The 123,230-nt window shown below is 32.4% G+C and overlaps 4 protein-coding genes and 1 pseudogene across 5 annotated transcripts; 3 read left to right on the top strand and 2 right to left on the bottom strand.

Moving 5' to 3' along the window:
* The first annotated feature begins 9,335 nt into the window (after positions 1-9,335).
* Positions 9,336-24,228, top strand: LOC148613915 (uncharacterized). Its single transcript, XM_088587615.1, has 11 exons — positions 9,336-9,656; positions 10,924-11,232; positions 11,572-11,700; positions 12,042-12,149; positions 12,567-12,692; positions 14,691-14,884; positions 15,644-15,887; positions 16,324-16,509; positions 16,766-16,951; positions 20,507-20,698; positions 22,292-24,228. The coding sequence occupies exons 1-11, from the start codon at positions 9,614-9,616 to the stop codon at positions 22,552-22,554; spliced, it is 1,980 nt and encodes a 659-aa protein (XP_088443741.1). The 5' UTR covers positions 9,336-9,613; the 3' UTR covers positions 22,555-24,228.
* An 18,885-nt stretch (positions 24,229-43,113) lies between these two features.
* On the bottom strand, positions 43,114-59,226 carry LOC148613913 (low-density lipoprotein receptor-related protein 2-like). The gene is made up of 7 exons (XM_088587614.1): positions 59,022-59,226; positions 57,658-57,829; positions 56,166-56,408; positions 55,194-55,315; positions 45,256-45,398; positions 44,542-44,683; positions 43,114-43,274 (listed from the first exon to the last, which is right to left on the bottom strand). The coding sequence occupies exons 1-7, from the start codon at positions 59,071-59,073 to the stop codon at positions 43,147-43,149; spliced, it is 1,002 nt and encodes a 333-aa protein (XP_088443740.1). The 5' UTR covers positions 59,074-59,226; the 3' UTR covers positions 43,114-43,146.
* On the bottom strand, positions 47,258-55,184 carry LOC148613914 (uncharacterized; annotated as a pseudogene). Its single transcript, XR_015923222.1, has 6 exons — positions 53,953-55,184; positions 52,933-52,976; positions 52,461-52,568; positions 49,426-51,152; positions 48,667-48,926; positions 47,258-47,936 (listed from the first exon to the last, which is right to left on the bottom strand). The product of XR_015923222.1 is annotated as an uncharacterized LOC148613914 (transcript).
* Positions 59,227-75,820: 16,594 nt separating the features above from the next.
* Positions 75,821-90,247, top strand: LOC148613912 (uncharacterized). Its single transcript, XM_088590396.1, has 11 exons — positions 75,821-75,945; positions 76,775-77,083; positions 78,490-78,618; positions 79,307-79,414; positions 79,793-79,918; positions 81,260-81,453; positions 82,477-82,720; positions 83,120-83,305; positions 87,870-88,046; positions 88,612-88,800; positions 89,670-90,247. The coding sequence occupies exons 1-11, from the start codon at positions 75,900-75,902 to the stop codon at positions 89,942-89,944; spliced, it is 1,983 nt and encodes a 660-aa protein (XP_088446522.1). The 5' UTR covers positions 75,821-75,899; the 3' UTR covers positions 89,945-90,247.
* Positions 90,248-101,870: 11,623 nt separating this feature from the next.
* LOC148613911 (uncharacterized) lies at positions 101,871-119,372 on the top strand. Its single transcript, XM_088587613.1, has 10 exons — positions 101,871-102,036; positions 105,572-105,880; positions 107,706-107,834; positions 108,235-108,342; positions 110,289-110,414; positions 111,485-111,678; positions 113,803-114,046; positions 114,581-114,658; positions 117,777-117,974; positions 118,896-119,372. Exons 1-10 carry the CDS (start codon positions 101,991-101,993, stop codon positions 119,165-119,167), a joined length of 1,704 nt encoding a protein of 567 aa, XP_088443739.1. The 5' UTR covers positions 101,871-101,990; the 3' UTR covers positions 119,168-119,372.
* The last annotated feature ends 3,858 nt before the right edge of the window (positions 119,373-123,230 follow it).

Here is a 123,230-nt window from a genome sequence, read left to right as displayed (position 1 = left end):
CTTCACTGAAACACTCCAAAAGTTTGTAGTCGCAATACTGGATTTATTTTTGCTATAAAAAACTAAAAATGATCACAGAAGGAAATTATTGAATTATGAATTTAATGGAAGTTTTTTTCCCCGATTTTAATATTGTCAGAATCAAAATTGAAAGTAACCGTTATTTTATATCTATCATCAAATTCAAAAATGACAAAGTGTCTGATTCATCACTTGTCTGAAATTATATCTTCGCCTTATCAATATTATATGTCCTAATTAAAATAATATTTCAATGAGATTTACATATTTGATTATGTTGACAAATTACTTTTAGTTGTCTGTTAAGGAAAAGAACTGCTATAAGGGCGAGTTTGTAATACAACCCGGTTGAAACATTTGTACAGGAGACCATAAGATCATTACATCAATTGAAAGTTTCGTCTCATCAATGATGTTCGACAATAACAGTAAAAACCTTATTATCAAACTTGAAATGAGTCGCCTTCCAACTTCGAGTACATGGAAAATTGTAGGCCATATCATAAGAACCATTTTATAATAAAAACAAAAGTTGTTTTCAATCTTTTCTGCTTTTGTGTTTTTTGTTTGTTTGTTTGTTTGTTTGTTTTTTGTTTTTTGTTTTTTTTGTCGTTCCCTTCGCCGGACTCGTACCAGTGTGATATCAACTGCAACACACCACATGTACTAAGTCCAGCTCCTAAACCACTCGGCAAGCTAGGACATATAAAAATATAACCTTTGCTGGCTGGGTCTTTCCTCCTTGTAGGATTAATCTAGAGCTTAAACTAAGTAAACGATGTATTGTAGTAAGGAACAGCTTATCTAGTTGTTGTTTTGTAGGATAAAGGATCAAAGTAACGATACATATCACAACAAATCTATATTATACATTTTTTTTTAGAATGTGGCAATTCCATTTGCTACACTGCCCCATTGGATCACACTGATAATTTAGTCTATGGCGCTGGACCTTGTACAGGCGGTCTTGCCGTAGCTGTCACACAATTTTAAAGTTTTTGTCTTAATTGTTCAGGACACTGGTTCACAACATTTCAAAAAATTGTGCGATAACATAACAATATTTGTTAAACAATGCAAAATATTAATCGACTACTATACATAACATTTACAGTATGCTGTGCATGTGCTTCAATGAGTTACATCACATATCAATGTAATAAAAAAAGAAACAGATAAAATGAACAAAAAATCATGGTAGTATGAAGACAATCGTGCAATTACTAGGTTCAAAGACATAATAATCTGACATTCAGTCTTTATTCACTGATCAAACTGGAAATAACTGTACGTTAAAGAATCTAAATATATTCGTCAACCTCAAATATTCGCTGTCATGCAGTTTTTTTATTGTTATATTTGCCTAAGCTGACGATGTTATTGAATAAAGTGCGAATAATTTCTTTTGTGCAGCATGTCAGATAATTAGTTATTAGTTTCTATTTATTTAAATTCTCTAAAATAGTTATACATGCTTTCAAAAAGCAAACAGTAATACACTGCATTCTATGCCTTTCTAAATTCTAATTACATTTGACTCAATAGTTTAATTCTTTCAGTTAAATTCAATATATTTATATTCAATACACTTTAGTCAGTTGAAATATTGCACTAACATTTTATAACGATAGAGAATTTATGCACTTTTCTGAGAGTTGGTTAACTTATGTAGTCATTAAATCCTTGTTTGTCTGTGACTGAGACAGCAAGATAATGTCCTTGCACCAAGAAAAGTAATAATCTTTGCAATCTATTCCGAATCATGAGAACTTTACCATTCCAAGGAACCTCCTATAATTCATATTTCTCAGTATATCATCTTGGACGACGTATGTATAATTCATAATCATGTTTAAAAAGAAACTGTAACGTTAACACTTCTATTTGTAAGCTTTATATTAATGTATATAACGATTTCAATTTGTACATGTATAAAAAAAGTTTGACTATCCTACAAATGAGATTCTATATGTATGCTTAGTATCGTTTTTAAATGTTCTTTAGAGCCAAAACCAAATTACTGATAAAAAATATGTATTCCGTTTTGACGTACTGAAAATGATAAAAAAAGATTGCTCACGCTACGGCTTATATTATGTATGATTAAAAAAAAATATATCTCAATGCTCATGTATGATGAAGCGTATGTCTATTTACTGCTGTATTGTGATGCATATAAACATAAGGCGGTCTTACCATAAGATACATGTAACACTTATTTAGTTATTATTCCTATTATTTCTAACGTTTCAATCAATTTGTTTCATTTTTTAGGAATTGATTTATTACTTGATTTGTTTTACTACGGAAATATGCCGAAAGGGAAGTAACCTACGATATATTATATCACATTATTGTACATTCATGTACTCTAAAACCATCATCATTGATGTTCTGTTTATCATTGCATGAAAACTGTGATGATGCCGTTTGTTTGTCGCGTCACGATTGCTTTGACTTGTTATGTTGATGCAGAATTTCTACATGATACATAAATGAAAGAAAACAAATTTAATATAAATTATTTACACAACCAAATTTTCTTGCCATATCCAAAAAGCTTAAGTTCTCATCTAAAGCATTGTTTTAATTATTCTATATTTTTTTTTATATTTTTTCTGTTTGAAATGTGTTCAAAGCTTACTTATTGAACCTCAGAATTTCAGATAATAGGTCGCAAAGCAGTAAAATTTACATAGATGGATAATATTTGAATTTCCAAAATTAACAACGTTATATAAAATGGTTTTAACTACAATGATGTCATAAGTCACCTGAATGACGACACAACGGACGATAATTTAATATTCTATGGAAAACTCTTGCGCTTGAAATTAACGCGTCTTCCACCTTCGTTTTACTTGTTTTACATATATTTTAATTATATCAATTTTTCTTTCTTTTTACTTATTAAGCCATCATATCTGCTGTACTGTTTTGATTTCTGGATCCTGGGTCAAAGTTTTCCTTTCCTCGTTTGTCTACCCAGGACTTGACTTTTTTATGAGCAACCCAGCGGGTGTTTCTAGAAAAGCAGAGGACGCTAACCCTACCGGTGCACCTGGTCCATGCTTCCAGTGTTAAGTGGAGTCCGAGTTGCTCATTTACTTTTGTTGTTTTGTATGTATGATTTTATTTACTTTATGTTCTTTGTTGTGTATGTCTGTTTTCCATGTCTGGTCTTTGTCCCTGGATTACATTCTTTTGATTACCGCTTGGCCGGTGACAATTTTATTTAGCCCGTTTCAAGAGATTGAGTAAAAATGTTACCAGACTTTCCCTTTCATTATTCAATTATTTGCCAGAGCATATCGATTAGTAAGTTTTTCTTTATTTCCCTTAGGTCTCTGTCTCTGTTAAAATGCTAACTTGTTTTATATGGTACAAGTGTAGTTATTTTTTTTATAATTTAATTGATTGTAACAAGCTTTTTGATTGGTTGATTCTTTTTTTTTTCGCAAACCAGGTGATTTTGTATAACCTGGCTTGGTATTATGACGTCATTGACGTCGATTGGTCCACACTTTGCGATTCAAGTAACCCCGAAACTAAATGATTACTTAAGAATGCATTATCAATATTTGGACTGTCATCTGCATGCATTAGACATTCAATTATAAAGAAAGTTACTACCTTTTTAACGGGTGATAATCAATATCCTTGTTTGGATCCGTTTACGTTTATAAGTGTAAATCGTCACAATCCAAGTTTGTTCTATATTATATGTTGAGAAATAAAAGTAAGCATTATTTTTTTAAATGTTCATTTATCAACGAAAAAGCAGGATTTCCCATGTGAACGACTATTTTGGGTGATAAATAAAACTGTCACTTATGTTGTTTTTTTTTTTTTTTGGTTTTTTTTTGGTAATTTTTTCCTCTATTGTGTCATCTTTGTTATGCTGTATCTATTAAATTTAAAAAAAGAACGGAATCTGGTCACTCATGGGTACCTGACATAACTTCATAAAAAAAATAATATTATTCGGCTGAAACAATTAACGTACTGAGACTGAGATCGACGTTTCTCATCAACACTGCCAATTGACATATTTTCCATATTATAAAGATTTAGACCATAGTTGTACGCTTACAGGCTGTTTTGTATATCATATTAAGTAATTACCATACCCTAACATGTTGGTTAAACATATCTTGAACGTATTTTAATTTAACGCCTATTGAAATTGATCAATATTTTAGTACCAAATGGACAAGTGGGTTCAGACAAGTTTCATTGTTGATTTGAAAAGAAGATTTTTTCCAGGTTTTTCGAACTCATCTCCAGCAATATTTACACCAGAAGCTTCAGCGGAAACCATAGCAAAAACTAAGAATGAACTCACAACTGAGACGAAAGAAAAAAAATCGTACAAAAGAACTCTGACGTTGGCTGGAGATACAAGAACCTCAGCAACTTACATAAGAACGGGAGGAGTAATTGTCTTCTGTTCAGCTGTGATAGCATTGACTTTGCCAGATATCTTTACCATGTTCAGAAATTGTCGATTATTTTTACAAAGTAGATCAGGTTTTTTTAATTAATGTATAGATTAAGATTAAGTCCGGGATCGGTTTGACAGATTGATGACTGATCGGAGATCTATTACTGATCGTAATTAGAGTTGCACGGATGTATACCGGTACGTTTCTACTTTATAGCATACATTACATTTTGTTTACTTGCTTGCATGTTTAAATACTTTATGTACATAATCCATATTAAATGAGTATTTGTAGGCACTGTAAACCAACTAACTTTTCGCGAGGGGTTTATTTGGCAACTTTTGCAGAAGTAGAATTATTGCGAAAATAAATACTTGCGAAAAAGAATATGTAGACACTCTATGTTCAAGAATTTAATTTTATTTAAAACTCGAAAATAAGTCTTTGCGAAATTTGCCAACGACAGCAAAACGCGAAAGGAAGTAGTCTGGAAAATAAGTTTGTTTACAGCACTAAAGATATTATTGGTATATCTTAATGTCGCATTAATCTCTTGTTATTTTACATTATGAATGGTTGTTTACACTTTGAAGGCAAAGGACATAAACAATAAACAAATATTTTATAAATACCTTTTCTTCATTCAACAAACATGCATTTGTATGTATTTTTCATAATAGAATCATAGATTTATTATACTTTTTTTCAAATACACTGTATGAAATGATAATTTTGGTGTCAAGTAAAAGACTTTCAAATTAATAATAATTTCCATAAAATAAAAAAAAAGTTTATTACCGTTTACTTCCTCGCATTACATTCAAGATTGAATAGTATTTTACTATTAATTTACTTAATACGGTAGGATGATGGTTTAAAACTAGTTTACGGGTCAGGTAATGTACCATTAACTCACGATTAACAACACTTCCTTTGTTGAGTTTATGCGCGAAATAAAGTTGAAATCTACAACTTACCACTAATTAAACTCAGTAAAAATTTCATATAGAAAGATTGTTTTCGCTATACTAACCGGAAGTAATTTAAATTAACTTTACCTTTATGTCAAGTATGAATTCAGTTAAGCATTTTTAACTTTACAGTGTAACGAAAACTTGTTCACTTTCTTCCCATGACAACTTGACAACAATGGAAATATATAAACTACTATAACTACTCTTTACTTTCACGACAGCAAAAAATTGCGAACACTACATGTATATCTATATTCTGCATTATATTACATAATGGTAAAATACCATTAACTACAATCTTCCCATTATAAACTAGTTACAAAGCGCATGCAATATTTAAGGCCCCTGTAAATAAAAATTGATTTTGTCTTGCATCAAAAAAGAATTATAGCGGAATTAATTTTTTTTTCTTCTAAAACCTATGTCTTGCAATAAAACTTTGTAATGTTTATATCATTAAAGTTCCCGTTAACGTTTGTTTTTGTTCGTTTATTTGTTTTTGTTTATGTTTTTTGGTTTGTTTGGTTTTTTTTTTTTTGTCTTTTGTTTTTTGTTTTTGTTTATGTTTTTTGGTTTGTTTGGTTTTTTTTTTTTGTCTTTTGTTTTTTGTTTTTGTTTTTTTTTTTGCTACAAATTTGTTTTGTTTTGTTTTTTGTTTTGTTTTTGTTTTATTTTCGTAATTAATTTCTTTGCGTTTGTATTTTTTTTTCTTTTTGGTATTGCTTTGTTAGTTAAAAAAATAAATTCAGCTTTCTAGGATGTATAATTTTTGTAATCGCCTGGAGCTGAAGAAGAATCCTTTTGTATTTTTTTTATAGATTACACGTTTGCTAATCAACAAAAATAATAAACAGTGTGTTTGTTCAGTTTCGTGATCAACTGTGTTTAGTACTAAGAATACATTACAATATTCATCAAAAGGATCGAATGATGCAAATATGATTCTTTTAATATCCATATATTATCTTATTAAATGCTTCAGTGACAGTCTATTTCTATTGACAAGACCAAAAAGCATCGGTAATATTTACATCCAAAGTGATAGGACGATAATATTGATTTTTTTTTTTTTTTTTTTTTTTTTTTTTTTCAATTTTTTTGTCATGAATTAATAATGCACTTATATTGTTTTTATATCAATAGTTGGTCACGTAATCAATTTGCTGTAGTCACAGACATTTTTGGCGGTAAGATCACCAATAACCAATATAAGAAATGGTGATTCGTGTGTCGTACATTCGTAAATGATGACCCAGACGCCGTTACGTAACTGGACACTAAATTCTGACAAACAGGTGTACATACGTCTATTTTACTGCATACATCAATAAGAAATAATTCATCTGTATGTATAAAATGTAGCATACGCCTAAGGAACATACGGTTATCAAAATAGTATAATATCTTTCCATAAATAAAACAAATCATTACAATATGTTTTCATTATTTTGAAACGATACGAATCTTAAAGGGGGATTTAAACTTTACATTAAAAGGCATAATATAATTGTATTGTGTTTTGTCCAAATGGATGAGGGTTCTGGGACAGTTCTTGGCATTCGTTTCTCAATTTTTTATTTCTTTTTTTGTTTTTTTCTTCCGAATTAATGATATTTTTCCCGATCCGATTCTTTATCCTTTTATCACGATATTATCTTTGAATTAATCCATAATTCACAAATATGACAATAGTTTTTTGTAATCGTACTTTTTGGTAAAGTTTAATGTTTGTGAATTATTATGGTATGTGTAGTTGAAAATTTCCTTTAGATTAAAAAGATATACAAATCTCGTTCATTCAGAATAAAAAAAAATGTGTCAAACTCTGACTTTTCATATTTTAGTCTAAAACACGTGTATTTTAGGTTTTCAGATATGAGTTTGAACAAAAATGTATTTTTCAAATGTAAATCGATGAATTCCAATTAGCTTGTAGTTCCACAAGTGTGATGTAAATTGCATGGCATTGTGTATAAATCGCGAGAAAATTCATTTCTTTTTTTTCAGCATCCTACTCGTTACAACAATGATTAATTCTTCTCTACAAAATTGTGTCAAATTTACATTTCCTTTCAATTGAATGCGGACTTTAGATCAACTAAATATTGTGTTTGTTGATTAATACTTTCACATAATAACAAGCCCTCAACGAAGTAGCAAATTAATACCTGAATTATTGTTTTTCAAGAACAGTCCTGAGCAACATTTAAAATCATTAATAGAATGAAGTGTTTGTTCTTATATAATTTGTTTGCAGTTGTTATTAATTATTACTTTTTTGGATAATAAGTAAATTTAAACTTACCAAGACAGCTATTTCATGAATCCATCGAAACGTAAGTAGAGGACGAACACATTTTCATGTTTTAAAATGGTTGAAATCAAATGTATTTTTGCCAGTAACATAAGTGCTTGCGACGTGCATGAGAAAATTGTCTGAATACCGTCTATTCTCACACCATCTTACTTTCATTTCTGCGAACTATCTCCTTACGCTCTGTTTTGATTTCGCGATGTTTTTCAAAATAATATTATAATCTTATTTGAAAGCATTTTCTCGTCAGTTTCGTTTACACGTTACAGCTCAGTGCAAAACTAGCAAAAATAAGACTGTCGTGAAAATTTTACGGTTTACAGTAATCGAATACGGATTTGAACTTTTAAAACTTTGTATGATTTTACATGGAATCTAGTATTAACATTTACTTCAGCAGAAATATTTGAAATGCTTGACTGCTAAATTCGGGAGTCGCTTCATAAAATTTACTGTTGGAAGTCATGTAAAATACACTCCTTGAAACGTTCACGCTTCCCATTTTAGCGTTCGTGCACCGTTTATCGTGCGTTTACACATCGTTTTGCGATCGCTTAAACGCACGATGAACGCATGATACAAGCGTTCGTTTAATTGCACGCTAGGAGCGTATGTTTAAACCCACGATACAAGCGTTCGTTTAAACGCCCACTGGGAGCGTTCGATTCAACGCACGATAGGAGAGTTCGTTTAGCGTGCGTTTAGGTATCTTGCGGGTGGGAAAACTAAACGTCTCAAGGAGTGTACATTATGACCATAAATGTACTACTAACTGAAACTTGCGCGCATACATATGAAAAAAGTCCAAATTTTTATGTTGCCAGTTTAACCAACAATCTTTTTACACAGTATAAATGTTTTAAATGTCTTAAATTTATTTTGTATTGTTACAATGTATGTTTTGTTAGTTTTTTCATTAATGTATTTTGTATTTTTTCTGTTTTTTTTTTGTTTTTGTTTTTGTTTTTTGGGGTTTTTTTTGTTGTGTTTTTGGTTGGTTTTATTTTGTTTTTTTTGTTTTTTTTTTTTTTATTTCGTTTTTGTTTTTTATTTGTTTTGTTTTTGTTTTTGTTTTTTTTAAACGTCCTTTTTTCGAATGTAAATCCTAGCTGCGCATTCACTAAGCTCAAAAAAGCATTATATTAGTGGCCAATTTAATTGACAATGTTATTGAGACATATATCAGTATTTACTAGCATTATGTGAAGATATTTTCAAAAAAAAAATAGAACAGAAAGATATTGTATGGTATGGAAATGAATTTGACTTGCATTAAATTAAAATCCTTTTAAATATACTTTCTTTTAAATCACAAGTATCCGCTATTTGAATTCATTTATTTGTTTTCATAGTTTTCCTTTCCTTTTTTGTCTTCTCTGGACTTGACTTTTTATGAGCAATTCCATGGGTGTTTCTAAAAAAGTAGAGGGCGCTTACCCTACCGGTACACCTGGTCCATTCTTCCAGTTTTTAGAGGATCCTACTTACATTCTTACATACTAGGAATCCTAGGAATCCTAGTATGCATGATTTTAGCTACTTTTTTATTATTTGTTGTGTTTGTCTGTTTTCCATGGTATTTGTTCCTGGATAACATTCTTTTGATTATCGCTATAACCTTGGTTCAATCGGTTACTCTTTATAATCATTATTTTCTTTAATTGTATTACGTTTTACATTGATATTTCAAGTTGATTTTTCATTTAGGGGCGTGTCATGTCATCAAAGAGGTGTGATTTCATTATAAAACATGTCTTGGGATCCACTCCCCGCTGAGATTAGCACTATGGCGGTTTATCTGATAACCATATGGAAAACCACCATTTGGATACACCAGGCCTGAAAAAATAGCAGAAATAATGAATATAATTAACAGGATATTCGCCTTTTTGTTTTTTCAAGGTTAGTTGTAAGCATTTAAAATACAAAAACATGTGCTACCATTATAGTCATAAGTTTTAGTATAGATTTACAGTATTTCAAACACAAATTAACCCGACCGACAGATGTGACAACAGCAATAATTGTTTTGGTTCATTGTTATAGCACGAAATTTATTCTTACATCAATTAAAATAATTCAGACTGTTTGTGAAATCTGGGGTAATAAATATATTTGTAGGCAAAATCCACATATACACATTTATTTGCTCGGAAAAAAAAGTCAGCCACTCATTTATTATTTCTGTTATATATGTAAAACACCGTAGATTTTGTATACCGTATTAGACTTCGGGATCAGGGATAAGATTGAAATCAGTATTGCAAAAGTTTATTGTTGATCTCGAAGTCGTTATGGTGTATCCATCTGCACCACAAAAACCGAATTGTTCACTGGTTATTTGGCCTATTCTCTCTGGTACATTTAATGAGTTAATCAGGGTAATACAACTGCACCAATCCATGTGCCAAGATTTTAGTGGAGTCCAGATTGCTTATTGTTCATAATTTGAGGGAACATTACAGAATCGCAGCACTTCCTAAACATACAGGAACAAATGGTAAGATACAAAAAATAAATTAAGATTTAAAAAAAAAACTTTTTATAAAAATTTTTTTTACTAATTACAAGGATAAGATAACTGACTGAAAATTCATACTAGATATACAATATTATTTTTTTTAATATTTAAATTGTAATAAAATTAAAATAGATTCATTAATCACTTATTTATGATTTAAAACATTGCAATATGTTATATTTGCACAGCTTTTTTCAAAAGTTATCCAGACTATTTTTTTTTCGTACTCAAACGATTGACAATTATATAAGTATTCAATACACATTTTTTTAATCGCCATAGCTAATGCTCAGTCATACCGAACATAATGCGTCGTATCTATATTTTCTGATCATATTTTGTTTCTTTCTAATCTTAAGACAAACAAAATCTAGCTGACCTTTACATACCATCCAATGCAATTATAACTATTAAGGTACAGAGAGTTTATGTACCACTCTTGATTTAAATTCTGTCTATATTTGCGCGATTGTTATGGATTTACTTCTTTTTTTTCCCAAAGTATAGAATTTTGTAAACCAAAAGACCTCTTTTTTGTTCCATTACAATATTGATGAAATTTGTTTAAAGGTTGCGTTTACATTAGATTTTATACTTTGTGTCACATTTGTTAAGTTTAAAGACATTTCCCATTCTTTCTTATAACAGCTGACCTTTCATATCAATGGAACCCACCATCATTTATCAGCCAATGGATCTTCATTGACACACCCGTCAGTAACGATATAATCGAGCCACATGGACTAAATGAGGTTCCTGTGAAAGTTGATGTTCAAATCAAAATTTCCAAGAACGATAAAGATTACATTTTCACCGGTGTTGGGACTGCGCAAAGAGACGATGATGATGATGTAGATTTTGGTGGTTTAGTGTATGTTTACAACTCGCAAAATGTAATACTCTACCCTCCCGCCATTGGTAAAGGTACGGTCAGAACTCCCGGACTGGCATATACAGGTAGTTCTTTTAGCAGAAGATATTTTGTTTTTGATCCTTTTTTAATCGGATATATTAACTGTTTCGTTCTATAATAAACCTTAATATTACATATATATTGAAAAGCTGAATCCTTCAAATATCTATTGTGTTATACAACGGTATATATATAACATACTTAATGCCAAGAAGGAAATGTATCATAATTTACACATTTTGACGTAAAAAGTTCAAACATTACTACATGCACTAAAATTGATACAATTGAGTAATCATCGACTATACTCAATTTAAAAAAAAACATTATTTTTTCCAGCTGTTTTGTGAATGATTTCTACAACAATTATTGTTTGATTTAAGGATCGTCCTCGACATATAAAGGCCCATCTTCTGTGCTGGGCTGGTATAAAAGTGGTTACGCTAGAATACGAGCATGGAGGGCCAGTGATTTCCCAGCTCCGACTTTTTCTCTAAGTATCGATATAAGCGGTAAGTCTGCTGTTCCATTTATATTCATTTTGAGTTGTTGTTAGGGGATGCAAAAAACAAATCTCAATTCTAGATCGCAGTAAGCTCTTCTGAATTTTTCCAATCAGATCATTTTTTCTCAACCATTTAAAAAGGCTTCATAATCTATTTAATTAAACTGTTAAAGGATACGATTTGAATTCCGTCGAATTTTATTTCCATTGAACTGTGAAATTGAGCTACAGTTGAATGCACATTTCTCATTATGTCTTATTGAATTGACAAACTTCTATTTTTCTGGATTTTGTTTTGTTTTGGTTTTTTTTTAATACAGTCTAATGACAATATTTGTATCTTAAAAGATTTCAGTGGAAACTGCTTTCAGCAGCAGACTCATGGCAGTTCTGTGCTTCCCGATTTTGTTACAGCACAAGTAGATTTAGGAGACGGGTATATATCTGAGGGGCAAGGTAAAAAAAAAATCGTATTATACCTATTATATTTGTTTTAACTTTTTGTACAGCAAAAGGAGCAACATATATCTTCTTGTTTAATTTTAGTTTCTCGATTTAAACATTACATGCCAATAAGCATTAACATTTTTAATGATATCAAAAATGACTTTGGTCTGAATGACAGAGTATAAATCCTCTAAAAATTGAATATAGGTTGTTTTTTCTTTTTCTTTTTTTTTTTTTTTTTTTTTTTTTTAATAACATTTTAGTCATTTTGAAAAATACATGAAGGCCTAAATAATGGATTATTTATTTTGGCAAAATAAAAAAAAAATTCTAAAATTGATTTATTTATATAAAAAAATATCGTATTTTACCAGGGTTACAGTATTGACATTTTGTGCAACTTCAATATTTCCCTTTTCTCCATAGGAAATATTTTCCAAAACCATGCATTGGATGGCAAAAATATATTGGCTGGTGTGGTGTTTGGGTACGATTCTGAAAAAGTTAGAATGTGGGTTCCTAGTGGTGATGGCCAGACTAATGCTTTTAATGGTAATAATGACCAAGCATCACCGTAGATTTATTAATTGTACAATACTTGATATTCTGATGAACCAAACTGCTACAAAAGCCTTCTCTAACACTATTCTAAAAGTTTCATTGAACAGTTCTAGAGCCAGCATCTGATAGTTATAGCTCAGCAAACTCTTATTCTGCATTCGTAAGGCTAGCTCTTCGAGAAAGGTGATCTGAGAGCCAGCTCTACTAGATCTGTAAAAACAGCAGGCTTTGCTAGAACTGTTAAAAGATCTAGATCAAAATATGTTGATACAAATATGATTAAATACGTTTATTAATTATTTGACTAGTATTTATTTCATGAATTATATTAAATATTTACGATTTTGTCGAGACATTCTCCAACTGTGAGCTGGTTGTCTTAAATTTAGACGCGTTAATTATTTCGTTTGGTTTTGTATGTTTTTGTTTTGATTTTATTTGTTTTATTAGTTTGTTTTTATTTATGTGTTTGTTTGTTTGTTTTTGTTTGTTTTGGTCTTTTTTATTTTGCTTTGTTTAATTCCTTTTTTTTGTCAGTATTTGACGTATTTCTGACACGAAAAGCGAGAATAAGAGCTAAAATTTAAGTTATTTTCATTTTTCCTGGTTGAAAAATAAAACTAAATAGGTTTATATGAAAGAAAATACCAATTAAAAGTTTGAAAACCTTAAGATATAAACACAGTAAATATCCATGACGTCACGAGGACCGCTATTTTTGGGCCAGAAATTCGTCACGAAGTGAAAGACAATGGCCTTTCTAGGACAGTTCTAGGAGAGTTTCGTAATAAGTTTTAACATATCTCAATGGTATCCTGTTTTGAAAAAAAGTGAGAAGTAAAATTAATATGGTTTTGACAGAAGTAAACATGTTTTCATGTAGATTAATTTCAATATCAATTTGATTTCTGCTTTGGAACTGAACTTAAGTATTTCTGTGGAATGCAAACACATTTTCCTTCCGCGTAATCAAAGTAATTCGGTTTTAGTACAAAATCAATATTGATATGCTACTTACCAATTATACTTTAAAAATTGAGCAATGGTCAAAATGTCGACGTAATTTGTTTGTTTCTGTTTGAAATAAAAAAAAATACAATTGTAGGTTGTATTTTTTAGTGCAACTGTACGGGTGAAAACAATGAAAAGATAAATAACACATGGAATAAAAACAGGAAATGTAGTATGATTGCCAAGAAGACAGTCAACAAAGTTAATGCAACGAACAATTAAACCTCTACAAGTCACTTCATGGTCTTCGATGATGGGCAAAACCCATACCATAACAAAAGCTGTTGAATGGCCCAAAATGAATATAAAACTATTCATAAAATACGAAAATCGACTGAATCCCTAGAAGAAGAAACATTAACCGAATACCATTGAACAAAGACAACGTCTGCAATAAAGGTTCCTGATTTGTGGCAGGGTTAAACGCGTATGTTAACACTCGAAATTCCCCTAACACTGGGACAGTGGTAGGAAAATAACAACAATAAAACGAAGTATAAAATCTGTTTTATTCGAATTAAACTCTTGGCATCGATACAGAATGGAAACGCCTAATGAAATTAATACAACTAGCACACTTTGTTTACTCAACAAAATTATCAAATAAACAGGTGCAACACGATTAGATGAACATATATCATAAAATGTCTATGTAAAACTATGACTTCGTGCAAATGCCAAGATAGAGAGCAATGACGTTCACAGGGCAATTTAAAATACTAAAGTAACGCGGGACTCGTCCATCGAGAATTTGTGAAAGCACCATCAAGGAATACCTTTATAAAGAACATACCAAATCAATTGATCATACAGTTGTATGTATTTTAATCATGTTATTAATAAGTAATGGCAGGGAGCAGGACGAAAAACATGTTTGTGTGCTACAAGATAAATTCTTCTCCTTCATTATCTTAACTTGATAACTAGTGACTAATTGTGTACATAAACATTTTTTTTTCTTTTTGTTATTTTTCCTAGGTGCTGTATTTGCTCGCGGTGATGGGTTCGGTATCTCAAGTCACTCTATTGACAGTGCCACTGTTACACTTAAAGGGTATCAGTTAGATAAAGCATTTCAGACATCATTCATTGCAGGCCGTGGATTGACAAGTGATGATGTTATTAGTTTTGGAAATATTTATAGCATTGATTCAGCATTAGTTATGGTTCAGGTAGTAGACCAAACTTTGTGAAAAATAATCTATTGTGTATTTTTTTCAATATGAGGAATGAATATTGAGGCTCAGTTCTTTTAACTCTGGTTATCATCATGTATGTTCTACATTCATAGTTATTGAATATTTGAATGTGCAGATAACATATTATAAGAGGTTGTGAGTTTGATATGATTTTCAGCTAGGAAAATATTCACTGAAATAAATATAATTATGTAATTATTTCAATACATATTTTAATGTGTATGTTGTAGTATATTGAAAATATAACTTGTACATCTGAAACAGGATACATTTATTAGTGATTCTAAAAATATTATTAATAAACTATTGATAAAATTTATGATACACGTTTCGTTTCATGTATAAGAGTTCGTATTGTACAGGCTCCAGTTTGTATGTGTTAAAAGAAACTAGGATATTTCCGTTTTCTTAAGTTGGGTAAACTTCTAAACATTGTAATTTATAACAATTCTTTGAATAAAATGAATTGGTTGCATGCTTTGTCAGTTTACCCTGGATTGATGATATATTAATAAATATACCATTGCATGCATTGCTTACGATATTGGGACTGAAGAATGTAAGGGGTGTTATATGATGGAAGATGGAAGATTGTTTCAAGGAAAAGCAGCTTAAAAAGTGAGAACGATTTTATTTTCGTGAATAACATTATTGGACATATTGTCTTCTTCACTATCTCATAATCCGGTACAATACCATATTATCATATCCTCTTATCCATCTCATCCATAGGTTAAAGAACAGAGTAGCGGTCTGAATAATCCAAATATGATTTTTAATGGAGTCGGGTCATCAATGATTAAAAACGAGGTATACAGCGGTGTTGTTTATGTTTACACCAATGACAGTGCCTTGCTATATACTCCATCTGACGGCAGTTCTGACGGTTATATGGTTTATTTAGGAGATCGATGGGGAAACGGCCAATATCCATCGGCAGAAACTACTGCTGAAGTTATAGTGACAGTTTTTTCAGGTAAAATCGGCATTTAATTTAGGCTAATTAAATCCTTTTTTATCTCCAAACCAATTTGACCCTTAAACAAAGGGTCTTTTTGCTTATTGTTATTTTTTGCTGGTTTGCACTAGTTCGTTTCAGCAGACACTTTTCACTTAAATATAAATATTTTTAATTTATATAGGAATCTCCACATAATCGGATTTGCAAACAAAGTTTCACTGTTACTATCAAAAGTTTAGCCTGTATTTGCATTCTGACATATATACATCTGTACACTCAAAGGTTGATTTGTTTTCTATGAGAATTAAAGAAGAAGTGGTAACAATTGTAAGTTTTAAACAATGTACTCACTTCTATATTTTTGTATGGACGACGCAAATTCTTTCAAAGACAGCGATCTGTCCTTTTGGAAAATAGACAATGTTTAAGGCTTCATTATTTATATTTTAAGATCCTGTTGTCGTTAATTGTCCCGATGCAAATATTTCATCTACAAGCTTTACCATGACCAATGGATTACAGCAGGATTCCGTTGTACAGTACAGTTGCAACTGCGGTTTTACTCACACATCTGGAAACCTTATCAGAACATGTACAAACAATGGTACCTGGGATGGAACTGCGCCTGTTTGCTCACGTAAATTTGTATTTATGTGAAGGCCTCAAGAACAAGTTGAGGTCGATGATTTATTCATTTAGTGCGTAACCTTCATACAATATGAATTCGACAATTTATCTATGAATTGTAAATTCAATAACATTTGAAAATATAACTTTTAAATTGTTATTTGGATGAAATATAAATCTAATACGTATTTTTTTCAATAAAACATCAATTTATATGAACAAACCTTTGTTGAAAATGATTTATTATTCCAAGTGTGTATTTCCAGCCATTCAGGGATCTTCTTGCCCAGATCCGTTTGTTTCTGCAACTTGGTACAACCTTTCAGAGGGACTAGCGCATGGTTCCTTGGTACAATATTCATGCATCACTGGCTATATCCACACATCTGGAAACCTAACACGTACATGTACAAGCAGTGGAAGCTGGGATGGTATCGACCCAGTCTGTTCACGTATGTATATCCAGTCTTTATGGTAAACAAAAATATATATAACTTGAGATTCAGTAATTAATCTTTTACATGTACATGTACTATTCCCATCGTATATTGTGTCAAACGTAGTTTGTGTGTTGTCAACTTATCGATTGGATACATTTGTTTGTGATGTTTCTGTTTTGAGCTTTTTTAAATGTACATTAGTCATCATACTTGCATTATTATGAACTCCATTGTTACATGTTGCTTTAGTGTAAACTGCTACCGTGAACGTGAATTCTGTATAAAATCAAAGGCGTTAATTATTTGTTAATTTCATACGTGATTAAAATATGTATTTACGTCTATTCATAAGTCGCTTTGTTATATCGTTTTGACGTGATATTATTGAAATGTTTTGGTTAGAAACATATTATTATATATATCTGTTACCGAATGCTAATATTTTCGAAAGTTAAACAAAATGCACACAACTTATGGCGATACCTGGTTAACGTTATAAGTCATGTGAAGTAATAGCGGACGATGGATATCTGGGTGAATCTAATATTAGACAGTTTCTGAAAAATCATTTCTAAAAATTACGAACCCCCTTTAAGAAATGTCGAATAAGCATCCCCATCCATTAAGTATCAAAACATTCATGATTCTAAGAATCTCATTGCAAGAAATCGACTAATAGTATTTTTGATAAAAAAAAAACAAAATGCCAATCATAATACAAACTTCATTATTCTATACACGTGTTACAAGGAGTATATTCTCAGTAGAATCAAATACATGGGGAACTCTTAATACAGCAATCTGTTGTATATGACAAAAATAACTCAAAACTAAAAATATCAAAATAGAAAGACAAAGCGTTCGACTATATTTGCAATGAACGTCGGTATTTAACACTATACAATTCTGGTTCAGACCAATATGTCCACTGGGATGGTGAATATCATCGAAAGGCCACCAGCGTTGGCAGCGAGCATCTTATTATTTGAATTAAAATACCGATCATACTGATGTTGCAAATTTCGTTTTGCTGTACACGTGTTTCAAGAAGTATTTATTTATTTTTGTGTGGGGATCAACCGGTCTACATATCTAAATAGTTCTGAATGATAGGCGTTAATATAACATAAATGACATTTGAGATATTTTAAAGCAGTCCATTTGTCTTGTTTTTTGTTTTTGTTTTTGTTTTTGTTTTTTTTTTTGTTTGTTTTTTTTTGGTATTTTTTGTTTGTTTGTTTGTTTGTTTTAGGGGAGTCTTTATAATAAAATATGTAAGCGCTAATTATTTTCCCTGTCTAGTTTTAATCCGTGAAATAAATTATGATGATAAGTGGTCGATTCTTGGTTCCTTTGATTGCTCTTGTCAAAAGTAATGTCTACCATATGTAAGTAAAGGTTAATCACCAAAATAATCGGACCAGGCAATATTTAAAGGAATTATCAAAAAGGAAAGTCAAGGTAAAAACCGAAAAGTTGAAAATCAACGCATCAAAATGTTCCTGATTTTAGTCACAACCATATCAGATGGAAAATGGTGGCTTTAACCAGATTTTACAACTCACTAAACCCTACTTGATTAATGAAAAAGTGAATGCCATGACATGAAAATGATAAAATTTAGTGAAAACAAAAAACCTAGGTCCAAAAAGTTGTAAGATACTATTAAACTGGTCATGTTTCTAGCTTTAAAATGAGTTCATAGTTTTATAGTTTTTGTTATAAACTTATAGCCAAAAGGTGAAAAAATATTCCCCTCCAATTTTGTTATGACAATTCCTCAAATTTGGAGATCACCATCGGGTAGTGTAGACCAGGTTTTTTAACTATGTTTCTTGTGATAATACTATAATACTAATTCAAGAGTTACATATGAATCACAAATCTTCAAAGATGCTTATGGTTTATGTGAGAAAAAATATGCTAGAATTTTAAAATATAGAAGGCTTGAGTCTATCCATTTTTCACCTAATAATAATTAAAGCGTTACAAATTTCCATAACTATATTGTAATCACAAAACCAAATATTAACAAGAATGAATAGTTCCGAAATTACAAAGTGAACCAAACTAATATTTCATTTGGAATGGAAGCCAGATGATGTATGATAGAAAATTTCAGATTTATACTTTCCAATTTGTTTTCGTTATGTTTTATTTCTGTAGACAAAGTTAATTAGTCATGACAATTCTTTTTTATTTCTGAAATATGCAACGTATTGGTTTTATGAGACATTTTAAACCGATTTTGTCCTATGAATGCAAGTGAAATTCTGTCCTTTACTACCTGATCTGAGTTTATGGATATTCTAGTGCATTTGTTTGAAATCAATTCTTTGTATACCTAAATTGAAATACAAAGAACCTTTTGGTGAGCATTTCTCGATATTTTGATAGTAACTTACATTGAATTCATGAACTGTAAATATTTAGTTGTTTTGTTTGTTAAATATAACAAGAACAGATATGATGCATATATCAGATATACAACAGCAGTGCAAAGGGTGAACATAAACATTGCTTATCCTACCGGTGCACCTGGTCCATGCTCCCAGTTTTAGTGGAGTCCGAGTTGCTCATTTACTTTTGTTACTTTGTATGTATGATTTACTAAGTTATCAGTATCTGGTCAATCGGGAAACGTTTTATAGAAAAGAGCAATCTCTACTTTTATACTCTGGCTTCCATGAAAACGCTGCACTTATTTTTAAAACAGGCGGATTTATTTTTCTTATACGTATCTATCAACTTATAACATCTCGGAGGGGTTGTTATCTGGTCCATGGACTTGAATTGCAACTGGTCAAATCGATAGTTGTAACAGTACAGATATGAACAATGGATACAATAAAATTAAAATTATAGGAACTGGATTTAATTACAAGAAAGTAAATCCAAGAAGACTCTTACTTCAAAATAATAAATATTCATGTAAAAAATACAGAAAGTGAATTAGTTCACGTAATGAAAATCCACCATATGAAATATATTTTGTCTGTGGACTCTGATTTCAAATTCACGTCTGTTTATAAATGGAAGCCATGATCTAAAGTTAGACTTACTAACAGAAAGTACACCATCACTCTATGAAATTAATAAAAAAAATAATGTATAGGAACTTGTCTTTCGCAAGATATCAGAGAAACTTTGATTCATTTAAACCAAAAAAAAAAGATCGGTTAGAACAGGAACACAAAAAGGTCTCATTGGAATGCGAGTAATTTCTTAAAACCTTCAATTAAGATCAGTTTGTATGACTTTTATCTCCTTTCAATTTTTCAATTTAATGTCTATTAATCACTACAGCCACTTCTGAGAGTTTGATTCTAACTCTGTGCATAGCATGTTCAACTTAGCACGAGACATATTTGAATAGAGTCTCATGTGTGCTAATGTTATCCTGCAAGGCACGTGTAACATGACGGTACCTAAAATTATTCTTATGGCTCATTCCAATTGCAGCTTTTACTATAGAATATTGGTCGCTCCACCAATTGCAACTCGATAACCATTACCTTGATCAAAGTTAATATACATGCTTTCATTTTTCACTTTTCTTTTTTGCAGTATCATGTCGAGATCCTGGCGAAATATACAACGCTTCATATCATGTTAACGGACTCCTGCCAGGAGATACAGCAAATTATACGTGCCTTTCAGGATCACAGCAACAGGCAGGAGACTCCTTTCGAACATGTCAGGCTAGTGGAGAATGGGACGGTATACCTATTGTTTGTGTAGCGGTCCCATCTCAAACAAGTAGGTATTGAGCATCATCTTAAGATGGGTGCTTTATTTGTTTGAGTCCGAGTTGCTCATTTACTTTTCTTACTTTGTATGTATGATTTTAGTTACTTTATGTTCTTTGTTGTGTATGTCTGTTTTCCATGTCTGTTCTTTGTCCCTGGATTACATTCTAGATCCAGGAGTTTATGATGACGACCATAGAACTTCTGTAGTGATGACTTCAATCTTGTAGCAACATAACTCTGTTCCAGAAGCCTATTTGTTAGTTCTAGCGCGATACAAAAAGTCTGCGTTGTTTCGGCAATCTCTGGCATAACGTATGAGTTGTAATATGGTAATATGAATACTCCATACGCAGGTGCTGAAGGGATGTTGTCACTGATTAAATCTAAAGTTGTCGACCCCATTATCCTTGTGTTCCTTCCCTTTTCATGTCATCATCATTTCATGTTCATTTTATCAATCACTTTATGTTCATTGTCTGAATATAGCTGAAATACTGATGCTCGGGCGTTTAACGCCAGCAATAATTCAATCTAAGATATCTCATTATTTTATTAATACTATACTTTCTGGTATTTTACCCATTACACTGCCCGTTAACTTGAATATCTTTTCTTCAGATTACATGTGATAATTTTGCCATCCATCTGAACCCGTTTTATAAGCATAATATAAACTTTACGAGTAATTGTAGAAAATCAATGGTAAATCCGTATACCTTGAGTTTCTTTTTTTTTCTTTTTTTTTTTTTTTTTTTTTTTTTGAAAGCCACACTCTCATACCTTTGTCTATATTGATGCATATCGTATTTCTATGCACTATGGTGCTAAAATGTGGGGAGTTCCAAAGTTAACAGCCATATAAATTTAGAATACGAAGTTACGGACATCTTGTTCTTTTTTGAAGATTGTCTTGCGCTAAAACGAAATCAATATTCACTGATAAATGGCATTGACAAGTGACTTTGTTCTTTAAGGCTGCTATAAAAATTCAAACAATGCATGAAAAATATTTGGAAATGTAAATTGTTCATTAATTGTATCTCAATCGATTTTGCGTCCGCCATATTGGGCTGTGGGTAACTTAAGTTACCCACAGCCGTTAAAGTACAGTGGATATGAACAGTGATTTATAAAAATAACACTGTAAGATGAAAAACTTTTTGTTAAGAAAATCTGAAATTATAACTTAAAAATGTTCCACTGAAAAGGTTGGTTTGATGAGTGCAAAATGAAAGTGAAAGTAGAGAAAATCGCTAATTATAATTCAAGACTACTTTTCTATCTGATTTTTGTGGACTCATCCTGCTTTTTTTGCGGGGAATTATTTTTTTTAATATGTCCGTCGAAATACTTTATCAGTAAAAGTTTTATTGAAACTATTATTGTATTTTGTTAAATCCTAAATATATGCTCTTCACTATAGAAGTCTGTGGAAACATTAATACGAACTGAGACCCATACTCCAAAGAATAACAGAATATGTACTGATATTTAATATTTGTTCCAATCAGAGGAATGAATTTACCACTGTATTATAGGTTATTGCTTATGCATGGGAAATGTACCTGATGCGACATTTACAAATCTATTTTATTTTTAGTAATATCGACCTCACCAACTGTGAAATATAGTCCGGAGGAACTAGCTCAAAGCATAGAACAAACAAAAAAAGAGCTTTCAATTGAAAGGAAAGAAACAAGTTCGTACAAACGAAAATTGACGTCAGCAAAAGATACAAGACCGTCTGCCACATATATAGGAACAGGAGGGATAGTTATTTTGTGTTCACTTGTAATAGCCTTGACCCTTTCGGATATCGTTACGATACTTTCGAAATTGCACACGCCTCAAATTGTATCTTAATTCAATATTAACAACAAACCATTCTCCATTTCGCATTCAAAATTGTATCAATCCCAAATCCAAGTAAGGAAGCGTTCCAATCTGCAATGGAAAATTCCAATTCTTTATAGAATCTGCATTCCATTTGTCTTTTGTTTTTTGCATTATTTTCTAATAGTGTACGTATTTTCTTTCTTATATTTCTCTTTATAACTATTCTTTTGACTTATTATATTGAAAGAGTAATCAAGGGAACCAAGGTTACAGCGGTAATCAAAAGAATGTAATCCAGGGACAAAGACCAGACATGGAAAACAGACATATACAACAAAGAACATAAAGTAACATACATACAAAGTAACAAAAGTAAACTGAACATATGAAATCGATTTTGGAGTTTTAAATTCAACTACTTATTGATTAAACACTTAGCAATGAGTGTCTTCTACTGAAAGTATTAGGTAAGAAGTTACCAGTCTGGAAGAAAATCATTTTTAGTATTAATACTTTCTTGACGTTATATGTATTTCACAAAGATAGACTATGTTTGTTTACACGCGTCTTAATTATTTATAATGCATGTAATGGTTGCTATTATTATAACTGATGTATTATTTCTCTATCTCTCGTGCATAACAAAATATTAGAAAAAATCCGTCAAAGTGAATTTATTTATAATTTTATTATAAGTATTTGTAATTATAAATATATATTAATATTTATATAAACGTCTCAGAATGAGACGACTCTACTCGCTGCACTGATTCATCGGATCAAATTGATACAGAGAAAATAATGTAAGCGTACTGATGGATCTAAAAACTTCCCAACGATGTTAGATCTGTCAAATTTGTAGTGCACATTTTTTTGTCGTTCCTTCCTCGGGACTCGAACTGGTACCGCTGTGACATCTATGTCAACACTGCTGCACAACGTTCAGCGCCCCAGACCAATCGGCCAGCCAGGCTTTAGATAATGCAGGAAATAATCGAAAATGAAATGATACTTACTGAATTTTAAGTGTATTCACAGTGGAGGTATTGATGTACAATTATGTAATACAGATTTATGTCAAAGCATGAGGAAAAAATATGCACACGTCATAAGCATAATTTATTTTGCTTTTAACAATTTCGACTTTAGCCACTGTTGATTATCATGATTATAGTCTGGTTGCACTATCTGTAAAATAGAATAATCGACAATAGAGAAAACGATTAAAAAAGCAAAAAAAAACCTAACTCCTACAAAAGACAGTTGACGTCGGCTATGACACAAAGCCGTCAGCTATATTAATAAAAACTTGAGATGTAGGGTTCACTTGTAAAAAAGCTTTTAGAATACCGAATATCATGACATAGTCAAGATATTTCCAATATTTTTCACATAATGCTTATCAACATAACATGAAAAGTAGATGTTTTCTTTCAATTGCGAAACGAGTGTATTGTTACAGATAGTTTGTTGTTGTACACTAAATGTGTTACCTACACAGACCTTGAATATTTTTAGTTTTAAATATGTCCACATTCCTGTTAACGAAATAAGATAATTCTATTAGTTGTGATTGCTTTTTGATAATATATGTATTTTGTTTCTGATTGACTAATTCATATAAAATGGTTAGTAAGATGTATCGCATCAGCAGAAAGAAAACTTCAAATATTGGAATATAAAAGACAGCAATTGAATGCATACTAGCTTTGATGTAAATTAAAAAAATAAAACTTATTTTGTCGTTTTGAATTTTTAATGGTGTTTGATTGCTATCAAGCAATGAGTTTTACATTACAAAAAAAAACGCACGTACTAAGCAGTAATGTCCATACCCTTACAATACACCTAGAATTTGGTTCACAATAATTTGCCCTCAGTCTGTATTCGTAAAGTATTTTTGTTTTGGTAATAAAATAGTTTTTTGTAAATATCAAGACTATGAAAACAGAACAACATACGGATGGAACTATGTATAGGCACATATTAGTCATTTTGATCAACTAGTTGAATGAGTACACAAACCTTTTGTGACATCAGCATAATTTTGAGTACGAAAAACTTAACTATATCTTTAACGATAATATGGTTCATCAGAAAAAAACATATATATGTAACCATATCATTTAACTACGGACAATGATAATGAGAACACAAAAAATAAAAAAACTTCCATTGCAAATATTTCCAAAGATTACCAAAACAAGTTCTTACTTTAATCATGTTATTTTCAGGACAGGCTTGCAACCCTATACAATAACGAGTACATGTAGATGAATATACATAGAAACACATAACATAGTGCGCAATTGCAACATTAAAACCTTCCTCTAGAGATGAAACCATTAACAGTTCAGGATATTTGTAATTTAAATAACAGAGTAATTTAAAGTTTCAACAGTATGCAATTACTTTTCTATCTTATCTAAAATTGTTATCGCTACTAACTGTGAGTTATTTATACTAAATTCATTTCATACTTTACAGATCAAGCTTAAAATTAATACATCTCTAAATACATGTTTCTGAACAAATAATGAACATTTCGTTGACACAATGTTCTAAGGATTTGTTACGTTTATTCTTGTGTGTTTGTTTTGTTATGTTTTTTTGTTACTTTGTCTTTATTGTGTTATTTTATTTTACTTTTTTGCTTGTTTGTTTCTGTTTCGTTTCTTTTCTTGTTTGTTTTGTTTTCCTATGTACTATATGGTTTGTGTTATATTTCGTTTCATCCTTTGTAATGATGTTCAAAAACGTTTTCCAGAAAATTGATTGCAGTAGTTTTCTTCATTTTGATTGCAGTACTTCTGAATTAACCGCATTAAACATTATTGATTTATCACTTAAATCCCCTTCATGTAACGACAAATTTCGGATGATAGAACATATATGTTTTAACTACTTTCTTGTCCTTCTTTGTCAACATAACTCACAATTTCGTATCGTTAATTACCCCTAACCAAGCAGGTTTTTTTCTTACCACATGACAGAAGAAATGCTTTTGGTTATGTATTTCATTTGTGATTGTTTTTCATGTCTTTTCGATAAAGTTCGATAAATCCAGTTTTTCTTCAAATTCCCTAACCCAATAACGATCTCTTTTAATATGTTAATTCCGCATTTATTGATTTTTCAATTACATTTTGGAAAACATATGTTATTTATTAAACTAGTTATATGTATTGCTTGTAATCCAAATAACCGTTTTGCACTGATGAATAGATAGTTTATAAAAACAAAAGACCAGCTAATTATATTTTACATTTGATTGTCATTGGAATTTTATCAAGCATAACGGTCTATTATTTTCGGCTTACCAGCATGCAAAGTATAAAATAAAATATTGTATGATCAGAATGTACTATTTTGAAAAATTAACCTTTGCATACTTATCAATTTCTATCCACTTATATACTTCATCCCAAATCCCCATTGTCGCCTGCCACTTGTTAATCAAAATAGTATTAGAACGTATAAATTATCTCATTATCAAGAACATTTTTTTCAACCATGATGATAACCAACACTTGCCTAACCTAGAAGAAATTATCTACTATAAATAGACAATGCCATACTGACAACCATTGAGATCAGCATTTAAAAAGTAATCACAATACTAAAGTAATAAATAGATGAAAAACTGATTTTTTTTCAGTAATTAATAAAAGTTTCATTAATATAGTAAGGCAAGACAATATCAAAATAAGCACTCACAACATGGATTGTTCCTACAATTATTGGACCCGAAAGGTTCATTATACACATGCAGCACAGGAAAAGAAGCACGTACATGTATATACTAGGAATTCATCAAAATTTAATCACTCTGTCAGGCTGAACACTCACTATAGAATTTGCTACTTATACACAAATATGCGTTTGAAAAATAAATTCGGTTCACTGTGCCAAAAAAAATTATGAGACAAATTCTTCCGCAAATCTTTTTAATAATCATTACAACTATAAAATTATTATGATATCATAATATACAAATTTATTAACTGATGAATTAAAATACAATGTAAATTGCCCCTTTAATACAACAGGAGGTTTTAGCAACCATAATTTATACAGGGCAATTGCCCTGTATTAATTCTGGCCCTGTATAAAAGTTAAACATACCAGTGAATTCAACATACTCAGTTCCCCTAGGATCTTCCCCTTAGTTGAAAGTTAAACTTGCCTTAAACAATACACTTCCCGGTATATTAATATAGATCTATATAGAAAAGAACAGTTGGGGTGAATAAATGCATCAAGAGATCTGGAGTGTTACAGTCTTCACTAGGAAATATGTCATACTGAGCTGTATTTATAGGTTTGTACTGATAACTCCTGTTATTTTAAGTCATCAGTTAATAAAGGGATCATAAAATGGTTATTTTCATAATAATCCTGTATTATGTCCAAGTACAGTCGTATTTGATTGAGATCACTTGTATTGGCCCGAGGCGAAGTTTAGTTTTTTGGCTAAACGAATGAGCAAGTCATTTAAGACAATTTAAACGACGGTAGGTGTCAATAAAGTCGTAGAAAATATTTTTATTCAAATTTTAACAGTATGTTATTAATGTGACGCCGGGTATAGTATCAACAGAATGTTAAAATTGTTCACATTCTTCAACATATTCCTAATAATAAAAATGCAAAATCTAATGAACAAAACTGATCGTAAAGACATGATAATTGGTTGTAGAGGGTTGATATTCCCTACTGTACATGTCATCGAAGAGACCGTGACAGAACAGCAAATTCCAGCATTTTTTTCCCAAAATAAAATAAGAACACCTTGAAGCTGGTGATATAGATACTTTAATATGCTTGCCGAAACTACGCAGACTTCTGTGTGCTAGAACTCTACCAAATAGGCTTTTGGAACAGGGTTATGTTGCTACAAGATTAAAGTCATCACTACAGAAGTGTTATGGTCGTCATCATGAACTTGTGGACAGTTATGGTGTATCGATCTGCACCATGAAAACTGATTTATTTAACGGATCATAGTTTTCCTTTCCTCGTTTGACTACCCCGGACGTGACTTTTTATGAACAACTCGGCACGTGTTTCTAGAAAAGCAGAGGACGCTTAGCCTTTCATTCTTAACATAAAAGTGCATGTACTGAAATGATAATTGCAAATTTTATGAAACCAGTCAATCATGGATAGGCATGTCAATGTATGGTAATGCTATACATTTAAATTTGATGTTTATCAAGCGTTATGATTGTTCATGATAGGCACATAAATGAATTTTCTCTAATGGATAAAATATATTTGAAAAACTTTTTTAAAAAAAGGCTTGGAAGGATACAAAAACGGATGAAAATAATGAAATGCGCTTTCTATAAATTATTATCTCATTAGAGAACTGAAGTAGAAACAGTAGCAATAATTGTATAATAAAATATCCATTTGAGGGACTTAATTAATAGTCTTGCAATGAGCTGATTTACAAACAAATATTTGAATAACGCTATGGAATTTATTGGTAATTTGTATTTTATTTTTTTTTACATTCAACAAACTTAGTTTATCAGTTTTGGGAAAAACTATATGCCAGTACAACATTTACGAAGAATTTAACATTGTATCAAATACTTCGCTTTTAAAGGGACGAAAAGTGTCTTCAAGAATAGAGTGCGGGGCTATGTGTTCGCAGGTGGACATTTGCTGCTCTGCCAGATTTTTCTTGGCGACCAAATTGTGTGAACTTTTAAGCAAATGTGAACCAACGAAAACTAGTCAATCGGGAACATTAGTTTTATTAAGAAATAATACTGGTAAGAACAAAAATAGACTCTTTGATTTTGTTAATGGTCGATTTTATATTATGAATCTAGGACGGGATCGTTGTTTTTAACTTAAATATTGTTAAGCACTAAACTTCTAAACTGTTAATATTGTGTCATTTCTGGAGTCCCATTTCACAAACAAGGCCGATCATATTGTGAAGTCAATTCAAATCTGAGAAATTGCAAAACTTCTTACATGCTAAAATGGCGCAGCCTTTTCCACAAACGTGTCTAATTCATTCGCACAAACCCGATTTACAAATATCTTACACAATTGTTTTTGTTCATGCAATGAATTTGTTGGAAAGTGTCCTTGGTATATTCACTATATATTTGTGTAATAAGTACAATAAGTGGTTCATGGTCGTCATTTTTTATTCCTGAAATGTATTCAATTGGCATACACCAGCAAACATTAAAAAATAAAAATAATCATTAAAACCAATATAAATGTTTCACGTAAATAGAAAACACAAATAATTACAAAGGGCTGCTATAAGAAAAAGTTTATCATCACGAGTTTATTAACTTGACACTAAACCGACGTTGTTTTGTTTGTACGTATCTGACGCATTTGAATTGAAAACACCCAGGAGAATCCTTAAAATCGCATACGAGAAACAAAGGAAAGAATGTTCTGACTGCGTGACACCGCTAAATTTGTGTCATCGTCCGAAACACGACTCTCCCGGCGTATGAACATATGGTGTTGTTTATTTGTAGCATATTTATTTCAAGTTAGTGGAAATAATTAGTTTGTAATTGTGGGTGGTATAATTGAAATCAGACATATTTGTGTAAAAGTATCTGCCTTTGCAAACACCATATTTATCAATATGCTAAATACGAATACCGGTCTGGATCTACAGAATATAATTAGCAAATACAAATAGTTGTTTTCCAGACTATATTCTTATGGTTGAAACCCAGCGACGGTATATGCTCCTAATATCAAATATGCAGCTCCACTAGTATATAGCCTATACAAGGGTGATCCCAGATTTTACCATTCTTACACAATTTCTTCAATCGCTTGGAGCGAAAGTGAAACTACTGCGACCTTGACATCGCCAGACAATAGAAAGCGTTGGGAATTCGTGTTTCTAGTGTTATCGCAAACAAGTACTTCTCAGGTTTAAGAATCAGACAAAATGTGAATAAACTGTGGCACGTGAAGAAAAAAAAACACAGGAAATTTATTGCTTTATCCAAGTACTTATACTTCATAAACTCCACAAGTGTAAAGTAAGACATTTATTGGCCAATTTAGTTGAAATGCACCATGATGGAAAAGTGCTAGGAAAGTTTTCCTGCAAACATCCTAAGTAACAGCTGCTTCGTGGTTGATGTATTGAATATAGTTAAGTTTAAAAAGAACAAGTTGAGAATAAAGATGTACCGCTCATTGCCTGATTCTTAAACAAAATGGTACTGAAGCATTTGTCTAATGATATCAAGGTCGCAGTAATTTCACTTTCGGTCCAAGTGATTACTGAGGAGTAAATAGTGATAAATTCGATTTCATTAAAAAAAAAAAGAGTTTAATCGAGGCAACCCCAAATCTTGGATCATTCTGGTATAGGTGATATACTAGTGGGGCTGCATATTTGACAGTTGGAGCAAGTCCCTATGGTTCATGAAAACTGTACATGTATATGTATGCCCACGGATATTTAAATATCAGATTTTAATCCCTACTATACATTCGCTGTAGTCTTTTTTTGTGTACAGTGTAACTGAAGTTTTTTTTATATAGCATAACATACATACATCACTTTGATGATGGTTTGGGGTATAATTTCAAAAAAAAAACGTTAACATATCTTAACTTACGTGTGCTTTTTGGAATATTTTAAAATTCGTTTTATACCATTAACATTTAACATGTTTGATATTTTTGTAAGCATACCTCGCAAACTATTTAAACATAAACCGAAATATACAGATCTAAAAATATAATTACCGGAATAAAAGCATCCCCCGCTAGTCACGTTATCATTTGCAGAGATTCATTAGTTTTGTTAGTTCTAATTTATTTTACGTATTATATATTGTTTTTATTTTTGGTATATTAGTGGCTCAAGTCACGTTTTCGCCGCAGTATTAACTACCAGATACAAAATGCCAACACCCTCAAACCAATGTATGTTGTAACGTTCTTACTAACTTGATGAATAAATACAAGTTTTTATTGCTATTAAATATACAGCATGATTTGAATAGAATCCATTAGAAAAGTGAGGCACCAACCAGGTGACAAGCCTAAATCGTTGTTTTATGCTCCGCGACAAACGGTCGGGGGAATATTAATTTACCCCTGACTGTCGGTTTGTCCGGATTATACATAATAATGGCTTGTCCGGATATCTCCTCGTACAGATTGTGAACTACTTCTAAAATATTTTACAGAATTGTTCTACATATGATGAAGTGTGCAGGCCAAAAGCATTTTGATTTTCGTGAAATATTACGGATTTGGTGATAGTTACACTTAGTCATTTTATTCAGAAATATATGGATCGTGGCTAGTCCGGCTATCTCCTCATACAGTTTTAGAATTACATCTAAAATATTTCGCAGGATGTTTCTACACATGATGAAGTGTGCAGGGTAACATGATTTTACTTTTCATGAAATATTACGGAAATTGGTGATAGACTTAGTCATTTTCAGCAGAAATAGGGCTATATGGCTTGTAAGGCTATCTCCTCCTGTAGTTTTTGAACTACATCTAAAATATTATTGCAGGATGTTTCTAAACATAATGATGGTGTGCAAGGTCATGGGATTTTGCTTTTTGTGAAATATAACGGAACTGGGTGAAAGTTTTTATAACTTTTTTTCAGAAATATACCCCAAGCAACAAAGTCTTGGATTTGTTATTTGGGGTATTTACATTTTTTTAATGTTAATCAGTCAGTTCATCCGTCTTCTCTTTCTAATCGCAAGTATGTTTGCAGTGCTTAGCCTAACATACGAAATATTTACTGCATCAACCAACAGTACATAACCTTTCTGAATCTGAACCATATCTTCATACAAAAATAAACACGTTATTAATTTGGCAAATCTAGCGAGGAGGGGCATCATTAGTGTTTAACAGACATAAAAAAATATCACTACTACCAAATGACGCAGGGGCTCCTATGACCAACAGGGCTTCTACGTGTTTTTAATAAACTCTCCCCACCCCTCCCCAATTTGACCAATTTCATTTCAATGCCAAAGCTAACCACTGGAAATCATTCGTGAGGTTTGTAGGCGTGAAATAAGAAATTGAAGCAGTATCCAAGCCTATATATTTGGTGTTTCTTTTTAATTACTCCTCCCCTTTTGAAAAAGCTGTTCCCCGTAAACAGATTTCTGAGAAATATCAAACCCATTCAAGATTTTATCCCTTCTAATCATTCACCAAAGTTTGAACCACCCTACTATTGCATACAAATTTACACAATCTGTAAACTGATTTGAAGCAACGAATGAAAGAAAAATAAATCGAATGTATATTTGGGACTTGTTGCGTCAAGAAGGTTGTATCCAGATGAAGAATATTTCTGTGAAAAGAAAGATAACTCGAATGTATTTTCTAGAAATCTAAGAGAAAATGGTATTTTGGGATTTTGATTTTTTTTCATTATTGACTTTCGTAAAATCTAAACCTTTTAAATTATCTGGTTCTGTGTGCGATATTAATCGAAACAAAATTTTTTCCCGGCTAAACCTAGACTTATATTTGAGTATGACCAGAGCCACTGTCTATTTGCATGTCACGTGGTGTTATTTATCCTTATAGTGTGTCAATTCTCAGGATAATATATATAACCTTATTTGTTCTTATTGCTAAATTTACATTTGTTTAAATCCTAAGTTCAACATTCTCGTGTCTAATATTCGTTTTAGGTGGCTGGTTTAACATAAAGACAGATGTAAGACATTTTCGTTGCAAGTATCTACAACAGACGTTCTTTCTAAATTCAAGGGATTCGATCGATGGTCCCAACTAACAACGAGCGCTAGTATTTATCGTTTTCTTCTGATTGTATGGTGATCTGTTATTAAGTTTATGTGTTCTCTCTTTACTAATTAAGGACTTTTTAAAACATTTTGAGAGTAATTAATGTTATCTGAAGGCATCAAGCAAAATTAAAATATTTGAAATGACACATGAACATGTTTCTGTTATGAGATATATTTACATGACAAAGTTGTATTTTATTGTTGTTGTTTTGTTTCGTTTTTTGTACATGTGTTTTTTATTTTCTAGCCCTTCTACCACAATCATGTGAAGCTGGTTGGACAAGGTTCAATGAACAATGTTCCAGTGCAAGATATTTACATGGGGTATTGCGAAGGTATGTCAAAATATAATTTATTCACAAATAAAACATACCAGAGTTAGTAATGCCAGGATAGTTATTGCCATTGCTGATCGTACTGTTATAGCGAAGTCATAGTCACCATCCAGTCAGAAACAAATTATAAAATATATGTATTATAATATGTCCTTTAGAATGATTGGTAGTGTTCAGTTGCACTTTTTTTCTGATTGCAGTTGACAAGTTTAATTGAACGGATATGCATTTTCTTCTGAAAGGGGCTCGATTGTTTGTCAGGATTCACTTACATTTAATAAAATAAAAATAAAAACAATAGAAGTAAGTGTTAACAAAATACATGAGAAATCATGCGTCTTCAAAGAGTAATCAAGGGAACCAAGGTTATAGCGATAATCAAAAGAATGTAATCCAGGGACAAAGACCAGACATGGAAAACAGACATACACAACAAAGAACATACAGTAACTAAAATCATACATACCAAGTACCGAAAGCAAATGAGCAACTCGGACTCCACTAAAAACTGGGAGCATGGACCAGGTGCACAGGTAGGGTACGCGTCCTCTGTTTTTTTCTAGAAACATCCGCCGAGTTGCTCATAAAAAGTCAAGTCCGACATACGAGACAAACGAGGAAAGGAAAACTATGACCCATGGTGCAGATGGATACACCATAACGATCCACGAGTTCATGATGACGACCTTATAATGATGCAATAAAAATGATATTGACCTAATTCAAAGTCACTAAATATATTTTGTGTGCTATATTACAAAACAGCATCAACTTAATTACTATATTATATGGTCAAATATACCTAGCATTGATTATATTAAAGGCGAATTGTGAAACTTGGGATGCACACCTCGTAGCCGTAGAAACACAAGAGGAGTTAACCTGGATTAAGAATGAATATCTTTGCAATAGTCGTAAGTATCACTGGCGTCAACGTGATGATCGTATACGTAACTGTAGTTACCATCATCCCAACATGATGGAGTAATATGCAGGTCAATTTTATGAGGCTAATTTCTTCGTGGTACACTGTCATGTTTATATTGTGTCAATAAATACGATATTGACCTAGTACATTGAATGGTGTTTTTGAAGATTGGAATTTGAGGAGATTGAAAAAAATATGATCGTAACTGAATTGACTGATGATCGTAACTCAATTTTTCATGTTTTTCCTTTTAAAAAGCCAATATACCGCTCTCACTAAAAGATATTAAGATGGGATGTTTCAAAATGGCATCAACCCAGATTTTTCTGATTTTTGGACAGTTAAAGATATCGTTGATATACTGTAAATCCGTTCAAAAATGGAGTCATGGATTCGTATTTTTTTTTTTTTTTTTTTTTTTTTTTTTTTTTTTTTTTTTGTGCCAAACGAGTTTTAGAAAAAGGTAAAATGACAAGAAATTTATATAAACATTTAAGGAAAAGGTTTTGATGTATTTTTGGGGGGATTTACCTCTATTTCAAATATACATGATATCCAGATTAGTACCAAAACCTAGCTACGTTTTCCTTATTATATAGGTTACGCATTGGTTTGGATGGAAAAAAAAAATAGGCCTGCACTAGCGCTAGCTTGTCTTAGAAGGCGACTAAATAGTTTCAGAACTCTGGCCGACGGATATACGGCTCTGCCCATAGAGTATCTGGGTTGTGTGCCTTAGGTGGTTGAATTAGTTAACCCTGGCCTACTACAAGCTGGGGTCGTCAGGCCATGATACGTAAAATCTGACCGAAAACCATTTAGTGCAATTCATCGACCGAATATAGCTGAAATATTGCTGCTTGGGCGTTAAAAACCAACAATCAATCAATCAATTAATCAATCCTTATAATTTTTTTAATATATGTGTCACGGATCTCTCGCACATGGTCTTAGTCATAATTTGGTCTCTTCTTAAACCAATGAAAGTGTTTCACATTATTTTTTTCTTCATGATCGCTGTTTATATTCCTGTACATCTGGAATGGAAAAATTGTGTTGCATCGTATAAGCAAAAATATGTATTGTGGAAGCAGTAACCAGTTTTTGAAGGAGAAAAGTATCATATATGCATCATAACTTTAGTGAAGTATTGCAAGGAAGAAGGCTATCCGAAAGTCCGTCGCCTTTTGCACTAAATCTATCAAGTAATTTGGTGATTTTAGTGGCAGGCAACTTTTCACTTTTCTTTTTTCCGCTTTGGTTTTTCAACAAACTTGTTAATTGCTAGTATATCGTGTATTGTTTTTCCTGATGATAATTCATGTTTCTCATTAACCTATGAAATGAATAAGTAATAAGTGGGTTTTTTTTCTGTTAAGACTTGTTGTGGACGGATTTGACCGATGCAGAGGAGGAAGGACATTGGATCCACAGTCAAACAGGTAAAAATATAACCTTTCAGCCATGGCATAGCTTCGACCCTAATAACTCAGGAAGGTCAGAGAACTGTGCGTGTTTGTCAAATTGGAAACTCGAGGACCACAGTTGTTCATTTCATGAACGTCCATCTTTTTGTGAAAAATACTAATATCGATATCCTATAGGAAGATCTGTTTTAAATGATGCACGGTCATATTTTTTTATGTTTTAAATAAAATTACATATTAAGGTTTATAAAAAAAAATAGCTCAAGCATGTGCTTTAACGTCTTTTGTCTTGTTTCTGACTTCTTCGAAAATCGTCGTATTAGTGTCCTAATCTATCCATACATTAACATCATTTGGTTATTTGACATACAAAGTGGTGCACAAAACGATAAATAATAAGAGTAGAAATTAAGTTCTTAAAATGAATAGCATTTTACGCTTGCAAATAGTGAAGATCAAACATAGTGGTTAGATATTTTAAGTATGTTTCTGCCTAAAACCAACCAGGGGGTGATTAACCATATCTTAAGATAATCAATGTAACTGTATGAATACATATGCTAGGTTCTAAAAATCAACTCTTCCTTTGTTCATAACCTTGGATTGCTACTTATCGTAAGATATTTTTTGCCTGGTTATAGTGTAAAAATTCTGGCGGAAAATTTTTCCGTACTTTTCAAGTAGTACAACATAACCAAATCTTAAGTTGAAATATCTCCAGTTGACTACTTTTATTTGCCCTTTTATTTCCTAATAAAGTTTCTATTGAGTTTGCAGAAGGATTGGCAATTAAAAAATGAAATTAAAAATGCAAAAAAAAAAAACCATTATAACCCCTTTGCCTTGTTTTTAGGTCGAGCTGTACTTAAGATATTGCATAAAGGTTCTGATATTGAGAACTTTATATAGACTTTTTGATTAATTTTCTGTGATTTTTAAAGGAGTAATTAGGTTTATTTTAAACATACTAGAACTGTTTTATCTAAGATAAGTTTTTGTAAGAATCAGGAAAAATTGGAAAGCAGAAACATGGATGTCAAAAACCGACCTATCGGAAAATAAAATTTCACTTTGTTGTAATTTTTGTTGTTGTTGAATTTATTTATTCTTTATTTGATAAGAACATTACAAGGTCTCTGCAGCACATGACTTGCTCAAACTAAATTTAATAGAATATTGGGAAAAATAGGTTTTTTATATCCTTGAAGTGCTCATTGTTAGTGCATTTTAATGCCATTATCAATTAAGTTGCCAAAGTCAACATGGCAAATCTTGTCTTTTGTCCTTAATTCTAGCGATTCTTAAAATAACAAACTTAAGTTTTCAGATGAATGTTTTTTTATAATGTTTCAGTCATTGTCTGGTGCTTACAAAGTCCGGTATTTCAACCAGACTTCTAGGTAGGGTTCATAACATACGTTTCGCTGCAAAAAGTGGCAAAATAATATTATATCATGGTCTGGTCAATTCTAAGATTCCTAATGTAGTCTTGTAATGTTTTCTTGTTTAAAAAGGGTCTTTTACCATAATAATAACCTCATTATTATGTTAAAATTGCTTAAAATTTCAAAAAACAAATGCTGTTTTCCCAATAAATTAAGAACACTTTTATGAATACATTGACTTGAACCAATGTGCATCCTTTCGCTATGGAACTTTGAACCCTAGCTGTTTCCTCATGTGTACTATTATGTACATTAAATGATAATAAACAAAATATCATCATTTGATTAAGTTTAATGAACTTTTCGAAGTTTTCATTTCAGGCCAGAAGGGTTTCTTCACCAGGATCTACTATGTCTGCCAAATCTACAAAAGAGATTATGTACATAAGGATATTACACCTATTAAACATCATTTACCTTATCAATTTAGTTAGAGTTAGTTTACTTTCTATTAAGTCATAATCTGGTTTGCTAACATCTGAAAAAATGGAAAACTTTATTTGATGATGGTTGCTCACAAAGCGGTTTTCTGGATTAACCGTCATCAGGAACGCTTGATGAAAAAAGATATGCCGAGGAGTTAAAAACACCAAACTTCCTTTTCCAGAATAAATACCTTCATTTCAAAACAAGAAGATTATTTTATAAGTTTATATTAATGTTATGTTAAATAAATTAATATGAATAATTCGCTGCGTTCGAAATGCTTTGCTGCAACCAATCTACAAATAAAGAAATAATAATTAGTACCTGAAACTAAAAGCCCCTGGATAAAAATCTACAAGAAAAAAAGAAAACGGTTTAAGAACCTGAAATGAAGCAAAACGAGTTAGTGCTAAAGGAAAAAAGAATTAATTTTGCTGAAAAAAAAATAAAATCCTCACATTTCCGTTCTGATAGTCCTCTAATATAGGCTCCTCAATAATGTTACTATTATCTTCCTCATCGTCGTCATCATCATCACCATCCTTGTAATCATATGCTACAGTTGACAAACCTGTATCAGCATTATGTCCTATGACAGTTCCTGTGTACCGTGTAACAAAACTCCTCACCATCAGCCTCTTGATGAAAACGGTGGTGAACTCGTCTATCTACAATAAATGAAGGACCCATGGGCCCAATCTTCAACTCTCCAGTCTCTAGGTCATCTAGCAAGGGGAAGCTGTAAGTCTCTGTCTCACCATCATACACCAAACTGTACATGTACTGACCATGTCTTACCTTAAGTGATGAAACAATACCATAATACCATTTGCTGGATCTGTCTTTTTCTTCTATCAAGTGTTGAACTCTCAATTCTATGTTTCTTGAACTCGGTCCAATATTATAAGGTAAGGTGTGTTTCTATTGGGGAACGGAGATCCTGGTATTTTTTAGCTTGAATACATGTATATGTATCTTTCAAATGAAAGCACTTTACGGTAAATCTATATGTTACCCAAAGTGAAATGTTGCTGTTTTTGTTTGTTTATTTTTTTCTTTTGGCATTAAAAACATCGACATTTCGAAAACATTTTCTGAAATTGACTTAAAAGTACTAGATATGCATAATACAATAAAAGAACAATGGTATGGAATGGTGTCAAGCATACAGACCTTGAAATAAGCTTCGTAAGATATAGGTCACCGTGCTTTTAACAAAGATATAGCAGTTCAAAAATTCGTAAAATCGAGAGTTTTTGTCATTTTCCGAATTCAATTCATAGGTCTCTTATCTTGCCAATATTTTTACGAATGACACATGCCATACACCAGTAGATTGGAAATTGTCAGTATTTCATTCATAAAACTTTAAGAACAAAATACAATGCGTTTTATCCGCCTAAAAAGAACTTTTTATTGTTCCCCGCCAAAAGAAAAACTAACTTTTGTACCATATTCACAGTAATCTGAAATATTTCTCACGTTAAGATTTTTTTCAAACTTGTGATATGAAAAGTATCCATTAGCTGATGTTATAAACTCTTTAAAAAGTGGGGGTCACCGATCAAATATGAAAGTTTATCACATTTGTGTACCATTTCTGCAGAATTTTGTCGGTTATAACGTTACGTCATAGTCAGCGACGGAACGTCTTTAGAAGAAATAGAATATTAAAACGGCAATACAAAACTTGATTGTGAAGAAGTAAGCGAAAAACAAAAAGAATTACGACTGGAGAGAACAGAAAATTGGCAAAAGGCGATATATACATAAAACTAATCTGGTTGAACGACCGTGTCTCTTCGCGTGAACATGTTATAATTTGTATTCATATTTTAAGTTCAATGTTTACAAATAAACGTGGAGCCTTTTAAACAGTTAGTAGTAATATTTTTACTAAACAACAGAAAGAACATATTGCACAACAGCCGCCGGTGAAGTATTTTTACATGTAAGAGAGTGCACCTCCCATATGTACATTTAATAATATTTCGGCGCTCTATGAAGAAGAAAAAGTTTTAAAAAAGGGATCCGCAACTCTGAATCCGCGCCTGGATTAGATTCTCCGCGTGAAACTTTTTCTACATTTTTACCTCAGTAAATGTACTAGCAAATTATGTTTTATTTGCAATAATACGGACTATCGTTAATATTCATCATTGAAACATCTTGTCGGGATTAGAAAAAACTAGCTCACATTCTCCAACAAAAGACCATTGTTCCATATCTCCCATCCGATCCTCGATAAAATATTTGATAATAACTTCCTCTAAAACTATTGGACAATGCTGATTATCATTTTTTAAGTCTAAGTATTAGTAACTTTTGGTGTAAGTTTCCTTGGTATCCGTTGTGAAATTGTAGTCGTGAGTTTGTGTATGACAGATGGTCATACGGACGGACGCTTGGCATTTACGGAAGATTTTCCAAAGGGCCCTTGAATCTCGACGTCATATTGCTTCTACGGTCAAGGGGAGATAAATCACGAATTTAGCACAAAAAGCGAAGTCACAAAATGACGACGATATAATAGTTTGTGCCATATAATGCGCAAAAACAATAATGTGATTTGTCTTTAATCATTATTTTGTAGTTTGATTAAGGGTACTTAAGAATAAAAAAAAATGACTTACAGATCAACATATTTTCTTTTCCTTCGGGTTTAAAATCTTTTGATACTTTTCATAGTGTGAAATCCTACAAAAATGTTATATTCTACCAAATTGATTTGTATGTCAGAGGTATAAAAATATCTCAAAATCAGCTGAAAATGAATTCATACAGAGTTTGTAACCGGTGAACCATTTGTATTCTTGGACTACTAAGACAGCATTCGAAGAAGGCGAGGGTTGAGTCTTCAACCAAGGAAATCCATTTGAATTATGTCATAACTTTTCATAATCACTAAAACTTACAACTAATTACTGTATACATTGATAGATTTTGCATCTCAGTCCTAAACTGGCGAAACTAGCTTTAAATATTAAAAATGTCCAAAAAAAATTAAATTGACAATTGTTCTTGCCTCAAAAATCAAAGAACGCTTTTTACAAATAATGTCATAAATAAAGAAATAAATTGTTTGTAAGAGAGTTATTAAGTGAACTAAGATTCTAGCGTGAATCAAAAGAATTCCATCCAGGGACAAAGACGAGCCAGAGAAAACAGGCACACACAACAAAGAACATAAATTACCAAAATGTACGTACAAAGCAACAAAAGTAAATGAACTACTTGGACTCTACTAAAAAAAACTGGTTGCATGGACCAGGTGCACCGGTCGATTAAGCGTTCTCTACTTTTCTAAAAACACACGCCGAGTTTCTCGTAAAAAAAGTCTAGTTTGGGGTAGACGAACAAAGAAAGGAAAACAATGACACATTGAACAAATCGGTTCTCATGTTGCAGATAAAAACATTGTAATGATGACTTCAATCTTGTAGCAACATAACCGTGTTCTATAAGACTTATTGTTAAAAGTCTGCATAGCTACGACAAGCTCTGACATAACGTTTGAGTTGAGATATGAAAATTCCAATACGCGGGTGCTGAAGGGATGTTGTCGAAGATGAAAGGACAGTACCAAATGGAAAGTCGTCATAGGCTGGTCAATATTTTTTTCTTTAACGCCGGTCTCTAAGTGTTGGTCAAGACATGAGGCTGTCTTCACAGTGTCTGTAGTATCCTTTATCTCAAGTCTATTGGTAGATGCGATGAATAAAATCCAAGAAACAAGGAAGATTTAGCGATAATACGTCATCTATATAGCGGAAACTGAGATTAAAGGATCTAGCTAGTTCTCTGGGGTAGATGCGATGCATAGGATCCCGAAAATATTACTACATCTATATAGCGGAAATTGAGACCATAGGTTCTGACCAAATGATGTCCCTTCCTTTATACTGGATTATTTGTAAAGTCAGCCTTATAAGAGTTAAAGAGTAAGTCAGTGAGTAAAGCACACTTTGTTCCCATTGGAATACCGAATAACCCGTCCATCACACTGGAATACTATACTGTCAATCAACTTGCAATGTGAAAACATTTTCTTCAGTATATTTTGAAGATGATTTGGAATTGTTTTTATCTCCCAAGTACTACATTTTGTACATATCTGTATCTAGGATTTTTGTGGAGTTTGGAAATCCATAAAGTGAATCATCGTCTTTGGTGGAGAGACCAAAAGAGGATATCACATATTTATATATTTCCACTACCGAGAGTGTGGTAGCAGCATGGGTCTTATTAGTGCGATTTTTTTTCTGTATCTATCTCTGATTATAAACAATTAATGTAATGATTTTGCAGACACACAAACAAAAAATGCTGTCATGGCTTTGTCTGCTTGTACGACAACATATTTGTCATGTGTAGTTGGCAATAGTTTTGCAAAATATGTTTTGAAAACCAATGTAGCATTGACACTCGTTGACCCGCTAGAAACTTTCATACGATTCAAACTTTAAATCTGCACAGCCTTTACTACTCTGACAATGAATCAATGTCTTCTTGTTTTCGTTTTATCCATGTTATTAGCATAGTCCTCCGCGGCAACCATAAGAATTTTTTAATTGTAACTCCAATTCATGGAGTGTTGTTCACGGTACTTGGGACGTTTTAAAAGGACTTTATGAAGAGATTCGTTTTCCATGATCTTTTAATATCCCGTAATAAAGTGACCGGAAAGAACATATTTGAATGTATAGTTTTTGCCATCACAGTCAGTTGGTTTAGCCTTGAAGTCCTGCAGTATTATTTTATAACTGAACAATTTGGATGCAATAGGTGCAGTATATGAATAGGAAATAATCAGTATTGATTTTTCTTTTAAATACGGGGAAATTTTGTTCGTGACGTGTTTGTGATGGAGGATATTTGTATGCATTTTCGCGACCAAAAAAGTGGTTTTTATTATGACTACAGCTGTAGTTTAAAAAATACCCTTTCAAAACATTGCTTATTTCTCCCGAAGAAGGGGTAGCAATTTTCCTTTAATATGATAAAAACTCAACCCAATTCAAATTACACAAGTGTTTTAAATCTTATGTTAGCAAGCCAAATTCAACTATCTTCGTTTTGACGTGTTATTTAGTTGTGAAAACTAAAAGCATACATATTATCAATTCTCATTAAAGGTTGCTGCTAATGATTGATTGCTCTGCACTTCGTAGAGGACTTCAACAACATAGAAATTGCCTTTTATCCGTCTTGAGAATAAAATCACAGGAAAATGCCGTTTATTCAACATTCTATCAGATCATTTATGACGTATAATAATTCAAGTTAAGGCTGACTATTTTGTTTGAAATTCCTTTTATGTTTTACTAAAATTTAGTGTAAGTAATCAGGCAAAATTTAGAAAATCTGAGACATGCATGCACAAATCCCCACCGATCTGATAATTAAATATCACACATGTATATTCTATATTTCTCTATTTGAAAAGACCATTATTTGATCTCTGCAATACTGGCTTAACTATATAATGTTTGAATAGATTGATAGGAAAAGAGTTTTTTGACAGAGTTATCTGCCCTTGAAATGTTCGTTTTTAGTGCATTTCAATTAAATTATTCAATTTGTCAAAATTATGTGGAAAAGATTGTCTTTTTTCTTGATTCAGATGGTGCAAATAGTCATATTACATTATCAAAATTATTGTTTTTTTACCATGTGTCATTCACTGCCTGATTCTTACAAATACTGACACTTTAACCTCCAATACAGTACAGATGCAACATGTACATGCACTTCAGTTCGTACGTAGGTTATTGAAAAGCTGAATAAAACAGAGTACAAACCTGAAAAAGGTCGCCATATTGTGATACAATCTCAAGGACAAACAACGTAACACCGACAGGAATACAAATGCGCAACAGATCTAGACTCCAAATAAAAAATGCAACCTTAAATACCTTTAGTAATCAAGGGAAATAAGATTCTATAGGAAATCAAAAGAATGAAATACAGAGACAAAGACCAGAAACGGAAAACAGACACACAAAAAAAATCATAAAATAAGCAAAATAACACATACAAAGTAATAAAAGTAAATGAGCAACACGGATTCAACTAAAAACTGGTAGCATGTACAAGGTGTACCAGTAAGGTAAGCGTCCACTGAAAGTAAATCAAATTAAGTTTTCTTACTTTAGAAATATAAACTGAACCAAATAGGATTGTCTGAATTGAATGATAGGCATTAATCAAATGTACAGGTCATAAAATGACTTTATTCTTGTATATTCATAGTTGGCTGCAAGTGTTGTTATGCTTTGTCCAGTTGTCAGGACATTCACATGTGTATTCATTTAGTGACTTTGATAAACAGAGATGGGAACAACCGCCATTACCTGGACTACATGGATCGTTTCCTAAAATGTAAGAAAAAACAACACAATAAAAATTCCAAATAATAATATCAATCAGAATCACTAACGGTTACATTGCAAACAAGAGCGAAAACATAACGTTAGAAAATACGAATTCATTTTCAAATAAATCCACGAGTGCAATAAATTAAACTAATGACCAAGTACATATGCATTTATCTAATATGGGGTAGGCAATGCCTAAATCAGCGAGCACCGTGAGCTTTACCATACATGTACCGTCTGTGAGACATTACAAAGAGAGGGGGACGACCCCGATGAAAATTGTTGCTTCGCAAACGCAATATTTTTATTTATATTTATCCAGCAAGCAAAATCAATATTTCTATTTCACAATATGTCTTGTTAATTAATGGGGAGTTTTTTTTTCAATAAATGAATAACTTTAACAATTTCCACCAAAATTCAAACCCCATACCCCCTTTCCCCTCGCTTTCAAAATGATCAATATCTTTATAGCACTGTGTAATGCTTTACATTTTTCCCTTAAGGGCATCTCTAGCAACATCCATTTCAGTTTTGGCCTGTCAGATCAATCTGTACAGATACCGGATATATTACAGTTCTCCACGGATGGTGGGAATATTTTACAAATGTAATTTGACGTAAACAAAATTCAGACGACACTGCAAATTCCGAACAAGAAAATGATTGCCTTTCCAATCTTAGAAATGCTATGCTTCGATTTTGATAAAATAATTAATAATTAATAGTTATATCTTTTTTCCGAAGCAGGTTAGGTTCTTGACAACAGCAACAGTGAAACAGCGGAGATACACGTACGTACATTCACGTGGTGTTTCCCGAAGTTTTTATAAACATAATCATTCACTTCTTTAAATAAGTAAAAGAAATTAGAAAAGACTTGAAATCTATCAGAAAAAATGAATCTATTTTTACTGAAACGTAATCTTAAACTTTATTTTTTTTATTTGTTTGACTGAAGGAAATGATGAATTTTCTCCGTAAGGACAGTCATGTTTTGTTACTTCCGGGACATGACTTTTTTTCCTTAGTATATTGGGGAACCTTAAGGGAAATTTAAAAAGTACACGTAGTAACGGTAGAGCTCACACCGCTTCGCGGTGCTCGCTGTTATTTCTTTGTTTATTAAAATTTCATATGTCTACAATCAATGAAGATACAAACTCAGTGATATTTGAAAGCCAGTATTTATATCAAGTCTGTCGACTACATTTTAATGTATGACTGAGGAATATATATATCCATAATCATAGTAAGCATATACCTAGAGGCTGGGCAAAAGGGTGGAATATCTTGTAGTCTCCCCAAACACTATTAGTTTTTTCCTCCGTCAGAGTTTCCGATCTTAAGTCGTACTTTCGAAATACATCTAGGAAATTCTTTGTTTCCAAGAAGTAAATTTTGTTCTTGAAATATATATAGAAATTAGTTTGTAATACATATAAGAAAAACACCCATAAACGATACATGTAAATAAAAAAAGTTACTAGGTTAAATGATATAAAGATTACAATTTTTTGTATCTACACAAACCGCGATCTCCTGAACAACATTCAATGCACAATAATCGATAATGTTAATCGTTTGTTAATGCGATGAGATGTACCATGCATCAATATCAGTGACAGATCTTTCAGTAAACGGTTCATCAAATACTTTCGTAAAAAAATTTGATATGACATGATATGATATGATATGATATGATATGATATGATTCTTGATTGATTGCATTATATTTTCAAAATTATTTTTAAAATACATACGAATACATATATGACAAATCTTTATCCTGGTTTCTGTATCAGATCAGATTCAAAGACAAAAAAACGGAAATCAGTAAAATCATGACGTTATAATCTTTTAAATCAAAGGCATGTATACAGCAGTAATTAAAACGAGAAAATGAATATCTGGCTAAGAATGAATCTTGCAATAATGCAAAAAGACAGTTGCAACTTTTTTTTCTAATGCTTCTTACCTGATATACCTGCAACACTTTAGCGTTATTAACACCCGCAAAATACAATTGGAGCACTTCATGATTATTCGTTCCATTCGTATTTACCAAATTAAAATAGTGAAGGCCTTGTTCATGGTAAACAATTTCTTTATTCTCATAATCTAAAACAAATGTGCACTAAAACATAGTTTGTTTCTGCTCAATGCATTGCTTTTATTAGTGTATTGATGTGTGAATATCGTTGCCGTAAAATATTTCTGTACAATCGACTTTTTCATAATGTCAAAAACAATAAGCATGAGCTCAACATATAAACTAGTGTTTTTGACAACAGAAACTCTTGATTTCAGGAAATAACATAATTACAATTCGCACTGTGTTTACATCCTGCTGCAAAAAGTACGCTTATCACTCCGCCTTGGTAGATAAAAGATAGCGACCTTGCCTCGAATGCGAGGGGTCATAGATTCGAATTGTTGCTTCAAACTGGAAGGTCATAGCTTCTCTATACCAAACACGCGGTTTATCATATAATAGAGTGATTACTGGTTGGTATGGAGTCAGAATAATGTGTCCTAGTAGGGTAGCATGCCTACCCCTGTATACTGTTACTTCTATTGGCTAGCACAATACAGATCTCTCTTATTAAGTATTGAGTATTAAGAGGCTGTCCATGACAAAACCATGCAAAACCGTCCGAAAGTGATCTTGGCAATTACACATGAACATTAGTGCATCTTGTACGACTCCATGAGAAACTCATAATTGCAAAATATTCTTTTTAAATAAAAGATGGCGGAGATATGGCCGCAATTCTGTTTCAACGCTAAATCATGCAAAAGTAGACTGAAAATTAGCTAATAAGCATATTAATGTCTCTTTCTCCTGAACTTTGGACAAATGCCAGGATTTTGCAAAATGTCATTTTAACCACTTTTTAATTGCCTATATTTCCTAAAATAACATTTTTATTCAGATAATCTGTTTATAACAAATAAGATATATCCTAACAATGGTTCATGCTGGGCATTTCACATGTGACAATACCAAACTCATCGAATTAACCATGGTCATGAGAAATTTCAAAAATTCAGTTTTTGACCTACTGGATTTATACTGGTATTTAGTCGATATAAACGCTTTCGTGGTAAAAAAAAAAGTTAAAGGTAAAGAAGGGATAATATTAACCTATAAATATAATGAGGACCCAAAAAAGAGAGTATGGAAAATGCCCTATAGTCTGTCTGTGTGTCCGTCTATAACAAATTGTCTCCAGATGATTTTTTTCCTTGTCTTTCAAGACTAGCTTTAGGAATTTGACATGTGGGAAGACAAGCCAAATGTATTAAGTTCATCTGTGGAACAAACTTTTTATTGCAGATTTAATTCTTCTAGTAATTAATCAAGATATTGCACACTATACATTGTGGTCATAATAATCTCACTCAACAATCATTTTAAATTTTTTTACAATAAACAAGAGGTTGATAAGCAAAGAACATGGAAAGGAGAGCCATGAAACAAAAATGGTATACAAAATATCTAATTCAAAGCATTTCCTGTAATAGGAAGGATAATCAAGGGAATCAAAGTTATAGCGGTAATCAAAAGAATGTAGTCCAGGGACAAAGACCTGACATGGAAAACAGACATACAAAACAAAGAATACAAAGTTACTAAAATCATACATACAAAAAACAAAAGCAAATGACCAACTCGGACTTCACTAAAAACTGCGAGCATGAACCAGGTGCACCGGCAGGGTAAGCGTCCTTTGCTTTTCTAGAAACACCCGCCGAATTGCTCGCCGGGGTAGACAAACTAAGAAAGGAAAACTATGACCCGTTGAATAAATCAGTTTTCATGGTGCAGATTGAAGCTGTAGAATTATGTTGCAGAAAAGTGGAACAGTTGGATGAGATGGCTGACAGACAGTTAAGTTGATTGCAATATAGCCCCTACTCTTATGAGTAATGAAAGTGAATATAAAACGATCTTGCAAAATTAAATCTGACAAAAATATCAAGACATTCTTAAGATATTAATAATGCCCATAACTAAAGATTTATCTGTAGCTGATTAGCTCAAAAATTATATTCAATGTATTTCTGACTGCTTAAATTAAATAGTTATCTCTTGATCTGTTACACACTTCCATATCACTTAATTTCAGATGTTACATGTTGAGCCAACTGCCGCAAGTTTGAATGATATTGCAGTGCTTCTATATCTTCAACTGCTTGTTGCAAATCTACATCTTTTATAGCAGAAATTGCTGTGATTTGGTTTGATGCAGTGCAGTTCTTTCAATCAAAATTTGCAAATAAGCTTCTAAATTGTGATGGGATAAGCCAATCATCACTTTGAAACATTTGAGTCCATTATTAAACCTTGTGCTTTTGAGCTCTTCAGCTACCTCTAAAAAGTGGGTCTTTTCCCTGAAGCTTCACAATGAAGAAAGATGTCTTCAAATACTCCTTCACATTTATGGAAAAAACGTTTCGACGTTTTAGTGCATTTCAGTGCCCAACCTTCATTGAGCGAAGATGTCATGTTGCTGGTTGACTGAATTTGAAACTTTTATTCCCTTTCCACTGTTATACACTTATCAACCCACATTCTTTTTACTGTATCAAACTTATATTCGCCGTTGTTGTAGATATGCTGTCCTTTTGTAGTATGAGCCTCTAATAGATGCACTTAATCATACACATCAAATGTTGCATTTTTATTTTGATCATTTATTTGATCATTGCTGTCGTGACCATGTTCATCATTTCTAGAGTACTGGTCCTCATCAGGTTTTGGTGGATTCAGAGTAACTCTTCCTTTTAATCTAACAAAGGCTCTAAAATCTACAATAGAAACAATATACTCAAAGTCAAGTTGGCAAAGTTTAAATAAAAATAAAAAAATAAACTAAGATTTCCTTTCCTAAAATTAATAATTAGTTTTTAATTAATTTCCTTTTTTCTGCTTGCTGAATATGTCTGAATATCATTTTATATTAAATATTTGATCTTGATATGTGCCTTTTTGTATAATTGATATATAATACAGGAATTAAAAAGTACGGTAGCCTGTTCACCTCGAGTGTAGGAGGTCATGGGTTCAACCCTGGTTGACTCACACCGAAGACTTTAAAACTGGTAGCTATGTAATGTTTTGCCCAAAAGCATGATGTATTAAAGGGGCTTGAGTGGTTACTGGTTAGCTTGGATGCAGAAAATGTGTGCAAGTAGGGTGACATGCCTATCTACAGGTTGTCCTTGCCCAATAAAGAATCGGCTTTAATAAAAGAGGTAGAACTAAATAAAGTCTGGCAGAAGTAAGACAAATTCAATGAAGTGGTTATGAAACCCTGGTACTCAGTACAGTTTAAATAAATAAAAAAAACCTTAAATCGACATAATACTGAAATATCTTTACAATCTGATGAGTTTACCAACATTCCTTCTCCAGTACCATAAGCTCTTCTGAATAAAACTCCATTTCCCAGAAGTGTAACTTTGTTTAGTTTACTTATATTAGGAATTTTAATTTTCATCTTTTGTTCTTGCTGTTGGTCTACTTCTACTACTTCTCCTACTTCTCCTACTGATCCCAACACACCTCTCACTCCATTGTTTGCATGTAATGTATCCCTTACATCACTTGGTAAAATGACACCATGACCTTCTGCACAGTATCTGTAAATAAGTATATAAAATGTAGAAATACAAAGCAAGAATTTCTGTTTCAACAATAAGTTTTAAACAAGAAACATAAGCATATGATATTTAGAATGTAGAAAATGTTTCATGCATAGAGTTTCTGTTTAATCCAAGGAAGTTAAGTTTCAATTAACATTAATGCTACATGCATTTTACCTGCATATATTTGTTCTAGTACTGGTATGGATAAATTGTAATTTTAAAAATTGAAAATTGATAATGTGACATTTGTATAGGTCCAGTTATTAAATTTGGGGATTTTATGGTTTCCTTCGTCTGTCATTGAAGACCAATGGGTATCCTTGAGCTGACATTCTATATCCCGGTAGGGTTGTAGTTAGTTTGAAATATTCAACATGTATCTATTCTCCTTATATGCATTATAAGTTGTATAAACATTTACAAAAACTTCTATAATATTACTTTTTTGTTAAGCACTAAAATTAATTTTTTACCAAAAAAAAAATAAACATGCCTAAGAATATGCATCTTGCAGTGAGAGATTTTGGCGTCACATATGTCTTTGCCTGATTGGGTCTCACTAAACATGCTAAAGTTCTATTCAATGATCCTTACAGGTGATTCAGTATTAGATGGATGAAGGATATCAGAGAAGAAGAATGATACCATCCTGCATTGTCACTTTTCAGATATATTTCCGATACAGCTGGTAAATGGCAATGTATGTTGTGACATAAATCGTTCACTATATGGGCCACACTAAAACATCTTTGTGTACCATTTTGAAGAATATGAACAAACGTTAATACATCAAACTTAGTGTTTGTGGCAATATCTGAAGTCTGGTCATTATCAAATTATACTATGACACAAGATACGTGCCAGCTGATCCCTTTTTTCGAAAAAGTCTACTTGTGTCTCTGTGCCTAATTGGAACCAACTTCATCGCCCAATCAACTACCATAAGGGCTTGATTCGGTTTTAGTTGAGATAGTTTATCTTGCCAGGCCTGCTCTTGGTGGACTGTTCTTATACAATGATTTCCAAGCTGAAATGTTTGAGGCAGCTAAATCAATTTCATACGTGATTTCTTCCTGTATGTCAACAGGAACCACATCTTTAATTGAATCATATCACTGTATGATTTCTCCTTCTAACTTTTTCACTAATCATTACAAGTTTCATCATGTATGTGATCACATTGGGCTCTGTAAAATGCATTCCTGGAATCACGCAGAGTATATGTAGAGCAATGATCAATACAGTTTGATGAAGTATGAATGTGGCTTTTAATTTCAAATTTCAAATGTTGGTTAGCATGGGACAGCACATGCTTCAGATGTTCTACATTTTCAGTATTCCACCCAAACATTTCCAATTTGTTTACAACCTTCAACATCATTTCCATTCCTCTCATGCCTTCTGATATTATGTTATCTAGACCAAACATGTTTTTCTTTTGTGAGGCAACAAACACCTTAAGAATGTTTAATAACGTTGCTCTACCAAAGCAAAATCTTGAGTCTGCACAGTAACTTATGTATGTTGCTATCAGTCTTGATGCTATTATAGCTCTAACAATCTTGGGAACTTTTATTTCAATTTCAGTGGATAATTCAATGACTTTCATTCATAACCTACAGCTTGATGGTAAATAGGGATAGAAATAAAATATATGAAATGGACTAGTTTTGGTATAGTAAGTCTAATCTTAAAGATCTTAGGTGGAGTTATTAGTTGGCCTGGTGATGTAATGGCAACATGTCTACGTGCAGCATCAATTCTAAAAACTGTAAAACCAGGTATCATTTCTAAGAGTTGTTTCTTTGAAACCGTGGTGGCAAATAGAGATAATATTTGTATTTATGTACTTCTGTCATCTTGTTGCAAGTAAGCTTGCATCAAAGGTTTGGTCATCATATCTGGATTAGTACAATTGCTATCCGAATCTGACAGTATTCTGTTTAATGCAGACTTTAATACAGGTCCTGATTGTCCAGGCGTCACATGTTCTGTGATCAGCTGAAATGATTCTATTTCAACTTTCACGTAGAATGATTTAGAGCTTTTTTGATACATCTTCCCCAGACATTCTAAACTGATGGGTCAATGAAGGAAAAGTTCTGTTTGATAGAATGGACATGGCTCTGTTGAATCTGTCTTTATATTATATAACGTCTTCCTCCCAATCTGAATGAGAAATGGCAATTGATTGGTCCGTTTCTTGGCTACCTTCAATTTCTGCAATGGAAACACAAAAAATGATTAACACATACATAATTTGAAAACATGTTCAAGTCAATTTCAGGAGTACAAATATTTTCTTACAGGATGGAGCAGTTACTAACATGGAGTTGCATACATTGTCAAGCTAGGCATACCCCTACTCATACAGGAAATTGATACTGAACAGGAAACCAAAATCATTTTCAATGTATTCCCCATCTATATGAAGCCACACACAAACTCAATCCATAAACATGGATAACCAGATTTGCAAGGTATTACGACTCAAATAAACACAGAAAAAAGTCTAAACAAACTCTAGCGTTTCCAAAAACTCAAAATTAGCATTTCAATTTCCCTCTTCACAAATGGCTTAAATTGCAATACAATTTTAAGCAACATCATAATTCTGTCTTATTTATAAATAAAATGTTGGGATAGTAGGCATTTTAGCATTAACCAGAGGATCATTTACAATTTATTTAAAAAAAAACAGCCAAGGTTAAGTGACGTTTAAAATAGTAAACCGTGTATCATTTTTTTTTCACGATAATGATTTCAATGAAAATAATGAAATACATATTTCTAGAAAAACAGAGGTGTTTCTAGAAAAGCAGAGGACGCTTACCCTACCGGTGCACCTGGTCCATGCTCCCAGTTTTAGTGGAGTCTGAGTTGCTCATTTACTTCTGTTACTTTGTATGTATAATTTTAGTTACTTTATGTTCTTTGTTGTGTATGTCTGTTTTGTCTATGTCTGGTCTTTGTCCCTGAATTACATTCTTTACCGCTATAATCTTGGTTCCCTTGATTACTCTTTGCAGTTATAGAATATATAAGCAAAGTTAAAACTGTTGATAAATATTTTGCCGGTCTAAACAAGATAACTGTGAGCAATAGCCCCTGCTTTCTATCATTATAAAGTAAAATAAACAAAGTCCTCATGAAACATGAAATTGTTCTGAGTTTTTTTTTTTTAATAACGCCCCTATATGGCATACAAATGTACCTGAAACCTGTGACAGAAAAGCATTGTTACAGATGCACGGACAAACAACAAGAGTTAAAAAGATATTTAAAAGACCTACTTTTTTTATCTTTATCAAATATGCCTATGGTCAACATAAAACATGACAGGGAGCAGAACACAAAACTGAAATTCTATGGGGACTTATTTTTTAGGTTTTTTAACAACACTAATCTTAGTGGCACATTTAATTTGTGTTTAATTTTCCTTGAATGATAGATATAAAAAGAATGCCAACTAGAACCGACAGACACATTTCTTCCTTGTTTTCGTAAATATCACACATGTACATATACCTTCATTTTGCTGGTTCTCAAAAATTAGGTTGTTTTCTACTCCTGTTTGATCTTCTACTGATTGAACTTCATCCCTGTGTTGTAATGGAACATAAGCATTGAAGTTGTCTAGAAAAGAAGGTACAAATTTGCAGCTTTTTTAAAAACGTTTTATCATGAGTGAAATTTATCCTAAAATAACAACTCACAATTCCTCATCATCAAAACATAAAAAACACAAAGCGAGTTTGAAATTAAATAAAGCAAGGTGATATATGTATTTGGTGATATTGAACTTTTAAGACTTACGAAATAATTTTTATCTATGATGCAAATAAAAAATTAGAACAATAAAAAGTAACCAGTCAGTGTAAGAGTAATGACAAACATAACCCGGAAAGTGAGGCAATATAAATGTACTGCAATTGAGATACAAAATGCAATGTTTTGTGTACAGTATCAACCAGTTCTGTAAAATATGAGTACAACTTACCACTTGATACAGAGAGAAAATAAACAGGCTCAATATAGCCTGGCCTGACATGGATTTTTCACTTCTGACGCCTGTGCCTCTGTTAATCAACTACAAAATATGTGAATAAATTTCCTTGAAACATATTATCTGGCATGTCTCATCTGAAAATTCTGAAAGATGGCAAATTCTAGCAGTGCTTGCACACCTAGTTATGTTTTCTCTATTTTACTATTACTAGTGAAGAAAGAGGTCACAGAATGGTATTTACTCATACATTAATCTGATGTTTTATGTCCTCAGTCAGGCCGTATTGGACTTCTGCATTGCCTAAGCCCACTACAGCTATCCTCTGCCAATATGTCTATGAACGTAATATGGGACCAATATGAAAAATAAAAATAATTCTATAATCCTATGGTAAAATGCTAATCAAGTAAGATACATTTTACATTCAATTTAATTTCAAAGTTCTACATCGTGATGAGTCAGATGACAAAACATAATTTTGAGAACTGGTACAAAAATATGTTTCTGGATAAATTATACACATTTTATTTCTACAAATTTTGAGTTCCAAGTACACATATAAATTGTAATGTAATGACATCACATGTATAAACGCTACATGTAACATACCTATATCCGTCTATAAGCCATTTGAAAGTTTATATGAAGAACAGTATTTCTTCCTGCATTATGTATATATACCTGAAAATATTTAAAAAATTGGCATGAATAACCGTTTTAATGTAGTTGAAGACAATTTTGGGAAATGTTATTGCAATGTTTTTACAACCAGGATTTTTCATAGCTTGATAGATTTAACATTATAATGAATTTGTAAAAAAATGTCAATATAACTTTCTACTGACAGTTTACAATATAACTCTTAATAATGATGACTTACCAGCTCCAATTTGGATACACTTTCTCTGATTTAGCCATATTTCCTTACACCAATGAGGCTGTATTCATCTGTCAACCTGAGACTTGCTGCCTTTGATATGCAAAGGGGAATGACAACTTCATTGGAGGCGCCTCCAATATATTCCCAGTGCATCCCTATGCTTTTGGCATATCGGTAAGTGTTACCATCAATATTAAAAAGTCCACTTCTGTATAAGATCAGAATAACCTCTGGTAAACTAGTACTAGTCTTTCCACCAAGACTGGCAAGAGAAGTCAGGTGAACAAATGTGTCCTTGTTGCACTCATATATGTAAGATAGAAAACTGCTATAATCATTGTAACGGAAAGAATCATCACCAAAAGCACACTCATTCATTTCGCTTCATTTTGATATCCAGTGTTTCAGGTTTAAGCGCTTGACAATATATAAACATTGGGATGAAATAGTACTAGGGATGGAAACGATCAATAATGTGTATCTTGGACAATTCTGAACAGAAATCTTTCGTCCCTTTCCTAATTATATGTTTCTTCTCGTTGTTCAAACAAATTTACACTTCTTTGACTTTATATTAGGTTATAAGCACAATTTACATTTTAGTAAAGGAGAGAATTATTCAATATGATACGACGAGCTAGAAAGGGAAATGACAAAAATAGAATTTTTGGCGAAATTTGCCTCTTTTTGAAGTTAGAATTAAATATGAAAATATCAAATGCCCAGCATCAACTTTTGAGGAAAAGTAAAATCAACAATGATAAATGTAGAAATTTAGAAGGCAATTTTAAAGTGTTATTTTAGCTTCAATTAACCTCCGGGAAAGCAATTTCAAAATTAGTAAATTCATCAAGCATTTTTCATAAACTTGGCATTGAGCCAATTTAGGCCTAAGCCCTTTAAAACGGTATTCATTTGCACCTATTTATTCAAATCAACCTCTTGAAAAAAGATTAGTGCCCTTTAGCACCTCACTTTGATTTTATTTGTGATTGAAGTCTAAATTTGGACCCGTAAAATGCATTAAAATTAGATATCTAACCTTAGTATCTTTTAATAGCTGTTACTATAAATAGATCAACATTTGACCAGAAACAAATACATTTTTATGCATTTCAAATGACCCCCTTCCACCTTGGTAAGAGTTTTTTAAGAAACTCAAAAATGACTTTCGGACGAATTTTTAAATTTTGCATGGTTTTCGCATAGACGACCTCTTAAACTGGTATAAAGTTGGGAAAGTTCCAATGGTTAATTGTTCTCGGTCTGCGATGCCTTAATATCTGCCATAGGACGTTAAACCATAATTATTATATATCAATTATGCATTTGCTACAATGAACATTCTTTTATATGTGTACTTTTTTTATACCTATTGCCATGTACGGTTCGATTTGGTAGAGGCTGAAAATTGGGTTATACAAAACAGTCTGTATATTAGTACCGTCCAATCCAATTCTGTCTATACCTTTGTCAGTAAAATAATAAATGCATCTGTAAAAGAATATATCAGTACGCATAAACTTCGTTTGATATTAGGCAAACAATGTTCCTCCATAAATTGCAATTACAATGTATTTGAATAAAAATCTCCAAGCGTTATTTTTGTTTGTTGATTTAAGCACACAGTTTAGCGGATAATTTGTGCGGGATGTACATTTTGGCGTATTTTTGCAGTGTATAAGAACGCATATTTAAATTTAACGTAATGTATGCTGGGCTTAAGTATGTGTGAACCACTAAGAATCTGCTTACATTATTTACGCCATACCTTTTGTTTAGTTTTTTTGCCAAACTTTTATTTGACTACAATAAGTTCACGTTCTTTTATTTTAGAATCCTGTAGATTGTTATTCGCATTTGTATTGTTTAACAATATTTGTATGTTATAGTGTACAATGTAATGTAGATGCGTTTTTATTTTTTGTTTCAAGTAAATTACGGTGTAATCAATTATCAATATTGTAGTGTACTTTATAGGAAATTGAAGGACTTTACATTTTGTAAGAGTCTAACTTAGTCTTGAAAGCTAAATGATGATTGACCTATTGAGGCAAATTAAATTTATGTTTGAATTCTGTCAAACATAGAGCTTTTTTTTTAATTTGCTGCTTCTAAATGTCTCGAATTTTTAGCAAAAAGTGCCAATTATGTTAGAAACTTTAGAAAGACTCAAATTACAAAACCGGAAACCCTTTGGACTGAAGAATGTGCTCGGTTTAGGTTGGTGTTCGATTTACTCGGGTTCAAAATATATTTAAACTGATATGAAGGGTTAAGAAAAGTGTGTTGCATGTTTTTGGATTATTCAGGGTTCTGTTTAGCCAGGTGTATTTAAACTTACTTGTCAAACGGGTTGACATAAATGCGTCTCATGATTGATTTCCCTATATTCAGTGCTCCCAATGTCTTTTGTATTCTACTCGAAAGATCCATAACATGAAGTGTATAGTTCTTCAGCACATCAACCCAGTAAAGCTTGTTATGAACCCAGTCTATGGCCCATTGAGAAAAGTATCTGAAATCTGTACCATCTTCTAATACTACTTCAGCATTACCTTGCATACCAAATTCTCGAAACTTTATCCTTAAAGATACAAAATTGTTTTCATAATGTATTCATTAATATGGTAATTCTGGTTATATGTACGTTATGAAATTTTGTTTATCATTCTTATTTGCTGACAAAAGATACATATTAACAATATTTTCATTTTAATGTTTCAGACAATTTTAATATTTGTTTACTTAAATTTTCTATTTTAATTTAAGGAATATGTATACTGTCCTAAATATTTATTGACTATATCATTTTAAAATTTGCACAGGAAACGTTTTGCGACGTGGACACAAGGTCCATCAATAACCACTCTTATACACAATGATTGATTATTTATTTATTCATTGTTCTAAGTTTTATTATTTCCTGTTATTTTCAGAGAATTTTTAAAATAATTATCAATCCCTAATAATGACATGTTTATATAACATTGTATTATTATTATTCTCATTGATATTTCTTTATGACTAAAGGCAAAACCTATTAACTGGGAATATTCGCGCCGTCTTTTTTTTTCTTTTCGTTCTTGTTTGCAGTAAAAAAAAGTTTTTGCCAGTTGCAGGAAGACAAGAACCGATAGACAGATTTTTCTATGTGTACTATAGGCGAGCCTGTGATACCACAACTGTCCAGAACCCCCTTGGTTATTTACGTTTACGTGTAAGAGTGGATCAGATGTTGGAATGTCTGGTGAAAACTGGTAATTGTAATGTTAAAATGGCCGATATAAATTCCTAAATCCAATTACCAACACTAATTGTTATGAAATGGCAGCGCGTCAACTAAGAAAGTTCGAATTAGCTCTTTGAGTGTAGCCCAAAAACGCCAATCAAACTTTTTAAACTGAACGAGCGCGTGCACCATCAGCTGCGTTTAATCCAATTATCTAATGGATGATAATTGCTATTATATCACATTAATGATAAAGACGTTTTCAAGTCTAGTTTTTCTTATTTTTTCTCAAATTCTAACTGTGTTAGGTACCAATTCGCATAAATTTAAACACTGGCAGGGGTATAGGTGATTCAATGTGCATAATTCGCCATTGCAGAATGCAGATTTTCTTAAACAAGTACACCAATCAAATAAACAATTTAGACTTTAAATGTGGCCTGTTACTGTTTCTGAGTAATCGGGTTGGTTTTTTTGACGTATAAAAAATTGCCAAATTATATCACATTATTGGTAAAGACGTTTTCAAGTCTAGTTTTTCTTTCTGTTTCTAAAATAAACACACAAAATATATATATATATATAACGATTGCTACTAATAAACCTGTAAATCTTAGAATCCTCTTTTGACAAGTAAACAAAGTTCCGTTTCCAATCATAGTCGACTGCAACATAAGCACCAGAGTCGTTAGGGAATGTAATATGATGTTTGGTCCTAGTAACGGCATCAAGATAGTTAATTGCATTGTGTTCTAAAGTCAGAAGTGGTGGTTTATCTGAAAACAGATGTAATAAACGTTTTGTTTTGTTTTTGTTTTTGTTTTTGTTTTCAGTTTTGTATTGTTTTTGTTTTGTTTCTTCAAAGCGGTCCGAAATTGACTTCGATAATATACAGTCATTGAACCGATCCGTGCAACGATTTGACGGATCTATGACCGTTGACTGATTCATCGCTGACGGATCGATGATCGATGACCAATCTGATCGCAGTTTTGTTAGAAATTTATGTAAAATGACGTAAGATCTGTTTTAAAGAAAATAAATGTAAAATAAAAGTATAAACTAATGTTAATTTAAATTTATTTCATTATGTAAATATTTATAAAATTGACAAAGAAAACAACAAAAACCGTAAAATACATTGACCGCTCTCTGGTCACGTGATGCGATCACCAGTTAAAAAGATTGGTTTGACGGATCGATGACTGACCGGAAACTGATCGGTGATGGAAGACCGATCGCAATTTTTGTCGCACGGATCGGTTCAGGTACTGTAACTTTGTAGTGAAGAGTCTACCCAAAACAAGAGATAATTATCATTTCGACATTTCTAAAACAGTCAGATGGGTATGAAAAGGAAGAATATAATACCAATTAACGGTTATTTTGAAGGTAATGGATGGACAAACATTTTGTTTTTAGTAAACTAGTCATATATAAAGGTTTGTTTAATATTTATTCAATACTTAATAAATTCATTAAAAAAAAATCACACATTGTATCGATAAGTGATAAAAGAATATCCTTCGCTGCGTTTAATTTTGCACTTGAAACCTAGTTCTATATAATATCGGCTTGGGATAATATTCACCAGCATAAAAGCAATTCACCTATATTATTAAAGGTAATTAAACGGGCGATTCCATAAATATAGTTTAAAAAGTAGCAACAACCAAGACAGAAATAAGCAAAAACAAACAAACAAACAAAAAAAAACAGGCGAATAAACTGTCATGCAGCAAAGAGAACTTAAATTACTTTCAATAACAAGTAATAAATTCATTAAATACTAGGTCCAACTGGATTGTTCCGGACGGAGAAGCAATTCCTTCTTCCAATGCCGGCAAGATATCCGCCGGAATGACTTCTTTTCGAGTTTGTGTGTATGTGTGACAGAAAACAACTGAAAACGATAAATATACTAAACTTGGAAGGGACCAACATGCTCCATGATAAGAAAAGACTTACCTTTAAAACTAGCTTGAGATAAAAGTAACCGTAGAACAAAATTTGTAAACATGTTGAACTTTGTTTTACAAAACAAATACTATCTGCAACAATGTTGTGATTTATACAACCAAACTATGGCTATGTTGCAAGTACTCCTGGCCGGCCTATTAGGCGTAAAGTTTTTTTTTCTATCAATCGACCATACTTGAATAAATGAATTACCATAGATATTTCGCTTATTTGTGTGTAATAATTTACTTATTAGAAATAATAAGCGTTTCTGACATTTTAACGAATGTTTCTAACGAAAAGTTCTCACGATCTATAAAAGTTCAAAGTATTTAACAAATGAAACCTACTTGGATTAATTGGTTCAATTATTACTATCATAATCCAATTTTGTTATCATATTTGTCATCGTTTATGTCTGCCTATTCATGACATGGAAACACCCATACAATTGCTTTGCTTATTAAACTATAATAGATATTATAGACAGAATCAAAAAGTAATTTATTAATAAAATAACGCATAACATTATCTCCAAACAAAGAAAGCTAACTCATAAATAACATTTATAATTGTTGATGGTACGAATTGTCAACAAATGAAGCTTATAGAGCACATGAACCGAATACTAGCATTTGTTTAGGCTAACATACATTTAGAAAATATTCATAATAAAATTAAATGGACCACCAATCACTTTACGACCATTTGAAATCAACATGCAAACAAAATAATAATCATAGCCTACATAAATTGATTAAGTTTAGATTTTGTATTAAAAAGCAAACTTCAATGAATATCCAGACGAAATGCATTTGTTATCATTGTGCACTTAATAGTTGCATGACATAAGCCTCATAGTTAGAAATAGTAGCTGCCAGCCAGTCCAAGATTGGCTATTTTGTGGCAGGTCTGCTATCGCCAGTCCGAGATTGGCTATTTTGTGGCAGGTCTGCTATCGGCAGCCCGAGATTGGCTATTTTGTGGCAGGTCTGCTATCGCCAGTCCGAGATTGGCTATTTTGTGGCAGGTCTGCTATCGGCAGCCCGAGATTGGCTATTTTGTGGCAGGTCTGCTATCGGCAGCCCGAGATTGGCTGATCTGCTAATTTTAGCAAAAACATTATATAGCTATATGATAAACATATTGAAAAATTGAATTCAGGACTGACTGGAATTTGAATGAGTTTCCTAACATGCATAGGCGGTCTCTTTTTTAGCAAAGAAGGCTTTAAACTACCTCGTATATCGGTTTTTGGGGTCGTGCAGACTTTTCAACTAGTACCATTGCAGTTATGTCTTTAACATTCTATATATGATTGGTATTTTTGTAGTAGAACACATGCGACGGTACTCAAGTTGGTTAAATATAGTAGTTCTCCCATGAACTACTTTTTTTTAAATATCACACAGTGCTTATTGCTTTACTTTAAAATATATTATTTGTAATTTCAATCTGAAAAAAGTTTGGGATTTGACTATACAAAGTTTTTTTTCTAAAATCTAATTGCATGCAAGACCGAAAATAGGCTTCATGTACTAGGCATCTTCTACAGCAGGCTTAAAAATGAGCTTAATTGTATACTTGACGTCAGCTTAAAAAAACATCAAAATATATTTTTAAAGGCTAACAGATGTGTTTATTGACATCTACTTATGTTTAAAATGTTGGCTAGATATGACAGACTTCAAATTACGAAATGATTTTAAGTTAATCATCCGAATTCTTCCACTTCGTAAATTTGAATGGCAATATTTAAAAAGTCAAAATCAGCCATTATCTTTATAGATTTATACTACGGAGATAATGTTTATGTTATGTGATTTGTCTAAAAGCCAATGTTTCCAGCATTGATCTCGATATCTTCAAACTTCATAGAAGTATTTCCTGTTGGTCAACTACGGACCCTACGATAACGGACACATACGGACGTTTGGAAAAAAAACTGCATTATTTCGTTTTAATTTTTGAAAGTGAAAAAAAACTAAAAATGGTGAAAATGAAGATTAATGTAGACGTAGACGTAAACCAAGTTCATAAACAACGTAGCACTGCTATAAGTTATCAATTGGTCATACAAAACAATAGCTGAAAATGTTCCAAATTATACATTCAACAGTACTGGCACTGGTACAGAACGCGTTCCTTTCACACTTTACCTCAATCTATTTTTAATACCATAACTCCTTGACACTTGTGAAAAATGACATAAAAACCCTAACCCCCTCTTTTTTAAGGAGACATGTTTACTTTTAGGCAAATATGTGTGAATAATTAATGAATACATTCAAAACGATAATCCAGTAAATTTATTGAGCGGCAGAGTAATGCATAGCGCATATTTTTTTTCCACTGGAGAATCCAAGTAATTCCAAAAAGGTGGCACTGACTGCCTTTTTGGTAGGCCCACTCAATTTTCCAGTAGTGTTCCTATAAAATCAAACAGGTTTTTTCCATAACAGAGGGAGTTACATCCTTTGGATCTTCTTATGTTTTCCAACTCTGACAGCCAAACACTAGCAAAAGTCTTACGACACATCAGCTTCATGTGATAAAGGAGAGGAAAGAAAAAATAATGCAAGAGATCCATTGGACAAAAAATATTTGACAAAACAAATATAAACTTGATCCTTTGCCTTAAGCCTCACTTAAAATATTCACTGTAATTATATAATATTGAGATAAATTTGTAGAAAATTTAAATTGCAGAAGAAGCGACTGCTTTTAATACTACTTGGAAAATTGTTGTGGTTCTGTACATGTATCTGAAATTATAAAGAACTCAGTCTTAGTTTCAATAATTCATGAATACTCATCCGGTTACTTTGAATCCAATTTCACAGTTTTCATATGTAATTCACCGAAATGATTTCAAGTCACATTGGATATTTTTTACTTAAACACAAAGTTTAAGATTTGAAAATAATATATTACACATTTACATTCAATAATTTGTGAAAAATAAAAAAGAGTGACTAGGCCAAAATAAAAACAAAAATAAATATCCTAAATATCATCCCTTCCCGATCCACTTTTTCACTCTGCATATATATATATAATAAGTCTGTTCAAAGCATATGGGTGTCTCAAATACACTATATAGGTCCGCAATATTATATTCTATCTCAGTCCGGAGTTGATTTCAGGGGTTAAGACTTGAAATTGTAAGAAATAAAGCACCAAAATGGGGTGAAAACAAGCGTTTTCCTGATACTTGGACAAGAATTTTACTATAAGTAATTGGATCATATTGATATATAAAAGTTGCCATTATACTAAAGAAAAGCTGGGTTATAATTTGATGTACAGATTTGATCCTTTTAGGAATTATATTACTAAACTCCTTGAAGATCAAAATTTGAAACAGTAGTGCGTGAAATCTTCATTTGTTTTGAAGTCTAGAACTTATTTTTTTTGTAGCAATGATAGAATATTAATTACCTGGCTTAAGCATTTTTACTGCATGCTTCTGGAAAATATTTTAATTGATATAAAAGGAGTAATATATGGACTATATTATGTGAATTATTCTGAAGTAGTAGGAAAGTTTCTGACATACTGGTAAAATAAGGTATTTGATCTTAAAGAAATTTATTACAAAATTACTGCACATGTAAACCGCTATTTGTGTGGTTTTACAGAGTGCTTGAATAAATTATTGGTATGAGGAATTAAGTAGCTGTCTTTGTAAGAATCATGCAAAATCTGAACAATGTGATATACCCTAAACAAGGCTACATATTTTATTATTTTTGAAGTTAAGTTATTTTATGGGTCTATATTATGAAATATGTAATTATTCATTCAAATCTGCCTGCTCTTAGGAGATAATCAACATTGAAAATCCAGAAGATTCTATTGTTTTTGAGCGTCATTTACAGGGTTATATCACTTAATTTTGAAATCTACAGTGCATTCTATACAATTTTTATCTCCTAAGAGCACGGGTTATATGACATTTCAAACAAAATATCAAAAATAAAAATATATAGGCTTTAAACGCATGAATCACATTTTGCATGATCCTTAGCTGGAGTACTACTTAAATGTAATAATAAAGTTTCCAAATGAAAGTTCTGATATGTGATTTGCCTCCCTCAAGTTTCAAAAAGATTTTCATTGCAATTTCAGGTAAAAGATGTACTGAAAACAGTACTTGATGGAAAAGATGGAGAAAACAAGACCGCCAAAGGTACCTAAGCAGCCCAATGACTTTGGCTGGAACAATTTGTAATATTATTATGTTCACCATATTTATGAAGCGAGAGAATATATTTTTTTAGTTCTAACATTAACAATTCTTCTTTCTTATACACCTCTGTCCTTTAAGCTCCTCTGAAACAGGTTAATGGTATATAAAAAGGCACCATATGTAGTTGTGCGTAAAAGTGTTAAAATTTCGAACACGGGTACAAATTTAAAACGGCCACAGTTTAACATCCGAAAAAAGTTTTAAAAATCGTATAAAGCGAGTCGTTCTGATTGGCCACCATTTAAAAATGACCGCCAGTCGAAAACTTAATTTTTTTTAAATATCATAGAACTGTAGAAACTGATCATGGGAACCTTTGTGATAATGGGAGTGTAAACAATCAGAAGTTGAATGATTTTGAAAGAGGTATGTTGATGACTACCATTTATGGTATGCGTATGAAATCTCTACCTGCATTCACGCCCGCCATACAGCAAGCCTTGAAGGCGAAACAGAGTGTTGTACTATAATGTACTGCGGTAAAAACAATGAAGCAACTTGAGTTCGGTAATTTATAGACAACATTTCTTTTTTTCAAACCCAAGTACTTATACAGTACATTTTCATTTCCTGAAAAAGTCAAATTCATACATGTACTCATGTACATAAAAATTGTCATTATACAGGTACAATGTACAATTTTATAAAAAAAAAAAAATTCACAACACTTATGGGTGCAAAGATTGATTGTTTGTTGGGATTTAACGCCCGAGCAGCAATATCTCAGCTATATTCAGGCGATATGGGTGCAAAGAAATACCATGTGTATATCCCTATATCCTTATTAACATTACAAGCAATAAAAAAATCAAAATTACTTGTAGAGTGCCTTGACATGTCTTCATGTTTTTAAAGAACATGACAGAAAACATTATTCTTTTAATCAGGAATATCAGTTGTATTTTTGTCTATGAAGAAATATGCCTCATTTTATCAGGGTTCTTAGTATTCAGCATAGTAATTGAAACCATTTCCAATAAAAAGAAATAATAGATGTACAAATGCCACATAATTTATTTTTAGCATCCAAATGCAACTAGTAGATGATGAAGTCACAGTCACAAAACAAATTGTGGTCTATCGTAGGACATGATAGACACAACTTTTTATATTATGAAAAACGAGGTGTTACATGTATTCTTAAAATTGTAGAGGTCTATATTTTCATGGTAATTAGTTGCATGTCTAGATAAGCATATTTTGATTTAGTCATTGTACCGTCATTCTTATATCCAGAGGTTTATCTTTATTGTGATTTTAAGCGGTTTTCTATAGGAAAGGTGATGGAGTACGGTATCATGTTACCCATGTAGGATGTTGTTCTAAGTAGTCAAAGTTTTTGATTTATTGGAAATTGGTGCTAAGTTGGTGTTGAATTGGTGCTGAATTGAGGTCAGTTATGTAAGTTATGATAATTAAAATAGTTGGTGCATAGTTGGTGTAAAATTGGTGTTGAAAGGTATATAAGGGCTTTGATTTTCAGTTTAAAAAATGGATTGGAGATTGCAATTAAATAGTGGAATAAAATGGGATAGGTGGCCAAAAAGAAGAGATTTTTTCACAGTTGGCGAGATAGGTAAATCGGCCAAATCTACACAGCCACTCGTGGGACAGTAACACTATTGAATCAGTGATATTGCAATTGTGATGTTAATTTTATGTGATACAAGACACTGTGGTATAAAGCAACATATGAGATACTATTCATGCATGAATTATGTGTTTATTCTTTTATGAATGTATTTATATTTCAATTGAATTATAGTTGCTTATTTAAGAAATCAAACTTAAATGGTAAATTGTTATATTATACTAATGGTTCACATCTTTCCTCCCGTGATACTTTGATAAAATGTTAGATATTGTTACAAGAAAGAAAACATTTTAAGACAATTATCGATGAGTTATCATTGAATCTTCAATTGTCATGTATTTTTATTGCACGTACTTTCATTACTTTCATTCATTCTACCTTTCTATTGTTAAATATTTGACATTTTCATTACTTTCATTCATTCTACCTTTCTATTGTTAAATATTTGACATTCTTTAATTATAGCATTTTCATCTCTAATGTTTTCAATTTGTTCATTTAAAAGGAATGAGTTGCCTAATATTTCAAACATATTTGCAAAAATCAGTTTAGCTGAAGATACCAAGAAAAATAAAGAGTGTAAAGATTCAACAGGAATAAAAAGAATTTATTCTAAGGGGAAAGACTAGACAGGGAAAATAGATACACAATAAAGAACATGATATATATCAAATAATATGACAAAGAAACAAAAGTAAATGAGAAATTCAGACGCAGGCAAAAACTGAAAACATGGACCATGTGCAGTGAAAGATAAAACATTCTCTGCTAGAGTTAAGTAACTCCTAAGGCAGTTATTCAAACGAAAAATCAAAAAAGTTATAACAATTTATTTCATGTACAAATATGAACATGTACATTACATAAATGGAACTCCTGCTAAATATAAAAAAACAACTCTAATTTGCAGTGACAGTATTTTAAACAAAAGCACTGACCATTTTCCTCTCGAAGGGGGAGGGGGCAGGATTTTTTGTGCAGACGATTCCATACTCTGGTACTTGGAATTACACTGAGGTTGTACACCCACATGAAATTGAAACCGATCTTGATAGACAATAATATTTACAGTCAGGGCATGTTTTACTATGGACAGTTTGAGAGATACAGTTGCGATCACGTCTAACCTCTCTTAAATTCTGTCAGAATCTGTCAGGATTTCTGTTCTACGACAGCAGATAGAACAGATATCCAGACAGGGTCTGACAGAAGCTGCCCTGGGCCAGGACACATTTTGCCCTATTCCCTCACAGATCCTGACAGAAATTGTCCTGGGTCGAGACAAAGAAAATACGAAAAGCTTTTTTAAACTGTCATACCCCTGGACAGTTCCTGACACTAAATCTTTCTATTGTGCGTGACGTAATTTAGAACAGAAACTTCGCGATTAATAAATGAAACTGTGTGACTAAAGTAAATTAGCTAACCCGATTAGGAAACAAATCTTGATTTCAAAATGAATTTCCTGTTATATAGAGAGAGCTCTTCGTGATCATCATCCCACAATTACTCGATCGTTGTTCATGTTCCAATTTCAGTCGATCATCGTACGATCTATCATCGTTCAAAAATTATCATTGTTTACGTGCTTTTAGATGTTTGGTAATTCTCACGAAGTTCAAGATTGACAAAGTACTTTTTGAGTGAAAACTACTTTTAATAACATAAGGGTCACAAATCATTCTACAAATGTTAAAATTGACAATTTTAGTATTAAATGGGTGACTTATACCTAAATATTTCGGTCGAAATTCTTCAAAATGCCACTTTTAGCAAACGAATATAAGTATGAACACTTCCAATTTCCATATATGATCTTTTCTGTAGAAAACATAGAAATTGAAAATGTTAGTTTCATATTAGTGACTGTGACATCTTTATTTCAGCAAAATGTACGAGTGCAAACAGTTTTATTTTTAATAAGGGTCTAAAACTATTGACTAAAATGCTTAGTTTTTCAATACAACTATCATGTGGGTGACTCTGACATATATTTCTGTCAAAATTGTCATAATCCAACATATGTATGAGTGCCCACGCTTTTAATTTCTATGAGGGTCTAAAATTAATAACTAAAATGCTATTTTCTTTCAATATAACTATCATATAGTGGTTGTGACACATCAATTTGAGCCAAAATTCTTTTGAAAATGTCATACTCTTGCAAAATGTATGAGTACATGCACTTTTTGTTTCCATGATGGTCTAAAATTAATGATTAAAATGCCAATTTTTTTAAATATAAATATCATGTGGTGGCTGCGCCATATTAGTTTGAGTCAAAATTCTTTAAAATTGTCATATTCTTGCATAAATTATAAGTGCGCATACTTTTAATTTGCTTGAGGGTCTAAAATTGTTGACTGAAATGCTAATTTTTTCAATGTAAGTGGTGGCTGCGCCACATTAGTTTGAGTAAAAAAATACTTAAAAATGTCATATTCTTGTAAAATATATGAGTGGGCACAGTTTTAATTTGCTTGACGGCATAAAATTAATGACTAAAATGATAAATTTTTCAATATCTCTCATAAAGTGGCTGTAACATATAACTTTGTATCAAAATTCTTCAAAAATGTCATATTCTTGCAAAATGTATGAGTGCGAGCACAGTTTATTAGCTTGAGGGCATAAAATTAATGACTAAAATGCTATTTTTTTTCAATATAATTATCATGTGGTGGCTGCAGCATATAAATTTGTGTCAAAATTCTTAAAAACTGTCATATTCTTGCAAAATGTATGAGTACATGTACATTTTATTTTCATGAGGGTCTAAAATTAACGACTAAAATGCTAAATTTTTCATTATAACTATCATGTGGTGGTAGCGACACATTTTTTTTTAGTAAAAATTATTTTAAAATGTCATATTTTTGCAAAATGTATGAGTGCGAGCACATTTTATTTGCTTGGGGGTCTACAATTAATGACTAAAATGCTATTTTTTTCAATATAATTATCATGTGGTGGATGCCACTCATTTAATTTGGAAAAATATCTCATTTTCTAGAATTTGGTTTGAAATATAGGTACAACAACAATCAACGACAACCTTATATGGACAATTTTAACATTTTTAAGAATGATTTTAGAAATTCATTCACAAGTTTTACATATAGTTTTAGTTTTCAGAATAGTGTGGATGATTAATGCTCATGCAGCTCGGAGTGGCGATAATACAAATGTAAACAATGCAAATATCGAGTGATTTCGGTAATTCTCGAACTCGTCGGCGAGATTCTAAAATCAATATTGATTGCACAAAAAGTTTTGCAACATAATGCATTATATGTGTTTGATAAAATATTTACTTTACTTTTTCATTCGGAATGGGGAAAGGCATTTGACGACGGGAAATAAGTCGATGCAACGGGGAATGGAGCAATGGGGAATGGGGCTATAGGGAATATGGTAAGCGCAATGGGGGATGGGGTTATGGCGAATGGGGCATGGGGCAATGGGACATGTTATTTTGAGTCAAATCTCTTTAAAAAATGTCATATTTTTGCAAAATGTATAAGTGCGCACACTTTGAATTTCCTTGAGAGTCTAACATTATTGACTAAAATGCTATTTTTTGTAATGTTACTACCTTATGGGTGACTGCTACTAATATATTTCAGTCAAAATTCTTCAAAAATGTGTGTATACATAGTCAAAATTCTTCAAAATGTCATATTCTTTCAAAGTGTACGAGTATGAACACTTTAAAGTTCCATAAAGGTTTAAAAATTCTGTATTAACTGTTTAAAATTGTCAAAATATATAGGTACTCTGTATCATACCGGTGCTTAGATCTGCAACCAAAAAGAATTGAGTCTAAATTCTTTAAAGTCAGGAGCGTAGCAAGTACGGCAGGCAATAATTTTTGTTGGTACTGCATGCCATAGATGAAAAAATTGAAAAAAAATAAAGCTTAAACTTAGCAAGGCTTCCTTGCCGTCGTATGAATGTGTATTGGGGTACTACGCCTTTTTTAGGTAATCACGTACTTGTACTGTATGAACTTCGGCCAGAGAAGGTGACAAGGTGTTTCGTGGGTCAGAACAGTTTCTGACAGTTTAGAACTGTTCTATGACAGCGAATCCTAACAGGATCGAAGAGAGGTTAGAAGTGATCGCAACTGTATGTAGACTGCTTAATATACAGTATATGCAATTTTTTTCACTGCCCCATTTACTATGGGATTAGACTTGTACAAGATAACACAGCCACCAAAACAAGTGTTCAATTATCAGACCAGGTATTTCAATACAGGTTGCCACACTTGAATGATGTACGTGTACATTTTGTACATCCATGAAGGTCTGATATGTTTTTACGATGCCATTTTTAAAACAGGCTCAATCTGTAAATAAGAAAAAATAGCTTAAATAAAAGCTGGCTCCCCAACTTATAATAAATTCAGGCGGTTGGTTTATTCAGTGTTGACCTAAATGTACACGTGCTACAGTCCCTGTATGGGATAAACTTCTCACTTGCCCCATACCCCATTGCCCCATTCCCCATTCGCCATAGCCCCATCCCCATTGCCCCATTCCACATTGCCCCATGCCCCATTCGCCATAGCCCCATCCCCCATTGCGCTTACCATATTCCCTATAGCCTCATTCCCCATTGCTCCATTCCCCGTTGCATCGACTTATTTCCCGTCGTCAAATGCCTTTCCCCATTCCGAATGAAAAAGTAAAGTAAATTTTTTATCAAACACATATAATGCACTATGTTGCAAAACTTTTTTGTGCAATCAATATTGATTTTAGAATCTCGCCGACGAGTTCGAGAATTACCGAAATCACTCGATATTTGCATTGTTTACATTTGTATTATCGCCACTCCGAGCTGCATGAGCAATAATCATCCACACTATTCTTAAACCTAAAACTATATGTAAAACTTGTGAATGAATTTGATTTCTAAAATCATTCTTAAAAATGTTAAAATTGTCCATATAAGGTTGTCGTTGATTGTTATTGCACCTATATTTCAAACCAAAATCTAGAAAATGAGATATTTTTTGCAAATTAAATGAGTGCGAACACTTAGAATTATCTTAATGGCCTTAAATAATTCTTTAAACTGTTAAAATTGTTAAAATAAACATCATATGTGTGGCTGTGATACATTTATTTCAATAAAATTTCTCAAAAATGACGTATTTTTTGCAGATTGTAAGGGTGTGAACAATTTTAATTTCAATACTGGTCAAAATTTGTTGTTAAAATAATAAAAATGGCAATATTAGTATCCGATTGGTGGTTGTGACACATATATTTCAGTCAGAAAACTTCAAAAAGTCATATTTTTGCAAAGTGTACGTGTGGGAACAGTTGAAATAAACCTATTAGTCTAAAATTATAGTAAACAATGTTTAAATTGTCTATATCATTATTATGTTGATGGCTGTGATACATATATTTCTGACCGAATTCTTGAGATTTTTTTTTCAAATTAAATGAGTGCACACACTTAAAAATATCCTTAATTGTCTTATATTATTGTTTTATATGTTAAAATTGTCAAAAAGTGTCATGTTTGAGGCTTTAACACATTAAGTAGCACTCCAGCTAAGGATCATGCAAAATGTGATTCATGGGTGAAAAGCCTACATATTTTTATTTTTGATATTTTGTTTGAAATGTCATAGTAAACAGAAATAAACATGTGTTTTTTCATATAACCTGTGATCTTAGGAGATATAAATTATATAGAATGCACTGTAGATTTCAAAATTAAGGGAGATAACTCTGTAAATGTGCTCAAATACAATAGAATCTACTGTATTTTCAATGTCGAATATCTTCTAAGAGCAGGCAGATTTGAATGAATAATTACACATTTCATAGTATAGACCCATAAAACAACTTAATTACAAAAATAAAAATATGTGGCTTTTTTAGGGTGTATCACATTTTTCATATTTTGCATGATTCTTACAAAGACTGCTACTTAATTTCAATAAATTTCTCAAAAATGACAGATTGTGAGAGTGTGAACAATTTTAATTTCAATAATGGTCACAAACTGTTGTTAAAATATTAAAAATGGCAATATTAGTATCCGGGTGGTGGTTGTGAAACATATATTTCGGTCAGAAAACTTCAAAAGTCATATTTTTGCAAAGTGTACGTGTGGGAACAATTTAAATAAACCTGTTAGTCTAAAATTATAGTAAAAAATGTTAAATTGTCTATATAATTATTATTTTGATGGCTGTGACATATTGACTGCAGTTCAATTACTTAAAAATGACACATTCCTGCATATTGTTAGGATATGAACAGTTTTTATTTCAATAATGGTATAAAATTCTTGTATAATATATTAAAAACGGCATTATTATCCTTTTCGTGGTTGCAACGAATGACATTTCTGCACATTTCTGCCAATTGAAAGGGAATCAACATTTATTATCTTTTTAAATGGTCTTGTTATTATTGCTCAATGTGTTTTATTTGTCACTATTAAAATCATACGAGTGTTCTCACAAAATTATTTAATTATTTCAGAATAAATTTTCAAAAATAATTTACGTTTAGAAATCGTATGAGCGCGAACATTTTCAATCAATAACAAATGTACTTCCGGTTAAGATTTTTTTAGATGTCAATGATTAATGAACTGCGACACCTGTAATAATTAATTATTACTCTAAAACAAGCCTGTTTAAAAATTACTTTAATTGCTGTCATAAAATTATGCGGAAAAAGGCAGAACAATATGTTTGATTGACCAATCAAAAGTATTCATTCGCCCCATGCCACATTACCCATTGCCCCATTCCCTATTGCCCCATCCCCCATTCCCCATGCCTAATTGCCGCATCCCCCATTCCCCATTGCCCCATTCCCCATGCTCCATTGCCCTATACCCTATAAAATGGGAAGTTTATCCCATACAGGTACTGTAGTTTATACCCCTGATAGGTAAACAACATGTGTGAGCATTCTCCATTTTCATAATTCATAACCATAATCATATGCATATTGTTGACAACATGAATGAAATCTGAACTAAAAAAAAACTTGTAAAATCTTAATATGAGAGAGTAATCAAGGTTATAGCGGTAATCAAAAGAATGTAATCCAGGGACAAAGACCAGACATGGAAAACAGACATACACAACAAAGAACATAAAGTAACTAAAATCATACATACAAAGTAACAAAGCAAATGAGCAACTCGGACTCCACTAAAAACTGGGAGCATGGACCAGGTGCACCGGTAGGGTAAGCGTCCTCTGCTATTCTACAAACACCCGCCGAATTGCTCATAAAAAGTCCGGGGTAGACAAACGAGGAAAGGAAAACTATGACCCGTTCAATCAATCAGTTTTCATGGTGCAGATGGATACACCATAACAATCCGCGAGTTCATGATGACGACCGTACAACTTATGTAGTAATGACGCAATCTTTTAGCAACATAACCCTGTTCCAGGAGCCTATTTGTTAGAGTTCTAGCGCGATACAAAAAGTCTGCGTAGTTTCGGCGAGCTCTGGCTTAATGTATGAGTTGTGATATGAACAATCCATACGCAGGAGCCGAAGGGATGTTGCCACAGATGAAAGGAAAGTTGACAAGTTGAAAGTTGAGGCATGGATATTTTTAATACCCGTCCCCTTCCCATTGAAGGCCAACTGATGCACCATTTATACACAATTAAAATGACATTGAATAATAAAATGGTAGTCATATTCTAACTGTAGATTAAGATCAACTAAGTTACGCCTATTTTAATAAGTTAAATAACAGAGCATACATGTACATGTGCATTTTATTTTCAGTTCGAGCAGGCACTATTATGATAAAATTTTATATGGACTACAAATTTTGTGCTACATCGTACATGTGTTAATGCATGCAATATCACATATCAAATATACATGAATACTTTTGTATAGTTGATTATGATGTTAAGGACTAGTTTATCTCAAGGGTAGGTTCGGGATTAGCAGAAAATTTGCCGGGTACACCACATAAATAACCGCATTGTTTTTTTTCTAGTTTCTAGTGTGTGTGTGTGTGTGTGTGTGTGTGTGTGTGTGTGTGTGTGAACAAGAATTTATACTTGTCAACAGAAAAGTTATGTTAATGTAATATAGCCCCTGGTGTTTATTAATACAGAAAATCTGTTAGGGGTCTGACTACTGGCTTTCCGCAAAGGGAAGAACACACCATCCAGTTTTGTAGAAAGAGGGGGTTTGGAACTTCTAGATTAACACAGAGTTGTTAGTTTACCTTCAATTTGACGGTTTTGACCGATGATCTCCGAAATGTTACGAACATTGTTTGTACACAAGTATGTCCCGTAGAAACCAAGATGGCGGATTTTAATTTAGGATTCTTTATTGGCTGATACAAGTGCAGAAACGTCCCTTAAGTACCGCCCACTGTTAGAAATAGGTCAATTACCACAATATGAGTTGTTAAAAGACAACTCCAGTTCCGAATCGAAAATGATATGAAAGTAGAAATTCAAAACAATATCGAGCAACATATGACGTCGATTATGGTGTTGAAAATGCTATACCTTAGACAAACATGTATTTTTGACATTTTTGTTTCCAATGGGATTTGACGTTAAAACGCAAGACATATTTACACGTTAAATATTGGGTTAAGGCATATGTTCCACCTACTCGAGATTGTTAGCGTGCTTTTACATAGTTCCGAACAATAAAAAATATACCACAGTTATTTCCTTTAATTAAACAAAACTTTCTTGATGATATTTGCACATTAACGTTCAGAATCGCCAATGCAGAAGTAAGTCAAACCCATAAATTTGATTCTGTATATTTAAATTGAAATCTATTATTTGTTATTAATAAGTACATTTTACTCTCCAATAAACATTATAAAACAATCGTTATAATTGTCTTCATCATATTGTTTCTATTACTTGCAGAATGTTTGCTTTATTGTCGATAGAATTTACTTAAATTGTCTACACAGTATTTTTTTTTTAAAGTAGACCTTGGTTGACGGTGGTTTAAACACATAAATGTTATATTTATTGTCAATATGCATAAATATGTGAATTTTAAATTGCACAAAGAATGAGCGTTATCGACCAACATTGTCCAGTTTGTATAACATAACTTGATATTCCCCTTCTGTAAGACGAACTTACTTCAGTGGTATCTCACTGAACTAACAGCATGCATGGGTATTATATATGGAGCTGTTGGTTGAAGACAATGACAGAATTTATCCGCGTTGAGAAAAAAATATCGATTTCATATTAGAGAAACAATTCCTTGTAGTTCATTTTTGTTTTCTAATGTGTTAGAATTAAACGATAACAATTGTTTTAATTGTTGGTTAATCTTTTTTAATATAAAAGACTTTACGTCGTTTACGCTGCAACATAAATCGCTTTGCGATTCGACCCATAGTGGTTTATATCCAGTGATCTAACCAACAAATGAAAACAATCCTTCAATGGCCAGGCAATATTCATGAGGCCAACTATCTGAAAAAAAAGTAAAATGTGTGTTTACCTTATATTGAATGGGTGTGTATCAACATATGCATATGTATACAGTTAATTGCAGATGACGTTTTTTTCAACTATTTGTCCAATCGACTTTTGAAGAATATATTTTTAAAAATAAATCTACAGTTTTTTTTTTATGTATTCATTTATTTGACGATATATATACCTACAGTTAATAATTTATTTAAATCAACTTTGTTTTGTTTTGGTCTCTTTTTTGCGGGGGGGGGGGGGGCAAAGACCACACAAGAAATGCAAACAAACCAACAAAAACAGAAAATAACCAAAATAATACATACAAAATAACAAAAGTTAATGAGTAATTCGGACTCAACTAAAAACTGGGAGCATAGACCAGGTGGACCGGTAGAGCAAGCGTCCTCTTTTTTTTTCTAGAAACACCTGTCGTGTTGCTCAAGTCCGGGGTAGACAAAATAGAAAAGGAAACCTGAGACACGTTGAACAAATCAGTTTTCATGGTGAAGATGGATACACCGTAACGATCCAACAATTTAAGGTGTTCTGTTTCACGCACGTCTATAAATGCAATGAGTCATGCTTAAACTGTGATAAGTAAAGAACGTTATTTAACACATATCCGGATATAATTTTAAAGATTATGTCGTATTCCAATTAAAATTGTGTCTTTCAGGTTTAATAAAATACCTGTAAATTTATTTTATGCTTAGGGCAGATGAAACCTATTACACGGAGAATTATTTTTCTGCCATCCTGCAAACTCATACGGACGTTTCTTTTTGAGCGAGTAAATAGTGCTTGAGAATATACAAAAAAAAAAATGTTTTTATTTTTTTCAAAAATTATTGTTTGGGACATAAACTGATATATACATTAATTTCATAAACTTTTTTTCAGTGGGGAGACAATTGGTCAGAAAATGTTCTATGAAAATGTAATGAGATTTTTTTATTTCAATTGCAAGCAAAAACGTTCAGTGACTCTAAATTTTCTTTTTGAAATATAAAAAAAATGTTAGATAAGTGTTCCTCATACAGATTTGTAAGAAATTTAATCCATTAGTCTGAACTTGATTTCGACGTAGTGGAGCCTAAAATGAAGGCAATTCTTTATCTTAAAATTTTACAGTTAGTTTGTTCGAGGTCTTCTAGGAGAAAAATAAGACAATTCCAACCACTGAAAGTATTTGGTATAGTATACTTTAAAAGAATTGAGAACTTAATTCTGATGTGCGATAATTGACCATGTTTTTTACTTACCTCATTCTAAGTGGTTAAGAAATTGATAGACAAGACTTGAAAATTAATCGTATTTGATACACAAGAAAGAGCATAGTCACTTGGTATAGATTTTGTTTCTGTTATTCTAATAAATTAATAACAACCTTTGAAACTTCCATATAAATTTGTAATATATAGGCGGGTCTAATATATCCTTTAATTCAATGGGGTATTTCTTAATTTTAAATGGTGAACTGTCTCCTCTGAAGGCATGTTTGATTTTGTTGTCTAACGTAATTAATCATTTTATTAAACATATAGTTATTATAATGTGAAAATGGGAATCCTTATTCGAATTTGTTCTGCAATACTATTTTTTCAAGGTAAGAATGTGCATCAAAAAAGGTTTATTGATTTAAAATTCGAAAAAAAACATTTTGATACTTTTAAAAGAGTTTCAATTGACGAAATAGGGTGTAGATGGCACATGCCAAATTATGATTTTTTTTTTCAAAAAAGTTCACACGTTGAGATCCATAATTTGTGTTTTTTCTCCAAAATGAATGTTCAACTTTGTTTGTAACTCTCTGAAACGGTAACAATGGCATGAATTACATATACATAAAATAACAAAAAATTTTAAAGGAATCATATGATGGGGCGCTGAAGTTTAATTTGTCTTTGATAGTGAAAAATCTTAATATTAAGAGAATGAAAAACCACATGATCATCGAAAGTACTTAGAGTCTTTATTGATAGCTTTTTTTTTACTTTTGTACAGCTCCTTTCTTATTCATTACTGCTCCAAATATTCGTTTTATTTTTCATCTATATTGTTTTCTATTTTACAACGTTTAGAATCTTAAAATAACAGGTTGAATAATATGCGTTATTTATGGATGAAATTTTCATCAAACATGTGTTAAATCTTCGATTTGGTTATGTTATAGAACACCGCGTTTTGCAACCAAATAAAATCATTGAATCCCGGGAAGATTGTTGAAATTATTTTGCGTTGTGTTTATATACTGTAGAAAAAAATATCATATATCTCACATATACAGGTATAGTTTTTTGTTGTTTTTTTTTTTTTTTTGGTTTTTTGTTTTTTGGTTTTTTTTTTTGTTTTGTTTTGTTTTGTTTTTTTTTTTTTTGCTTGTTAACAACAAATTTGTCGATTTTGTCAATAAAATCATAATAATTTTATATCAGTCAACATTTCTCACCAATGGAACCCACCATCCCTTACCACCGATTGGATTGTCATCCAAGGGAAGTCTACGAGCAATATACACCTGTCACATAACCTCAACGAAATTCCTGTGAAAGTAGATATTCAGATCAAGGTAGTAAAAGACGGGGTTGACTACATTTTTACAGGCGTTGGAACAGCACAAAGAGACGATGATATAAATATTCCTTACGGTGGTCTCGTTTACATTTATAATGATGTGGAAATAATAATATACCCCCCTGCGGATGGCGTTTTTTCTGCAATAACTCCGGGAATAGCTTATACAGGTACAGTTCTTTTTTCAAATTCAAGTTAAAGTTTATTCTTTTATTAAACGCGACTATTTCATAAATATGATATATATGAATCATTAAGAGTAATCAAGAGAACCAAGGTTATAGCTGTAATCAAAAGAATGTAATCCAGGGACAAATACCAGACATGGAAAACAGACATAAACAACAAAGAACATAAAGTAAATAAAATCATACAAACAAAGTAACAAAAGTAAATCAGCAACTCGAACTCCACTAAAAACTGGACCAGGTGCACCAGACGGGTAAGCGTCCTCTGCTTTTCTAGAAACACCCGCTGAGTTTCTCATAAAAAGTCAAGTCCAGGGTAGACAAACGAGGAAATGAAAACTATGACCCGTTGAATCAATCAGTTTTCATGGTGTTGATGGATACACCATAACGATCCACGAGTTCATGATGACGACCATAAAACTTCTGTAGTGATGACTTCAATCTTGTAACAACAAAACCCTGTTCCATAAGCCTATTTGTTAGAGTTCTAGCGCGATACAAAAAGTCTGCGTAGTTTAGGCAAGCTCTGGCATAACGTCTGAGTTGTGATATAACACTCCATACGCAGGAGCCGAAGGGATGTTGCCACAGATGAAAGGAAAGTTGACAGTTCTGAATGAAAAGTCATCACGTTTTTCGAAAAGTTTGGTCAATAGTTTTCCTTTACCATCGATTTCTAAGTTTAGGTCCATGATGCAGTCCATGTAAAAATCGGGCATCAGGCATATAATATGTGTTGTACATGGTAAATTTTATCCCACTGATTTGTTTGTTCCAATGTAATGTTTACATTATAGGTATGTCAAATATTACAAATAGACTTTTTACATTCGACCATGTATGGCTGAGTAATGATTTTAAAGTTCCCAAAGAAAATAACCAAATTATGCATAAAATAAAAGAGTTATATCCATTTTCAATTAATTTCAATGTTTTCTGTGTTATTTTTTCCCCTTTTACCATTGCAGTTAATCAAAAACCAACTTTCAAACTTGTGAAAGGATGCATTTGCAACATGTTTGAAAAAAATTTGAAAACAAAATTTGTCAAGTGTCACCCACTACCTAGTATTTGCATGGACGCCCTTTCAATTCATAAAAGTTTTTGATTTAGATGTATTATCAAACGGTATTTGTCTTCCATTGTTCGATTAGAACTTCTTGATAAATAATTATATAACATTTTAAAGTAACCAAATCATCAGTTACAGATTTGATAAATCACTGGATGACGAAACCAACTAGTATGCCACTTCACATGTTTCTTTTGGCAATTAAAAGAAGAAGAAAATAAAATGCATTTTGTGTCTTATAAATCGTTGAATCTCTAATAAGTGTTTATGTAGTTTATTTGATATAAAAATACCTCAACGTCTAATATTTCAGGATCAGCTACAGACTATAATGGCCCATCCTCTATACGGGGCTGGTATGACAGTGGTCACGTAAGGGCGAGGATATGGAGAACTAGTGATTTCCCTCCACCTCTTTTTAATCTCAGCATACCCGTAAGCGGTGAGAAGATACACATTTATTTATTGAGAAAGTAAAACAATCACTTTTGTATCCTAAAATCAATCGTAAATTATATACATGTATATATAAATCAAATATTTTTACAGATTGACACAAGTATTCACTAAATATCAATAGATATCTTGTATACATTATTTTTTTTATATAAATCACAAAGTGCTATTGAAAGATATCTTTGCGTACAGTATTTGAATTGTTATGTAAATATGTATTAAATCATGTTTCGATACATCTTTTAACATAAACTTGATCATAAGTGGGTTTTTTTTTCTATGGTAAATAATGTGCAAACTTTTAACTAGTTACTCAAAAAGCCTTGATTATTATTTTCACCTGGTCAGCTGTTTTTGCCATTGACCATGCAAAAGTGACATAACCATATAATGGTTATTCAAAGTTCAGATGTTCTCGGGGTTTACCCTTTCTGCAACGTTAAAAACAGATACAGCGTGATCTCGTGATCTAACATGGTCGGGTAATAAGTTCATGGATTTTGAAGACATCATTATGGTTCAGTTTAATAAAATATTTGTCGATTGATCATTTACGAAACAGTCAGTGTATTACCCTCGATACCAATTATTACATTCGGCGTTCCGTCAGGTAATAGATTCATATTTCCCTAAGAATAATTCATCAAAGTTATATAATGCATTATGGTTTGTAGATACTGGAGCAAACTGTTTTAAGCTTCAGCAGCACTTTAGTCCTACACTACCTGATCTTGTAATAGCTCAGGTGCACCTTGACGGTGGTTATATATCAGAGGGACAAGGTGTGTATTAATTATAATTAACAATGCAAAGCACTAACTGATGTAATTTCAGAATTACCAATTACAAACAAGATAATTAACAAAATCGACAAATGAACGAATTTTCGAGAAAAAAAATAATTGTTTGTAACCTTATACCATCGCAAGGTTTATTTAGTTTAAAAATATATGCATACAATTTAGTTGGGTAACAAACGTCTGAAGGCGTTGCAAACCCTTTTCAGAAAATGTATTCTTATTCATATTGATTATCTCATTTAATATCGATATACCAATGTATATTAATTTTTTTCTGAGTGTTTACTAGAAAAATAAATATGCATGCATATGTGAATGATGTATTCAAATAGATGTAGTAATTTTCTCAATTACCATTAGGAAACATATTTCAAGAGAATACGAACGTTGATCAGATGCTGTTGGGTGGTGTTGTATTCGGATACGACTCAGTGAACGTGAAGCTGTGGGTGCCCTATAATGACGGACGATCTAAAGACTATAACGGTAATAATACCTAAGTTTTGTCTTTAAAAGATAGTGACAGCATTGTGAAATATACATTCCATTATGGTATTGCAAAAGGTGTATATTGAAGATACAGTTGTTTTCTAATGTTTATTTTCTTTTGAACAGTTCGTGACATCTCCGGAAGGAATCATTTAGCAGGTCGAAACCATTAAAATTATAACGTATGGAAAACTGAATGCCTCGCCTCTGAGACTAAATGCGAATCAAAACAATGTCAACGTTCTTTTCATGGCGTCAGACACTTACAGAGAAGACTCCTCAATATTATACTTATGATGTATTGGCAGTGTATTTGTCCAATAGATATTCCTCTACGCAAATCCCTTAAATTACGGAATCAGATAATAAAAAATCAGTTGAAAATGTATATGAAAAGTCAATTTAAGAACATATGAACAATTTATGATGAACATGTAATAATAACGTTTTATCTGTAAACTATCCTAGGATTGCATACATCGTGTCAGCTCCTTTGTATTTGAGATAAAGAACATATGAGACATTATAAACTCATTTCTTGAACTATCCTTAGCGAGCGATGTGTTAAGAGGTCTCTTGACTAAACCATACGTCAAACGCGATAATTTCTCATCTCATATTTTTAACTTCCCTTTCATCTGTGGAAACATACCTTTGGCACCTGCGTATGTATTTTTATTTCACAACTCATACGTTTAGCAAGATCTCGCCAAAACGATTTATTGTACCGTGCTTGATTTATAACAATTAGGCTTCTGGAACAGGGTTACGTTTTTTTTGAGTAAAGTCGTCGGTACAAAAGTTTTATAGTCGTCATCATAATTTCATTGATCATTTTTGTGTGTCCATTTGACCATGAGAACCGATCTTTTCACCGTCTAATAGTTTTTTATATAATTCTTTGGTTTACCCCGGACGTAACATTTTATCATCAATTTGGCGGTTGTTTCTAGAAAAATTATAGAACGTTAACATTACCTAAGCACCTCATGTCAGCTTTTAGTGGCGACCGGATTGCTAAATTACTCTTGTATGTTTTGATTTGTTTTGGTTTGATTTTAGGTTTTTGTCTTTGTTTTTGTTTGTTTGTTTTTTATTTGTTTTTTATTTGTTTTTTTTATTTTTTGTTTGGGGGGGTGTTGTTTTAGTTAGTTGATGTTCTCAGATGTTTGTAAGTAATTTTCCTGTCTAATACATATATCCATGCAATGTATCAGTTTGAATACGACTGAAATCTCTTTTTTCATTGATGTTTTTTCTTATAACAGAAATTTTATCTTATAAACATGTCTACTTACTTTTCATACGTACTTGAACTTATGTTTCAACGATTTGAAGGAGCTGTATTTGTTCGTGGTGATGGTTTAGGAACATCACAGTATTCAGAAGACAATGCAATCGTTGTTCTTAAAGGGTTCCAGTTAGATAAAGCTTTTCAGATAAATCTCACTGCAGGTCATGGATTGAATAGTCAGGATACCATAAATTTTGGAACTGTACATAGCCTCGATACATCACTAGTAATGGTGCAGGTATATGCTCTCTTTTATCTCCTGTCAAAACCCAACGACAAAAAGGAACGATTTTGAGTATTTCAAAATTTGTAAACAAACGAACCGGAGGAAAAAAAATGTTTAATTACTATCAACGAGAAAGGATAAGGAGTCAATTACTAGCAATAATTCATGGATTTTGTAAAAAAAAAAAGTTCCTTTCAGATTGAATTATGGGTCATTGAGAAGCAGTTATATGTTAATTATCCGGGAAAGTATCGATAAGCATCAATAACTTATTTTTTTTTTTTGTCATGATAATGGTTGGCGTTTATTAAAGAGAGTAATAAATAAGAGTAGATTTTGTCAAATCTACATTTTTTGTTAGTATTGAACATTGTTTTATTTTTAGTTTGAAGACAATTGACATTACTAAAAGCATTGCATTTAGATTTCTATAATAAAAGTACTCGTAGAAAATCCCCATTGTATGTCTGCATAGTTTTATTTGTATTATTAACTATCATATTTAATAATTGAGTATAAATGTGATGTGAAATATACTTTTAAACTGGTATTTCCATTTTCCTTCCGCAACCTTCCTCCACCATCCCCACTCCTTTTCTCACTCGCTTATATATACCTTTGAATAGGAAGCCTCTATAAAATAGTTATCAAATCACTTGAATTTTGTCCATTGCCATTGCAAAGTGCATGTTTTTCATTTATCTGTCCTGAATATTATCACATATCTCCCATTTTTATGAAAAGTTGCAGTATTCCAAATTTAAAAATACGTAAAACACCGGGGCTTCATTCCTTGCATTGCATATGGTAGAACCTCTCGGTGATGGATTTGGCTTCCTCTTTCGAAAGATTTGGTTATAAGTACTTCTTGTATCAACTAATATTTGATTATGATCTTCCTACATTTTTGATTTTAATGCTGCTGATGAGAGATTCCTCCTTGAAACACGTGTACAGCATATCAAAATTTACAATATATAAAACTTGTATTTTTTGCATTCAAAGAAAAATTAAGTCAACACTTTCTACCTGTAGGTAAAAGAAAAAAAGGGTAGTCAAAACAATCCGGGAATGATATTTAATGGGGTAGGATCTGCAATGCCAAGAGACACAAAATTCAGTGGAGTTGTTTACGTTTATACGAATGACAGTACCTTACTGTTCACACCTTCTGGCACCAATTCAAATGGATATATGGTGTATCTAGGTGATCGTTGGGGAAACAACCAACACCAATCTAATGAAGTTACTGCAGAGGTTATAGTAACTGTTTTCTCAGGTACAGTGCTTGCGTTATTACTTATTTTATTGTGTCATTGTTTAGTAATAGAAACTTATTGGGGCGTGTCTTTCTTTTGGTGAATATGTTAGTAGTGTCGGCTTAAGAGTAGATCTACAAATGCTTTAAACAGTACCGGAGCCGACTCTACAGGAAATTCTATCCGATACATCTCTTAAAGTCTTACGATACTTCTGATAGGACAGTTGGTCTAGAACCAGTCGTAGAAACTGTTAAAATTACAGTTGAGTTAAATCAATTTTGATATTAAATATACTTAAATACCCTCTCTCTCTCTCTCTCTCTCTCTCTCTCTCTCTCTCTCTCTCTCTCTCTCTCTCTCTCTCTCTCTGTTCAGTGTATTTTTTGGTCAGTAATGTGAATTTTCTTCAATGCCAGGTCCTTCAGTTGTAAACTGCCCCGATCCTCTCGTTTCAAACACAACTCGTAACCTTACTAATGGATTACAACAGGGATCAGCAGTGCATTATACATGTAACAATGGCTTCGTTCACTCATCTGGAGACCTTATACGTACATGTACAAGTAGTGGAACTTGGAACGGTATGGCACCAATTTGTACACGTATGTATATACTTGTAGATGTACTTTATATAATCACTTGCTTCATATGTAAGCAATTATTTAATTACCCCAAAATAATGCTTAAAACATATTACTTGTTTGTCTGAATTGATACAATGGCAAAAACTATGACAATTTTGTCATATAGAACCCTCCATTATATACAATTTTATCTAAATAACCAATATTGTGATGCAAGACAAACAATATTGGTGTATATCATTGATTGATGGTAAAAGAACGTGTTATTTCAAGAAACGGTCGGCATTCCAATGGAAACTAATTGTGCTGCTCTACTTACTGATATTTCCGTTCACTCTTAAGACGCTGACTTTTGTAGATGATCTGACCCAAAAGAAGGAACATCGTTTAGCTAGATCCTTGAAAATCAGTTTCCGCTATAAAGATGACGTATTATTGTTGAGTAATGCTAGTTCCTGGAATTTTGCTCATCACATCTAGCCCGAATAACTTGAGATAAAGGATACTACAGACACTGTGATGTCAGCTTTATATCTCGACCTACACTTAGAGATTGGTGGCAAAAGAAAACCATTGACCAAAATATACAAAAAACGCGATGAATTTTCATTCCGTATTGTCAACTAATCCTTTTATCTATGACAATAACCCTTCAGGACCTGGGTTTTGAGTATCTTTTATGTTATAAATCATACGTTATTCCAGAGCTTGCCAGGTAACACGCAGACTTTTTGTATTGTGCTAGTTTTCTTACAATTAGGCTTCTGAATCAGGGCTATGTTGCTGCACAATTGAAGTCATTACTACAGAAGTTTTATGATTGCCATCATGAACTCGTGGATCGAGTTTATCCATCTGCATCGTGGAAACTGCTTTGTTCAACGGGTCGTACATTTCCTTTTCTCTTTTGTCTAACCTGGACTTGACTTTTATAAGCAACACGGTAAGTGTTTCTAGAAAAGAGAAGGAAGCTTACACCACCGGAGCACCTGGTTCATGCTTCCAGTTTTTTTTTAGTGGAGTCCGAGTTGCTCATTTACTTCTGTTACTGGATTACAACATGGATCTGTAGTGCAATACGCATGCGGTAATGGCTATGTTCACACATCTGGAAACCTTATACGTACATGTACAAGTAGTGGATCCTGGGATAGTTCTCCTCCAATTCGTGCTCGTAGGTTCATATTAGTATAAGTATTAAGTAAATATATTTTACCAAAACAATTTTACAAAATGTTCTTTAGGAATCATGCCAGGATAATTTACGAATGAAATAATTAAATGTTTCTATTTTAACGCGTTGTTTGGAATTGTACAGGGCATCAGGATTACAAATTTGTATAATGAATTTTTATTTTCTTAAAATACAGTTTACTATATCTTAAACACGATTATTTGTTTTACTAAAATCATTCGTGTTGTTCTAAATTCGATAAAATATATGAAGCTTATTTTTGTATGTGTGTCAGAATATATGAAACCATTTTTCCTAAGTCTATCATTTCTAGTCTTGCCTATTCATAAATTGGCAAAATAGTTATGATATATAGCGATAGTTTCAGCATAGACACATAGACAATTTCAATTCAGTAGCTTTGAATGCACAAAGTATCCCAAGAAAATCAATATTTAAACAATGCATTAAAAAGTTTTTTTCACATTTAAGGATCATAATTAAGGTATACCTCACGAAGACGGGATACAACATTGTTTAATTTTAAAGCTTGGTTTCATGTCAGTTTTATTAAGCATGTGCAGATTAGTTCTGATCATTTCGTTCACGTGATAACCTGTCAAGATCCGTCAGTTGCTGCATCTGCTTACAGCCTAACTGAAACAAAGAATTACACTATCGAACCGTTGACAATGTCCGAGGTCGAAATTTTTATTTGTGGTCCGTGCGATAAAATCATGTATTGGCCAACAAAAACATGCGACAATTGCATATTTTTCAACCAATCATCAGTTACAAAATAACTACATATGTCAAAAGGAATTATTTTTACCTCATAAAGATTATTAGAATCCAATTGAACAATAACAGAAAATGAATATTGTTTTAGAAACAAAGCAGTAACTTCTATTGTTTTTATGACCAAAATTGATAGTTATATCTGAACGATTATTAAACACTTGATTTGATGGCTCCATTAGTTGAATAAATTAAATCAGATCTAAAGCTAATATCCTAAACATGTTTACGTTTGGTTGCTAGCAAGTTGTGAAAGCCGCAAAACTTCATCTCATCTCTTGTTGCATCACATGTGTAGTTTCTTCTAGGTTGTTCGAGAGAATGATTCATTTAAGTAAGCGTCTCTACTTAATGCTGACATAAGTAATCCTGGTCTATTATTTCCCATTGCAGTTTTCTCAAAATAATTTTTTTAAGTGGGGATGATACCTTGCGCTCTGAAAAAGATTTGGGCGGATTGAGCTACTTTCTCTGAGGTATTTCTCTAAATATTTAATTGGATATTTCATTATACTTTAAGACTGAATAAAATTTGATTAACACCTACTATGTTCATCATTCTTGTTATAAACTCATTTAATTTATACAAAGAGCGGTTTATTGATCTTGTAAACTTGGTAACTATGGTAATTACATGTACTCATACAGGATATGTTTTAAAAAAATTCTTTTAATTTTGGTTCAATGAGTATAATCGTCTCAATTTCAAAATTTGCTTTGTATAAGGTAGTACCAATGTAAGTGCTCCTTTTTACAATAATTTTGCCATAGAGACTTGCGTGTATATAGTATATGTACAATGCAAGTTTTCGAATATCGGGTTACCTTTTTTATCGTACATTCTGCCACCGAAAGATATATCCAAATCTTACTGGTAATTTTTGGGTTTGTTTATCTTTGGTCTGCTGGACAACACAACTTAGTCAAGTTTGCAACGCTTTCACACCCCTTCTACCAAAGTACAGCCCCAATTCAATAAAAAGCATGTAAATGCTGATTAAAAATGTATTTCTATCATACAATATATGAAAATATGCACATTATTACCATCAATTTTTACTGCATATTCACTGTAATATTATTAGGGGAGTACAAATACTAGTAGTCTAACATGAAAAATTATAACTAATTTTTTTTTATAAGCCACGGTTAATTTTTATACGGATGTCCATCTTTTTCGTCATATCTCCGTAGAAATTTGCTAGCACGGTATCCAACTGCTCTGGAGCGAAATTTTCAAAGTCTGCACACAATTTCTTTGGAAGGGTAGTAGTCCCTGAATAGTTTAATTATCACCATCATCCACCTTTTGGTCTCATTCTGCATACTCAAACAATACGCTTTTAAAAAGTATTAAGACCGCCTCGATTTCAAATCAAGAACGTGACATTAGGGTTTAAGAAAGTTATGTATGTTTTCTCTTTATTGTATAATATAGCCAATCTTGCATGCCAATTCGGATTAAATTGCAATATATAGACCGGTTGGTCTCTCCCAAAAAGTAAGTGGACCCCAGTTACGCTTCTGCTTATATATAAACATTTTTGGGCTGGCCGACCAACCCGGTCAATATATATTGCCGTATGACTCACAGCATCATGAACTACTCAAAATATATAATGTATGCCATTATATCACCGCTTTATTGAAGTTTTTTGTATATCTTTTGCCGGATTAGTTTAAAAGAAAACTGTTCTGTGATAAAATGGCATCTATTGAGAAATGTTATGATAATATACCTCAGACTTAAATATCATTTTGTTATTGAATACAGAAAAACAGGAATGGCCAAAACCAAAAACATGGTGTCATGTTATCTACCCAAATCATTACATGAAACACTGACAACTCAGAAGTCTTATTTGTGATTCATAGATTACATTCATCAAAGATGGAACGGTACATTTGTTATAATTTAATTGATTTGAAACCAACTTTCTGATTGGTTTGTTCTCTTTGAGGGAATCAGATAGTTTTGTATTATCTCGGTTGACACTATGATTCCTTTTAGTATGATCCGCACCCCGCGATTAAAAAAATCCTAAAATAAGATAACGTTTTAATTACGAATTAATTACTTATAATTGGACTGTTATCCATTAGAAAATTAGAAATTAAGGAATGATTCTAATTTATGAACAGGTTATACTAAAAAACTAAGTTTGGACCGATTCAAAAATTAGAAACATTCCATAAATGTACTAACCTTTCGACTACACATGCGTATGTCTCTTAGTATAACTTATATATATTTAATAGCAGTTATGTGACCATTTTACTATTTTTTTCTCAGATTACATATTACTGTAATTTTCTAATTTCATCATACATGACTATGATTATTAAGAGTTCCTTGTGACGTTAATGAAGCAGAATTTGCACATTCATTCTTTCGAGACATTTAAATTGAATCCAACTTTGCGGGGTTTGTGCTGTCGTCATTCGTATATTATAGTTAAGACATCTTGCGTTTTCTGCCCAAGGACCTCTTCCTCCTCTTGTTGGTTTCCCTAAAATAGTTTTAGCTTATTACTAACTTATACAAACATTTTTGTTGTCATACATTTAGACGTTCAAACATTATAATTCATTTTCACAAATATTTTTCAGTTATATCCTGTCCAGATCCCTCTGTGACTACGGCTAATCACAACCTAACAAATGGATTACAACAGGGATCTGTTGTACAGTATACATGTAAAACTGGTTTTGTTCACATTTTCGGAAATCGTACACGTTCCTGTACAAGTAGTGGAAACTGGGACGGTATTGAAGCAGTCTGTATACGTACGTTAGGTTTTTCATAGATTACATTTCTCGGTTTATTTGAACAATATGATTTCATATACAGTGTGTATACGATATTTTTAATCATTTTCCTAGAATGTGCAAATTGACACAAATTTACGTGTATAAATAGCTTTGAAATATTTTCAGAGGTAAGATGTCCTGACCCCGGTAAAGTCATCAATGCTTTATATGCCCTGTCTTGCCTTCTGCCAGGTGATGACGTGGCCTATACATGGTATCAAAATTCACGACATATAGCAAGTGACGAAGTAGGAACCTGGCAGGCAGACGGTACATGGGTTGGAACTCCTATAGTCTGCGTAGGGAAGTCGGAGAAGCTTGTTTGAATTTAGTGTCAATCTTGTACACCATAAATGATATATTTCTTCATGCATTAATCTAAAACCTCAACTGACTTAAGCTCATTCATCAATTAGCTTAAGTTTAATAACTTAAATAAAAAATGCCGTTCTGTCACATTGTGTGAACGATGCAGGTTCCATTTAATAAATGACTATTCATATTTTTTTTCTTGAAAATATTGCTACTTTATTTCTTTCAGAAATAAGTTGCTCTGATCCTGGTAATATCTATAATGCAACGTATTCTTTGTCTGGTCTTCTTCCTGGTGACACTGCAAATTATACTTGTGTTAACGAATCGCTACAACAAGCAGGAGACGCTGTCAGGAGATGTCAATCAGATGGATATTGGAATGGAATTCCAATAGTCTGTTCTACTCCTTGTGCATGTAAGAACTGTCAACTGTCAACTACTCTACTTGCCCTAACGTAATTTCAGATTAATATACCACCGAAACATAGATTTTTCAGATCAGGTTTATCGGTCTAGAGGCACCAGGATTTATCTAGAAAAGGATAAGTTGCCATAATATCAATGTTGTCATTATAAAAGTTCTATGGTCTGTATTGGGGGATATGCATTGATCATAAAAAATACGAGAAGCAACCTCTATCAATCGTAAAATATGTATTTTATGACTTTCAACCGGCAGCATGACAGTTATCTTCAACGAGATTATTCACTATATTCACGCCTAGTCTAAGGGGCGTGCTAGGGAAGGGGATAAAAAAAGGAATGACAAAAAGGGCACGGGATATGGAGATCGAACTTTACTAGGCGCAAATCATTAAATAAACGAAGTTTTCTTCAATTGATACCTTAAATGTATTAATAAAAACTTTTGTAACATGTGATATCCGTATTTATCACTTATGAGGCGTAATTGAGTAAGAAAATGATGAAAAAGGACTACTAAAAGGTGATCAAGGCAATGGGAAAAGAAGAATTCGAGAAAGGGAACCCAAAAATAAAAGCATTTTCAAAATTTAGATCTATCTCCCATATTGATATTTTGAAGATTACAGAATTGCATCAAATTAATACGAAAACAAATAATACGAAAACAAATTAACATATTTCTCTATAAGACATATTGAACAACTAATAGTTTATTTAAGTTTTCGTCTTGTAAGAATTGTTTGTGTCGTCCTAATTTTGCATTTAATTGATTTTGGTGTGTTTTTAATAAAATTATATATGTAAGAAATAACAAAACGTCTTCAATACAATATTTCGTTTTTGTATTTTTTTTTACAGCAAGGTTATTTCCAACAGCAGTTTCTTTAACACCAGAGGCTTTAGCTGAAACGGTAAAACAGACAAAGAAGGAACTCACTGTTGAAAAGAAACAAACAAGCTCCTACAAAAGATCTCTGACATCAGCAAAGGATCGAAGACAGTCGGCAAAATTTATAGGAACGGGAGGTGTTGTGATACTGTGCTCTGTCCTGGTAGCTCTTACTCTTCCAGACATGTTTACATTTTTTCGGCATTGTCAGGCATATAGATATGTCTACAAAAATCTGGAATAATACCATCAAATTTAAAAAAAAAAAACACACATAGTACAATTTGAGTTTTTGTCATTTTGACATGTCTTACATTGTCGTGATGACAATTGTGCTACACATTTTTAATTCTACTATTTTACTAGAATTTGAGGAATTGATACTGTTTCGACAGTTGTAAGAGAGTATTCAAGGGAACCAAGGTTATAACGGTAATCAAAAGAATGTAATCCAGGGACAAAGACCAGACATGGAAAACAGACATTCACAACAAAGAACATAAAGTAACTAAAGTCATACATACAAAGTAACAAAAGTAAATGAGCAACTCGGACTCCACTAAAACCTGGGGGCAAGGACCAGGTGCACCGGTAGGAAGCGTCCTCTGCTTTTCTAGAAACACCCGCCGAGTTGCTCATAAAAAGTCAATTCCGGGGTAGATAAACGAGGAAAGGAAAACTATGACCCGTTGAATAAATCAGTTTTCATGGTGTGGATGGATACACCATAACGATCCACGAGTTCATGATGACGACCATAAAACTTCTATAGTGATGACTTCAATCTTGTAGCAACATAACCCTGTTCCAGAAGCCTATTTGTTAGAGTTCTAGCACGATACGAAAAATCTGCGTAGTTTAGGCATGCTCTGGCAGAACGTATGAGTTGTGATATGAACACTCCATACGCAGGAGCCGTAGGGATGTTGCCACGGATGAAAGGAAAGTTGACAATTCTGAATGAAAAGTCATCACGTTTGTCGTAAAGTTTGGTCAATAGTTTTCCTTTACCATTGATTTCTAAGTGTAGGTCAAGATGTCAAAATAATGTAATCCAGGGACAAAGACCAGACATGGAAAACAGACATTCACAACAAAGAACATAAAGTAACTAAAATCATACATACAAAGTAATAAAAGTAAATGAGCAACTCGGACTCCACTAAAACCAGGGGGCATGGATCAGGTGCACCGGTAGGGTAAGCGTGCTCAGCTTTTCTAGAAACACCCGCCGAGTTGCTCATAAATAGTCAAGTCCGGGGTAGATAAACGAGAAAAGGAAAACTATGACCCGTTGAATAAATCAGTTCTCTTGGTGCTGATGGATAAACCATAACGATCCACGAGTTCATTATGACGACAACAGCTCAATTGATGTGTCATTATATGAAAATCAAAACTACGAATTCATGCTCACACATAGACATACAGTTCATGTCGTATATGTAAAGTGTTTCTTTAAATAAACTTAATACAATTGAACCAGAGTTACATGACCATGTGATGGTTATGAATATCTTGTAAGAGTAATTAAGGGAACCAAGGTTATAGCGGTAATCAAAAGAATGTAATCCAGGGACAAAGACCAGACATGGAAAACGGACATTCACAACAAAGAACATAAAGTAACTAAAATCATACATACAAAGTAACAAAAGTAAATGAGCAATTCGGACTCCACTAAAAACTGGGAGCATGGACCAGGTGCACCGGTAGGGTAAGCGTCCTCTGTACTATAAATATGTTTGTACAAATGTATGACCGTTTAGTTGTAAATCGACGACATGTTTGATAATCTATGTGCTTGTGTTCTCAACGTCCGTGGTAATGTTAAATTATCAAGAAAAAAATATCACATATTACGTAATATAACAATTAACTATATATATATTATATCTTTAACATAATCTGACTAACTGAATCATGAGTTATTTGTCCACCCGTTTAGTCCTTGCATGCAGATTTAAATGAATTATATTGAAATCATAAACGAAAAAACAAAAGTTATTTACTAGTCTGTGGCTTGATTGTAGTGAGCCGGGCATTGTTGTAGGAGGTTGTCAATTTTCATGATTTTTTTTTAAACAAATCACAGCATCTGCACTTGTTGCTTCGTCTTTAAGCAAATGCCATGTAAGAGATCAGATGAGGACTAGCTTCGAGTTAGAGTACTGACTTTAGGTTCTTGCCTTTATGGGCAAGCAGATTATTATAGCAACTCAGCGGTTGAAGCAGCTGGACTGAGAGATATTTCTTCTCACTTAAGAGACATGGTTATTTTTATTCTAAGTGAATCAAACGCAATTCGAGTATACCTTCAAGATATTCTGCCTCAAACTGATAAAGTGATATCTTATTTTTTTATAAGTCAAAAGAGATAACACAAGTGACTTCACAATAATTTTTTTATGACGTCTTGTAAATTCAAAGAATTCCTGCAATCAGGGCATTCTGGATTGGAGAACTAATCACATAATCAATTTCAAAAGTGAGAAATAGAATAGAACACCGACAGAAAATGCTAGATATGGAAATCTTTCGGGTAAGATTTGGATGTTCTCTAACTCGTCAGGACCTCGTGTAAAAACTCGAAATCTAACTCTTACTTAGTCTTTTCTCGGGCTTATTTCAATTTTAAAAGATGTATTTCTTTGCCGATAAGTTCAGATATGTTTAGGTTTAGGAAAATAATCTGCGACGTACGGAAAAGATGATTCTCTAAGAAACTGTTAAATGAGTTAATGCAATATTTAAAGCTTTGCAAGGGAATTTTACAAGAATTAACTCTCTTTCCAAACTAATTTTAATAAATTTAAGCTAGTCTAATTTTGTGGCCGTACTCCCGTTGTAAAGGTACATTAGTTTTCAAATTAAAAGTAAAAAAAAAATAAGTAATTTTAGGATAGGCAGAAAAAATAGGGTAGGTAGGGTACACTAAAACAGACAATTTGTTTTGCCTAACTATGAATGCCTGAATTATTAAAGGAGTTAGTGCTTCATATAGTCCCATTTGTCATCGTTGATTGCAAATTGAAAGAATTTTTTCAACAATAATATTAAGGACATTAGAATATTTTGATAATATTATCAAAGTAAAACTTATACACCATGCATTTTACTTATCAAAAACACTTGAAGTCTGAAGGATTCAATGTTATTTATTTTAAAATTGTCTGTACTTTCTTAATAAAAAAAAATAAAATGCGTATACGAATTTTCTTTATTCAATGATTATTCCAATTAGCCTGGTCTGATGATGCACTATTTAAGAAATTGGCAAAATATGAAGGAATGGATTTCATTACATCAAGGAAGAACCAATAAAACAGTTGTCCCACAATTTGTTACCCGTTGTTTTAAATTACTATATTAACAATAAAAAAAAATAAAATAAGCCCATAACGTATCCACAATGTGTGAAAAAGTTGTTTTATATCGTTGACAAATTAAATGACTTGAATATAATGCCTGACTAGTGTTGAACTTATATTGACCTTTCATTGGTAATGATTTGTATATGTAATCAGAAATACGGGTAAGTGTTACCTAAAAATACCAAAGTTAATATGTTCCTGTTGACTCAGGGACTATAGTGTCTTAAAAACTGTCTCTCTTACATTAACTGGCTGATTGCAACCAAACGTAATGTGAATGTTCCTAATGACATCCTACCTAAATCTGAAGTAGGGGTTTTGATCAATCCTGCAACAAACATGCATGGCCGGTGTTACTATAAATAAACCCTAGGGGTCAAACAGTAGTTATTTGCAAGTAACTTATAACATTCGCACAAATTCTAATTGAAGGTTAGAAATATTCTATATGCATAGAAAACTGTTTGCAAAAATGCTCTTCTTGAATGTGATCTCAAATCTTGAAACTTTCTGACCAACTGAATCAAACACAGTTCGAGTATACCTTCAAGATATTCTGCCTCAAACTGATGAAGTGATATCTTGACCTTCGACAAACATGGACAATAAGCGTAGGGAAAAAGAGCATGTTGTTTTTTGTTTTTTTTTTTAATATCTCAAATTTCGTTTCGAAAAAAACATATTTGGGATAAACTGTTCAGTATGCTGTACCTCCCCTTTGAGATAATGTGATAATCTGTTGACCTATGTTGGAGTTATTGCCCTTTAGGACACTCAAACTGAGCCAATAACAATCTTTGTAGAAACATATGTTTGACGGTATCTCTGCTAATACTAACCCAGAATTGGCAGAATAAAAACAAGATAACTCCTACATATGATACAATTTTGATTGTGCTGATTATGTTTCATAAACAAGTTCATCGCAATAGGCCATCTATTATTCTGATTAGCTATTGTTAAAAGATCAATTCCGCTGGTGTCATTGTTTTGAAACTTAATACAGTTGTTGACCTGAATAAATTTTACAAACGTTTTCTTTTCTTTTTTTCTCGTTTGGCTCAACAAGTTTTAGGAACGATGTAATGATAGGAATCTCTTCAAATGATATTTTTATGAATTAAATCCTACCACTACATGGTTTCAAATATTTTGAGGGAGATACGGGTTTCTAATTTTATTACTTAGCTAGTTTACAAATTATCAACAATTCGATTCTTTCAATCCAATATATTTTATGATAGAGTAGCAAATCGTTAAAAATATCTCTAACATTATTGTTGTAAGGATTTTGATATTTCACTTTATTGAGATTTTATTTATTTTTAATGTATTAATCGTACAATATATAGGATTATTTTTTCATATGGTCACAAGTTGATATGTAGTTAATTGATTTTTTTGCCGAAATTCATATGTTTGACCCAGTAGTTTAGACATATTTTTTACTAATTGATGAATCAGAAGAAAAGCAACATTGTTATTTCAATTACATCAAGGTACTTTAACGTTTGGCTTAGCAACTAAATAAATAGGAATTTTAAGAATGATATATTATTCAACTAAGAATTTAAAGCCATAAACCGTATACCTTTTGACATTTACGGTATAAAAATTGTATTTTCTTCTGTAAAATCTTGATTTATTGGTATTTTCGTGTGATATGCTCACGATCCTTACTATTTCATTGATACTGAGCTGATGTTGACTTGAATGCTGGCAAACAAACAGGAATGTGTTATATGACATCCATAATGCGATGTAAGGTCCGTGTTAGCTCATTTCCTATTATTCCCTTATTTCGCATGTTCCTAGTCTACCATTATTTATGAACAAATTAAATGTTCAAAACACACAAAGAGAGGCAATTGTAGATTGAAAAAGGCGACCAATGAAAAGACCTAATAAGATGCATTTCTCACATATTGTTATCGATAATTCTGATACACAGTCAGTATCAAACAGTTCAAACCGGTAATGTGAACAGTAGTGACATTTCTGTGCCAGGTTTAATACCATTACTATAAGGATAAGTGTTGATAATTTCAAAGAATATTCATTGGATATAATTTGGTTAAATAATCAATAATACGGTCATGTATTACTCAAAAATGAAAAAAAGTGGACATATCTATCTGCAGACCAAAATGGGGAAAAAACTTGTTTTCTCACATATAGAAATGACGTATTCATTAAATATGCGTCCAGTATTGATATTTTGTCATTTGACAAATGTTCCTGCTGTCGTGTGATAACCAGTTTTACGTGCACAAAAACATCAAACATTAGAATCAGTTTGGATATTCAACTTATTACTGTCTTAAGTGTCAGTCTTCATGCAGAATCATGCAGTGGTTAAAACATGGCATGAAAAACAAACATCATTTTAATGATTAATTTGACTATTTGCACAATTAGAATCAAGGCAAGCAGACAAGATTTTTCATATCATGTTGGACCATTGAGTTACAATTTCATTGAAATGCACTGAAAATTTCAAGGGCAGATAACTTTGTCAAAAACCTCATTTTTCTAGGATTCTACTGAAAAAGTTCTGAGCAAACCCAACGATGCAGAGAAGAAATAATGATATGTTCAAGTAACAAAAGTATCCTTGAGAGATATTTTATTGTCAGATTGGTGGGGTTTTGACATGCATTTTTTTTTCTCACACACATACACACACACACACACACACACACACTTAACCGACCAGCTTTCGGATAAGTTGTGACAGCTTATCGTGTTACCAAGGTTTAAAATACAATTAAACGCATAAAAGGGGTTTACAAATCATTCGGTTAAACATGTTGTACTTTATTCTTATGTCCTTTTTTCTTGTTAATCGAGATTATTACATGTTTTTCCAACCAATTAAATATTTTTCTATTTCTTCTAAACAAAATTTACGTTTTGTTTGTTTCTTTTTTCTCACTATATGAGCAAGCCGAATAAAAGGAATATTATTCCAATTGGTATGGTACGGTTGGACTGTTTATTTCTTTGGAGGTCCGATCCACTTTTGCTAAATCATATGAGACAAACGTGACTAATATGTTGTATGTTACTGTATTGTTCCTGAACAATATTGATAACAACAAAATTATCGAACACTGATCCGATTAAACCGAGAATTAAGAAACTAACAAGTAACTAACACCATGAAATATACTAGTGTCTTAAAAGGCATCTAATTCAATATTTAGAGTATAACTAGTCATTCATTTGTTTAATATAGAATTGTTTTTTCAATGTCAATTACGAAACAACTTTAAAAATAAAAATAAATATAACATAATTTGTTAATGACTTAATTCATTTTCTAGAGCAATATATTCATTCGGTTAAAGACGAACTCATTTTTACAAATAATTTCTAATTACACCCCCTGAAACGAGTAACGTTCCCCATCTCACGCACACGAAGCACACGAAACACGAAACACAACCCCACGGAACACGCACACGAAGCACACGATAAACAAAAGCCACACGAAACACGTTGCACGAAGCACGATAAACGAATGATCGTATCCGCCGGAAGTATTGTCCATATTTGTTGAATTTGGATCATTGTGATAAAAGCACACTATTTTGAAATTATTAAGCTATTTAAACTAATTCGATACAATCTTATTGCTCTAAAAGTGATATTATATTGTTATATGAAAAATGTCCATTTCATTATGTATGGTATATTGCAAAAACATTTTCACTCGCCTCTGAATATGAAAATATTGGAATTTCATTAAATTTAGGTTAGATATACTCAATTTTAGTTAAATGAGTATTTTGGACTTATGCGATACAGTCTTATTGACCGAGATCAAGTACGTTAGATATTCGATGTTCGATAACTTTTCAATATCAAACTGAATATCAAATAGAAATTTGGTCGGTTAGATATTGGTTTGATATTCGTTTCCGGTTTATATATTGATTATATAATGGATTTGAATATCAAACTCAATGTCAATCGGGATTCTTTTTATGTTCGATATTCGTTTGACCTTCGTTTCCGGTTTATCTATTAAATATAGAATGGGTTTGAATATCAAACTGAATATCAAACAGGATTTTTTTGCTCTTCGATATTCGTTTGACATTCGTTTCAACAATATTTTCTATGACATCGCATTTGAATTGATGAAACTTCTAAAATAATTGGTTGCTAAGGACTTATTTGCACTAAACAATTAAATTTCTTAACACAAACTTGATTTTCATACACTGTGGATCTTAAACTACACAAGAAATTGTGGTGTCTATTTTGAAAATCCTATTTTTTCAGATTTAGGGTTCCTGAAAATTGCCTTAAGGAGAAAGGGATTTTTTGTAAGTGGTGTATATCTTGGGATCTTTGGAAAGCCTGTTTGTATGGAATTATAAAATATCAGATTCATTAAAACTGAACATAGGATATTGATTCTATAGCACATCTAATACATGGTCTGCTCCTCCAGATTGGGGATAATTCTGCCTTGTGTTCTGCTTCATGCACTCATTTAATGAAAAAGGCTGTAAACATGTGAGAAAACACATTAAGACACAGATTTTTAAGCACTGAAAACAGTATTTATTTGATGTTTTTAATCTCATCATTGGTTTTCATACCGGAAAAATAGCATATGAGGATGAATGTATAGACAATTATGGAGTTTTCCCAAAACTTAAGACTGGGTACTAAAAGGCTTGTTTTGACTTTCTTTTCTGCCTTGCAATACTTATTTGCACAGCAAATGTTTGTTCGGTTATCCATTTTACCTATTATAAGCTAAAGTAACATTTTTTACTTAAAAGCGGTTAGAATAGCACATATCTCAAGAAGATACAAGAATATCTTCTATGAGGTCACATCTGAAATGATGAAACTTCTGAAAATTTGGTTGCTAAGGATTAATTTGCACACTTAAATTTTGCGCAAACTACATTTCCTTACTCTGTTCACCTTAACCAACTCAAAAATTGCAATTGTGGTTTCTATGGTGAAAATCCTAATTTTTCAGATGTAGGGTTCCTGAAAACTTGCCATAAGATACTATAATACAGTTAGGTCATTTTTTCTTAAATTTGGTCTCATTTTGTTGAAATAAAGCTGTTTAGAGGCAGTCCAAAAGGAAATTTCTAGTGTTTTGTCATAAAAAATGTGCACATTTTTTAAATCCTTGGTGTTTGGAAGTTCAAGTCATTTATAAGTAATTTAGTGGTTATTGTTATAAAATCTAGTAGCCATGGTAACATACTGAAAAAAAATATTACTGAGTTTTAGTACAAATCAGGGGTGCATTTCAAAAACCAACATCCAAATACTATGTTTTATGAAATATCAGGCACTTAGACACTACGACAGGATGAAAGCACGCACAGAGTAGGTGGAAAAAAAGGTAAAAAATAATAAAACCCTTTTCGATTCATTCAAGTTCCAATACTTCGTGCGAAAAAAAGTATTTTGAAAATCCGCCATCTGATGGTACGAGATCACCATTAATTCCCCTTGACTTTTCGTTGTATCCGAATATAGTTCCTTTTATTTTAGAGTGTTTCTTCCTGGTTGTTTTTCTTTTCTGTCCTAAACTTTATTGCTTAGTATTTGCTGCAAAAATGTAGGATAAGGATCAAATTTACAAGGGATTTTTTTTCATTCTGTAATTTTATGCGAAAGTTGTGATTTGGTCCTATGAAAGAAGATCAAAATTAAGGATATTTGGCAGTGGTCATTTTTATGTCCACAGGGTCTCTGAAGCATAGGTGCTAAAAATAAAAAATGATGATGAATATTTCTGGCACTCTTATAGAAATCTGCTTTTATACATGTTTCCATATTGGTGAAGTTTTATTGAATTTGAAGAGGTGAAATTTTTTTTAAATATCAAAATGGGTCTGTTGAAATGCACTACGAAATTAATTGTTTACCTATAAGAGAGGTAACATTTTTGTAAAACGTGCTATTTTTATATGTTTTTGTGGTTTATTTCTCAGAGTTCATGGAATGAACATGAAATGTGGCAATTTCTTTTCTCATTTTTTTTTTTTTTTTGCATTTTAGTGCAAAATGGGTTTCTATGTGATTTTAAATGTAAAACTCATAATTGCTTATGGCATCAGTGTAAAATTGGGCAAATGAGCTAATTACTATCTCATTTTGAGATTTTTGCACACATAGTGTCATAATAACAGCAAATAAACACCATTCATAAGCAGTGAACAGAGTAAAATTAAAAAAATTAACATGTAGAATCTGTGTTTTACCTGCAACAAAGGTCATTTGGCCACATTACGGTGTATGTCAATTGTCTTAACCTCTTGGAGTACTCCCTTTCATTGCATTGGTATGAAATTTTTAATAATGAGAGAGAAAGGTCTTTAAAATGTGAAAAAAACATGATTTTCCATTCTTTTACATATATTTTAAATAAATGTGCCACTTAAAGCCCTACAGAGTTGATGAAAAACAGTTATTTTGGAGCCAGTCACGCACTAAAGAGCCTCAAAGCAGAAAAACCTGACCTGATATGAAACAGAAACATCCAGTTGAGTTCATATGTACCACATAAGCATCAAAACATGCACTTTAAAATATCGTTTCTCTATTTTGTGGTTGTAGGGATGAGATATTAGTGTAAATGGCTTATTTACCAAAACCCACAGTTTTACAACCCTGGACCTGGCTTGATTTTAATTACCTCATCTGATAGTTTACTCTTAAAGACTACCTCTGGTTGTTTGGGTTGATTCATTCTTTTTTAGCTTCTAAAAATGAGTTTTTATATGAGTACCCCTGCACCAGGTTAAAATGCTCTAATACTGCAGTGTCATGTATTAAAATCTGATGGAAACCTGACTGGCTGGTGTTTTCTACGTCAGAAACATGCACTGCAATTGAAATTAAGAAACAAAATGAGAATATATATCAAATATTTGAATTGAGGCTATTTAGAGAACACTTCTTCACCCAATCTGTGAAGTTTTATTGAGTTTGAAGAGTTGGATTTTTTTTGTATGTCAAAATGGGTCTGTTAAAATGCACTACGAAATTAATTGTGTTCTCGTACCTGGTGCTGAAAAAAGAATCTTATACGGCCAGGGACTGAAACGTTCTGGATACCATTTGTCATGTAAATTACGTTCAATTCAAATCCGTTCGATATTCAATATATAAACCAAAAACGAATGTCAAATGAATATCGAAATGATCAAACTCCTCTTAGATATTCAGTTTGATATTCAAATCCATTTTATATTCAATATATAAACCAAAAACGAATGTCAAACGAATATCGAACAGAACAAAATCCTTCTTGTTATTCAGTTTGATATTCAAATCCGTTCTATATTCAATATAAAACCCGAAAACGAATGTCAAACGAAAATCGAAATGATCAATCTCCTGTTTGATATTCAGTTAGATATTCAAATCCATTCTATATTCAATATATAACCTGGAAACGAATGTCAAACGTATATCGAACAGGAAAAAATCCTACTTGATATTCAGTTTAATATCCAAATCCATTTTATAGTCAATATATAACACGGAAACGAATGTCAAACGAATATCGAACAAAAAAATCCTGTTTGATATTCATTTTGATATTCAAATCAATTCTATATTCAATATATAAACCGGAAGCAAATATCAAACGAATATCGAACAGAAAGAGACAACCGTTTGATATTCATTTAGTGTTTACATTCTTAAAAGTAGGCAGAAATGAATATCAAACGAATATCAAACGGTAAAAATTTACCGTTTGATATTCAGTTTGATATTGAAAAGGTGGAATGTCGAATATCGAACATCGAATATCCAACGTACTTGATCTCGGTGTCATATTGCTCTAAATATGAAAACAAAGTAATTTAAATGTGAAAAATGTTCATATTTGTTGAATATGGATAATCGTGAACACATTTTCCTTGTTCCAGGAGAATAACAATACCAAAATTACATAAAACATTGGTAAAAGTACTCTTTTTTAAATAATTAAGCTATGTTAACTAATACGATACAATCTTATGAGTCTAACAAAAATAACATTGCATTGTTGATATGAAATATGTCCATTTTATTACACATGGTACATTAAAACTGGGGAAACGAGAAACAGAAAGCTATTGTAGTTCGAAAAACTTTTCCAGGACAATTTCGGAAGGCCCTTCAAATTTTGGCAGTATTCCACTATATGTACACATAATGTACGATTGTTTGAAACCAATTATTTTCCACATGAATTGGTTCCTGATTTTTTTTTTCTTTTTTTGTTTTGTTTTGTTTTTTTTTCTTTTTTTTTTTCTTTTTTCGTTTTTTTTTTTTTTGTTGTTTTTTTTTTATGTAAAAGGAACGTTACAGTGATTTCGGCAAATAAAACGAAATTACAACGGTATTCCGTAAAATTGATCTACCATAGGGGCTATTTTTATCATCCAATCAGATATACAGAACCGTTGTACAAAGACTGTTGCACGATACACACGAAAGGCACACGCATGGAATGGGAACGTTACACGTTTCAGGAAGTGTAAGATCATGATTTCGATTTTAATTTATTGTCTAAACTGTATAATACATCTCAGCAGCATGTATTTGTTTTTCATTTTGAAAAGAAGTAGACTCAAGTTTGAACAAGTGAGTGTTTCTGTTTTGTATCATTTCAGCTCAATTTAGTATACTTACAGAATCAATTGACTCCACCAGGAATGAAAAAAAAACAAACCACTATACAAAATGATTCGTTACGTGTTCTCTTGCTTCTGTTTTCAGACTTATCGTCACATAGTAAAGGGTGTTGCTCTGTGGTGTATATCATCTGTGATAGAACTTTTGGCAAACTTATAGGTTGAATTTACATCCAAAGAATAACATTTAAAAATTTTCTGTTAAAAACATTTGCATGGATATACTGATTATAATCATAAAATGAACAACTTCATTTTTATAAGTTTTGTTTTTCTATATTGTCAAGGTAAGGATTTAGATCTAAACAAATTATTGGGATTGTTATACAATATATGATACTTTTTTGTAAACAAACTATATACACGGCTTAAAACGTAGCTATTAGGATATAATTACTTGGAACACAAGTCGGATAGATTTTTATTTTCCTGTTTCATTTCTGAAAATGTTTCAAATTTATTTAAATTTTATCATTTTTGTTTTTTGTTTTTTCGGTTTTGTTGTTGTTACTACGAGTCTCAGATATATTTATTTTACAACGAAATATAACTTAGACAGAATATGATAATTTATAAACTAACAATTTGGAGAATGAAATTTTGCAATCAAAAATGCGTTTCCGTTATTTATGCTCCATTTTAAGGCAGAAAGACAAACATTACTTAAATGCCAGAATCTTTTAAAGGATGAAATGTTGATAACAAATGTATAATTTAATAATTATTATTGTTGAAGAGTAACCTGAATTTCTTATGATCTCTGCTGGGAACGGCTCGTGATCCTATACTTTTTTTATCTTTTTTTTTATTTTTAATTATTTTTTGTATTATTAGCGATTTCCTATATATCTGCATTGGTAAAAGAGTAATCAAGGGAACCAAGGTTACAGCGGTAATTAAAAGAATGTAATCCAGGGACAAAGACCAGACATGGAAAACAGACATACACAACAAAGAACATAAAGTAACTAAAATCATACATATAAAGTAACAAAAGCAAATGAACAACTCGGACTCCACCAAAAACTGGGAGCAATGACCAGGTGAAGCGGTAGGGTAACCTTCCTCTGCTTTTCTAAAAACACCCGTAGAGTGGCTCATAAAAAAGTCAAGACCGGGGTAGACAAACGAGGAAAGGAAAACTATGACCCGTTGAATAAATCAGTTTTCGTGGTGCTGATGGATACACCATAACGACCCACGAGTTCATGATGACGACCATAAAACTTCTGTATTGATGACTTCAATCTTGTAGCAACATAACCCTGTTCCAGAAGACTATTTGTTAGTGTTAGAGTTCTAGCGCGATACAAAAAGTCTGCGTAGTTTCGGCAAGCTCTGGCATAACGTATGAGTTATATTAACACTCCATACGCATGTGCTGAAGGGATGTTGCCACAGATGAAAGGAAAGTTGACAATTTTGAACGAAAAGTCATCCTGTTTGTCGTAAAGTTTGGTCAATAGTTTTCCTTTACCATCGATTTATATTGATTGATTGATTGATTGATTGATTGACTGTTTGGGTTTAACGCCCGAGCAGCAGTATTTCAGCTTTGTTCAGCCGATGAACATAAAGTGGATGAAATGAACATGAAATGAAAAATGGGATGGGACACAAGGAAAATGAGGTCGAGAAATTTTGATTGCCACTGGAAACAGGGAGAGTTGGGTAGGGTCGGGCAATTTAGCCTCCTGTGGCGGGGCCAAATGGTTCCTACTCCGTAAGAATACATCTGTAAGCTTCTTAAACGTGCGAGGAACGTGGCATCTTTCCCAACACGGTGCATCACTATGGTTTGCGGTCAGGTTTTCCGCATTATAGCCTGACAACCCCAGCATGTAACACGCCACGGGTACCCCATTCAACCACCTGGGCAGACAACCCAGACAATACGTCATCTATATAGCGGAAACTGACATCAAAGGATCTAGCCTAACGATATTTTTTCTTTCGGATCAGATCAGCTATAAAGTCAGCCTCATAAGAGTGAAAAAATAGGTCAGCAAGTAAAGGAGCACAATATGTTCCCATTGGAATGCCGACAGTTTGTTGAAAAACACGTCCACCACACTGAACAAATATGTTGTCGATAAAAAATTCCATCATTTTTTAAACATCTTCTGTATATTTGGAAGATGATTTGGAATTAGTTCTTACAAAGTATGAGGAATCTCTACCAAGAACTATATATTTGTATCTAGGTGTACCATTTTTTACTGTGAAAAATCATAGGCTTTAGTGCTATTATATTCATATTATAGTCTTGAGCTGATTGTCTCTAAAAGATTTTTCGAATTTTTCAGGATCCACATTGAATTAATACCACTACGTGAGTAACAAGTGTTGTGGTAGGACTGCAGACCCTCTTTGACAGTTGTGAGTATAGAAGTTAAAAGTTCTTAAAGAGTTTTGGTGGTACATGTTGCAGGTCCAGCTATGAAACGTTGTTTGTATGGATTCTTGTGGAGTTTTGCTGACAAAAACAATGTTGTTTTGGCCTTTGTCTGCTGGTACGACAACATATTTGTCATGTATAGTATATGTATGTTTTTGCTACATCGGGGTCTTTGAAAACCGATGTAGCCTTTGGTACTCATTGCCTACTTAAAACTTTTATTCGTATCAGAATTAAAGACCTGACGGCCTTTAACCACTCTGACAGAGAATCAATGTCTTTTTTGTTCCCGTTTTATCCATTTTCTAATAAATCTTTTGCTTGCTTAAAAGTAATATATACTCCTTAATACCTGTGATTTATCATATAAATTTTTAAAATGTTGTGTTAAATATAAAATAGCTATCTCCATCAAACTTTGATATAAGGTGAGTTTTCATACTGTTTAATTTCGTACAAAAAAGCAATAGTTCATATAGATATACATATATACCAGTAATAAATAAGACGATACAAAGTTAAATTTAGAAATATATATATAGTTTTACTCTAAAATTTTTTTAACAGTGTATATATGTGAAACAAACCACAAAAGATCCGTTAATTCATTTTTTTTTCAAAGAATGTTCCGAAAAGAATCCAATAAAAATCCATCGTGTTAGTTTTCTGTCGGGTCATCGACTTCGCCGTGAATCAATAAAGAATTCAAACTGTTAGGTGAAAATATGTGGGCTACTGCAATAGATAAACAGTTTGCCAACTTAAAAAGGTAAACAAACCCAGAATTGTATGTCATTGTTAATTCAAAAATCAGCTTCAAGAGTATGAATGGTACGGAATGAAAACACACATGCTGACATCGCAAACCATTTTCATATAATAAGAATAACAGTATAAAGACTGATGACGCATGTGACGTAAACTGGCTGAAAAACAATGCCACAGACACTGAAGATTTAATATCGTCATGATCGTGGGATACACCTTCTGCGCATGTGCAACTGCATTTGAATGCGGATAATATGACTCGAGGAATGTCTAATTGTCAATACAACATTTGAAAAGTCACCTGAAGATGCAAATTTTCCTTATTTAGTTTGTAAAAGTACTATTGTTTTTTTGTTTTTGTTTGTTTGTTTTTTTTTTTTTTGTTTTTTTTTTTGTTTTTTTTTGTTTTTGTTTTTTTTTTATTTGTTTGTTTGTTTCTTTTGTTTTGTTTTGTTATGTTTTTTTGGAAGGGGGTTTTGATTTTTTATGTCCAAAACTGTCAAAGACGAGAGGTCTTTGTTGCAGTATCAAGAAGTTAAACACTCTTTCTTCCAATAAGAATGTAGTATTGTTTCTTTTATTGACTGGTATATTTGCGTTGCATCGATTCATAGTTTGGTCGTCTGCACTGACTCCGGGTCTTTGATTTTTTTAAGTCAAAACTTCTTACCAATGGAACCCTCCATCGTTTATCAGTAACTGGTTGTATATCCAAGGGGTCGCTTCAAGTGATATTATTGTGCCACATCCACTCAATGAGGTCCCAGTTAAAGTTGACGTGCAAATTAAAATCGTCAAGGATGGAGAGGATTACATTTTCACCGGAACCGGAACAGCACAAAGGGATGACGATGTAAATTTACCTTATGGTGGTTTGGTTTACGTCTATGATGCTACAAATGTAATACTATACCCTCCTGCAGACGGAATAAAATCACAAATTCATCCTGGAGTAGCCTATACAGGTATTTTTCTTTTCATGCTATTTAAGAAATAAATCACGGAAACTACATCGAGCGGGTAAAATAATACTGCATAAATGGTCAGCCCATGGTAAAACAATGATAAAATGGAGTTTCCGGGATTCATGTCGATTCTAGTAGGACAAACACGCTATTTTTTATCATTTTAGAGACCTACTACGGTTACCTTAGACCCATCATATTTGTCCATATTTGGCTATACACTTAATTATGTCGGTTGTACGGAAGCCCGTTAGTACCATGTGAAGCTCTTTTTTTATCTTGTTATAACAACTTAACTAATTTGTTATATCATCTTACTGACTTGTTATATCAACTTAGCTAACTTGTCATATCAACTTAGCTAACTTGTTATATCAACTTAGTACATGTATATGAACAATTTAAACGGCCACATCCCAAAACAATTGCATTAAAATGGACCGAGAAAGGATATGCCGCTTTTATTTTGACCTTGGATTTAGATGTTCTGAAATATTAGAGTTTTTAGCACATCATCATATTACTATAAGTTAGCTAAGTTGATATATCAAGTTAGCTAAGTTGATATAACAAGTTAGCTAAGTTGATATAACAATTTAGCTAGGTTGATATAACAAGCTAGCTAAGTTGATATAACAAGTTAGTTAAGTTGTTCTAACAAGATAACAAAAGAGCTTCACATGGTACTAACGGGCTTCCGTACAGTTGAAATGGACGCCAGTGAAACTTTGCTTTGTATTTTTAATAATAAAGTGAATGGCAAATTAAGTAGAACGATATTAGATTTTGCAAAAGTCGTTTGCATTATAATGTCACAGTGTTCACACATAGACAGGTTCAATTTTTCATTCATTGACGATTGTTATTGTTTGGTTTCATACATGATGGCGCACGTGGCACGTGGCGAGTGCTACCGAGTATGTGTGTGAGTGATTTTTCGGAATATGATATAACCTTTTTTCTAAAATATAGCGTTTAATATCTTTATTAAATATGATCTTGATGTTCATTCACGCTACTGAAATGAATGAAAACAGCTGATACTCATCGGAATGTTACGTGTGTGTGTTTACATGATTTAGTTGGACAGTAATTTACACACAGACAAGCCACGACCAATAAGTCGCGTGCTGCTCATATAGCAATCGGAAATCGACCACTGTTGTGGTATCAAAGCTTGTTAAGGACGTCATATTAGAAAATATGTCAAAAGTGAATTCTATCGTCAATCAACTGTTTTGTATTGATCTACATGGAACTATATGCTTGCGTTCATTATACATACGCTGTGTAGACGTAGTGGTACAACGCGATATCTATTTCATTTTGAATTTACACGACTCGAAAACATTATTCGTAAGATTAAAAAAATAGTTTTAGTAACTTGTTTTATTACAATTATAAACAAATTTCAAACACTGTTCATCTAATTTACCTGATATAATTTTTCTTTCATCGTATGTACTTTTAGAAAAGTAGGAAAATAGGCATCCGCTCTGCTAGAAAAACCTGATCATTTTCCAGTTTGGGGTCGCTGAATAGTAGTTTTTTATATGTTCATTTTCATTTTATATCTGGAATGTTTTCGTCTTTCATCAGTGTTAATTTCTTATATTGTCTATGATATTCATTTCATTGCAGCCAAGCTGGCTCATAAGTTTATTTAAATATTCGTACTATTTTACAAAGCATTACTCTATATTAATATTGGTGATTATTTTTTCACTCACATCATACTGTAAAACTCATGTAGTTTAAATAAGTGCAAACGCGATCCATTTCTACTACTTAAGTACAGTTAACAAACAATTTGATTAATGTTAAGGATCAACGACTGACTACAATGGTCCGTCCTCTGCACGAGGCTGGTATGATGCAGCTCACGCTAGAATTCGTGCATGGAAACAAAGTGATTTCCCTGCTCCTTTGTTCAGTTTGAATATACCCATAAGCGGTAAGAAGGTTTTTTTAAATGTCATGATATTTTTTATTCAATATAAAAATGCTAAAGCTCTATATTACGGCTGATTTACATTGTTACAACATGTATTATGAATGCAATTTTAGTACATTTCACATGCAATAAACACGCAAAATGATGCCCGGGCAAATATTATTCAGTAGAGTTTGGTTCAACGTACTTCTTTGTTATATAATATTATATTTACAAATGCAATAATTGTAATTAAAAATTTACAATAATGTAGTTCATCTTAAACGCTTATCTTTTAAAGAAAAAAGAAAAAAAACTACTGTTTCCAAGATTGAATACACTAGAAAACTTGGTATTTGACTTCTAATGTCGCTCAATTATACCTTAAAGTAACAAACATATTGTTATGTGGTTGAAATAGATGCTGCAGGAGACAGCTTTAAACAAGTACTGCATGGTAGTTCGTTGTTACCAGACCTAGTCATAGCTCAGGTGCAGTTGGACACTGGATATATTTCAGAAGGACAAGGTACTTATTGTTATGTCATAAAAAACGTAATGTATTACAAAAAAAACTATATAATTAAACATTTGTGAGGTAAACAGATCACTATTACAGGGAATCATTTCTTTATAGCGGTAATCAAAAGAATGTAATCCAAGGACAAAGATCAGACATGGAAAACAGACATACACAACAAAGAACATAAAGTAACTAAAATCATACATACAAAGTAACAAAAGTAAATGAGCAACTCGGATTCCACTTACAACTGGGAGCATGGACCAGGTGCACCGGTAGGGTAAGCGTCCTCTGCTTTTCTAAAAACACCCGCCGAGTTGCTCATAAAAAGTCAAGTCCGGGGTAGACAAACGAGAAAAGGAAAACTATGACCCGTTGAATAAATCAGTTTTCATGGTGCTGATGGATACAACATAACGATCCACGAGTTCATGATGACGACTATAAAACTTCTGTAGTGATGACTTCAATCTTGTAGCAACATAACCCTGTTCCAGAAGACTATTTGTTAGTGTTAGAGTTCTAGCGCGATACAAAAAGTCTGCGTAGTTTCGGCAAGCTCTGGCATAACGTATGAGTTGTGATATGAACACTCCATACGCAGGAGCCGAAGGGATGTTGCCACAGATGAAAGGAAAGTTGACAATTCTGAATGAAAAGTCATCACGTTTGTCGTAAAGTTTGGTCAATAGTTTTCCTTTACCATCGATTTCTAAGTGTAGGTCAAGATATGATGTTTGATATTTTCGGTGGTTTTTACTTTTCTGCGATTTAATCTAAGATTTAATATTAAGCCTGAATTCCTGAAAAATATGATGATATTTGTTAACATATAATTTCTTGATTTATTCGTCAAAAGTTTTTATCGGTTGCGTGCGTGATAGAGACTGCTTCATATTAAAGTTTTTGGTTTTATTCAGCCGGGTATCAAAACTACGATATCCCGCACTCGAAAGACAATATGATTCCAATATATTTTTTTATGCTCCAACGCCAATACAGATCTTTCACTACCTCTCCGATTTTGAAGTTATTTAGGAATTGCGTTAGATATATGTGATATAAACTGAATATTTCATTTCAACATCTGTATTAAATGCCATATCAACTCGATACTTCTATATCATCCCGCAGGACTACTGGCTAGAGGGGTGATATATGTATATGTATATTTGTGAGGCGGACAAAAACTCTAGTTTTGCAAGTATTTCAACAATGCACAAAACGTGATCAAATACAAAATCGATTCAGTTTTTACATTCTCATATATCGCTTTCTTTATGTCACTTTCGATCCGGCGTAATAAAGTACAACAAACAGATTTTTTTATGCTACAACTTTCTATTTTAACATATATTCTTTTTTTCTCTTTCCCGTTACTATGTATACATTTGTATATAACGACAATAAATATTCAAATCTTGAAATGTAACTTTTTAAATAGTTTTATTCATCATTGTATGTTATTGTTTCAACCGAAACATTTCATCTCCATCTTTGTTTTTTTTTTTTTTTTTATCACGTTCTGTACATTGCCTTAGGGCCATAGATCGTCCTTGCAAAAACAGACAGTGGGTGGCATATAGTTTTTTATTTACTGCAACCTTTTAAGATATCTTAATTATTGAGAAATTATTGGAATCCACTGAAAAGATGAGATAGCTCTAATATCTAGTGAAAAATTTGGTAGCAAAAGTCATTTTTTTCAGCCATTCATAGTCGAGTAGAAAAATCTTGATTTTTTTACACACATGTGGTAAAACTAATACATTGGAACAAAAATTCAGAGTGATAAAATTTACTTTGCACCACCCATATCATAGAGACTGCCTGAACTCTAGTTTCTTGGCCTTTATTTTCATTTTCGTCCATCAAAATGACAGTTAATATTTTGGTATCTTTACACCAAAGTAAATCTCTTTTATAAAATTCTATCTTTTTTTGTCAAATAGGTAACATTTTTCAAGAAGAAACCGCAACTGACGTTACCCTGTTTGGTGGTGTGGTATTCGGATACGATTCAAAGGCTGTCAAGTTGTGGGTGCCTTATGATAGTGGGAAGAAAATGGCTTATAATGGTATATGAAGGACTATAAAATAGTATTATTTCATGTCTATTAACTGGATAAATAATCTAATCTAACACAGTTCAAGATCATATATCATGTTTGCTCAAAATGTGTATATAAGATGTATATACGTGTCTTTAAGGGTACGAGTTCTAGTCTCCGGAACGACCAAATATATATATATATGTCTGATCGTGTTGGGTTTTTATTGACACATATACACATTCAAAATTAATTTAACTACTTCTCATGTAGCTTTTTTCACCGTCGTGAAAATCTGAATTTTAAGTCACGTATATCATTACCCATTATTTCATTTAACTTCAAAAGAATAAATAAGGAGAAGAATATGGAAACAGGAAATATATATATACTAGTTAACTAAAGAATTAATGCTTCAGGTTTGCGAAAAACAAAATACAGATTTGTAATTTTTCACGTAAAGTAAAACAAAATCAACGTCTTATACAGTGTTTGGGCCTAATAAAAACAGATCAATATGATTTTCCGGAATTTCAGTGAGCGAAATGAAAAAGCGAAATTTGCCGACGTACTTAAGTTAAAGCGATCATGTATTCCTCGGGTCGTATTTTCTGAATTCACTGTATGGTTTCGCAAGCTTTAACTGCGAGTTGTGATATAACTATGTCTTACGGTGCCTTGACCGCCTATTTTCATATTTATATATGTACCACATAAAACTGATTTTCCTCATCAGGGTGCGTCATCCAACGTCGATCATTTCCTACTATTTGTTGATGGTAATTTTGGAATTACAGCAGCTTAAATCTTGGTTTGCTTTCCACTTATTACAATGGCCAATTGTTTATAGTATCCCTACTTTTAAAGTAAAATGTTAATTCTTAAATTCGGTGACTAGACGGAAAAGTAGCATCATTTTTATCGTATCCGTTACGGAACATGTTTCAATTGACGTATCAAAAGATGCATTGGTCTGTTACCGAAATACACTACTAAAGAAGGTGCAAATTGAACAAAAAATAGATAATGACAAATTTAACTTTGTATCGTTTATTTTCTTGATCCGTGACTAGTGTACATATGCATTGCTGTTAAAGGTGCAGTGTTTGTTCACGGTGATGGTTTGGGAATAAATCAGTTCCACAGAGACTCTGCAACTGTTGTTCTGAAGGGATATCAGCTAGATAAAGCTTTTCAATCCAAATTTAGCGCAGGGCATGGTTTAACGAGTCCTGGAACAATAAACTTTGGAGATACTTACAGCATTGATACAGCATTAGTAATGGTTCAGGTATTTCAGAAAACACGTATCGTATATGTTTGGATTAAAGTGCCTTGCTTAAAAAGTATAAACAAAATATAGGAGACCAAATAAGCTATTTTGCACACCCTTTTTCGGACCCATAACTAGGAGGGAGCCTATGTAGGCGGATGTAGGATTTCGGTATAAATGCACTCTTTTCTTATAGAGTTTTGAATAAAACAATGCAATCTTGAAACAATTACACAATACGCATATGCTAGGTAATGTATACGTTCTGTTTGGTCGGTAAAAATGTAATTGTTAACAGAAATGATTTATTACATGAAGAACTTTAGACTTTACGAGACCCTTAGGAGTAATTAAATGAAATCATCAAAAACCTAAGAAAATAAACATATTTGGATCAAGGATTTTTAAACTACTGTAAACGTATTAATTTTTGCGATTGCTAATTTTAGCGGATTCTGTAAAGTGAACATATTCGTGGGTATAATTTGTTTTTGCGGTTTTGGTAAATGATTGCAGTTTTTCAGTGCTAATAATTGATTTCCAGGGTACTTTTATGTAAACCATCAAAATATCAAATATTAGAACACCGTGTACAATTTTCGACAAACGCAATGCATTTTCATTCCATATTGTTAACTTTCCTTTCATTTTTTGGCAACATTCCTTCAGAACCTGCGTATGCAATTTTCATATCACAACTCATAAGTTATGCCAGAGCTTGCTTTAACTAAGCAGACTTTTTGTACCTGGCTAGACTTCTTACAATTAAGCTTCTTGAACAGGGTTATGTTGTCATCACTACAGAAGTTTAAAGGTCATCAGCATGACTTCGTTGTTCGTTACGGTGTATCTACCTGCACCACGAGAATCGAATTGTTCAACGTGTTTTAGTTTTTCTTTCCTCTTTCGTCTACCCGGACTTGACTTTTTTAACATCTAGATGGGTGATTCTGCGAAACCAGAAGACGATTGCCCTACCGGTACACATGGTCCATGCTGCAAGTTTTTAATGGTGTTCGAGTTTCACATTTACTTTTACTTTCTTTTTACTATAACCTTGGTTCCATTGATTGTTCTTCCACATGTCATTTTGGTTATTTCATATTATTTGTTGTTTGAGTCTGTTTTCCCTCTCTAGTCTTTATCCGTGGATTAATTTCTTAAGCTTTCCGCTAGAATCTTGTTTCTATTGATTACTCTTCAATTCAATCAAACGACGTAAGAAAACTTCAAAGAATGTTTCTAACATATAAATACAACAAAAGAATTATTTTATTTTATTTCTTGTTTTTGTTTTTGTTTTGTTTTGTTTTTGTTTTGTTTTTGTTTTTTGTTTTTGTTTTTGTTTTTTTAATTTTTCTTGTTGTTGTTGTTCCACTATCAAGTAATATTCTGTGTAAAAATCGAACAGTTATCCTAAAAATGCATGTATTACTGTTTTTAGGGTCAGAAATTCAAAGAATATATTATGTAGAATGCACTGCCATTTTTCATCTAACGGATATTTCTTTCTTTACCTCAATCGCTCGGTTGTAATTTTATTAGATCAACAATCATGTACAAACATTGTCAAATTCGTTTTTTTATCACAAAATGGGGCTCTATTTCTCTTTTGACATGAGAATACTAACGCATTGATTTAGGTTGATCAAGTTCCTTTTTGGAAAATGTATTAAAACGGTGTATCCAATGATTTAGAACTATACAAAGCAATGTTATTTTGTAAATTCATTCATGAATATCGTCTTTCTTAACCCTTTGTTAACCAAAAGATGGACCTGCTTTCAGAACAAAAATATAAAAACTAGGTTATTAAACACTATAAAAAAAAGAAAACTTAAATGCCATGATGGTTTACTTAAACAAAATATTCTTATTCATTTTACATACATTCTCTTTATCACACCAACACGCGGCACTACAAGTTCTAAAGGTTCCTATAAGTTCTAAATTAAAGGTTCGTAGAGACATGTGTTAAACACAGCAGATACTATCAACGTTCATTCTTTCTAATAACAATATGCAACCTCTGCCAACGCTGACGTCAATACCTACGTCGATGTCGACAAACACAATATTGCGTTGGAATTTATTTGCAACGTTCTCGACACTACACGTATTTTGTTTTGTGTGTATTTAAAGGTAAAGGAAGACATTGATGGTCCAAGTAACGCGGGGATGATATTCAATGGGGTGGGATCAGCAATGACAAGGGATACGATTTACAGTGGAGTTGTCTATGTGTATACCAATGAAAGTGCCTTACTATATACTCCCTCTGAATGTAACCCGAAAGGGTATATGGTTTACATAGGAGATCGTTGGGGAAATGGCCAATATACATCTAAAGCAAAAACTGCGGAGGTTATAGTAACCGTTTTTTCAGGTACAATGAAATGATATTTTTTTCGGTTTTTGTTAGCATGTAGTTTTGGCCTATTAGTACAATCATCAAATGTCTTTTTTTTCATTTGCAGATAACTATGATTAACAATAAAATGCATTAGGATATATTAGCATTATACATTTCTTCAAAATATAGTTTTTGTAAATTCCGCTCTTTATAAGTTGTGGTCTATATTTGACGCATCATACTTTATATGAAATGAGTAATTGCTGTAAACGTATATAATGTTTCAGGTTGCTCATTATCATATATTTATTTTTTTAATATAATGAATCAATATCGGTTGCAATTATTTTGCGTTGACATGTCTACCACAAAAAAAAATATTGAAACTTACTAGACGACTGTTTTGTTTGCAAAAAATAGAAACAAATTTTCAATCCCCTCTCTAGATTCTCCGGGATCTATTTGCTAAGAAAATAACAAAGAGTGCAATCAATTCTTAACAGTCAATATTTGAAAAACCTCCAAGGTTATATCGACTAAATTAAAAGGGACAATATACATTTACAGATCCGATGTCGGTATCCTGTTCGGGCACTGTTCTTTCTACGACTACTTTTCCAACCGTGTCAACTACAGTTCAGAATGGTATTTTATTACACAATAGCATTGAAATAGGAGTTGTAAGCTGCATTCTACATGTATAATTGATTTGATCCGGAACTCCTGATAAAAAACACATTCAAAACCGAAGACTAATTTGTATTTATATCAGATTGCCAAACGACGTCTGATTTTAATAATGCCCGAGGATTTCGAAAGTCTGTGTCTGCAGCGGTTGGTAAGGGAGGACATGAACGTCTGTCGCCGAGTGGAGCTCGGCTGCCAGGAACATCAACATGATGTATAGTTATCGAGATTTATGGAGTCAATATAAGACCGGTTTAATCTGTAAGAGGCTGAAGTTATGCACCAACCATTTTATACTGAGGGCTGGGATTATTTTGTTTTAAATTGTTTCATATTTTACTCAGCCATGGACAGTTTTTTAAATTAACATAACATCACAGCTCCCCTCCCCATCGAAAAGAAAACGGTCTGTGCCCGAACAAACACTTTTTTTATAATTAGTGAAAAAGATACAAAAATACTTAGCTTTATATGGGAATTTCCCTTCCTGTCAGACTGAAATCAGGCTGTCAGTGCTTCCAAGCTATAATGACTTTTTTTCGCACAAAATGCCGATTGAGGACTTTGTCTTCTATTACCATTTTCAATTTAGTTAAGTTGAGCATCATATCTTATATCTAGTTTACGAATTATCGTTACATATATAAAAAGATATCTTCTGAATTATATAAGATATCTACGAATTGGAATAAACACACATATATATATATATAAACAACGTCTCAGAATGTGACGACTCTATTCACTACATTGCTCTGCTCCATCGGATCAAATTGATACAGGGAAGATAACGTTAACTTATAGAAGGATCTGAAAAATTCCCAACGATGTTAGAACTGTCAAATTTGCGATGCAAATTTTTGGTCGTTCCCTCCACGGGACTCGAACTCGTACCGCTGTGACATCTATGGCAACACCGCCTGCACTGTCCAACGCCCTAGACCACTCGGCCAGCTAGGCTATAAAATATAGCTTTCGCTGGCCGGGTCATTCCTCCTCGTAGGATTAATCTGGGGCTTTGACTTAGTACACGATGTATGGTAGTACGGGACATTTCATCTAGGTGTTATTATGTAGGATAGAGGATCAAATTAATGATGCATGTCACAACAAATCAATATTATACAACGTCTCAGAATGTGACGACTCTATTCGCTACACTGCTCCATCGGATTAAATTGATACAGGGAAGATAACGTAAACTTATAGAAGGGTCTGAAAAATTCCCAACGATGTTAGAACTGTCAAATTTGCGAAGCAAATTTTTGGTCGTTCCCTCCGCGGGACTCGAACTCGTACCGCTGTGACATCTATGGCAACACCGCCTGCACTAAGTCCAACGCCCTAGACCACTCGGCCAGCTAGGCTATAAAATATAGCTTTCGCTGGCCGGGTCATTCCTCCTCGTAGGATTAATGATTAATATAGTACATGTATATATATATGACGCGCATACATTAATAGTGAGTAAATATTGCCGACATCAGCAAGCACCATGAACTTTACCATACGTGTATCGTCTGTGAAAGACTAACAGGAGTAGTCAAGGACATTAAAACCCCAAACAATCAAAATGGGTGTAGGTCGGGTGAGAATTTTCTTTTGAATAAGCACATTTTCAATTATATTACAGCAGTAGGCGAAATCAATTTATTTGAAAATCTGTCTTTTCAAATAATACGGGAAATATAGAATTATTTTTTTAAATATTTTTTTCAATGAATGAGTTAAAAATATTTCATCAACACTATAAATATCCCATTCCCCCCTTTCAAACTGGTCGATGACTTAGTAGCACCATACTTAACAAGTGTTTGCCCTTATTAACATAATTCTTAGTATTATTCGATCTGATTTATTAGTGCAAATACCGGAAATATTACAGTTCTCAACGGATGATGGGAATTATTTACACATTTCATGTTACGTGAACAAAAATTAGACGAACTGACAGCATATGTAAATCACCAAAAAAAAACATAATTGCCTTTCCTATCTAAGAAAAATTTTGCTTCGAATTGGATACTAGAAATACATTTTTTTCCGAAAGAGTTTGGGTTCTTTACAACAGTAGATCAGTGGAGGCATGTACATACATGTACGTAGATCCATGTTTTTCCCGAACTGTTTAAAAACACATCATATTAATTCCTTTTTATAAGTTAAATGGACAGAAAAGATCGAAAACTAGCCAAAAGTTTGTTGACACGTAATCTTTACCTGTATATTTTTTTTTATTTTATTCAAGGAAATGTTAAACTTCTCTTTAAGGACAGTCCCTTTTTGTTACTTCCGCGACATAACTTTTTTTTTCGTTGTTATATTGTTGTATCTGAGAACCCTAACTTAAGGAAAATTAAGATTGCAGATGTAATAACCATAGAGCTCACACAGCGAAGCAGTGCTCGCTAGTGGTTAGTACAATATGTTGTTTTTTTTATAATGTTTTGTTATAATCAAATCGCAATATCCACTTCGCAAAAACGAAAAGTAGAGAGAAAGAAAGCACACTCGAAAGTTATTCATAAAACAAAGAATGGACGATCGTGTGTATGAGTATGGAAATATATTTATACCTTGAAAAACAATTAAGGAATGACCGTTATATTTTTTGGTCTATGACGAAAGTCAACCGCTTGGTACACACTAAATAACCTGCGGTTATTTCAAGTTATTAATTTCAGTATAGAAATTCGACGAGTAAATTATTTAAAAAGGTTTAGTTACGTCACAGACATATACAAAATTTGGTTTATGAGATGATGGACTAATTTTTTTCATCCAATCAGAAACCGTGTTATTTTTTTAAATCAGATTATGTTGAATTGTTTCTTATTTGTTATCTGTTTGATTTTTTTACCGACAAGTATAGACACACATCATTCATTCAAAATTCATGTGAATACTCAATTAAGAGAACTGAACGTGATATCTTTAGCGAAAGTTTTTTCTCGACTTGTAGGTGATAGACATGTAAAAATCAAGGGAATATCTACCCTTGCATCGCCATTTATTAAATTGAGTGTGCAAAAACTAGCATGAAAAGCATTTGTCTTGCTTGTTTTTCTTTTTTCAGTGGTGGTAAAATGCACTGATCCCGGTGCAGTGTATAATGGGAACTATTCCTTGACTGGTCTCCAGCAAGGGGATAACGTTAATTATGAATGCTACCCAGGTACTCAACAGCAAGCAGGGAACGCTCTTCGAACGTGCCAGGCAAATGGCACATGGGACGGAATTCCTATAGTTTGCGTGGATATTTTGACTTGTAACAGTAAGTACTTGGCATCTTTTTATATACAATTGTCTTTAAATGTAGGAAGCGTTCTTTCTAGTGCTTGTATTGCACAGGATCATTTCTTTGTACAGTCAATGTAATGATTCCTATATAAAAGCAGTCATGATTCTTAAGATTGCTAAAGATTTTTTATGACAATTTATTACTAGGTAAAGTTGTTTATTGCAATAGGGTTGGCATACAGATATATATATATATATATATATATATATAGAAAGGTCTGAAAAATTCCCAACGATGTTAGAACTGTCAAATTTGCGATGCAAATATTATTTGGTCGTTCCCTTTGCGGGACTCGAAATCATACCGTTGTGACATATATGGCAACACCGTCTGCAAAAAATCCAGCACCCTAGACTACTAGACCAGCTTGGCTATATAAAAATATAGCTTTCGCTGTTCGGTCATTCCTCCTCGTAGGATTAATCTAGGGCTGTAACTAAGTACACGATGTATGGCAGTACGGTACAGCTCATTTAGATGTTATTATGTAGGATAGAGGATCAAATTAATGATGCATGTCACAACAAATCAATATTATACAACGTCGCAATGCATCATTAATTTGATCCTCTATCCTCTAGTCCTGTTAACTTGTTGTTTTTACTAACGAGAAGTTATAGAGTTCATTTTTTTTTTTTTTTTTTTTTTTTTTTTTAGTAAGACGCCTTGTTTTACTTATCTTCAATTATTACGTTGTAATCTATTTTATTTAGTTCGTTATATTATGTTTGTAGATCGCGTTTGTTTCTGTTTTTTTTTTTTACGATCAGACCATGTCCTCAGATTTTGACTATTTATACCACACTGGAGACGCTTTGGTATTTTTGCAGATATTACGATATTTAACAAAAACAAAACTGTTCAAGACTGATTTTTACCGAATTTTTATTCAAGCCACGGGAAACTCAGCTGCCGTATTACACACCCCGGAGTCATTAGCTGGAAGCATCGAACAGACGAAAAAGGATATCAAAATTGAAAAGAAGGAAACAAGCGCATATAAAAGAACTCTGATATCAGTAAAGGATAACAGACCGTCAGCTACTTACATAGGAACAGGAGGTGTTATTGTTTTGTGTGCTTTGGTAATAGCTATGATTACTCCAGATGTATTTACCTTTTTCCGACATTGTCGATTTTTTCCATCTATATATGGACAAAAATAATATACAAACACATGTATAGGTTCTGAAGAAAACGTTGCCATACAATCAACTCAGTAATTAAAAGTTACATTTATATGGGTTACTGATATTGTTACAATTCCTCATGCAATATTTGTCTTTAGATATATGTGTGCATGTATTTTTGAATTTTCCGAACTAAGAGGTCTCTGCTTCGTTGTGTTTTCCTGTCACTAAAGCATTTAAAATCAACAGTATTTATTGATATTTTCTTCTTATATCTATTGCCATATTCATTTCATGGCTGAATCAAGAATGCAAAAAAGTTCCAGACCCAGTAAAACCATAAACTGGAGCTTAATCGACAAGTGAACGAAATGATATTGCAACTTATTGACCCCTTTTATATACATCTAATGGTAATATTTCGTGTCTATACTAAAGATAATAACCTCTAAACATTAAAACAAATGTTACTTATTTCTTAAGCATACATGAAAGTCGATTTAAATAAAGAGGCTAGTGTTCCTACACATTGAACCGTATTCGGGGCAAATATTAATTCAGTTCAAGAATTGGTTATAATGATACGATCAATACCGTATGTTTATTTCTGACTTAAATTTTCGTATTGGTCTTGTCGATCATGAGATTGCGTGAATACAGGTTCTATTCAGGAGTCTGGCAGGTCCGTCACTAACAATTTGTCGTGTAGTTGTTTTGTAAAGTTTTGAAATCTGTTAAAGCATTTTACAAACGTCCATGTTGGTTGTTCAGACCGCGACTTATAGAAAGTTCCTAAAATGGTTAGAATAAACTTCATATTTTTTGTAGTCATTCAGACTATGTGAGTTTCCAATTTCCGATTCGTTCGTTAACAATGATGAGTAAAAAGGAATCCAAAAATGTCCTTTTTGGTTTTACCGGAAAAGCCTTTGTGGCTAGTTTTGTACCTCAATTTAACATGCCGGCACTCCAAAAACCAACTTCATTCATAAATCAGTATGATAATGAATCATTTACAAATAATTTAGATGTTGAGTTTTCAGAAGGAAAAACATTTATTAATTTCAATAGGTAAAATGAAATCTTATGGACCCCATCCTTGTTTATCTTGTACTTTTTACTCATAAGAACCAAACTGTGGTTTGTCAACCCATCCTCTAACAATACAACAATAAAACAAACAATAAATATCGATCAAACTTGGATTTAACTCTTGAGATCGATTCAGGATATAAACATCTTAACAAAAAGAACAACAGACACAAGCTGTTCCTAACTCGAAACTATACTGACTTATTCAGTAAGCTAATTCAAAACATACTAAGTTCACTAAAAAAAGATATCAAAAAAATACATCCGATGGGATTTATAGTCGGCGTCACATAAATAACATACTGTTAAAATTTGAATAAAAATATTTTCTACGACTTTATTGACACCTACCGTCGTTTAAATTGTCTTAAATGACTTGCTCATTCGTTTAGCCAAACGGCTTCTCCCTAAACATTGAATCGTTAAATTCCGGTCAGATTTTAATTCTAGGTGGCAATATTTACATTGTAAAAAGTCGGCCATGTTTACAGTGATCGGGTTGCTAGGAGATGTTGTTTACGTTTAAATGGTTTGTCCAAAAACCGAAGAACCCAGAATGCAATTCGGCGTTATTTCGGATATCTCGGATTTATTTTACGCGAACAACGTATAATACCGAGAAGTTGATCAAGCAGACGATTGTCACCGGAGTTCGACGGGAACTTACGCACTTCGTTTGTAAACAAATCGTCCCGTAAAAACCAACATGGCGGATATTAGTATGGGATTTTCCCGTAAGGATTTGTTACGCATGATTTAAGCTAATAAGCGACTTGTTTTTGAGAAGCTGTTTGGCTAAACGAATGAGCAAGTCATTTAAGACAATTTAAACGACGGTTGGTGTCAATAAAGTCGAAGAAAATATTTTTATTCAAATTTTAACAGTATGTTATTTATGTGACGCCGAGTATAGTGAAAATAGATCATAAAATATTATAAAAAGTAAAAACAATGTCTTCGTGCAAATGCCAAGATAAGTAGCAGAGGCGTTCAGTTGACACATAGTAACTCGGGATTCGTTGATCTTGAACTTTGTGATAGAAATAATAAGCGTTATCGGCATACCACGAATAGAGTACAAATGTACAGAGAGTCAATAAATGTTTAATTTGTTAACATGAGTCAATATTACAGTCAATAAATACTTTATTCAAAGATTTTACAATGATACGGTGAAAATAACATTACTGATATGTTTATTCATATACCTTTCCAGACTACAATGATTATATTTAAACTTTCTATCATTTCCGTAAAAAATAGGTGAAATCCCATTTTTCATTAATGTACGGCAAGTGCAACCAGACTTCAACATAATATCCGAATACCTATGGAAAACTTTTAGTAGAAAATCGGAACTAATTTATGGTATCGAAAGCCTTGACTCAACAATTTACGGATAATACAAAACTTTCCTTCATTGAAGTATACATCCTTGCTACACACACGATTATAATAACTAGTTGAGAATACATACGCCCCATTAAAGAGCCAGAAGGAAGTCCCGTCAAGAAAGGGTAAAATTAACAATTGGAAACGAGAAATTATTTTGAGTTTACCTTGTGATACGGATACCTATAAATAACAAGAGGCTTCCAAGAGCCTGATTCGCTCACCTGGTTAAATTTTGTCTTTCAATGGCAATCAATTTAACAAGAAGTTGCCTAACAATTTTGACTCAAGAAGACTTTGGTAGGATTTATCATAATGACCATTACATAGCTTAACAGATCAAAATGAAAATTTGACCACAGATAGATCTCGTCATGCTGAACACTTTCACTCCATATCAGAATTTGGCAAAACCTAATGGTTTTGGAGATATATGCGATAAACTGCAGTCCTACCCTTATATTCTAATTTTAGTAACGACGGCCATATCTTTTTAAGGATCAAAGAAATAAACATAAGCTTTAAGCAAGACACCCCAAGAAACATTCATACCAGGTTTGGTTCCAATTGGTCAAGTTGTGTAAGAGGAGAAGATTTTTGAAAGAAATAACATTAAAAGTAGCAAACAAACGCCGAAAAGGGGAAATAACTCCAAAATGGCTTGACAGATTAAAATGAAAATTTGACCACAGATAGATCTTATCATGCTACACACTTTGATTTATTCAGAATGTGGTTAAACCGTATGGTTTTGAAGATATATGTGGAAAACTGCAGTCTGACCACTATAATATATTTTAGTAACAGCGGCCATGTGTTTGACGGATCAAAAATCTAAACACAACTTTCGTGTAAGATACCTAAAGAAACATTCATATCAATTTTGGTTCCAATTGGTCAGGTAGTGTCAGAAGAGAAGATTTGTGAAAGAAATACTTTAAAAATGGCAAAAAAAACGTCAAAAAAGGGGAACAACTTTTAAATGGTTAAATAGATTAACATGAAAATTTCATGCTGAACACTTTGAAATTGTCAGAATTTGTTTGAACAAAACCATATGGTTTTGGAGATATATGTAAAAAACTACAGTCTGACCCCTATGTTCTATTTTTAGCAACGGCAGTAATGTTTTTTGACGGATCAAAAATCTATTTTTTTTTTATTTTTTTTTTTTTTTGGCAAATTAAAGAGTAGTCAAGATTCTAGCAGAAATCAAAATGATTTAATCCATGAGCCTAGACCGGAGAGGGAAAACAGACATACACAACGAAGAACATAAAATAACAAATACAAAAAATTCGAAAAAGCAACAAAAGTAAATGTACAAGACTCAAATGCACACAGGGTGCATTGACCATGGCACTAGTAGGGCAAGCATCCTCTGTTTTTCAAGAAACACCAGCCGAGTTGCATTAAGTCAATTCCGGTGTAGACGAAGAAGGAACGGAAAGGAAAACTATGACACGTTGAACAAATTGGTTTTCATAGTTCAAATGGATACACCGTAACAATCCAGGAGTTCATGATGACGACCATAAACCTTTTTCTATTAATGACTTCAATCTTGTAGCAACATAACCCAGTCCCTGAACTCTTAATTGCATAAAGTCTCGTG

This window comes from Perna viridis, chromosome 6, assembly GCF_037379345.1.
Source record: "Perna viridis isolate PV_CMFRI_1.1 ecotype Kerala chromosome 6, ASM3737934v1, whole genome shotgun sequence".
NCBI lineage: Eukaryota > Metazoa > Mollusca > Bivalvia > Mytilida > Mytilidae > Perna > Perna viridis.
The sequence above is the reverse complement of the archived record's forward strand: the minus strand, read 5'-3'. Positions and strand labels throughout refer to the sequence as shown.

What these genes read in the sequence shown, in the direction of transcription:
- LOC148613915 (XM_088587615.1), top strand. Translation starts at nt 9,614, where the DNA reads ATGAATATAATTAACAGGATATTCGCCTTTTTGTTTTTTCAAG. An exon ending in CCAGACTAATGCTTTTAATG is followed by an intron (nt 12,693 to 14,690) that starts GTAATAATGACC and finishes TATTTTTCCTAG; the next exon opens with GTGCTGTATTTGCTCGCGGT. An exon ending in AACTGCGCCTGTTTGCTCAC is followed by an intron (nt 16,510 to 16,765) that starts GTAAATTTGTAT and finishes GTGTATTTCCAG; the next exon opens with CCATTCAGGGATCTTCTTGC.
- LOC148613913 (XM_088587614.1), bottom strand. Translation starts at nt 59,073, where the DNA reads ATGTTTACAAATTTTGTTCTACGGTTACTTTTATCTCAAGCTAGTTTT. An exon ending in TATGTCAACCCGTTTGACAA is followed by an intron (nt 55,316 to 56,165) that starts GTAAGTTTAAAT and finishes ATTCTTTTACAG; the next exon opens with ATGCATTTATTATTTTACTG. An exon ending in AAGTGTTGCAGGTATATCAG is followed by an intron (nt 44,684 to 45,255) that starts GTAAGAAGCATT and finishes ATATATTTCAAG; the next exon opens with AACAAAATTTACTTCTTGGA.
- LOC148613912 (XM_088590396.1), top strand. Translation starts at nt 75,900, where the DNA reads ATGGGAATCCTTATTCGAATTTGTTCTGCAATACTATTTTTTCAAG. An exon ending in CATCACTAGTAATGGTGCAG is followed by an intron (nt 81,454 to 82,476) that starts GTATATGCTCTC and finishes TTCTACCTGTAG; the next exon opens with GTAAAAGAAAAAAAGGGTAG. An exon ending in CTGTTCTACTCCTTGTGCAT is followed by an intron (nt 88,801 to 89,669) that starts GTAAGAACTGTC and finishes TTTTTTTTACAG; the next exon opens with CAAGGTTATTTCCAACAGCA.
- LOC148613911 (XM_088587613.1), top strand. Translation starts at nt 101,991, where the DNA reads ATGAACAACTTCATTTTTATAAGTTTTGTTTTTCTATATTGTCAAG. An exon ending in TCCTGGAGTAGCCTATACAG is followed by an intron (nt 105,881 to 107,705) that starts GTATTTTTCTTT and finishes ATTAATGTTAAG; the next exon opens with GATCAACGACTGACTACAAT. An exon ending in GTCAACTACAGTTCAGAATG is followed by an intron (nt 114,659 to 117,776) that starts GTATTTTATTAC and finishes TTCTTTTTTCAG; the next exon opens with TGGTGGTAAAATGCACTGAT.